The sequence below is a fragment of the Mustela putorius genome, unplaced genomic scaffold (genome assembly GCF_011764305.1).
Source record: "Mustela putorius furo isolate JIRA1106 unplaced genomic scaffold, ASM1176430v1.1 tig00003863_pilon_pilon_pilon, whole genome shotgun sequence".
NCBI lineage: Eukaryota > Metazoa > Chordata > Mammalia > Carnivora > Mustelidae > Mustela > Mustela putorius.
The window spans coordinates 7,943,640-8,077,657 of NW_025422015.1; the positions used below are offsets into that span (position 1 = coordinate 7,943,640).

Sequence of the window (134,018 nt, forward strand, 5' to 3'; positions counted from 1 at the left end):
AAAAAGATGCCAAGCTTTTTTCTTTTTTTCTACATTTACATCTATTTAGCATCAATTCAATTATAACATATTTGTATTATGTTGTAGGAGACCTAAGTCTAATAAGGAAAGAAATCCATCTCCTTAAAATACATTTAATCCTGGGTTAAATGTCTGACTCTTGATTTGGGCTCAGATTGAGATTCTTTTTCTTTCTCTCTCCCTCTCCCTGTCTCTCCCTCCAAAAAAAAATAAAATAAAATAAAGACAAAAAACAAAAACAAAACTTATAATCCAACAGATGAGATAAAACTTCAATGCCTCCAGAAAATGAAAGAATAGAAAGGAGATATACCCATGCAATGGAGTAGTATTCAGCTATACAAAGGAATGAAATACTGATTCAAGCTACAACATGGATAGCCCTTGATAACATTATGCCCAATGAAGGAAACCCATCATAAATACCATATATTGATCTAAAAGACCATATGTATGATTCCCTTTACAGTAAATGTCCAGAATAGGCAAATCTTAAAAAGGGAGACAGTAAATTACTAGTTGCCAAGTGCTAGCAGGGATGGAAGTTGGAGAGAAATGGCGGGGGCGGGGGTGACTGCTAAGGGATACAGGGTTTATTTAAGAGATGATGAAAATGTGTTAAAATAGATTGTGGTGGTGGTTACATAATTCTGAACATACTAAAAATCACTGAACTGTATACTTTGTGATTTGTAAGGTATGGAGTACAACTCAAACTATTTTCTTTTTTTTAAGATTTTATTTATTTATTTGACAGAGAGAACACAAGCAGGTAGAGAGGCAGGCAGAGAGAGAGAGGAGGAAGCAGGCTCCCTGCCGAGCAGAGAGCCCGATGCGGGACTCGATCCCAGGACCCTGATATCATGACCTGAGCTGAAGGCAGAGGATTAACCCACTGAGCCACCTAGGCACCCCTCAAACTGTTTTCTTAAAGAGGAAAATGGATGCAGTTTTTTGCACATAAAAAAAGTGAATTCATGAAAGGAGGAATTAGCAGATCTTGTTGTAATGTTATAAAAACTCATTATCTGAAATTTTTAATTATATTTGAATTGCCAGATCAAGTTCAGTGCTTTGCAAAGAGGCAGTGTGTGTTGGCCCTCAGAGGAAATCATTTCCACACCAATACCAGTACTTTCCTTTACTTGGAAAAAGAGCAGTTGTCAGCCTTTGGGGGTATAGGCTTCTTTCCTAAGGCTATCTCCACAAAATGCCAGATTGCACTGTGCAAGTAGAAGATGTCTCCAGTCATTCCCACTCCATTCAGCAACCAGCAAAGCTAATAATGTCGCTGGATATTTTGCTCCCAGTGACAGAGAATAAGAAACTGCAGGCCTCAGGTCAGGAAACCTTACAGAGTAGTGACAGCAGAAGGTGCCCAGCTGGAATTTCTCATCTTTTCAAAACCAAGTAACATGTAACCCTGCTGAAAGTTTATCTATAATAATTACTACAATTTTAAAGTAAGCAATTGGATAATTTGCCTCAAAAATGCTATATTTGGTACATTTTTGAAGAAACCTCATGAATCCTTAGGTGTTGAATGACATGGTCTCTTATTTTTTTTAAGATTATTTATTTAGAGAGAGAGAAAGAGAGTGAAAGAGCATGAGTGGGGGGAGGGGCAAAGGGAAAGGAAGAGAATCTCAAGCTGACTCCGTGCTGAGCATGAAGCCCATCTTGGAGTCTGTCCACCACCCCAAGATGACCCCGGCTGAAGCCAAGAGTCTGATGCTCACCAACAGAGCCACCCGGGGACCCCAAGATAGTCGCTTTCAAAAGAGCATCCAGAAAACAGGCATGCCGGTCCTTCTGTGACTTCATTCAACTTCCCCTTTCATCCAAGGGTCCTGTGTTTTTATTCTTTTCCTTCCACAGTACCTGTGGCATAGAAAGTACTTACTGGTACTTCCTTCTTAATAGAGAAGGAAGGAGGAGGAATGCGAAGATAGTGGGAGAGAAAGAATGTGAAAAGGAAGGAGAAGAACTTATGAGAACTGTAGGACACTTTAATTAGTATTAAACACACTATTAAAATTTTAAATCATGATGCTCAAATAGGGGAACTAATCTAATACCTGCCATAGCATCAATTTGTAAAGAATATTATTTCCAGGTCTATTCTTTTTAAAAGCACATTAGCCATTTACACACACTTGCGAATTTTATTACTGAGTACTAGGTTGGAAGTGAACAAACAGCCCAAGAAAGAGTGTTGTCACCGGACACTCATCGAGCTTGTGGTCTGAATCCTCCTGACCCTTGGATGCCTCTTGTGTAAGGAGTAGGTGAAAAACCGGGCAGTTTGGTCTTATGAAAACCCAAGGATCATGACTCATTAAAAACTCTTCAGTGGGGCACCTGGGTGGCTCAGTGGGTTAAAGTCTTTGCCTTGGGCTCAGGTCACGATCCCAGGGTCCTGGGATCAAGCCCTGCTTCAGGCTGTCTTCTCAGCAGGGAGCCTGCTTCCCTTCCTCTCTCTCTGCCTGCCTCTCTGCCTACTTGTGATCCCTGTCTGTCAAATAAATAATAAATAATCTTTAAAAAAAAAAAACAAAAAAAAAACAAAAAAACCCTCTTCAGTGGATAGAAGTTTGACTTCAGCTATTTCAGAGCACATGACCGCTGATGGTTAAAATGGAGAAGTGGCCCAGGGAGGAGATTCTTGACGCACCCCCACGAGACGAAACTGTGTAGTTAGAAACAGGGATAACAATCCATACACCAAGTAAAAGTGGATAACTCTGTGACCCAGCACAAGTGACTAGTGTTTTTACCATAATGCATATTATAGCTCGTGCTGGCTCTGACCATCCAAAAATGTGAGATCATATGTTGCCCTGTCCTAGATATCCTTTTACTTCTCTTTCTTACTATCCACTTTAAAACCAACTGGCACCCTCAAGCCTTTTTCATACTTGATGCTAAATTATATCCTCTGTCTTATACATATATGACTGGTTTGAATAACCTAAATGCAAGGCTTTTCATCTATTCCCATTAAATTTCATCCTATTGGACTTCCTTGTCATTCTACCCCTTGGAGACCCAATTAGAGACTGATTTTGCCTTCCATCACATTAATATTTTCCCTAGTTTCATATTCAGGAATATGATCAGCACCACTATCTTTATCTTCACCTAAGAAATTTAGAAAATGAAAAACATGAGAAACAGAAGAGGAAGCTCTGACATTCCACTGAAGAATGCATTCTAGAATGCCATCAATAGAATAAGGAGCCCTCAATAGAATAAGGAGCCCTGTTGAGGACGGCCATTCAATCAATTAATGAACCCAAACAACGATGTTATCAAATGAGTCAGTGGTTTTCCACCTCTTCTCCAAAGAGTTGTGAGTTTTAGGGGCTGCAGTGGTAAAGAACAGAGCAAAGAGAGGGTGTTCTCCCCTTTCCCTAAGCTAACTCTTTTCCTCTTTCTCCTTCTTTCTTGCATAGTGCTTTTCTCATGATCTTCTGTTAAAAAAAAAAAAAATTCTGTGTTCACATGAACCTTTGAAAACTGGTGATTGAGACCAAAATTCTCTATTTCCTACAAATACAACATGAGAGCCTATGACAAACATCTTTTGAAATTCGGTGAGATTGTACTGACCTTCCCTTACCAGCACTCCTGTAATCCTACCAGAAGATCAAAATATCTTAGCAAAACCATGTTGGCTCCTAGTCCTCCCCTGCTTTTTAAATTTTTTTAATTCTCAAAATATGTTTTTCTTAAGAAATTATACTGGGATGGAATGAGTACTAAGTTTATTATTTTTGAAAATTAAGGCCACACTTAACAATTGACAGAATTTTAGAAATTGTCATTCCCCCCCCCCCCACAAATCCTTACAAATGATCAATTTTGGTCCATGAATAGGATTTACATTTGTTCTGTGTATTAGATTGTAATTCATACTAAGGGGTGAGAGTCATTTAAGGAAGCCAAAACCTGTCTAAATTTCTACTTGGGACCTTATTCTCCCTTACCTAAAGCTTATGAGTAGATTCAAAAAACTTCGTCAACATCCAGGAAACAAACAATAAGCAAATCTATCAGCAATATCTACCGTCCTTAATAATAATATTTTCCTTCATAAAGAACTCCATGTTTTCTCAGATTAAAGATATTTTTTCTAGGCTTCTCATTTAGTATTCAGTAACTATTTTGAACAAAATCCTAGGCTTTAGGCTAGGGTGGCCACAATTATTAACCCTTCTGTACTTATCAAAGATACAGAACAATGACTTAGTGCCAGGAGACATCTGTACAGAAAAAAAAAAAATGTAAAATAGATGAATGTGAATAGTGTCTTTAAAACTCTAGTAAAATTTCATTTTTGCCAGTAGCTTGCTTTCATTTGAGCCAAATTTCATTTAGGTACAAGGCTGGCAATACTTTAGGCTATCATCCAAATATAAAGAAATTTTCACTCAGATTTACTAGATAGCACTGCAAATTCTAGACTGGGCATCATAAAGAGCACAGGAAAAGGGAAGGATAATTATGTAAAGCCAACATTTGAATGCATTGTGTGTGGCTGGCAGCCTTCTCCTGACTCACATTAATATTCACATCGGGCACTGTTTAATGATGCCATTCAGAATGGGGATATGGAGCAGGAAGAGGTATAGAGGCAATCAAAAAATAATTTATTGCAATAGAAATATTCCTCCTTTTGAAGCATCATTTAAAAAAGAGGCACTTTTTTTTTCCCATCCCTAATTTTACTAAATAGATTCTCTTCCCTGTCAAAACCCCAAGGATTCTTTATGAGAAATATAAATTGGTATAATAAAAAATTCCTACATAAAATGTATATGGCTCAGGTGCCATAATACACAGATCCTTTCAAATCATCAAACTGTGTTAAACATAAGCAAGAGCCTCTGGTCGGTCAGGAGGTGCATTTCTAAATATCATTACCCAGTTTATCCAGGTAACTTTGGAAAGCTCAAAGAAAATACTTCTGCTATCTTTTATACTCCAAGTCGGTCTAATATTGATATTCAAATTAAAATTACATCCAGGAATGAGAAGTCTTCAGATTATTTCCAACACTGAATTTCAAGTGTTAAAGTCTCTCTTCGTAGGTAAATATTTCCCGATAGTTCCAAAGCCATTGCTTTTGTGCCATTAGTAAAGGGATGGAGACCCATATATAACCTTTACCAGAAACCCAGAAGAAAGAGAAGAGAAAGACAAATAGAATTACAATAAAACAACAGCAACACCGACTCACATTTTTTAGCACAAATTATGTACCAAGCCCTCTGCTAAGTGTTTCAAAGGCATGATTTTTTTTAATTCCCCAAAAGCACCTTATGAGGTACATACTATTATTATTTCCATTCTAAAAATCTGGAAACTATGAAAGGACAATTTTCCAAGGTTATATAGCTTATCTAAAATGCATAAAAGTAACACTAATTACAAAAGCTAAATCTATATTAGAGTAAGTAATAAGGAGGTAGAACAATTATGAATGAAAATATAGATCAGAAGATCTCTAGTAACTCTTGGCTGACTAGAAAATACTTCCTAGAATAAAAAAATGGAAGCAATTGATGTTTTTAGGCTGGATAGCACCTCTATCAATAGGAAGGTATTTGATTGCAAGTAACAAAACAATTGCAGTGGCTACAGTAAACATGGGTTGAATTTTCTTAAATGCAGCAAGGCATCTTGAGATAGTTGCTTGCTGGTATTGGTTCAATGTTTAGGCCAGTGACACTGCAGTACTCTTGGCCATCTCCTTATGGTAACAAGAGAGCTGCTGCAAATCCAGCCATCACATCAGTCAAAGAAGTGAAATAGGTGCTGTCAAATATGTCAAAAAAGCAAAAGATTTCCCCAAACCACTACCTTTTTCCCAATTAGAAGACTTTCAGCTCTTCTAGGTCAGAACTAAGTCACAGGGCTACTTTTAATTGCAAAATAAGCTAGGAAATACAAATAAGATTGTGGTAACTGGTTTGACCATTTGTGACCATCTGGAACTAAGCACTCTGCTGCCTGGAACTGAAATAGGGTTCCATGAGCAAGTTGGGACTGGATTTGGAGTTCATTTGGTTGGCCATGGTTCCTCAGGGATCTGCAAACTTTTTCAGTAAAGAACCAAAGAGTAAACATTTCAGACTTTGAAGGCCACATATAATCTTTGCCACTTATTCATCTTTTGTTTTGTTTTGTTTTGTTTTAATAACCTTTAAAAAAAATTCTTAGCTCCTGATTGATCTAAAAATCAGCTGTGAGCAGAGCTATAGTTTGCCAGAGGTTCAGGATAAGACTTCAGATACCAAGGAATCTAAGTAGCTAAGGCCACTCTGAGCCTTAACATTTCCGTCTAATCTGTAGTTTTATTTTCTCAGAAGAATTAAGAATGGGAGTTCAGAAAACCAGATTCCTAGTCTAATAAATAATAAATAAATGTGTCAATTAATAACCGAGGCAAGTCATTTCAGTAACTCCCCTATTCAATTTAGTTCTTTCAGCCAGACTGAATTCTACAGAGTGAAAGAAAGGTCACTTTGCTGAGCCACAAGCCCCTTCCAGCTCTAATACTGAGTGATTTGAACATCAGGAAAACATAAACCAGGAAAACAACAGCATTTCTCACAATGACGAAAAGCCTAAACAGTGGGCACACTGCATCCCTGTTAACCACAGAATATGAGTGAATGAGCCTACAGTCCCAGGTCTCCTTTGGCCTCCTGAGCCTTTGGCAGGCAAGGGATAGTCACCGACAGTCACATGGACCTCCCCAGCCCCCACCTAAAACCCTTGCCAGCGGAACAACTGGTCTAGAAAGAAGTTACCCACTTCTCTTCGTCTCTGTACACAATCTCCACTCTAACTGTCCTCCAACAACACCCTGCCTCCTCCCCACAATGACTAAATGCACAGCTGGAGGAGAACTGCCCTAAACACTCAGTTTTTAATTTAAAAACAACAAAAACCAAAAAAAAAAGAAAAAAACCTAATTAAAGAAATCAAGCTCTTCTTGAACTCTTTCCATAATCTTCCTCTGTTTGCTTTAACATGAAAATAATGTTTTTAATTACTTCACATTAAGCAAAACTGATGCTCCAGGAGTATGAGCTGTGGTTCCCGTGTCCTGTGTTCCCGGGGAACCCCCACAGGTCCTGGGGGTTGGGGCAGCATGCGTGGTCTGGCCAGGACCCATGGCTAGGCCTGCTGGCCAAGCTTCACTTTTAGGCTCCTTATGAACTTCACTGGAGGGGTTTAGATTTTCTCCCTTTGATTTTAGAATTACAGAAATTTGGAATGTAAAATAAATGTACCCAGGAAATAAATACAATAAAAAACAAATGCATGTGGCCTTGTTTAAATTTCAATCTAATTGAAACATCTTAACTGGCATCCACCATTTGCCAATTCTTCATTTCTCTAATGCATTCAATCTTATTTAAATGTAATGGCCCTTTGAGATCTTAAGTTTTCAGATGCACTAGGCATAGCACAGTTAGAGTAATGATGAGCAAAAGCTTATTTTTTTCACAATATACTCGTTTTGAGGAAGAACTGTTGCAAGCAGCTGCTGAGTTCTATTATTTTCTTCAATGAAAATGTTCTAACAGGAAAATAGATCATGGAAATAGCAAAGATAATCTCAGATTACTCCATTTTCCCTATTCTACCTCTTACAAGGCTAATTTAATATTTACTACAGTTCAATAGCATAGCATAGGTCCTCAGATATAAATGTACAATTTTTGTGTCAAAGTCCTTCTGCATGCAAATGATTTTTGACATTTGTCCTATGTGGCTAACTATTCATTAATCCTATTGTGTGTGAGGACTTACTGAAAATAATAGCTCAATAAGCAATAAGAGTAGTAGGCATGTTCTGAGGAGTCTATGCAGTTCTTCGGGACCCCTCTTGATTTCCCCCTGCCCTTCTCCCCACACCCACACACACACAGCTGCCATGATTGTAAGCCATAATCTCACAATCCTGGGAAGCTCAACAAACCGGGGCAGACCATCCATCCAAAAATGTGAGATTGTGACCAAGTGACTCTCTTCATTTTGGGTTGGTCTCTCAAACAAGAAATGTTGCTGGGTCACCTTCCTGCCATATGGCCTATGAAGTGAGGAAAGCCAGCCTACATCAGGAGGAGAGACAGAAAAACACTCCAGGTGTCTTTAACAATTAACAATTTAACAATTTAGAGTTTAGCAATTCTAGATCTTTCCCTAGGACTCTTTATCTCCAGCGTCTCTCCCCGTTTTTAACCCAAGAAGTAAAGATAAGTACATAAGAACCTCACTCACATTGTATTACTCTGATACATAAACTTTCACCGACTACCCAGATTCCAGAATAAAATTCAAACTCAGTAGCCAGGCATATAAGACCTTGTGTGACAGCTTTCCGATCCATCTTTTCAGCCTTATTGCCAAAGGGCTGGCCCCAATACACACACATCCACAAATACATACAAACACAGAAATATACATGGTTCTTTCTTCCAACCGTGTCTCCCCTTGAATACCCACCCCCAAACACAGACAATCTCAGCGTCCAAATCCAACCCTCTTTTTTTTTTTTTTTTTTTCAAATCAAAACCTCTTTAAGAAAGTGTACTCACCATCTTCACATAAGGACACACATGGGAAACGATGCTATTTGCATGGCCTGCGAGGTGAACAGAGCTGCTGGTGACCTCTGGCTGGCCACATCCTCCAGCTGACTGATTGCTAAGGGATAGTGGCTTCGTTCAGCAGCCTCCTATCCTCAACACACTCGTAAAGGGAGTCCTGCTGCAGGAACACAGTCTCCTTCATGGAGTCTCTCTGGGTCCGACTGGAAGGATCTTATGGCTCTTACAATGCTTAATACTTCTGCCTTGAAGCTAAGTTAATTATGCCTGTGTCTCATTTCCCCCATACTGTGAATTCCTTGCAGGTGAAATTCCTGCCCAAGCTCTGCCCATAATTGCTGCATAGCAAATGCTGTGAACTGTGACCTTCGTTCTGAGAGCAGAGCTAAGTGGAGATGTGGTCAAAGTTGGCCGTGAAGGTGTGCTCCAGGGGTAGGGCCCAGGCTGGAATTTGTGGGCATTACAGGCAAGAGAAGGGCCATTAAAGGCACAGAGAACGAAAGGAACAAGTGAACTATGCAGGATAGTGTTCTGAGTTGCTGAAGTTGAAGAAGGAAGGAATGAAATCCACAGGGCTGCCTGGCAAAGAGGAAGACCAGGGTCCTCGTTCTTTTTTTTTTTTTTTTTTTTTTTTAAGATCCTTGCTCTTTGTGGTAAGGATTATACGTGGTTCTAAGTACGAAACACCAAGATTCCTCTGATTTTGATTACATACCTTATACTTCATATAGACTCCATAACAACTCAAATGGTACCGATGTATCCCTAGACCATTAACCAGCAAAGAACGCAGCTGAAGCTTCCCTCAGCCTACTCAGACTCGATGAGAACTTCTGTAATAGATCCAACCGGGCACACAGTTGCAAGGGTTCGTGACATCCTAAGGACCTGGGTGTCAGTCATTTAGGGGTAATCACCACTAGAAGGCACCTTCCATTGCCAGGCAGCCTAGCTCCGCTGAAGGAGGCAGGCCTCTCTAGACACTGGATCATAATGTCTGTTCCAAACACTTCTGAGACCACCTCTACCTCCTGATGCTGCCGACAGGTTTCTCCCAGCTGTTGGCTGTATTTCTCAAGAACTTCGAAAAGGGCAATTCTTCTCACTCTTAGAAATCACAGTTAAGCATAAATGGTACAAATTCCCCCTCCAATGCATTTCTTTAGAGACAAGTGAAGGATCTCTTCTTGTATTAATTTGTGACTTTAGGAGTAGCAAGGAACATCTTAACTATTTCCTTAGGAGTAACACATCTGTCACGTGTAGAGGTCAGGAAAGTTTCTCTCCAGATCAAAGTGTGGGCTTCTTTCTGTCAGGATATCCGAACTAAATAACCAATGCAATTCCTTCTTTAGCTTGGCCAAATTCAGTATAAACTCAGTGTTCTACTTAAGTACTTCATTTCAAGTACATGGTGTTTTTCTATGTTTTTTTTCACTTTAGAGTTTTTATTTCCTATTTCTTTTGAATAAGGATGGAGACAATATTATTTCTGAATGGTTTAAAAGCCTTTCTCACATTTTATTGTGTTTTTTTGGGGGGGTGGAATTGGGGTTTTTTTGTTTGTTTGTTTGTTTTGCTAGGAGTTTCAACTTCCTAGGTAGAAACACTCTCCCCAAAAGATGAAGTGACTTAAAAACATCAGTGAACCATCCAAATGTACCAAAGGAACACAATCCTACAAAGACATGAATCCCATAGGTAGACATGTATTGTTCAAAGGACCTAGTGAAAAATGCAATGTTCCCAAGAACAAGCTTGGATGTTCTCTTTAAATATCCTTTCTGTACTCAGGAGACGCCCTACACTGGCCGAGTGGGTAATTGGTTCCGAGCTTCTGCAGAACCTAAAGATGACTAGATCATGGGCTTCTATTGAGGAATGAGCGTTAGTGCTTTGTCTCCTCACAGCTGGCTGTTTAGGGTGGACTGTTTCCCCAAGTCTCTGACCTCACCTTGCGCTGTGTGTTCAGTTCCTGATAACTTGCTTTACATTGACTTCTGATATCTTAACCGAAACTCTCGTAGGTCGAGCTTGCTTCCCAGCCGGCTTCCCAGTCTATGCCCCAAGCTCCAGTTAATCCCACCCCCCTCCCATCATCTTGGAATCTGTCCCACCTCCCACCACACTGAAGTGCTACCAAGGGTCCCTCCACAGGGCTGCCCCAGCACCCAGCCATTTGTCCACCTTCAGGCTTAACAGAGGCCAGAGTCTCTGATCTCTGTTCTCATTCCCCCTTCAACTAGACTTTGAAGTCATTGCATTTCTGCTCTATCTTACCGATCTATGTGCTCCTGACGTCCAGCCGTGCCCAGCACATTCAGAGCGCTCAGATGCCTCTGTTATATCCATCTTCTTACCCATAAAACGAGATTTTAGGGCTACTGTAAGGATTAAAGCAGTTAAAACATAAAAAGAGAGTTCTGGCCTATTCTAAGCATTTAATAAAATTTAACCATTATCAGGCCCTCGCTACATGTTTGTTGAGTAAAAGACTAAATAAATATGGATATAATGACAAAATCAATATTCAAAGTTGAATGATTCATGTGCCTAGTAAGTTTTGTCTTTTAAATACTCTCTCACTGAACTCACGTCATCAAACCTGGGTGGTGGGTGAGGGGTCACGGGTACCGTATTGTTATACAATGGGCACATGCCCACCACAGGACTGGAACGCCCCCGGAAGTGTGGACCGGATGGAAGGCAGGGGCCAAATCCCCTTTCTCTCAGCCCTGTGCTCTTTCTTAGAATCCAGGCCCGTGTGACCAGTTTAACATGTGACACAACGGAGAAAGTGACCCCCATAAGCTAATGTAACCCAGCATTTGTTTCCGGCATCTGCCAGAGCAATTTCAATTAGCTTCCAGAATAGACACGGCCATGTAGCTGATGTGGCAATTTCCATTTAAAGCACTACGGAGCAATTTCATTTCATAAAGCTATCCCTGCAGCTTAGATTCAAGAGGATGCCACATTTGCGCAGAGGAAAATGACATAATTGTGTTCTAAGTTGAGTTGATAAGCCACAAACCAATTGCAAAGGCCAATGAATCAGAAAAGTTGCTTTTCCCAGGCATCTCTGCAGTCCCGTGGGGCCTGGTGGCACGGCGACCGGGACAGAGCACTCAACTTTCCCAAGAGATCCTGCTCTTCCTGAACTCCTATTTCCCACGTGCTCCTCAAGACACCCCATTAATTCTTCTTAATACTCCTTCAAGTTTCCACAAGCCTGTGCAAATCTCCCATCCTGAGGATCGCATCTTTTTGCAACAGGTATAAGATTCACCTAGAGAAGGACTATCAGAAAACAGAGAGATCCACACATAGAAAAGAGCCTCAACCAGGCAGGTCCCAATAGTTCAAATCCACAGGCCAGTCACTTTTATCCCCTAATTTCAACCTGCTCTGTCCAACTGGTATGTATTTCCTAAGACCGAGAACAAGGGGGAAAGGATCTGAACTAAAGATCACTCCCTCTCTTCTTCTTGTGAAATTACCACCTAGCAAGTGAACAGAACTATGTAAAGGTGCTACCACCTAACAGAAGGATCGCAGTGACCAGAGAATCCCTAGGAGAGGAGGGAGGAGGAGGAAAGCATTAACTGAGCAACTATTATACGCCAGACCTTGGGCTTTCAGTGTCCGATCATTCACTCTTCTCACGGCTACACATAGAAGCAGATGAGACTAGATAGGCTTCTACAGATGAGGGTACTGAGCCCCAGAAAGGTTCTGCAAAAGCCTGAGTCCATCCAGCCTCCTAGTTTGTAGTGTCTGAACTTAACTCCACCTTGTGACCAACTTCCTGGGCGCCCTGCAGCATTTTCTCTTAACAACATAAAAGCCAAGATGAAAGTCCTGACCTCTGGTCCAGAATAGGAAAGTTACTGTAAAGAAACTGTTGATGTCTTTTGGTATATTTCAAACGGTAGTTAACATAATTTACTTACTCAAACAATACTCATGCATGCATTCTGGCTCACAAAAAAAATATGAATCGTTTCAGCCAATATTTTCATATCACTCAGTTAAGGAAGGTATGTTTATATGAACACTCACTTCAAGCATATTTCAAAGATCTAAACATTTATTTTGCTAGTAGAGTATGCACAGCAAATTCTTCAGCTATTTCTTGAGGGCTTTTAGAAACAAGTTCGTAGTCATGAATAAAATAGTGGGTACTTTTCCCCTCAAATAAATAAAATCTCAGTTTTTCTTAATTTTACTCATTTTTAATATAAATAAAAATCAATGCTTTTTCCCATCATAGAAAACAGATGCCAAAAAGACACAAAACAAGCGGTACCTGTGATCTATTTTTAAGTTAATACATATTTAAAGGTACACATTTATTAAATCTCATCTTAAAATCAAACCTATAATGTATTCACATGGTGTTAATAGAGCCTAATTTTAAATTTCAACAAGCTTTAAAAAAACAGAAATATAAATTGTAAAATCACGGTTAGTGTCTAGGAGGCTTTGTTTGCCTGTGTTGGTATTTTAAATATACTGTTCTGCATGTATACTTTCTTCTGCTTAGCTTTTTACTTTTTAAAATATATATAGCTTTTATTTATCTATTTGAGAGAGAGCAGGAATTGGGGGGAGGAGCAAAGGGAGAGAGAGGGAGAAATTCCCAAGCAGACTCACCACTGAGCACGGAGCCTGATTGGGGGGAGGGGCAGGGCTCAATCCCAGGACACTGAGATCAAGACCCGAGTCCAAATCAAGAGTCAGCCGCTTAGCTGACTGAGACACCCAAGCATCCAAGCTTTTTTTCCCCCCAATTGCAGTATGTTTTTTATAATCAGGAGTGTGCACCTTGATGAATCTTGACTTGGGTACACTTCATTTACTCACTCTCCAAACTGGCACAGAGCAAACACACAATTCTAGAAAATTCTCTTGTGCCCCTTCCCACATAAAACTACCTTCTAATCCTAGGTGATCACTTGCCAGCTTCTAAAACCATACATTCTTATTTACTTCCTCTTTGTCTCCCTAGAAACAGGGTTATAAGCATGTCTCCTGCTCCTCCTGTCTGGCTTCTTGAACTCAGCACGATGTTGCTTTAATTCTTCTGCATTGTTGCCTGAATCAATAGTTTCTTATTTGATCTGCATATCGTTTTACAGGCTGTCTTGTTAGTCTCAGACGCCCCCCATTTGCTTGGCCAACCCTCCCATCCCAGTGGAGCTCGGTCAGCGCCATCTTCTCCAACTCCCGTTTCTTGATCTTCCCAGCAGTCCCTCTCCTGTTCATGGTTTCCTTCAAGCATTTCCCAGTCTGCTTCCTTTGGCATGGTGCCCCCATTCCACAGAGCGATTGCCAGAAGAAGGAAAGGAGACAAGATGGGCCGTCACTCAGTGGATGAGTGTAAATGGGTATAGCCCGGAATGGCCGATTGAGAAAAATGTTTATTTGGCAAAGAGCTGTTCTCAAGATGTTCTTTCCCTTTTTCCTCTTCTGCCACCTCTTTTCCTCTGCTATCTCCATCCTTCTCCCTCCTCCTCTAGCTCTTCTTCTTCCCGCTTCCTTATTCCTTCCAGCTCCCTCACTGTTTCTCTTAATCTCCTTCTCCTTGCTTTCTGGACCTTGTATGTTCAGTTGTTCTATTCTTATGTAAATTAATCGGTGTAAAACACATTTAATGGAGTATCAGGCTACTGAGTTCCCATAAATTTAATTATCCTTCTGCCAAGACAATGGCTAATGGGGTTCTTGAATAGGGAATCAGGAAGAGAAGATCAGTGACTCAAGTGTGTCAGTCCAAGAGGGCTGTTAGGTGTCAGGAATAATTGCTGTTGGGAAACAAGGTAAGTGCCCAAGGGCTTGAACCAGGAGTGATACTGTTCTCCCCACATATGCCTTATAAGAAGGCATATAGGAAAATTGGAGCTCAGTAAGGAACGAAAGCTGTAGATTCACAGAACAGAAACCATTAACTAGACATCCTCTCTGTGCACTTCCTGGCCACTTTAGGGCATGCAGGGAGATGGGGAGAAGATTACAGGGCATAATGAACTTTCAAGAAAAGCTGAGACTTTAAACGCAATGTCTTCGGAAAAGAGGAAAGAGCACTGGGTCCTGTCACTGGCTCGGCCCTATAGCACTTAGCCCATTGTCCAGCCAGCTAAACCAATACTACCCTTGCTTTGTGAGAGTTTGAACTTGGGACAAATGGTGATAGATATGCAATTGGTGGTGGGAGTAAAAACCAAAAGGTAGACATATGAAAATGGGATCAGAGGTACCTGTTGTGCTGAGGCTATGGGAAGACAGAAGTTCCAGCTGTCTCAGGGCCTGATGGTAAGTATCTCTTCCCCAGGTGACGTTTTCAGCTCCATGGGGCTCAACTGTCTGACTCTTCCCAGAGCTCTAGGTGACCCAGGTGAGTTTCCTGCCATAAGTCCTTATAATAAGACTGTACTACTTCAGGTGACTTCTGGGAGTCTAATAAATTAACTGAAGATTTCAACCAGCAGGCAAGCTGAGAACTATCTGGCTCAATTCCAAATCTTCAGAGTTGTCCAAAGCACCCTTCCTATTTTGCATTACAGAAAACCCCACGGGAGGTCACAACAGTTGCCCTGCCCTCACCCTGGTTATTTCTGACCAGCTTCCACTCTAATCCATTCTCTCCCTCTTCTCTCACTTCCCATCCAGGAGAATGTATCCAGCCCCTCCCAGAGCTAGGCTTGCCTTCTTACAAAGAACTCTGGCTTTTATTGACCACCACTTGCTCTTCCTAACTCAGTCCCTCTCCAGTGGGTCACCCATCTCAGACCGTCCTTCTGGCCCCAACCCAAAACCCTGGTCCAACCTGCAACAGTGAGGGAAACGAAGGCCAAACCCTCAGTGGGACCACTGGTTCAAGAACATTGGTCAATCTTTTAAGACGGAGGCTGACCCTGATTCCCTAAGAGAGTATGTACAGGTCTGATCGAAAGGACTAGCAGGTGATTTGAATTTCATAGCTATTCTGATATTCTTTGACATGTCCAGCAAGTGTCTTACTCATAGTAAACTACTGGTAATGATACAAATTTCAATTCCACGCTTGAATACGATTTTGCAGGAAATATATTACACAACAGATGGTGGTGGGGAGAGAGGCGGCTAGGAATCATATCCCTGGAGGTCTGCTTACACACAACATTGCCCGGCCCGCCAACTGCTCCCAGGAGTGTAGTCACTGCACCAAAGCCAGTCATGTCTTGAATAAAGTCTCTGTTTAAAGGGGACATTTTTCTCCTCTTTTTACTCCAATGAGGTAACTCAGAATAATAAAAGTTGAGATGGGGCTAAATGCTTCAGGTAAATTATCCATTTCCTTCCTTTCCCTGTGTGTTTATCAGCCAGCCCAAATATTTTTCACATATAAATGGAAATGGAAATCCGGAACACGTGCTATGTAAAATGTGTAACAAGAGGTATGTGCCCAGCATGGAAAGTATCTCATAAGTGAGAAAATTATGTTCACCGTTTACAGAGCACAGCAGACAACATAACGTGGGATCTTCATGCTTTGTTGATGGCTTGTTTCCCAACTGTTTAATGAAAGTGACAAAAGCCACGAGGTGTGTGGACTTGAACTGGACTGTTAGGAAAATCAAGCCCAGGTGCACAAAAGAAAATAAATGTTTTATATGAGGTAAATATTTCCTCTAATCTTCTAAATATATTCTCCTTTTAGCAAACCTGATAGATATGTAAAGTCTTTTAAAGACTGTATTGATTTTCTAGGGCTGCCATAACAAAGTAACACAAACTGAGTGGCCTGAGATTTATTGTCTCACAGTTAAGGAGGCTAGAAGTCAAGATCGAGGTGTTGACATCATAGGTTCCTTCTGCAAACTGTGAGGGAGGGATCTGTTTCTGGCCTCTCTCCTTGGCTTGTAGATGGCCATCTTCATGTTCATGCAACATTCCCCCGAATGTGTGTCTGTCTCCAAATCTCCCCTTTTTATAAGGATGCCAGTCATATTGGACTGAACCTACCCAAAGGACCCCTCATTCTGTAAACCCCTATTTCCAAATAAGGTCACATTCAGAAGGGGATTGGGACTTCAGCATATGAATTTTAGGGAAACATTGTGAAACTCATAATGAGAGGTTTAAAAATCAATAGCTGTTAAAGATAGCTCTCACCCATTTGATATAGGAAAACAAGCTTTCTTTAAGAAGTAATTGCTATTTTCTTTTTTTAAAGATTTTATTTATTTATTTGACAGCCAGAGATCATAAGTAGGCAGAGAGGCAGGCAGAGAGAGAGAGAGAGAGGAGGAAGCAGCTTCCCTGCTGAGCAGAGAGCCTGATGTAGGGCTCAATCCGAGGACCCTGGGATCATGACCTGAGCCGAAGGCAGAGGCTTTAACCCACCAAGCTACCCAGGTGCCCCTGGTTTCTATTTTCAAAAGAAATTTCAAAATTCCATTAGAGTTAATAATTCTAAAAACTACCACAATGTCAACATATTCCCCTCATGCCACAAATACACAGTTTTGTGATGGAAGACCCACCTTGGACCTCAAGCCTGCCTTCTCTGACCCAAGGCTTTGGTCTTGATTTAATAAATTTAGGGGCACTATTAAATCCTCAACATTTGCCATAACAGAATGAGGATATGGAGTATAGATCAAGAAAAAACAGAAAACAAAAAATATTATTTTACAGCATGTCAGAATCAAAAGGAGCCACTAAAGTCACCTGACTCAACCTTCCATACATTTCTTGAGTCCCCCCAAAGCACCCACACGAAAGACTCATCCAGTTTGTGCCAGGCAGCAGACCCATCCTAGAGGCTGTCCATCCTCATTTAAATAGCTGGGAGGTAGAAAGTTCTTTCTTATATTCAGCAAAGTGGGTCATAATTCCATCTGTGAGACCAAACAGAATCTAATTTCTCTTTCACAGAAAAATACCCCTAGTATTTGAGACCTGTGATTCATTCAGACATTCAACAAGTATGAGCTGTGTATGCACTATGTGGAAGACACAGCCTCAAGCCTTAGACTTGAGGCTTCTCCATGATAAACATTCTTGTGCCTCGAACATTTCATATGGTAAAAAAATGTTCTTCTCTTTACCATTTTGGTTTCTCTGTTCAAAAGAGAATTTTTTTTTCCCTTTTAAATTATGTTTGCCCAGAACCAGATACAATCTTAATGCTTACTTTTTTTTTTACTTTGGGGGTTCAACTCATCGTTCTATCTTAGATTATTGCTTGATAAATTTGCAAAATATTGCAATCTAATTACTATAAATTCTCTTGAATTTAAGAAAACATAAAGGGGCACCTGGTTGATTTTAATGAAATTTTAACAGATTTTTAAAAATGAGTTAATATTTTATAAAAATATCCTTCATGTTCACCCTGCTTTCTATAAGTTGTTTTGTTAAGAAAAAATCTGATGAGTCAACAAAACCAAGACAACTGACAGAATGGGAGAAGATACTTGCAAATGATATATCAGATAAAGGGCTAGTATCCAAAATCTATAGAGACCTTACCAAATTCAACAACCAAAGAACAAATAATCCAATCAAGAAATGGGCAGAGGACATGAACAGATGCAAAGAAGACATCCAAATAGTCAACAGACACATGAAAAAGCTCTCAACATCACTCAGCATCAAGGGAGATACAAGTCAAAACCACAGTGAGATGCCACCTCACACCAGTCAGAAAGGCTAAAATTACCAAGTCAAGAAATGACAGGTGATGGTGAGGATGTGGAGAAAAGGAAACCTTCCTACACTGTTGGTGGGAATGCAAGCTGGTGCAGCCACTCTGGAAAACAGTATGGAGGTTCCTCAAAAAGTTGAAAATAGAGCTACCCTATGACCCAGCAATTATAGTAGTGGATATTTACCCTAAAGATACAAATGTAGTGATCCGAAGAGTTATATGCACCCTAATGTTTAGAGCAGCAATGTCCACAATAGCCAAACTATGGCAAGAGCCTAGATTTCCATCAACAGATGAATGGATAAAGAAGAGGTGGTGTGTGTGTATATATATATATACATATATAAAGGAATATTATGCAGCCATCAAAAAATAAAATCTTTCCATTTGCAACAATGTGGATGGAACTAGAGAGTATTATGCTGAGTGAAATAAGTCAATCAGACAAAGATAATTATAATATGATCTCACTGATATGAGGAATTTGAGAAGCAAGATAGACGATCATTGGGAAAGGGAGGAAAAAAATGAAACAAGATGAAACCAGAGAGGGAGACAAACCATAAGAGACTCTTTTTTTTTTAAATTTTTTTATTTTTTATAAACATATATTTTTATCCCCAGGGGTACAGGTCTGTGAATCCCCAGGTTTACACACTTCACAGCACTCACCAAAGCACATACCCTCCCCAATGTCCATAATCCCACCCCCTTCTCCCCCATAAGAGACTCTTAATCTCAAGAAACAGGAATGGTGTGTCTGGGTGACGGACACTGGGGAGGGTATGTGCTATGGTGAGCGCTGTGAATTGTGTAAGACTGATGAGTCACAGACCCATACACCTGAAAACAAACATTGCATTATATGTTAATTTTAAAAATTTGTTATATGTTATATGTTAATTAAAAAAAATTTTTTAAAGAAAAAATCTGACAATATTTCTAGTTTAAGTACCTTACATGATTCTTTGGTTTCCAGAGTAGGATTAAAAGCAGAAGATTACTTACAGATTCTTCACCATCCATTCTTACCAATACATTTTATAAAATTAAAAATGGTGCTAAAAACAGCAATAAGAGCAGAACATCGACCTAGTACTGAGAGTGATAGCAAGATAGTGTCAGAGAAATCTTAGATGCAGAAACACAAACAGACCATAGTTTGGCAGTCAAGGCTCTGATTTTATCCCACACTAAGATATAAATCATGGACTACATTTTAGAGCTTCAGAAGGTCTTCCAGCAAAACATGTTAAGTTCTCCACTATTTATTTATTTGTTTGTTTGCTTATTTAAATGACTATTCTACTCTCTATGCTCTAGTCTTCCAATAAGGTATAGGCAGATGTGGACAAAAGTTATTCTAGACCTACATGAGAAGCTATCCTTAAGCCAATTACATACTAGGTGAATTCATTTGGTTAATTTGGCAACCTTGGTTCACAAATTCCATGATGCTGAGGCTTAATTAAGTCAGCATGTCAGAGGATCAAAAGAATTCTTCCAAACAAGCTGAGTAAAGGATCCTTGGCACTTCAAGGCAAGATGAGTCAAAACTAGTTTCCTTCTTGAAAACCAGAATTGAAATTGGGTCCCCATCTAATACTGCTGGCACAGACTCCTGTGTTTCCAAACTCGCCAAATCTGCCAACTGTCTCTCCCCTCTTCTTAAAAATAATTTTGTAATTACATAGCACTTAACCTAACAGGGAAACTATCTCCTGGCTCAGATTTACTTGGGGGGGAGGGCATAATTTCCTCACAATCTCATACCAACTGCTGAACTCTTCAGTTGTCTTTTTTTTTTTTTTTCAAGATTTTATTTATTTATTTGACAGACAGAAACCACAAGCAGGCAGAGAGGCAGGCAGAGAGAGAGAGGGGAAAGGAGGCTCCCCACTAAGCAGAGAGCCCGATGCGGGGCTCAATCCCAGGACCCTGGGATCATGACCTGAGCTGAAGGCAGAGGCTTTAATCCACTGAGCCTCCCAGGTGCCCCATCTTTTTAAACTATATTCACCAGAAACTGCTAGGTCTTTATAGTGTGAAGAACTAAAGGCAATATTTAAAATGATCTAAGCACTATCACAAGCCCTAAACTGAGATACAGAGATTGAAACATCATGTAGTTAAAAAAAAAAAAAAAACAGTGAGTCCATATTATTTTTTTTTTAAATTTTTTTAGTTTATTTATTTGTCAGAGAGGGAGAGAGAGCACAGGCAGGCAGAGAAGCAGGCTCCTTGTCGCAGGACTCGATCCCAGGATGGTGGAATCATGACCCAAGTCGAAGGCAGGTGCCCAACCAACTGAGCCACCCAGGTGTTCCAAGTCCATATTATGTAAAAAGCAATTCTGTCAGTCTGGCATAAGTCACTTTGGTGGTTTCATTAAGCACCAAAATTTCTCCAGTTGTCCATCTTCATGTTAGAAACAAAAATTATTCTCTAATATTAAGCGTATACCCTAGATCAAGAACCAAATTTATTAAATTTAAACCTGTGCCTTTTAATCCAGCTACTATGGAAAATTAAGGCCTAATGATATATATATATATATATATATATATATATATATATATATATATCCTCATAAGTTACTACCCAGCTTTCCAGTCCTTCATAAACATGGAAAAATCGAAAACTTCACCTCCCAGCAAGGTGGTTTATCATATCAAATGGGTTTGCTCCATTCATAAATATGCTAAGTGTCAATTTACTGGAAATCTTGGTATAACAGCTTAGTACAAAGATATTGGCCAGGGAATTGGCAAACCTGTATCCCAGACCTGGTTTTCCACATAACTAGTTTTGTGACACAGCAAGTCACATACTCTTGCTAGGTCCCCAAAGCACTAAAGAGGACAGCAATGGAGGCACCATGTGGGTATGAGAGGCATGCGGGTATGAGAGAGTTCATTTCCCTCAGCTCCATCTACATATTATTGTCAGTTTCTAAATAGAGCAAATCTGAAACACTGACTCCTGCAGGATTTTTTTTTAATTGTAGTAAGAACATTGAATCTGAGTCCTATCCTTTTAACAAAGTTTTAAGTTTACAACACACTATTCTTAACTATAGTTATGATGTTGAACAACAGATCTCTAGAACTTCATTTTGCACGACTGAAATTTTATACCTATGGTTTAGCAGCTACCACTTCCCCCTCTGTCCAGCTCCAGCAACCACTGCTCTAATCTCTGCTTCCATGAGTACAAGACTCTCTTAGATACCACACATGAGTGGAATCATGCAGTGTTTGACCTTCTGGGATCAACCCAGTTCACCTAGCATGATGTCCTCCAGCTTCCTCCATTTTGTCACATACTATAGGATTTACCCCCTTTTTAAGGCTGAATAATATTTCATTGGGTGTATCTACCACATTTTACCTCTTCGTCCACTGATGGACAGTGAGATTGTTTCCATATCTTGGCTATTGTGAATAATGTGGCAATGAACAAGGGAGTGCAGATCTTTGGGGTCTTGATTTGGATTCCTGTAGGATTATTAATTTTTTTTTAAAGATTTTATTTGAGAGAGAGAGAGAACAGAAGCCTGGGGAGAGGCAGAGGGAGAGAGCAGACTCCCCACTGAATAGGGAGCCTGATGGGGAACTCAATTCCAGGACCTGGAGATCATGACCTGAGCTGCAGGCAGACACTGAACTGACTGAACCACCCAGGCGCCCCTCAATTGCTGTAGCTTTAAAGTCAGGATTGCCTTCGGGGAATTTGTGACTCTAATTAAAAAAGACAAGCTAAAACCAGAAATCAAATGAACAATATCTCTCTGTTTGTCAATACTAACTTATATTAACATCTATATATAGATCTCCATGCACAAAAGAATGTATACGGTGCTAAAAATATCACACTTGCCTGGGTCATGTGTCAGTGGGCCTAAAATTATGCTGACAAGAGACTCTGTTTTATTAATAACCTGCGATTTTTTCCTCCCTAAAACTCAATTTAATTTCTGTTATGATCACCTAGAAATCACTTCAGTTAACATATCTGATGTAATCCCCAGGAAGAAACATAAGATCAGTTTCTTTTTTAAAGAATCTGAATCTTGAACTTAAGCAGTCTTATCTTTCAATTTCATCTTTACCTTTATGTGACTTTAAAATTACAGCACCGTAACTTTTTTCATACTTAGAAAATGTATTTCCATTACATTCATCCTGGTTGATGCTTATCAGCCTCAGATAATGTAGCCTTTTTTCCAGTAGTTCTGCTCAATCACATGATTTCAGAGCCCCCCCCCCCCACAGCCCCAGCCATGCCACTTTGTTTCTGTATCCATGGCAAAATATTTCTCTTCTCTTTCTCTGTTTTAAATTATCTAATAACTTACCTTATTCTGGAACTACTCTTATTCTATTGGATGACAATTTTTTGTGAGTATGCTTGTTTCCACAAGAATCCCTTCAAACATAGTAAAGACATACCTCCTGAATATGACCAATTGACTATCTCCATAATTTTTTTAAAGATATAGGTTAGTATAATTTATTATTATTTTTTAAAGATCTTATTTATTTATTTGACAGGAATCACAAGTAGACAGAGAGGCAGGCAGAGAGAGAGGGGGAAGCAGAGAGCCCAATGGAGGGCTCAATCCCAGGACCCTGAGACCATGACCCGAGCTGAAGGCAGAGGCTTAACCCACTGAGCCACCCAGGCACCCCTAGGTTGGTATAATTTAAAAAAAACAAAAAACAAAAATCAAAAACAACAACAACAAAAAAACTACAGAATTAATGGTACTGACTCAACAATGTCACCCTTTTCAGTCCAGAAGTTAAGGGACAAAACGAGAGAGAGAGAGCATATAGCCTTTAGCCTGTCCAATCTCAAATGGGTATGAAAGATGTTTCCTAAGTGAGAGATTTTTACCAGTTTTCAGGCTGTTATGTACCACTCAATCTGTGCTAAGACATTTTAAAAATGTAAAATACATGTGTGTCTTTTACAAAGTAAGACAGCGCAAATGAAATGAAACAAGGTGCTGCAAATTGGTGCGAACAAATCCGGGCAGCTGCTGCTGGGCTAACGAGATTGGAGGTTATCTTCCAGCTCTGCTGAGTCTTCAGCCTCTTCCTTTAGGATAATTGAGTGCTAATTCAAGGGAAGGAGGCAATGGACCAAGATAGTTTTCATAAAATATGAACACTCCCCAGCACATGTTCCTTCTGGCAGCTGCTTCTTCATGAAAATTCTGAAATGCATAATCGCATTCATGGTGGCGTTAGCTGTGTCAAATCTACCAGTCGACCAGCAACAGACCATGATTAATCCTTTAGTACCATATGAGCCCGGGGTAACAGTAATGCAAGACAAAAGTAATGCTTTGGCTTAATTATTTAATTTAAAAAAAAACTGTATACCTTCCTAGTGAGTTTTCAGATTCATGACAAGGATTGAGGATTATAATCCAAGGTATGTTTGTGTCCATAAAATGTGGACATGTGTTCAATTGCGAAGGTTTGGAGTATGTCCCTGGATGTACTGAAGATCTAACTCTCTAAAAACAGTATTAAACAGACATGTGTCCAATGGTTTGTTGGGGTTTTTATAATAACAAATTACAAGTTATGGTTAAATACAAATCTTACGTTAAAGTAAGTTCCTACCTGACTTAGAGAAGTTGCTCTGGATATAAAAAGAACCTAATTATCTAAACATCTGAATGAAATAGTTGCACTACAAACCAACAGAAGATTTCTAATTTATGGCATTCAGTGGATGTACGATACTCTAAATCTATAATCTATAAATTCATATGGCAGAAACCTGATGGATTTCCTGATGAGTGTATTTTTGGATATTCATTTCCTAATGAACTGCTGCCAATTCGCTAGCTACACTACGATGATCCAGAATAACAGCTGGATCTCAAACAAGACATCCTATCGGAGGAGCCCATAAATTCAGTCTTGTCTGTCGTGGGGTCAGCTCAAGCATTCCACACAAGACCCATGGAAAGCTAATCGATCTGTTGGTTTTTCATATTACGTTTGTTACACAAATAAAACAATCTTTACAGCAAGAAACACCCATCTCTATTATTGAAAATTCTGATCATGTGAATAGCGTCTTCAAAGTTTTAGCATTTCACTTTTATCACTTGGTGCACTGCTTACATAGTCAACAAGAGAGTTGCTATGGTAGTATTTTATTTCCTTAAGGAATTTTGATTTGGAGGAGCCTCACCTCACCTCTGCCCTCATCCATAAGAATCCATAACTTGTTCTCACACTTTCTGCTTTCTCCAAGTCTCTCTAAGGTGTCCTATTACCATCCCACAGAATGTAGAGACCCTGTGATCAAGTCTTGACAAGCTCCATCTCATTAGTGCCTTTTCTAATCATCAGGGGTGACAACCCATGATAAATCATGTCAAAACATAAGATTCTAAATGAGGAGAGGGGAAGTGGGGGAATGTAATGTACTCTGAGAATAGATATGTTTATTCACCTAATGTTAAAATTAAAGAGAAAGACAAACCTGAGGGCAGGGAGTGCTTTGAGCTAGATGGAAGTGTGGGGGGAGGAAGGGATGGGGTGGTGGAGGAATCCCAAGTGCAACACACCAAAAAGAAGGAAATGGGGAGCTAATCATCTCTCAGTTCTGTTCAGTTACTTCCTTTATCTATTAAGGAATAGAGAATTTGTCTGAATCCAAGAAAAGAAAGAAAGAGAAAAGAAAGAAAGAAAGAAAGAAAGAAAGAAAGAAAGAAAGAAAGAAAGAAAGAAAGAAAGAAAGAAGAAAAGTTTGGCATCGCCAACTCTTAGTTCATTCCCATGCAGGAGGACACTGACTCATACATGAACTCTGCAAAGCAGGGCTGGAGGGAAAGCAGGGAGAGCTAGAAAGGAAGGATCATGGAGAATCACTGCAAAACTCATTACAGTCCCTTGCTAGATGGAACGTCCAAGAGGGGCCATTCCCCTGGGCTCTTCCCACCATAAGGGATGGGCTCAAGGACCCCAGAGGTGACTCTGTAGCACCACTGCTGGCCACACTGTGGAGAGGAAGAGTCCATAAGCCCTTGTCAGTTTACCTACACTCTCTGCTAACAGGAGTGGCTCTCTCTCTGAAGAATAGAAGACTTCAAAAAAACCCAAGCAGGGGGAAGGATTGTTTGGCATCTACTGTTGCCTCACAGGTCAGGCCAGTCCAGTAAAAATACATGGAAATAAGGCCTTTAAACAAATGACTGAAAGAAATAGCCCAGGCCCAGCTTGATGTATGTGGTGGGATTTTTAGTTTTACTAAGCAGTCAGGCAAAGATGTGCTCATTTTTACAAATTTCCTGTGACGAGAGAAACTGACTGAAATGTGATCTGACAGTGGGTCTGGTTCTCATTGCTTCAAAAGCTTGCTCAGGAAGGAAACCACTGAACTGAATGTTGAGGCATCAAAGATGTTCACAAGAAAGTGTCTGGATTTGTTCTTTTTCCCCCAAAGTATTTCACTAGTCAAAATGTCAGGTTTAATCTGGAAAAAGAGAATTAAAAAAAAAATCAAAATGATGCATCTCTCCTCCAATTCTGACAAACACTAGAGCTATATTAGACTAGAATTTATGCCTTACTTTAATAATTAAAATTGAAGTGACAGATTAACTTCCATTTTTATAGTTTTTGAAACCTCATTTCATTGCAAATTTTAAATTGTTTTGGCAAGTAAAACTATCTGGAACATATCACAACATGTTCAGTCTCCTCTATTTTAAAAAATGAACTTGTCCTAACCCTTCTTGCCTCATGTACTGCCTTATTCCCTTCAAACCCATGCTTCTTTCAAGAAATCTATTTTTTCTCCTTCCTCTTCACTCTCCAGCAATGGCAATTTGGCATTGTGTCGTGACTCCAACAAGGTCACCGATGTCTTAGCCTTGCCCAAGCCAAGAGATACTTAGACTCATTTGTCACATTGTCCATGTCCTCCTTGGAACTCCCCCATTGCCTTCTATGACACCATCCACTGTGGCTCTTCTTCCTCTCCTGATTCTCCTCCCACTCCACTGATCACACCTCCTCCATGTTCAGTACAACTGAAGTGTGTCCTTTTGCTCTCCCTTTAATGGTCTCTCTTCCTCAGAGACTCATTCTCAACTCTTGTCTTTTTAATTTGCAGATAATCATGTTGGTGAGTTCAAATGGGTCCACAGCCTCAACTGTTGCTCTGAGCTTTTTCTTCTCACCCATTTTCTTCTCCATCCTATTGTGCCTGGAATGCACCTTGGAGACATAAGTCATCACAATGTTGGGCACATAATGAATGCATATTAAGTACCAACTGAAAAGTGAATGAATGGATGTATACATCTGATGTACAGAAGTGTTCTTAGCTCTGCTAGGAGATCCAGGGGCTGGATTTCTGAAGGAGAAGCCTGGATGACATTCAGTCTTTCAAATGTAGTAGCTCAGAACTACTCTGTGAAGTCAGTATCATCATCATCATCCTCTTGATGAATGATTCAAATTCAGGTCTTTCTGATTATAAAACTGATGCTGTGTTCCGCTATATTATGTTGGCACTTCTTCTCACTTTTCAAAAGAATGCCTTGCAGCTTCATCACCTCAAGGACTCTATTGTATTAGCGGAGTGGAGAGGCTGTGTTGAAGAGCTTGGCATAATCCAGCCAAAGTAATATGGCTCCAGGAAGGAGACAGCTACCAAAGAAGGACAGGCTGAGTAGGGCTGAGGTGCTGGGGGGCCTGTAGGAGAGAGAGAAGGTGGTTCTATGTCGGCAGTATTTAGGTGACCAGATGACAGAATAATTCAGCCATACCCAGAAGAGGAAATCACTTCTTAACCTACTAGACAATGACTTCCTTGGGGTTCCCAAATATCACCACCAAAGGGCTTGTCCAGAGGACCTAGAGTACCACACGAGTCTGAAGCAAGATGCAGGAAGAAAGAGTTTGCCACACAAAGTTCTGCCTTTTGAAAACAGTGGCTCTTGAACAGGTCATGAAATTTATATGACTAGAAATACTGGTATAATTTTCTTGCTTTATTGAAATAAATAAATCATGTTTTAGAATGTGATGACTCTTCTCTTTTGAGCTGAAATGTTTAATTTTGTAAGTACACTTTCCAGAACGGTGAGAGGAAATGCATCTGAGAAGCTATTAAGATTTTATCAAACGTTATCAATTCATGACACAGAAGTGTGTCACATACGTGAGTGAGAAGGATAAACTGAAATAATTACAAATAGATTTTTGCTCACAGCAAACCCACAACAAGCTCTCTTAATAAATAGTCTCCTTTTACTGTAAAGCTGAATAAGTGAAAGGGATTAATTCATGGTCTGAAAACACATCTCAGCAGTGCTCAAGGGACAGTATCTCAACAGACATCTGGAGAAGCCACTGATTAATTAATAGATTAATTAATCAGACGGCTGTACTCCTAGGAGAGAATTTAATTGTTTGGATTAATAACCCTACTAATTAATCCTAAAAATCAACAACCTTACAGTTGAGAGAATGCTGATTTTGTAAAGAACCATCTGTATGACAAATGTCCTTGTCCAATACTTAACCAGCTAACTAGACAGGGGCACCCAGGACGCTAAGTGACATCAGGAATCCAGGTGATTTTTGGTTGGGTCACCCCTGTCACCCCCCTCACCTCCACCCCTCACCACCACCATCAAAAACCAGCCCCGCCAGTCCTTATAGCATGAAGAAGAAAGTCTTCACATGCTATTTACTTGAAACTTGAAGGATATGGAAACAAAAAATAAGTTATTTCCCAGAAATAAGGCTCTTAATAAATTAAAGAAAGATCACCACTAGCTGATATGACTGGTCCACATGACATTTTTCAAAATGAAATAAAGGCATGGTCCTTCTGCCACAGGACCTAACAGATAAAGCAGAAATGTACCAATATTAGTAAATGGCATGTCTGGTAAGTAAGCAAAAAAAATCATACTTGTAAAGAAATGTTATTTTAATGACATATAAGTGACCATAGTAAATCTAAATGATGTTTATAAATCATTTTTGTAAATTTAAGGAGTTTTGAGTAGCAGCTCATTAATAATTGGGGAAAGAGAAACATTGGAGTATTTGATAACTCAATATTCAAATAGAATTTTCAGGTGACATTCTTAGCAGCAAATAATAATTCCACTTTTCTGGAAAATTTGCATTTAGAAAATGGACATTAGTCTCCAATTACCATTTGAATACACACACAAGCCAAAATGTTGCCAGTGTCGCCATTATTGCCACAATTAAATGCCAGTAATTTAAAATAATAGCCAACCAGAAAATATGCCTTTTAATCAATTTTTTCAAAGCATATTAGGTTTAAAAACTTGAAAATATTTTAGAAGAAAGTACATAAGACATTATGTACTTATGACATAAGACATTAATGTACATTATGTACATTAGAACACAGTACTAAACATACTGACACAGTCATGAACCAATAAAATCCGACCACACGATGATATGTTGTTTGACAAAGCAGAGGGGCTGCTTCAAAGAAACCATACCGAGAAAAAAATCAAATACATGATCCTAACAAGAAGGAAAAGGTTAATGAAGATATAAGATATACTAAAGTAATCTGGTTCTTTAGATTAATTTGAGTTATTTTTACATGGCCTCGAGTATCTTATGTAACTGGGATTCTGGCAAACTCAGAAGGAAGGGGTCACAGCAGCACACACAGTGTAATCCAGATATAGCCCAGATATGCTTGCATTCAATATTCCTGGCCAGTAAAAGCCATACAGCCAGAAGTCTATATCACGTTCACCCGCATCATGATAATAAAAAATAATACCGAACTATCTGAAAGGCGGCTGTCACTTTCTGGATAAGAAAACAGGGGCATGAAGAGTATGGATGAATTGCTTACAAAATAAGACTCAGTAGTGAAGCCCCCTGCTACTAAAGATGGGTGGGAAGTGGGGGGGCACCTGGCCCAGGAAGCAGAACAGCAAGGGGATAAAGGCTATACTGGAGACCTGCTTTGGAGTCTGGACCCCACTCTATGACTCTCGGGAAAGTTATTCCAAGCTGCAAACAGTTAAATGGGGGAAATAATAGTACCTACCTCATGTGAACATTAAGTTATTTCTTGCCCATAAAGCTTTTTGTTTGCACTGTGCTAATAATTGTAATACTTATTATTGTCATAGTATGAAAAGTAGGTTTCACAGTGTATGTAAGCATTCCAAACTTATTGGGAATATTTTAAGGGGCTGCTCAAGATGGAGTGAGTCTCAGAGCTAGACTAGACTGACTCTCAAGATGACATTACACGGTGGTCTTCCGAGGTGGAGCAAGTTCTGAGGCAGTTAATGGAAATTATTCTACCATATAAAAAACATTTTTTAAGACTTTTTAAAAATTTATTTGCTAGAGATCACAAGTAGGCAGAGAGGCAGGCAGAGAGAGAGAGAAAGGGAAGCAGGCTCCCTGCCGAGCAGAGAGCCCGATGCGGGGCTCGATCTGACCTGAGCCGAAGGCAGAGGCTTTAACCCACTGAACTACCCAGGCGCCCCTCTACCATATAAAATTAATAGCTGCACTAAGCTTTTCTTCTGGAGATTTTGGCCAGCAGAATAAGTTCTGTTTCCCCACCGGGGGTGGAGGACAGACGGACCAGCTGAGTAGACATTCCAGTAAACGGAATTGTCACATTTGAGGAGCACACATCACCAACTCCAAGGAAAGCATAGCCTGATACTTGACAAAAGGACACTGAAGTTACTTTCATTTTCCTCTGAGGCTTCAGACGGTGTTTGAAGCTCGTGAATTACCTGAACACCATTGGACTGAACCCCTTGCATGGCCAAAGTTGGGAGATGCATCAGGTGGTGACCACCCAGTGTTTACAGTTACGTGTCCGGAGACAAGGCTGTAGTTTGGATGGGCTCAGAATTCCCCCTGCCCCTCCTCCCACCTAGTATCTTTTCTGCTTTCACTATTAAAAACGAACTGGCCATCATCATAGTATTACAAAATGTATTTAATTATATACCTTAAAAGGGAAATGGCTGTTTGTCAATACCTGCTTTTGTAACATATTAGATTAGATGAAAACTTGTCAAATAAACTCAGTCTCATGATCTCTGCTGCTCAGAACGTGGCATAATTAAAGACAGTGGCATTAGCTATAAATGTCATTATAATCTCATTTTATCTTCAATCTTCTCAGCCACCAAATTTTTTATAGGAGCTGTTAATAAAGAGGAAAAGTGACTATTGCATTCCCCTCTTTCTGCTCTTGCCTAACCTCCGATGGAGTCTTAACAAGCAAAGAAATGAGCAAAAATGAGCAAGAAAGGGAAGAATAAAAGATCAAAGTGCTGAGACAACGCACGAACGGATTAATTAAGGATCGGAAATGGAAGCTCTCATGTTTGCACTTTATTCTTTTGCTCCTGTTGCTCTTTACTCTCCTTTCCTGGGAACCAGTGTGCATAAGGACTAAGTAGACTGCCTACAATGGATGCGTTCTCTCGGACTTGAGTCTTGGAGAAGGAAAGTAAACCCGAGAGATGCTTACAGAGAAGAGAGAACAGTGGGATCCAATGTCTATTGTGATTTTGCAATTATTTTGAAATCCCTGTTCAAGTCATGTCAGTGTCTGTGAAAAAGCTTCAGATACAAGTGGCCTGCAAAGCGCTGCATTTAGCCCACTGCGAACACCTGGTACCCAGCACCTCTGTGCAAAGCTGGGAATTAGCTACTAGCTAATGTCAAACATATTAACTATGAAGAATAGAACACAGGAACTGACCAAACATTTTATAGTACCAACATAGGCACCATTAAATAATTATTTTTTGTATACAAGGCTTTTTTTGTTCCCTCAATCAAAAGGAGGTTCAGTCCAGCTAAATTCAGTCTTGGCCACTAATATCTGGCATGACCCAGCAAAGTCGCTCTCCTCGACCCAGCACATGGACATCAACACAAAACACCCCGGACCCTTACTCTCCATATAGAATCCCAAGACTCCACTATGTAATTTTTTTAAAAAATCAACTGTCCAGACCACATGATATTGAAGGTCTCCTCTGACTTCAGGAGGCTTTGGTTCTACCTCTGCCTGAAGGAGGTTCAACATGTCAGCACTGGCTCGGTATCACAGATCCTGAATACAGTGTGCGAAACAACAAACCCTGCCAATGGCTATCACAGCAACCCCTGAGTGCCCACTCAATGGCAGACACCAGGTGGATATGTGCCACACGTTCTCTCTCTCTTGTTCTGCAAGGACCCTTCCAGTATGGACATTATTATCTCTGCTTTCCAGCAGAGCACTCTGATGTGCAGAAAAGTTAAGCATTTTGCTCAGGGCCTTGCAACTAACTCAAGTTCATCATTATCAACGTCACTTTGTGCCCATAGTACTGGGTATTATTAACACATGTATCCAGTCCTCTAGGAGCTTCCAGTCTATCTGAGAAAAGAAAATGGGAGTGATAACCTCATTTGCTCTACACATTATAGATGGGCAATCTTAGACCTGAGCGAAGGCGAGGACTTTATGAGTCAGAGAAGAGGAAGGCAGACTTGGGGACCCCAAGTGTTTGGAGACCAAAGGGAATATTGATAGGCATGGAAGGTTGGATAGGGGCAGAATAAGAAAAAGGTCTAGAAATATGGATGGGGAATGATTGAGTATACCTTAAAGTATCTGGACCCCGTTCTTTAAATCATCAAGAACCAATCTCCTGATTCTGGAGGGGCTGGTAATTTAACCGGCATGCTGCCTCCTCCAGAAGCCTTCCTTGAATGCCTGAGACCATGTCAGGTGCCTCTCTTCCATTTCCCATGCAGCCTGGGCCTACTCCTTCCTATCCCTCCCCTACCCTATGGTCAATGCCTCTGCATTTGTATGGGGGAGCGGCGGGGGAGTATTCTCCCTTTAAACAAGAGTGAAACAAGCAACTGGAGGAGAGGACATATTTGTACCAGCCGAGGTTGGTCTTTGTTTGGGAAATATCTGGACATCTTGGACATCTCCTTGAATAAACAGGCAAGGCTCTCCGGGACCTAAAGAGAAAGGAAACCTCTACTACTTTCCAGTTCTACTTCCGACCCGCTTTTCCCAATGGTCTATGGCTGACCTCCATAGGACAGGAAGAAATCAAAGAGACTTTTTGAAGATCTTATTTATTTATTTATTTGACAGAGAGAGAGAGAGAGAGAGAGAGAGATCACAAGTAGACAGAGAGGCAGGCAGAGAAAGAGGAAGGGAAGCAGGCTCCCCGCTGAGCAGAGACCCTCCCCCAATGCGGGGTTAGATCCCAGGACCCTGAGATCATGACCTGAGCCAAAGGCAGAGGCTTAACTCACTGAGCCACCCAGGCACCCCTCAAAGAGATTTTTTAGACAGAAGACCCCTTCTCTGAGGTCTGGAGCATGTGTTGCCTCAGGAAGAAGAGGGAACCTATAAATGTGGGTGCTCATGCTTGTCACAGCTTGTCATTTTCCAAAAATGTCACAGTAATCTTTATATCTTTATATCTTTATTCTAAGTACAGTATGCCAAATAGTGAGAATCTCCTATTTCTAAGTTAATAAAAATCCCCATTTCAAAGGAAAACTGAGCCGCACACGGCATATGACTGAAGTTAATGTGTGCTAGAATGTTGATCCTTATGTTACAAGCCATAAAATGTAAGCTGGCACAAAGAAAAGTTGAACATGTTGCCTAAAGTGTCAGTGAGGTCGAGAAAACATCATTTTTAAAAAAAATATTTATTTTTTTATTTATATGAGGTGGGGGCAGAGGGGGAGGAAAGAGAGAATCCTCAAGCAGACACCCTACTGAGCACGGAGCCTGACATGGGGCTCCATCCCAGGACTCAGATCACGACCTAAACCAAAACCATGAGTTGGCTGTTCAACTAGCTGAGCCACCCAGGTGCCCCAAGAAAACTTATTATTAATCTTTGTCCCTAATGAACAAGAAGTGGAAAGAAAGAGAGGGAATTGAAATCCACCAGTGACTGACCTCCTCCAGCAGGGTGTGACCCTCCTCAATTCAGCAAACACTCACTAGCACGGACAGATGCAAGGCCCACGCCCAGCATGGGAGGGTCACAGGACAGTCAGGTATGTCATTCCCCAAAAGAGCTTATATTCCACTGGAGTTACACCATTTCAAGGAATGCTAAGGAAATAATATTTCTCCCAGTTCCTACGTGGAAACAGCCATAGGCTGTTTAAGAGATAAATACAATTGCTCTCTCTTGGAAAAACCCAGCAAAATATTTAGGACCATTAAACCATCATGATTCTGGCTCTGACTTCAAATAAACAGGATAAATAAACCCTCCCTTCTCTGCATTTCTAATTTAGCAAAGCCTTTACACACCCCTAAGAGCAAGTGAATTTCATATTTGCATCTTATTCGAAATGTGCTGGCATTTTGCTAGATGTTTTAACTGCAGTTTGGCAGCTCTGAACTATCTATTTGCAGATATAAAGCAATATCTGCTCAGTGTCTAATTCTGGGCCCATATACACATACATATGTATGCACATATTTAAAATATCTAGGATGCATATATTAGTGCTGGCATTAGGCACGGACAGAAACTAGAGATGTGCCAGACCAGTATCAAGTAATATTACGAGATCTCATTTATTGAGCACCGACTGTGTGTTAAGTCAGATGCTTGCACTGATACCATGTTTAATTTCCAGAGTGATCATAAACAGTTACTAACACGTACTGAGCACATTCCATGCACCAAACTTTTATTTGTTTATTTTGTACGGGATTGTTGAGTCACTATGTTGTGTGTCTGAAACTAATACAACATTGCATGTCAACTGCACTTCCATAATAAACGTTATTAGAAAGACATACATTATCATCACCTCCAAAATTCCCTTCCCATTCTCCATGTGCTAGACTTTTATTTGAAGAACTTTTTCATGCATCAGCTTGTTTAAAGCGCCAACGGCCCTAAGTTGTCGCAGAGCTGGGACTCACTCCCAGCGGCTAGGCCTCGAAGTCCAGACTTGCATCTGCTACACTTTACTGCCTTTTTAAGAAGAGTTATTGATAGCCCATGTAGAGATGGGGACACTGAGATAGTCAGCAGAGAGGCTCACAGAGCCAGCAAGGAGCCAAAGTGGGTGTGGACCCAGGACACCTGGTTCCAGCTACCAATCCTTTATGTCTCGTGATATAATGGCCATGCTATATTGGTATCCATGGCATATAGGAGGAAGGAAAGCTTGTTGTTTGAGAAGCTGAGGCGGGGAGAAGTGGGAAGTGTACAAAGTATGAGGGGGGGTGTTCTGAAAGTCCTTCTACATCAACTGACATGTAAGTTACTGCCCAAACTTTTGAAAGTGAAATGGGTGCCATTAATGCCAGGATAGCAGGCACAGCATGGAAGGTACCGTCATGCAATAGGGCTCCGATAAAATCATGCCTACATTTCTGCGCATTGACTTAATAGTTGAAATGAAAAAAAAAAAAAAAGACACATGGGGGAAAAATATACACCATTTTATTTAATTTAAGTGATCATTATTATCTTGAAAAAACTAGGTTTTAGGAATCCTCCAAAATCTACTCAAATTCACATCACAGAGCAAGAATCTTTTTTTTTTTTTTTTCAGGGAACTTAAATGATTGTGTGAAACCAGCCAATATTACTCATATTGTACATTTATCTAAAATGCTTGAAAACAAATTAAGAGACATATCTATGTTTTGGGCTCCTACCAAGATTTGTTAATTAGTATACAGTGATTCCTTTTCAAAAACTAATGATGTACTATATGTTGGCTAACTGAACATAATTAAAAAAAAAAAAGAATAAAAAATGCGGGAAATTTAAAGCAACTCTATCCTACTCTTTGCTTCTCATCATTCTACCTGTAATGCCCCACACTATTGCTTATTTTATCTTAATTTCTTTGCTTCCATTTTGTAAACTCATTTAAAAGTAAGTATCTCTCATTGTAAGAAGTCTATCTAGGAGGTTTAAATTCAAAGAGTAGGAACAGCAGATCCACATTCACTTAGAAAAATGCAAAGCTTCAAACATGGGACGTTTGCAGGTTGTAGAGCATCCTTCAAGGAAATGAATCCTCACAGTCCAGCTCTATTTGTTACTAAAAACTTAGAGATGAAACGGAGGAGTGGGGGATAAGTTCTAGGAGCTTAAAGAGCATAAAAAGTAATCCCTCTAGCAGACTGGCAAGGGCAGACTGTCAGACAGTGGAAGAGAAGTCCTACCAACTCCTGAAATGCTGCAAAAAGAAAAATATAATTTGATGGAAAATTCAGTGGTCTGCAGGTAGATCCCTGTTGGTATGCTAATACATTCATTGGGACGTGAGTAGAGATCTCTTATAGAAATAATTATTTTATGAACCATTAGACATATTATACTGGACGATAATTTTTCTGAACAGCAGGTCTTAAAGAATCACTGAGAAAATACTTTTAGAATATTTTAAGAATTTTACAGTTGTTGGGGTGCCTCAATGGCTCAACTGGCAAGCAGCTGACTCTCGGTTTCGGCGCAAGTCATTGTCTCAGGGCCATGGGACCAAGCCCTGTGTCGGGCTCCACACTCAGCACGGGGTCTGCTTGAGATTCTCTCTTCCTGCGTGCTCTCTCTCAAATAAATAAATCTTAAAAAAAAAAAAAGAATTCTACTGTTGTTGCAAGTGCTGGGAATATAGTGGTGGAAAAGTCATGGGCCTTACCCTTCTGAAGTTCACAATCTAGCAGGGAAGACAAGGATTAAACAAGTAAACACACAAATAAACAAATACTCTAAAACTCTGTAAGCAAATCTAATAGGAAAATCACATTTGTTTTATTGGCATTCACTTTACAATCAACTTTACAGGAAAGCAGCTGTTTTCTTCAAAGCTTAAAATAACATAAAATCATAGATGAGGAGCAATGGAATTAACGTCAGCATAATTTATGTACTAATAATTGTTTACTGGTTCCCATAATTCTAGAATTTTTCCTACAGCATATCAGGGAAAGAGAAAGGCAAGGAGCAAGAAAAACGGAAGAATGTTAATGTTTTTCTTCATTTCAGCTTTTATTTCATTCATTGGCCTTTGTTTTATTTTTGCTGCCATAGGATCTTTTCCGTACTCCTTGTATGGTTATATTTATTTTACATCATTTATACCTTTATATTATCGTAATAGAAATTATCATAGCTAACCATTTAACCCCCCTTATTATCACACAGTAGAGAGGAAACAGTGATTTTTTAAAAAGACACTGAGGTAATGCTTGAAGAAAGACCCTGGTAACGCGGGTGAGTTTCAATGTGGGGTTCAGGCAGAAATATTTTAGTCTCTCTATTCTACAATCCCTCTGTAAACATCCACAGAGCTATTGAACATCAACATTAATGCAGATATTTCTTCTCTAGTTTCTTTGCCTTGTGGAAGGCATAAGCATTTTTACTAAATATCGAAGAGTGAAATTTCATATTTTTGAATGTATGTACACAGGGTTCCCCCCACCCTTTAAAAATAAGTAAAATATTTGTTTCTAAAGCCTTCCAAATACACACATCCTGACAAATTGGTTTGTGATGATATGAGACTAGGCAGTTTGCCCATAATTGAAGACATTTTGCCAACAAGTCAGAGGCTGCCAAGAGAAGCAGTGACAGCACTCTGAATATGAGCGGATGATCCCTATGTAAATATAGAGGCTTTCTGCCCTTTCTGAAGCAATGACTCAAGCCCATATGATTGGCAGATACCTTAATTAATCATGGCACCATGTGATGGCCATCCATAAGGACGACTGCCGTTTCAGCTCCAAGCTACCCCATTCTTTGATGTGACCCATTCCTTTTTGTCATGATCACATCTTTCTGAACTGAGACACCAAGAAAATTTGATTTAAATTACAACCCTTATCTTTTTGCCGTCTTTCCAACAGGATTTATGTCAACACTGAATTTTTACTTTTTTCCCTAGCTGTTTTTAGCCCTCGTGGTGTGAACATATGTATATATTTTCTCTCTCAACCTGAGATGGCACTAGGATTTAAGAAAATCAAAGCTCTTCAGAAAATCGTAAAGCCCCAAAATAAGAATTCTTTAAATGACAAAGAAATGGCATGTTCTTAAGCCTGTATATGGGGCTGGTTCTCCCTGCAAAGACGGGAGTAAATTGCTACTCTTCTGGAACATTTTTTTCAGGCCATTAGAGAGCGATTTTTTACGCTAGAGTAGTAATTTATTAAATGAATTCCTAGTGGCCTGAGAGACTTAATGCTCGCACTAAACAGGAGTACCTCATTGCCCCCTCATTAGCAGGAGTTCTTGCCTGTTACAGAAAGTTTCTAAGAGGCAGTAGTGAGGCCATCACAGCCCTTAAGAGCAAAATCTTATTCTCTTTGGTGAGATTAATTATTGACTTTGGGGGCCTGTTTTCTGACTTAACAATCACTGGGAAAACGTTCATGCTATAACTCTATCAGCCCTATCCCTCCCTCCTCCATTCCCTCTGATAATATTTACAGTGGCCTTTGGAGTTATCTCTATAGCTTTTCATTTGAAACCGTCAATGGTTAAAAAGCCTCTACTGGCCTCCATCCCTCTCCATTAATAGGTCCTCCATCTAGTTGCCATGACATTCTCCAGATTCTTATATCACCATCAATGGTCCTCAACCTTTCGTACACCTCCCATAAATAAGCGTGGCTCTTTCAAGTGGCTGGGGCATCAGAGGCTAGGGAGAAACCATGTAGAGCAAACACAGGTGGGAGCAATTTTGAGAAGCCCCAAATACTTGTAATAGAATCCTACATTTATGGAACTTTGATATATAAAAACCACTGATTGGCTATATTTACTTCTACCAACAGCCACTTTTGTGAAATCAACAACAGTTTTGTCTCAAGCTCCTTGAGAGTCCAAGGAGTCTCAAGCTCCTGCTTTCCGTCACGTTTTATTTCTTTTCGTTTTTTAAAGATTTATTTATTTTAGAGAGCGAGAAAGAGAGAGGGCATGAGGGGGTGGGAACAGCAGAGGGAGAGGAAAAGAGATAGTCTCAGACTTACCGCTGCCGTCAAGCCCATGGTGGCCTGATCCCATGACCTGAGCTGAAACTCACAGTCGGTCACTTAACCGACTGAGCCACCCAGGTGGCCCTGGGTCACATTTTCTAATAAAGGTTTTATAGCTGCTATCAAGTCTGCTATAAGGAAAGGAAAATAAACAAGTTACACTTTGCTAGGCACTCACAGAGCTAAACTAATTACGGCATGAAACACTTTAAAGCAAATTATGTGTCTTCTTTCACTTGTTCCAAGAGGGGATATTTAACACTCACAGAATATGTATATAGCTGTAATGCATATATTAATTCATCAATGATAAGATGCTATGTAGAATCAGGGGGATGAATGGCACCCAAACCATGTTCCTACACTGCCTGGCCTGATTCCTATGTTTCGTTATCCAACAATAAGGAGAAAGGATTTGGCCAGGAACGCCCAGAGCCACCACTCTGAGGAGCAGCCTTGGCTGCTGGAAATGCAGGAGGAGGACAGGGGCTCAGGGCAGTTCAGTCTAAGTGAGCACTGTCCAGGACTAGCACTAAGGTCTTAGGCATCCTAACACAAGGAATATGAGCAGCAGAGAATGAAAGAAACAGAGAATCCAATTAGAGAGATTGAATAATTCCTTTATAAATATAATGTAAAGACAAATTACAGTTCTTTGAGAAACAAAAAGAAATCCTTCTTTACAAATGTCTGAATGATGGTTTTGAACACTCCATAAATGGGCATCAAACACTTAGGGGTTTTTTAGGTGGGTTGTGTTTTAATAATCATGGAAGCAATATGTCTTCAGTGCTGATAGTCATCAACAAAAGAAAAATAATAAAAATGCCCATAACCATACCAATCAGAGATTCGAAATGCTAACATACGGCCATCTGACCTTCCAGGATGTTTCTACATGTACAGACTGCATATATATTTTTACATACTCTCTGAAGTATTTTAGAGTATTTTAAAGACTTTTAGAATATTCCAGAGTCTTATTTTTCATTTGTCAAAAGAATCAATAGGCTTTTTCCCCCCAAAATATATTTTTTTTTCCAGGTAAATGACTGTTTGCATGTGTGCGTGTGTGTGTGTGTGTGTGTGTGTGTGTTTTAATTCCATTTTTTAACACGATTATCAGGGAATTCATTCAAGAGCAGGAGAACCTTCCATAAATCTCTCCTGCTCTTCATTTTACCACTCTATGGTGCAGAATAGCAATAGGTTATGAACTAGCTTTTGAGCACTTTTTCATTTCAGTATAGGGCTGATGGTTCCTGCATAAAATTACCTATAACCTTCTGGATCTATCTTTCAAGTAGTTATGCATATGATTTAATATGCTGGCCCAGGCATATTAGAGTCATCTAAATATATGGTTTGCGTGTGTCAGCTCTTTCTCATAAATAATAATGTTGTACTTTCTTTCTCAAAACAATTGGCTGTCACGATGACAACTGATTGTAGGAAAAACAAAGAGAGTTTCTTGTCCTGGATCCTTAATAGGTTTTAAATAATAAAAATTAGAACGTGGTAAGCTCAAAATCATAGCAATTACATTTCCCTTGTTGAGATTATAATCCAAATTCTCACATTAATTCCGTGCCGTGTGTTTAAATTTTAGTTCACTGAGCCTTGCTGATTAGACTAGAGACATCTTGTAGTATTTCTTTCAATATCTAGCTAACTATGGTATTGGATTTAGCAACTATTCCCTCAGAGCCCTGATGTGGCATCTGGAGAAACGGCTGCTCAGTTTCATATTGGGGGAACAGCCATGAAATGAAATGTTTATGTTTAAAACTAGATATGGATTTTATACATCCTGTTCCTATTTAATGAAAGGCTATGTGACTTTAAGAAATCATTAGGTATTTCATTGTTTAGTCCTGTGTTCCTTTTACATAACAAGATCTTTTCAGAGGCCAATGCCACCCAGATCCCAACAAGCCTCAAAGGCCTGAAAAAAGTGTGTTTTTCAGGACCTGCAAAAACTGGGTTTCATTTGTAAACCAAGGCAGGCAGGCAAGCTCTCTGGACCCTTTCCACCCCAAACAGGTGCTCCTAACACTTCGCCTCTGGACACAATGCTGACCCAGACTGCAGCCTCACTCCCAGGGTAGGGCTTCTGCACCTTAGAAACGCAAAGAGGTGTTTTCGTAGATTTTTAAAAATTAAAACTACACACTTGCAATGCAAAATGCAGAAAGGAAAAGCCAAAACAATGACTGCGCTTGCTTCCTGCATTTAATTTCCCCAAGAGGGACACCTCAAGTTCCTCTCAGTTCAAGGGCTTCAAGGCTGCTTTGCCACTGAAGTCCTGCCAGGAGCCAGGGACGGGGCAACTTTCCCAAAGCGTGGTGTCAATTTCGGAAGCACAGCTGATTTGCACTGTGACTCTATTTAGGAGCATATTTATATCAGCTCTATCCTCACATAAAGGTCGCTAGAGAAAAATATAGAACTTTTGAGATAAAAGTAGGTTTGGCAAAGCTGGCAATGAGGACCTGTCCTAGCCACCATCTGCTGAGTCCATTAACTTCAACTTTGGGCACACTAGTCTATTCCATCTTAAACTGAAAGGCATCCCTCTCTCTGCCCAAGGTCAATGTCTCCCCTCCACCTTTTTGGACGCCCACCACACCGTCTCTGGATGATCTCCTCACTCTGTTTCTTGCAACCGGTCTTCCAGCACACTTAGCTTGATCCAAATCCAACCTAACCTTCAAAACAAAATCCACAAACCTCTACACCCGTCTCTCCCCTTCTCTAGCTGTAGCTACTCCAGCTCCCTCCCCTCCACAGCTACCCTTTTCTAAGAGGCCGACAGTCTCTTTTCCTCACCTTCAGTCTCTTTTCCTCACCCAATAGTCTCTTTTCCTCACCTTCCACCAGGCCATCAAAATCATGTCACCTCTTCTCCCCAGAGTCTGTGCCTTCCATGTCATGGGGCTTAATCTACTGGATAGTCTTCATTTCTTACCTTTTCTTCAACTTTCTGCAGCACAGGACACTATCAAATATTCTTTTTCATAGAATTATCTCTTCTTCTGTTTTTGGTGAATGTCTTCTCTTGGATTTTTCCTTCTACCTTGCTCAAAGCTCTTATTCCTCACCCATCACATAAATGTTGATGCGATGGCTATGTTCTATCACTCATCCTTTCCTCTTTTCTCTCTTTCTGATGAGATAAGAACCATCTTATCCATTCCTGTGACTTTAAGATGCACATGCCAATTACCCCCAAATATTTATCTCTGGAACAGATCGTTCTCCAATGGTGCAGACACATAGCCCACTTCTAACCACACATTCACCATGAAGACCTCACACTCAAAGTGGCCAAAATGGAGTTTATCTCCTCCCTTTCTCAGCAAACAGATCCCTTCTCTTGTGTACCACTCATGAATGAGCGCACCATTCCTGGGGCTGACTGTCAGGTCATACGTTTCAGGGTACACTTCTATCTAAACAGAGCTACCTCTTCTCTCTTGCAGTTCTTATCCTCAGGCAGCCTGTTTGGAGAGAGAGGGAGAAGAAACTGTTCTTTTCCTTGACTAGGCAATGGCAAGAGGTAGATTAAATAAAAAGCTCAGAGGAGCTTTACCGCTGAGATGGCATCTCTTTCCTGCCCACCTGCTGTAACTAGAGAGCCATATGGAGACCAAGCATGATCAGTTTGCCACTTTCTTGCTCCTAGATTTAGGTGAGAATCAAAAAAGAACAAAAACAAAACAAAACAAAAAATAAATAAAAAAAAATAAAAACCATAGATTTGCTGCCAAAAAAAGATACTTCAAAAAGTAGAAAAATTGAATGTAAGAATTTGCCAGGTACATGTTATGAAGAAAAAAGAATACAAAATTGGATATTTTTGTGAACATCTAAATTTGTGCTAATATATTAATACTAGCTAAAAAATCTATTTAAATTGTGGTGCCTGGGTGGCTCAGTTGGTTAAGCATCTCCCTTCAGCTCAGGTCATGATCACAGGGTCCTGGGATTGAGCCCCATCTTGGGCTCCCTGCTCAGTAGTGAGCTAGCTTCTCCATCTCCTCTCCACTCATGTTCTGTCACTATCTCTGTCTCTCTCTCCCTCTCTCTCAAATAAATAAATAAAATCTTTAAAAACAAATATACTTAAATTGAAATTAATTTAATTAAATGCAATTTAAAATTGCATTCTTCAGTCGCACTAGCCACATTCCAAATGCCTAGTAGTCACATACATAGTGATTTTGAGCGTACAGATCATCTGCTGACAAGTGTACCTAAGGAGGCAGTGTGTGTGTGACTGGCAATTTTATGCATTCGGCTCTTCTATCATAACCAGACTATCATGGATTCGCGTCCTGATGGGTCTTCTTGAATGAAAGAGAAAGTAGCAGCCAGAACTAAGCAGCCCACATCTATATTTCATTAGAAATGCCATCCCCACAATGGCAGGATTGAGGTCTAGTTTTTCCCAGCACTTAGAATGGTATCAGGCATAAGTAAGGATTCTATATGCATCTGTCACCTGAAAATACTCTGGGCATGAGAATGCCATTACTCATATACCATGAGAAAAGGAAAAGTTTAATAATGCCCAGCCTATAAAATTAAGTATGTCCTCTTCGTATAATTTAAGAATCAGAGGTCTGTTTCCAGGCTATAAGAGATTTATCTTCCCTCTTACCCACCTACTCATCCTAGATTCCAGAGTCATTGGCCAATGTTCTTCTGCCACAAAATATCACAAAATTCTATCCCTTGAGGCCTTTGTTCATGTGGATCCCTCTCTGGGAATCCCTCCCTCCTTCAGTCCACTCCCAGCACCCCATAATCACAATCCACCCATCTTGGAAGATCGTTCACCAATATTCTATGCGTCTTCTCCATACTTCTGCTGTGAGTACTAGGGATTGGGTTGGCAGTAGTGTCACTGCGTTTTGATAGAGCTTGGGTTCTCTGCACATCCTTCTCCTCCCCCACATGGTAAATCTTTTGTTCTTTTGTTCATTCCTCCTTGGGTGCCCTTGGAGCCCAGTATGGTACCTGCAAGGCACACTGCCCAATAATTTCTTCTCAAACTGGATCATGTAGAATTTCATTGGGCCTTGGCCCATCACACAGTCTTAATAGCATGAAACATGAAAATGAATTGATGACAAATGCCCATTTATTGGGCAGTTACAGTATGCAAAGCACTACACAAATAGTTCATGTAAGCCTCAGATAGGTGAGATAAATTGCCCAAGACCACCTGATTGAGGTGCTAGAAAGCAATTCAAAACCATATCCAACTCCTTCCTTTCCAGTGATGCACTGTGCTATAATCTGTTTAAGTATGGACTGGTTTGTTTTCATTTTGCAAACATTATTCTTGATGCTATATATAAGATATGAATGATTATTACCCACAAATAATTTTTAATCTCTGCTATCTGTTTTCCTATGATTATTAACTCCCCAACTTTTGGTAGCACTTTTACTATAAAATGTAGGCTACAAACCATTAATATTCTATCATATGCCACGTGTACTATAACCAACTTCACCATCAAGGGGAAGATTAGACTAGATATTTTTTAATAGATAATTCCTCAGAATTACTTTTGAATCATGCAAAGAATAAACTCATCCTTTATTATACATTTGTTCTCACATAATTTTTTATAACTGATATGGTTTAAAAGATCCCTCAGCATCTCCAAGGTGAGAAAAGAGGAATATTGCCCAGAGCAAGTTACCCTCCTAATTTAAAAGCATTCTTTGGGAAACTGAGAATGGAAATGTGTACAGTATAGTTATCATTCAGTATTATTTACTATTTATGGAGCTACATGAATTATGTATTAAAAACACCCCAAAAATTATGCTAACAGCACAACTAAGCAGCATAGTATCAAAATAATTAAACTGTGGGGTACCTGGGTGGCTCTGCTGGTTAAGCGTCTGACTGTTGATTTCCACTCAGGTAATGATCTCAAGGTGCTGGGATCAAGACCCGTGTCTGATTCCATATGAGTGTGAAGGCTGCTTGGGATTCTCTGTCTCTCTCTGTCCCTCCCCCACCCCACTCACACTCTCTTTCTCTTAAAAAAATAAAATAAAATAAACCTTAAGCAACTATAGTCAAAAGATCCAAAGGTCTCGGGATCCTGGGATTGAACCCCACATCAAACTCCCTGCTCAGTGGGGGAGTCTCCCCTCCCCCTTCATTATCTCTCTCTCTCTCCCACTCTGCCAAATAAATAAATAAAATCTTGAAGGATCCAAAAAAAAAAGATTTTAAAAACTTGGGGTGCCTGACTGGCTGTCAGTAGAGCATGAAACTCTCAATCTCAGGGTTTGTTAAGTTTGAACCGCACACTGGGTATAAAGACTACTTAAAAATAAAATCTTATAAGCAATGTCTGACATCACACAGCTCTTTCTTGTCTTATTCTCTTGTTTGTACATAAATTTACTCCATAGAGCAGGCTTTGTACCAGTGTTTCCACTTCTCCCAATTGTATGACACAGTTAAAGGCTTTGCCTTATTCCTAACACTGCATTTAACAGAGCTATTATTCTGGTCAATTGGACTTCTGTAATAGTGTACTTAATGCTAGAATATAGCCTCCATGGGTTTATTTTTTTCTAATTATTAGTGGAGGTTACACTATGGTTTATGATATAAAAACACTAACTACTAGATTTTTATATATATATTCATTTATTATATGCTTGTTTTTTAACTCATCCATCAAAATTACATACAACCTGGCTATTTTCTTTACTGAAAATAGCTACTTTAGTTTATATCAATGATGTGTCTGGGGATTTTAAGTGTAAGTATGGATTTTTCATTCAAAAGTCACTTTTGTGCCAACCCTTTACTCACACCTCCCGAATCCAGGAAATTGCCAAGATTTTCAGAAAATATATTTGCTTATTCATGCAATGTACTTGGAAGGAGATTAAAGCAAGGAAAAATAAAAGCAGATGAATAGGACTTGTGGGCTAAAAGAGATAGAGTCAATTCATTCTGTTGTCATTTCCAAGAAAGAAAGAGGGAAAAAAGGAAGGAAGGAAGGAGAGGAGGGAACCAGGAAGGACTCGACGATCTGAGACGGCAGTTCTAATGTGTCTCAAAGCTATACCGTGATCAATTATATCCATCAAATTATTGAATGAACTTCTTTGTCTTAACATGTATATAAGTATTACCCTTTTTTTTATATTTGGTAAAAGCAATGAAATACTCTTCCAAAGGATATATTTCTAATTTGGACACTGGGATTTTATTCATATCAGACTATTAGAAGTTATGGCTTGGTATGCATCCAACTGGATGTTTATGATTCTTAAAAGTACAGAAGATATTAGGTTGTCTCACCCAGATGCCCACTAAAAAAAAATTGGGCCACTAAATTCCTTCAGTTAAGTCATCATGGAGAATATTCCTGCGGTAGGAGATATTAGGCATTGGTATAAAGCTGCCTACTGGTTTTTCTAATTAAAAAAAAAAAAAAACTTTTAAAGATTATCAATTGCTTAAGACAAAATAGAGAGAATCAATTTGTGTAACAGATATTGAGTGGGGGTAGGAGGGCTTCAAAAATTCCAAATTTCTTCTTGGAATTTATAAGGCAATTTCCACTGGCAATTTAATATTCTTTAGAGAATGGAAGGAGAAAGCAATTTAAGATCAGTGATAAAAATTAGTTTCCATTTCCAGCACCTGATCTATCCAATATGCTATATCTAGATCACTGATACCCAGAGCAAGTCTACCTCTTACAATTATAAAGACCCCTAGGATAACAGAGGTGAAGTGAACTTATAAGGTCTTTATACTTTAAGCCTTAGTTCCTTACTTGTAAAATGCAGTAGTAACAATAATTATTTCACCGGGTTGTTATGAAGCCTACAAGAAATATCTATAAAGCTTGCTCTAACTTGTGAATGTAGGGTTGTTAGGTTTTTTTGTTGTTGTTTTTCTTGTTTGTTTGTTTGTTTGTTTGTACCAAGGCCATCTTAGCAGTGAGGAGTTAAGAGTTTTCCTCTTCCTGGTCTGAAGGCCCCACACTTTTTCTGCTATCCCACACATACTCTAAGCATAAGGAATGGGAGCCTCAACTCCTGAAGACATTTAGAAACTTCAGATACCTTAAAAAGGATTCCAATGCTTAGAGGCCAAATAATAAATTTTGAACTGCCACTTGGAATTCTAATTACAGTATAGAGTTTCTATTACCCTAAAGCACTGGTGACAATTACCTCTTGCTTCCAGCTGTGGGTGGGTATACCCGTGCTCTACAATCAGGCATCATTATTAAAAACTAAAATACCTAACACGTACACACCTGTGCAAGCACGTGTGCATACACACATACACACACAGGAATATTACACTAGAATAAAAATGAGATCTTGCCATTCACAGCAATATGGACAGACTTGGAGAGTATTATGCTAAAGGAAACAAGTCATACTGAGAAAGATAAATACCATATGATTTCAGCCATATGTAGAATCTAAACAACAAAACAAATGAAAAAAAAAATAAAAAGCAGAATCAGGCCTATCAATACAGAGAACAAACTGATGACTGTCAGAAGGAAGCGGGTAGGGGAATGAGGAAAACGGTTGGAGGAGAGTGAGAGATATGAGTAAGTCACAGGAATAAAGGCACAGAATAAGGAATATAGTTAATGGTATTATAATACCATTATATGGTGACAGATGGTAGCTACATTTGAGGTGAGCATTGCACACATATAGAGAAAGTGAATCACTATGTTGAATCACCTGAAACTAATATAACACCGTGAGTCAACTATACTCAAATATAAATTTTTTTAACTAAAATACCAAAATAAATTATTATTGTTTTCTGGGGCAAGGTGTTAAATTCTATAAAATAATATTTAAATCATTGTTTAAATCCACAAGCCAGGGACCTCCATGAAATACAGAACACAGTGAGCCAAGTACTACTGATATGTAATATGTGTCTAAAGAATAAATCATGTCAGAGACCCACTGGAGAAAAATGCTAGCACGGACTCACAAAAAGAAACAAAAGAAATTTTTATTCTGAATCCAAGGTTGTTAGAGACAAAATCATTACCACAAAATTATCAACAACGTAGAAGAACAGAAGGTAAGATGAGATGGGGTTCCCAACTCCCTTATAACTGGACAGGCAAGTGTATTTGATTGCACACATTTTTACATTTAAACACACATGAAACCAGGGTGGAGAATTATAGTTGATTTTGACTGACAGCTAGCAATATGGTTGCCACGTGTGCGCAGGTGCCCATGCGGTTGCCATTCCTGGTGGCAGGACGGCCAAGCCCACAGCTTCACAAGGAACAAATCACATCACGACCGTTTGGAAAAAGAATGAGTTCCTGCCTGAAAACCTACAGACGACTTTAGGTAAGACCCAGAAAATGCAAGCATCCAAACCCGTAGAATGGTCCGGATGTGACCGCTGCATTGGCAGGACTCCTGCTGGCCAGAGGGTGACATCTTAGGGACCATGGAAGCAGGGAAGACCTGAGTGGAAAGTGATCCAGAAGACTCTGCCTGAAACAAGGCAGGAGGATTACCTCATGTTTACTTAGTGTTCTTTTACTTTTATGCATGTCTGAGTGATAAATCATAAACACCTGTGTATAAATATGTCGAAGATCATTCTCTTGAGATGTTGAAAACAAGAATCCTAATTGAAAAGCATATTGCATAAGAGCTGAACTGGAAGCATTCTTCTTGTTCACTGGTGGGCTTGCTCCCTAGGGTCTCTTAGACTTGATGGAAGGCAATGTATTTCAGACCTTCTTCACCTGGTCTGCTGACCTCTCAAACACCCTGTTTTAGGACAAATGCTACTCTTGTCAATCTGCCCTCTCCTACTTCTTAATTTGTGGTCCTTATGTTTAGTACCATATTGAATTTGGCCTCACAAAACATAAATACAAGTTAAGAGAACAGGCTTGGGGAACCAGGGTGGCTCAGTAGGTTAAGCATCTGCCTTTAGCCTCAGGTTGTGACCTTATGTTTCTGGGAGGGTACCTGAAATAGGCTCCTGCTCCGTGGACAGTCTGCTCCTCTCACTACCCACCCTCCTACCCACGCCTTTCCTGTTCTTTCTCTCTAAAGTAAATAGAATCTTAAAAAAAAAGAAAGAGGACAGGCTTAAAGTTACACTGCTGAAATTCAAATTCCAACTTAATGGCTGGAATTAACGACTGTGTGGCCTTGGGCCAATCAACAAAACCTATATTCACCTCAGCTTCTTCATCTGTAGAATGGGAAGAAAGATGCCCTCTTCTTTGAAGAGTTATTTTGAAGATTAAATGAGAAAAATACAGGTAAAGTGCCTTGAAATATCCTGGGCACACATTAAATGTCCTTTTAAGTGCTGGCAACTCTACATTTTAATGTTGTTGTTTTGTAATCCATTCAGGAGTGTTGGCTTTTTTCCTAACATATCTTGAAAACAATTCAAGTTCATGAGTCCTAACCTGTACCCTCTGTCCCAGCTCTCCCCTTTTACCCTGCCCACACTGCCTAGCTGATAATGTGGGAAGAACTCCCATTGCTCCAACACAAGACCCTCTGTGGGTTATCTTACTTGTTAGCACGTTCAAGTTCCATAAGACTTCTTCGAGGGGGCATTATCAATATCACTTTTCTGGTGGTGAAACAGACTGGAAAGGATTTCATAAACTGTCTAAGGTCACTCAGCCAGCTGCTGGGCCTTGGGATTTGCATCCTAGATTTTGGGAGTGAGTCCAGACCATTCATGTTCTTCTCTCCCTTCCACATAAGCATGCATATCAGCAGAACCAAAGAAAGACAAGGCATGTAATCATCACATGCTTGCCAGTCTCCTCTTAGGTCAAGCCATCACAACAACACTCAGCAGCCCTGTGGGATTCCAACCCAGGTCTGAATGCCTTGGACAGACACTTCTTCATTTCTCCACTCTCTCTCTTTTTTTTTTTTTTTTCCGGTGATTGCATTGATTAGAAAGTGTAAGTATTTCCAGGGACAAAATCATGGGTTCACATATTTATATTAAAAATATCTAAAAGGGAGCGGGTCTAAAGTGTAATCTAAAAGATAAGTTAATGTTTGCATAGGGAGGGTATCCAAATATGTTTGTATCTTGTCTGGCAGCATTTCCATCCGCTAGCACGTATGCCATAAATACATTAATCATTGTTTGATTAGTTTTAATTGCAGAAATTGATTGCTATTTTATTAGCCTTAATTGCAGGAATAGATGATATCCCTCTCTCACAATTCAGATGAGGAAAATATGGCCAAAAGAAAACTGTAATTCAAATAAGTGTGTGATTTTAGTATTTTCACGTGCCTTCACAAATGACAACATTCAATATATTCCTGGAAAACCTACATGAGTATGTATACTTTTATTTTTTAAAATATTCGCATTTATCGTTTTACACGAAAGACTACAGGGAAGTCATAGGATCTGACTCACAACACAACCATGTCCAAGGTGAACTTCTGATCAAAAGAAACCTGGTTGGCAGGGCTTTGAGGTGAAAGGCATGCTTGCCTCCCCACACAAAGCCCACAGTGTTCCTCGGAGTTCTCTAAAACCAGGAAATGCCCTGCTACGGCCAACTCACACAGCTTCAGGGTTCGGTTTCCTCAGGCTTGCGAGAAAGTTCATTAAGTCCTTCACTCATTCAACTATATTACAGAGCACCTGCAACCACGGAACGCCAGAAAATGTACCAGCGACTAGGGAAGGACAGTCACTGCCCCCTGAGTGGAGGCAGACCACATGGGCTCACAGCCGTGTGCGAAGCACAGTAAAAACCAGACCACAGCACTCTGGAACTTTCTCCCGGAGAAGGTGATATTACTCAGATGCGGTTGCCCAGGCACTTCGCAGGTGTGTCTAGGCAACGCTGCTCATTGGCCACTGTCACAGACAGGACAACAGCGAAGGTGTGGAAGTGCATGACTGGACAGACGCTCACCAAGAAAGCCACGTGTGCCGTGAGGGCTTCTGAGGTGTAGCCAGAATTCGAAAAAATTCAGTGTGTATTCTTCACTCAAAATGGCTATTTTCTGGGACACCAGGGTGGCTCAGTTGGTTAAGCAACTGTCTTCAGTTCAAGTCATAATCCCAGAGTGCTGGTATCGAGTCCCGCATCAGGCTCCCAGCTCCATGGGGGAGTCTGCTTCTCCCTCTGACCTTCCCTCTCATGCTCTCACTCTGTCTCTCTCTTTCAAGTTAATAAATAAAATCTTTTTTAAAATGGCTATTTTTGTCAATGTGGTTATGTGCATTGATTAATTTACAAAATGAAGTTGAAGTTCAATTGATAAGGTTCAACAGACATAAAAGAATATGCCCTGAGTGTATACAGTTCGCAACTGGTGCCCGTTATTCAACTGAGAAACAGATGACATTGCACAGACATCCTGTTAATGGTACATGGATATATTTTAAAGTGGAGGAGCTTGGCCAAAAAAGTGTTCATAATTACACGAATACACTCTGTCCTCGGGGTAACTCGAGGAGGGGAAAAAGGTTAGTTTTTCACTTAAAATTGTTCAATAGTCCTCTTTTAAATTACAGAATCCTCAGTGGAGCAGCATATGGCCTGGAATGAGACTAGAAGGTATTCATTTTCCAGATTCAGATGAAAGACTTTCAAAGCTGCCTTATGTGAAGTGATTTTATTAATGATATAAACCATCCCGTTCCTTATCAAACACTCCTTTCTTGAGATGTCTACTTCATGCATGCAACTACCCATTTAAAAAAAAAAAAAACAAAACATTTTTGGTGCTTCCTGCCAATATCTTTGACTTTTCTAAATATGCCTGACAGATCAAGGAAGACTTGAAGCATCAGATTTCCGAGCTGAAGGATGAGGTTTTCATACTGCGCTGGGGGCTCGCGCAGAGCCCTCTGGGCTGTGCGGAGTTTGAGGGTGTGAATCAGTGTTCTGAGGCTGTGACTCGAAAACCATGGATCTAAGTTGAAATTAAGTCCAGACTAGAAAGACAGGTCTCTTTCGAAGATGCCACAGATCCCGTTAGGTATACTTCCTGTAATCTGAGACAAAAAACCGGGATTTAGAGGGTCGGTCACAATCCAGTGTGTGACTGTGGGCACGGCACGAACTCTTGCCTGCTCCGTGTCTTCACTACACAATCTCTGAATCAGATTATGCTCTCCCTGGGTAACTTTTCACTTCTAAAATCCTCATTTTTACATATTTCTTCCTAATATTTACTCTACATCTCTGTTGCTTTAAATTTACTTTCTGCCCCCCTTGCATTTGGGGGGAATAAAAACAGCCGTTCGTCATCACCACACATGTCATCCGTGATGTCATGTACGCAGAACCCATAATACGACGACAAAACGTTTTGAACTAAGGTTTGGAGGTTGCTTATTCTGGGCTAATGATTGTGCTAAGGTCTCTATTTATTCCATTTGCTCAAGGTCCTGAAGCTGGCAAGCGGTGAGGCTGGGATTCAAGTCGAATAGCCTCCAGATCCAGTGACCCCCTGAGATGTCGCTTATCTGTGGACAAATCACAACCACATTTGGGTGATAGATATTAAAAGCTGCAGGACCCACCGCAAAAACTCCACATGTGACCCCGCCTATCAGCTAATATGTCCCGCCACCCCACCTTCCGCTCTGGTGAGCAGAAATTACTGGCACAAAATTACAGCCTATCACCCTCGGGGGTACTTTTTAGTCAGCAGAGGGGATGGGGGTAGAAAGCCACAGCATAGACACATGTAACAATCACACAAAAGCATCCAAGCACACATCATAATGATTTATTTGCATTTTGCATGGAGTGTGAGGAGCCTTGCTTTCTTTCAAGTTGGAACTCTGATTTCCCATGCTAACCATAATGCTCCTTTACTGCGAACATTTATACATCGTCAATTTCAACAACACACATACTCTATGCCATTCATCGGAATGGAAAACAATCACAAAAGAGGCCAAGGCGGAACCGCTGTGAAAACCATAACATTTATTGAAGGGCGGACATATGTTTGCAAATCACGGCGCTGCATGGGCATACAATCCGTGGTTCAGAATGGTGTTCCAAGTAAGCTTTTAATAAAGCCTTCTCATATAGTCCCTTTTAAAAACAATTAACAAAAGGGGGAGAAAAAAGTGTCAGTTGCAATTTCATTTACAAAAACCAAAGTGCAGCTTTTATTTAGAATGAATCTCTGCTCGGCTACTTGGAGGTACACACGATTATTTGGATATATGCACACATTTCTGTAAGGCAGAAGTTTTCCATGAATAATAGCTCTAGGAACCCAAAGAGTATCTCAGAAAATTGTCAAGCTTAGAGAACAGGCAACAACTACAATAGAATTTATACCATTTGCCCCAATTACTATACCACTTTGCCCTCAAGATACTCAATTCAGCATCTTATTTTTGGAGTAATAAAGGAAAATTCATCTGACAAAGAGCATGACGCAGAATGCATCTATAAAAGACACTTTTCATCTTAATGTTGAAAAGCTGACTTACTTTCTTTTGTTCCAATGGAAGAAATGTTGGCCAAATTGTCAAAAACAAAACAGAACAAAAAACCGCCACCCAGCTCTTAATGTGGAATTTAACCTCTCATTTTCTTCTAAAAGTTATCTTTTAACAGCAGTAATAAAAAAACAAAACTTCATTGCAGGCATTTAAACAATTTAAAGGAAGATATCTATGTTGGTAGGAAAAAGAAAAGTTATTCATTTTTCTGAACGACTGTGGGTTTTTTTGTTTTTTTGTGTGTGTGGGTTTTGTTTTGCCTTTCACGGACATATCTAAAACAGTGATCATGGAGTAGAAATTTTATTTTATATCCTTAGAGATAATAATATGAAGCTAAAGAGTATTTTCAAAAGAATCTGGTAGTATAAAATATCTGATGTAGGAATATCTAACCGACGACCACTGAGATTACTAAGAGTAAAATGAGAAAATTCTAAACCAGTAAACCTTGCTGATTTGCCCTGCTCCACACCACTTACTATGTTTAATACAGCTTTACTCAAAGCACAAGTTGTGAGCTGACTGAATTCTAAGCCCTCCCTGTTCTTGGCCCTTGGTCTGAATAGAGAAGTAACAATTTCAGGTTAGACTCTGGCTCATGTCTTGTATATGTCTCTGGACATATTATTTTACTCTTCATCTTTTATTTATTTTTAAGATTCAGAAATCTCCTATCTGCCTGAACATGATGCTTTGATACCTAATTTAATATTACATGTAAAAAGTTACATAAATCTAATATTTTGTCTAAAAATGTCATTTTCTTTAACTTCTCTTTTTGTTATTCATCAATGCCCTTGCAAGGAACCTGTTTATGGTGCTCAGACTCTTCACAGAGAACAATCCAGATATGCTCATCTCGGTTTTCTGGATGGTGCTTCCTAGACCCTGGTACATCTGGTTTCTCTTCACATAGAAGACTGTGCAGCATCTGCTTGGTATCTTGGCTGGATTTTTCCCAGAAGAACCTACAGGGGAATGCTGACTTGCACTCCGAATTTGTAAATCACAGTCATAAAATCGGATGAAAATACACATATGCTTCTCACTATCAGTACACCAAAGATATAAACCCAAAACTAAAAAAGAAGAAAGTTGAAGAAATACCTTCATATATGTCTATGTGATTATTTCCCCAGCCTTGAAAAGTGCTGGCCTTACACATTTGCTCATTGTTTTTAAAAATCACATTCCTTTCATTCAATCAATAAACATTCAGTGAACTCCTGCTGTGAGTGGCCACTGTAACCTTTCTCTACTTCTAAAAGAAAGCAATGGGACTTTATTTAGTGGGTTGAAGGCAGCAATAAGCACATGTCAATTTATGCTTGAGTGTTGATGTCAGTTTCAAGGTAATCTCTTTCATATAGGAGGAAAGAAGGAAGGTCACGATAAAGAAGGGAACGGCGGAAGGTGCTCAGCACCTACTAAGCACCAGGCCAAGAACTCTGCGGCTGTTTGATGTAGCTTGATGTAGAACTAGAGGAGGTATTTATTTCCCCTGTTTTATGGACAAGGATAACAAGCTTTTGACGAGCTCAACAACTATTCAAGATCACTCCCCATGCTACACTGTAGTTTATCTTCCAAACAGATTCACCACCTGAAGAGGCAATCGGCATGATTCCAAAATCTGAACTAAGATCCGAGAAGCTCCAAAGTCAAAACTCAAGGCTTACTGTTTTTGTTGATTTTACACCAACAAGATGCTATAAGTTTCTCGGGACAAAGAAACCACAGCTATTCTAGTTTGCTTCAATTCCTTTGGTGGGAAGGAGGCTTGCATTTCCTGAACCAAGAGATATCTTATGTAAATAAAATCTTTCTTTCCTCACCCCCAAAATTTTGTTAAAAGATGAACTGAACAAAAATTTTACTATACTCCTCCAAATTCCTCAGTGTTATGAAGTAAAAGTCTCTATTTAATGTCTCTTGATGTTCTAGGAAATACAAATCAAGATGCTCCTCTAGTTCTGATAACATATATGTCCCTCAGAAACTTCATTTACCTTTCCCTATTAAGGATATCATGAATGTTAGATAAAATTTAAAATCCTTTAAAAAAAATTACTCATCCTAACAGTAATTGTCTTCAGATACAATTCGTGGTAAGACTACTACCTTTCTCTAATTTTCTAACTCTTGCCTGACCTTGATTTGATGCTAAAGGAACTGAGTGGTTCCTTTAATACTTCTCTGCTTAAAGCTTTCTCTGTCTGGCTTTAGGTAAGTCTTTCATGTCCATTGGCTGACTCAGCATTCTAGATTGTCACTTTTTAGTTAAAAGGTCATTATTTTCAAATTCCAATAGCAGACACCAAGAGATCCAAAATTCAGCAAGCTAACTGCACTTAGATATTACACAAATAGAAAATAAAACTTGAAATAACCAGAGTCCCTTTTCTTGGTTACAGTAGATTGCATTATAATGCCAATGGTGAAAATAAGAGATTTTTCAGATATTGGGTTCTTTCTAGCAACAGTTCAACAAATGCATGTAAATGCGCATCTGTGAAATAAATCTGCCACAGATGCTGCACCTGGAAATGGGGTCTTGAACAGGAAGCGATTTATTATCGCAATAAATTATATCCATAATCTATCTAGACCCCCCTACTCCTTAAGAAAAGTCCAGCCGAGGGGCTCCTGGGTGGCTCAGTGGGTTAAAGCCTCTGTTTTTGGCTCAGGTCATGATCCCAAGGTCCTGGGATCGAGCCCTGCATCAGGCTCTCTGCTCAGTGGGGAGCCTGCCTCCCCCTCTCTCTCTGCCTGCCTCTCTGCCTGCTTGTGATCTCTGTCAAATAAATAAATAAAATCTAAAAAAAAAAAAAAAAAAAAAAAAAAAAAAGAAGAAGAAAGAGAGAGAGAGAGAAAAATCCAGCCTGGAAATCTGAAAGACTCTGGTTCACTTGAAAAAAATTTAAAAATTAAAAAAAAAAATAAGAAAAGTTGATTGGAGTCTAATCCTTACTTATCTGCAAGCTACATACAGTTTAAAGGACCATTTACACATTCTTGCAAGCTTCATTTCCTTGTATTTGCATTTAAGAATGAGATTTTATGGTATCAAAATTAATCTCTAGAAGTAGATAAACTAGGTAAATCTTACATTTTTAAAGACCTTGGAGACCTAAACTGCTCACCTAGAGACTAGCACGCACCAGGAAGAAAATGCACGTAAGATACTTCTCCTTTGGGAGCTTCCTAGTCTTGAGCTTCGCAATACTGAGGTAAACTTTAGCAGATCGCGTGTACTTCCAAGTAGTGCAGGAAAGATTCTGTAACAGGACCAATGGCTCATGGGCTCTCTGAAGCTGCCTAGCCGTGTTCCCCTGCCCCCATCCCCCAGCCTGTGGAATACCTGGACCTTCTTTGACAATTTCCTTTCAATTACTTTTTTGGTCCCATCAACATGGCTACATTTCCTAAGCAGGAAATAAAACTACCCACAGCCAAAGGCAGGCACAGTAAGAATTAGAAAGACTCCAGATGTGTCTTGATGTCCTTCCCCCACTCTATTCTACTCTCCTTTTGGGCTGTGTTATGCAGGGCTCTTAATGGCTGCCACTGCCAACCTCCCTGCCCCCATGGGCCTGACATCAGAAACCTGATTGGGGTGGGGGGAGGGGGGATGGAGAACAGCAATGGCCATGACAGTCCCCAAGGAGTGAGGAAAACTAGAGATCAAGTTACACAACTGATCTTGCTCAGCTGTCTGTGAGAGCAAGATACCATTCCTGGTCTTAACACTACACTTCAGGCTAAATTAAACGCTAGAAATCAGAACAAACTCTTTCCCCTTGCCAATGTTCCTCAATTCATCAGCTCTATGATCCTACCTATATACGAAATAACTATGTAAAGCACCTTAAAATAAGAGTTCTGTCACCAAACTATTCTATAGAGAATCATATAAAATATCTCAACCCATGAAAACACAGTCATATATGGAGTGGAAAAAAAAAAGATGTATGCTAAAATATAAAGTAAAGGCCCTAATTCTCAAGTTAAAGGCTCATATGGAAATGACATAATGAGCCAATGCCAGAAACCTACTTTTTGTCTTGAATTACACTTAAAATTAGTTATGACCCAAACTCCTTAGCCATCAAGAATTCAGAGAATGGAGGGGAGGATCCCCAAAACAGGCACAAGACCTGATCTCAAAACCAAACCCAATACCTCTTCATGTATGAAATATGCCTTGTTTCTAGCTATTATAAGTTAGTTACCCAGTGTACTAAGTTGGTTATTCCAGAATTTTTCCAAGCAAAAAGTTAAGCTGTTGAGTATTTCCAGGGTCATCATCCATTTCCCTTTTTGAAAGAAGTTTCTAAATATGCCCATTTCCAGTCTTCAGGCACCTCATGAGTCCTCCACGAGTTCTCAAAAATGATATCTAGCGGTTCTGTGATGACTTCGGCCAATTCATTAAGTACTCTAGGATGCCAGCCATTGGGACCTGTGGATTTGAACATATCTGGGTTATTGAGGTTTCTCCTTTACCCATTCTTCCCCTAGTCTATCATGGGCTCCTGCTCCTATTTTTTTTTTTAAATAAACTTGACCCCCCAGGGGCTTGAACTCACGACCCCGAGATCAAGAGTCATATGCTCTACCAACTGCTGCTCCTATTTTTAAGTCACAATTGTCCCTTTCTGGTTACCACATGGACTTCTGGAAAAAACGGCATTTTTAAAGACTCTATTTGTCAGAGAGAGAGAGAGAGAGAGAGAGAGAGACAGAGAGCTCGAGCACAAGTAGGAGGAGTGGCAGGCAGAAGGAGAGGCAAGCTCCAGCTGAGGAAGGAGGCCGATTTAGGACTCGATCCCAGGACCCTGGGGTCATGCTCTTAGCTGAAGGCAGACATTTAACCAACTGAGCCACCCAGGCATCCCTGAAAAAATAGCTTTAAGTCTCTGTTTTTTATCTATCCATTTTCTCCTTGAAGTTACTAAATGAAAAATGTATTTTATTCTTTTCCAACCTGTCTTGCTTAAAAAGGTTCTGTTTTTCCTTTTACAGTTCTTGTAAGAACAAGAAAGTAAAAAAAGAATATTAATGAAAAGTATATCTTGAAACAGTTTTTCTCCCTAAATGACACACCTCCCTATGACATCCGAGCATCCTTGGTTAACAGAGCAAGCATCGACACACTTGGAGACATTTTATCTTGGTGCTCAGAGGCTACAGATCTATCTGTAAGCACTAATTCAAAGAGCACTTTCTGAAATAAAAAAGATTCACCATATCTTTAACTAGAATCATCTGTATGCACAAACAGCAACTTTCTTCACATAGGCATTTAAAAAGCATAGTTGCGCACGAGCTGGAAGAAAGGAAGAATGACTCCCCGCAAAGCAGGACCCTGGTAGAATTCATCTGTTGTGGTGTGGTCATCTGTGCCAATGTTCTGGGCCTGCTATTACACTAATTATCGCCGAGCTCTGATAGGTGTTGACAGTTTTAACCCCTTCGCTGTCACGGTGATGCCTGAAACTGAAAGCCAACCACAGATTACAGTTTCTTGCCCATATGTTGCCGTTTGCCCCCAATCCCCTGACAGATCGAGAATAGACAGAGGGGAGGAAGAAAGCAAGAGAGAGCGATGGTAGCAGGAGGAGCCCTGAGTCGTCTGTGTGATTTCTGATCTGACAGGCGGACTGTGTCATTCGGACTCCACTGTTGACTTGTTTCACTTTGTTTTCCAATTCGAAAAGCTTTTGGTAAAGGTTGAATCAATTTTGTTGTCTTTTGTTTTGGGTTTCTAGTCGCTATCTCTCCAGTCTTACCCCCAGTTTCATCTCTTAAAGCTGTGTTAAGTGAAAAAAAAAACAAAACAAAACAAAACACATTGCAGACACCATTAAAAGACAATCTTCTTAAAAAATAATTCTGCACATTTCTCTAGGGTACAACAATTTGTTTTAGCACATGCCATTTTCACCCCTGTTCAAATAGCCACCTGCTGATGGCAATATGTTAACTAATATGTCATTATTAATTAGTTTGGGTAGTATCATCCAACAATTACATCTAAATGGAGAAAAAGTGTTAATATCTATGCTCAGAAAAAGTGTTACTATCTATTCTCCAGGGAATCAAGATCTTTATGAGTCATTTTTTTCTATATTATTAAGTAATAATATCGTACCACTAATTACTAAATTCAAATAATCACTCAAATAAACTCATATCTAAGGCAGTGCCTCTATTAAAATCACCTTCAGTTACAAACTGTGGAAAAGTAATGCTCAATCTGTTTTGACTAACTTTTCGGCAGGGAACAAGGGGAAGTTTGTACAAGAGGGAAGTCTCCCTAATATAAAGAAGGCAAGACTCTTTTTTTTTTTTAAGATTTATTTATTTATTTGAGAGAAACAGAAAGGGCATACGAGCAAGGAGAGGGGTGGGGGGAAGAGAGAGAGAGAGAGAATCCCAAGCAGACTCTATGCTGAGCGCAGAGCCTGATGCAAGGCTTCATCCCATGACCCTGGGATCATGACCTGAGCCAAAATCAAGAGTCAGACACTTCACCGACTGAGCCACCCAGGCACCTCAAGTCAGTCCAGTTTCTAATGCTGAAACAGGTGAATGAATGAAAAGGCATTCTACCAAAATCTGTATTAGTCAATACAGTGCAAGAGAAGGCAATGAAAAAAAAAAAAAAAGAGAGAGAGAGAGAGAGAGAGACAGAGAGAGAGAGAAAGCAAAAAGCGCCTCAGGTCACAGTATTACAGGTTTCTGAGATGGCAGAGGAGGACCAGAGCCAGGATCAAGGAAGAGTCACAGAGGGAAGGAAGAGGTCACATAGTAAGGACAAACTTATTAAAACGGAAGATTCTCAGATGCCTGCCCATGCTAGACAGAGCTCTGGACGTCAGAAAGATGGTCCCATCTACCTTTAAAAGGTCATTTTTATTCTAGGAATCTCTGAAAGTAAAGAAAATGCCTTTGGACAGGTTATCACGAGCAAGCACAGACACCTCCGTATTAAACCCCTCTAAAGATGTGGATCGCGAATCATTCACAAATCTAGCATCAAGCTGACGGCCTGCGAAACCTCCTGTGCCTCTCGTTCAACAAAAACAAATCACGTTCATTAAACAAGCCCAGCCTTGCATTTGGCTATTTTCCGTTCTTTCGGGGAGAAGGTGGGAGGCAGACAAACAGGCTCTCCACGGTTGGGTCACGGAGAGTTTTCACGATGCGAGAACAGTCTCGGAGAGCAGTAATGAGCCCAGTGCACGAGGCCACATGATTGCAAGGAAACGTCGCCTGATCAATCCCACTCTTCGTGTGGAACAGAAATGAACAGGTTTTTAAAGTTCTGGTTGGCTTTAGGGAGAAACAGCTGTAAGTTTAAGTCTTAGGGGCAGACAGGTACCGCCAGGCTGGCCTCATTCCACAGAGCTGCTCTCCCCTCACTGTGCTTTTTTTCATACTTGCTTTCCTCCTCTAAATTATCTGAGATAAGCCTACCAAGAGAGAAGCTCTCTAATAATCTGCTTATCTATCAAAAGGCTTCTTTGGATACAGTACTGGGTTGACAAAAAAAAATCATGGACGGCATTATCTCAACTCTGGTCCTTTCTCGAAATCATGAAACCCAACCTTGGGTACAATAAATAGCAGGTTATATTTTTGGTTCTATCGGTGCTCCTGGAGTCTTGCTCCTGTGAATAATGAAGGCCAGTAGTTTGTGGGGTTTTTTGTTTGTTTATTTTGTTTTTTGTAATGTTCCAAATTATATCTCCCTATTTCTAGGGAAATACTGTTTTGTTTTGTTTTGTTTTTTTTAAAGTTTCTTAGCTCTGTGGCCTCTTTTTCCCCCTACCTGTCTTTGAACAAGACACTGGGTGCTGTGCATAAACAATGAATTTTGGAAAACTGAAAAGGAGCAAAATAAAATAAAAGCAGTGTCAAGCAGAGTTCTCATATTATTAGGGCTACACAAACCTAATTCTTGAACTGAACTGTGACTTTCTCAGTTATATTCGTTCTATTATGGGAAAGGGGAGGGGAAGTGGGGGAATCCTTTCATTTCACAGATATTTGCCAATTCTAATCTATGTTAGAGTTCCAATCTGAGAAACAGAGAGGGGCAGCAAAATTTATTGAATGAATAAAGAGACATTCCTGTGGTTAAAAATGAAGATTTATGAGATTACATTTTTTTTCCTCAGGTGATTATTCTGAATTTTAACTGATTTCAAGTCTGTTACTCTTTTTAGCTTTGGATTTTTCCCCACTAACTAAAGACAGTCAGAGTTCTATGAAGGCTATCCCGTGTAAAAATTATTTCTCTGTTGTGTTATTATTCTAAAGGATAGAGCTCCATTGTAGGCGTACAATCAAGAGACAGAAAATCTCTGCATTTGTTTGCTGTGATAAACACCCACGACTAGTGAGTGTACATTAATATCCCATATAATTCCTTACAAGGGTGGGGGACAACCATCTCATAAGGAAAACTTAAGATTCATGGTACAAATACTACCTTCTCTCCTTCTGGATGACACAAGGGGGACAAAGTTGAATCTGTGGGTGGTCCGGTGACAAGACAAAAAGGTTTTTTTGTTTTGTTTTGTTTTTAAGATTTTATTTATTTACTAGAGAGACAGAGATCACAAGTAGACAGAGAAGCAGGCAGAGAGAGAGGAGGAAGCAGGCTCCCTGCTGAGCAGAGAGCCTGATGTGGGGCTTGATCCCAGAACCCTGGGATCATGACCTGAGCTGAAGGCAGAGGATTTAACCCACTGAGCCACCCAGGCACCCCAGAAAGATATTTTTTATGTCATGACTTTCTCAAGCTAAGTTTACCAACATGCAGCCACAACACATTGCCTCTCCTTATGGAACCCAGGATGGTTAGAATTGGCTTAGAAGAGGAGGGCTTAAATCCAGCTTCATTTTAACTCTAAACTTCTCCAGGCGCAGAAACACATTGCATACTTCTTTGTATCTCCAGTGGGAATATATATACTACTGCTGATTGATTGAATCATCTACAGCATAATTTTTATGTGTAATTTCTCAGTAAACTAAGTTTCTATAGAAAATACTAGCAAGTCAGCTGGGAGCATATTTTCCTTTGTCTATACAACAGAGAAAAACTTTCCGATATATGTCCACTCTACCAGTAATGGTCACCTTTCAGTTCCTCAAAAGGCTTCTGAGAGTCCCCTAGGGAAGGCCAAAGCCACCTCCCAGACCCCACTAAGCTGGAGGATGCCCTCTTATGTTATAAAATTAGCTGGCTTCCATGTCCTTTTTCTGCTAGAGGAATCGTACAGGGAAGATTTCCCAGGGACTTTTTGTTCAAGACTAAAAAATGTTTGACCTAATCCAGAATGATCTACGTATATTGGGAGTTTTTTTGGTCTGTTTTGGTGTTTTGTTTGTTTTGTTGTTGTTTTTTTGCTTTTTTACTTTTAACACAAACCCCCGATGCTATATAAACTCTTCTGTGCAGTTCTCCTATCTGTCTTCATCTGTGGTGTGTCCTTGCGAAGTACCGATTTACTATCCAGTTCCTGAAAAAAAAAAATTCAGTAGGCTAAAATAAACTGCACAAGCACGCTTCTCACTCCCTCCTCTCGACCCACATGGGTTCTAAACTTCACTCAGGACTTATCTGCAGGTTTTCAGCAAATGGAAAGTATACTGGGGAGGCTGGAAAATTTCCTCCCACTTATTATTCAGCAAACTCTCAGGAACAAATTCAGAGGTTAAAACACAAAAGTGTCTTTGTTTATACTAGCCTCAGGGCATTAACCGATTTTATAATTTTCCCAACAGCACAGCTATGTAAATTCCCGATTTCTAAAAATCACTCCGTGGGACTCATCATTGGATATTCTGCATATGCGAAATTCCCCCACACTGAGAACACCACACAGGGTTGTGGTCTGAGTGGTACCAAGCTCCAGGAAACAAGGCTCAGAGGCCCTAGACCTCCTCACTGCCTAGAGTTAGAGCCACATTTTATCTCTACCAGGAAGAAATTTTCAAGATTTAACTATTGGGGGTTCTGTATTGTTCTTTCAATAATAATTTTATAAGAATTAACAGCTGTCACAACACGCAGCTGAGGCTAGGTCACCGCACTTTGAAGAAGCGGAACAGTACAGTTAAAGAAGGAGAACTGGTAGCTGGCGGGGACAGTGTTTTTAAGAACAAAGAGGGAGCTAAGGTATATTTACAGACTGAGTGCAAGGTTTCCACGGAGAGAGACCAAATGCCGGAAAACAAAAGGGTAATTATGGGATCAAAATAATTACTTGGGATAAGAGTAGCTACCCAGGAGGAGGGATTATTCTTAGAGGGGAGAAGGGTCATTCCTCATCATAAATAGAGGGAAAGATCAGATGGCAAAGATGCCAGGACATTCAGATGGGAAGGCCGGAAAGGGAAGGAGCTCCTGCGCAAGAACTGCTAGTTCTCAGGAAGCATCACTGAGGCTATCTGCACAGCGAGGGGTAAAAGGGGCAGGGTAGGGCTTTCAGGAGAGGGAAGAAGTCTGAGACAGCCACCAGGGGCACTGTGACACGAGGTCACCATGACAGCTGCACTGCATTTGACTCTACATGGAATTAGAGTAAAATGGGCCTTTGGAGTTCTGCTTACGCTTCAAAGTCTCCAAATACCACCCCAAATAGTGATCAGGACACAGGCCTAGAAATAACTGATACAAATCCAGAACAGAAATAAGGATAAATGCTAGAATGTGCTGCGTGTCGATGTTCTGTCCTCTAATGCGGGTCTTCCTAACACATTTGGTGGGTTTTTTCCTTTTGTTTTGCTTTGTTTTATTTTAGATTTATTTATTCATCTGATGGGGGTGGGGGGAGAGCACAAGCAGGGGGAGCTGCAGGCAGCGAGAGAGGGGGGGAAGCAGACTCCTCGCCGAGCAGAGAGCCTGATGTGGGGCTGGAACCCAGGACCCTGCGATCATGACCTGAGCTGAAAGCAGACGCTTAATCAACTAAGCCACCCAGGCGCCCCTTTGGTGCATCTCTTGATGAAAGTCCTATTGGTGACTGTCTCTGTCCACGTGGACCGATAGAACAAAAGAAATGTCTCACATTTCTGGAGGCTGGGAAGTCCAAGGTCAAGGCACCCACAGATTCAGTGTCTAGTGAATGCCCTCTTCTTGGTTCAGAGACACCATCTTCTCGCCATGGCCTCCCATGGCAGAAGGGGTGAGGGAGCTTTCTGGGGGACCTTTTATAAAGGCACCCATCCCATCTTGGAGCTTTACCTTCATCACCCGGCCACCTCCCAAAGCCCCACATCCAAATACCATCATACTGGGTATTAGATTTCAACATAGCAATTTTGGAGAACACATTTGTTCTACAGTAATATCTGTTTCTAACCAAACTCACGGGCTGCTCACTTAACGGTTTTCATCTCTCCATCTCTCTTTCTCTCTACAGTGTCACCATAAAATCATCCATGATTAGGTACTGATGGTCTTTGAAGACACCATTAGCACTAAGCTGCTAATCTTACTATAATTATCACCAATATAGTTGCCCTTAACAGTAAGTTTGTAGTAAATACTATGATTATTATTATTATCTTCCTGGCCTAACAACAGTGAGCAAATACTTCTATTTATTTAGTGACCTTCCTCTGTGCCAGGCACTGTGCTGAGAATACCGTGTATCTATGCATGATCTCCATTACTTCTCACCATAAGCCTGTGTGATGCCTGGCATAGACCCAGCTTTACAGATGAGGGATCTGAGGCTCCACAGTGTAGATAACCTGATTGGGTCAAAGGGCTCATCGGTGGCAGACAGGATCTGTCCAGCAGCAAAGCCTACCCTTACCAAAGCATGTCTGAACTCCCCAGCACTTTTGATTGGGAATGTGTAATAAATGAATAGTGTTCCCCAAAGTTCACATCACTCAGAAAGTGAACTGAGAAATAGAGCTTCTATAGGATGTTCAGGCTCTGAAGATAAAATCATCCTGGATTTAGGGTGGGCCCTACATCCTGTCACTGTGTCCTTATAAGATGAGGACAGTAAGCAGAGAGACATCACAGAGGAGAAGCTCGTGTGTGAGGCGAACGTGATGACCACTACACTACGGAAACCCCTCTGAGAAGCTCGTATGAAGACAGAGGCAGAGAACACAGATACACGCAGCCATAAACCAAGTCACAAAAAGCCTTGAGCCACCCAAAGCTGGAAGGGGCGAGGAAGGATTCTCTCCTCGAGGCTCTGTGGGGAGCATGGCTCCAGCAAGACCTTGATGGCAGACCTCTGGACTGCAGAACAAGGTGAGAATAAACTACTGTTGATTTTAGCCACTCCATCTGTGGCACTTTGTCACAGAGCCCTCAGAAACTAATAGGGAACCCTTTCACAGAAATATATAATTTCTCAAATGCTCTCAGGAATATTTTTAATCACTTCATTGTTTTTGGCATTACATGCAAATGTGACGTTAGGCAAAAAGTATTTTTATTCAGAACATCAAAATCTGTGCAGAATGCTTACTTAGATATTATATTTAATGTCATTCATAATATACAAGGAAAACTTTGCCTCTTCATATTAAATAAATGATGCAAAGTATTTAAATTAATTATGTAAGAAAAACAGGACTTATAAAAAATACATTAAAAACTATACACTATGTTTATACATGGACTCCATGTATATAAAAAATCAGACAGATTTAACCATGACTTGCTACAGCATCAAAAATAGAAAATAATCAGAATCTGAAATGCTTGCTTTTCTTTTGCTTAATGTCCAAGGCTTATTTATTATTTATTTGACTATTTATGATTTGTTTTAAATTACAGGACAAGAGAAGGTTTCAGTGGCTATTTGCAACCATTTCTCTACTAATAACACACTATGTATGTGGATATTTGTATTTCTAATAAGTTCAAATTGAATATAATTGCCCATATTTTTCTGTTTTGATATGTTATTGACGAATGAGAGTTTAATGCGCAAGGTAAGCATATTTGATTGCTACGAGGTTTTCATTTTAAAGAGGAAAATATGTAAATAGTTTTCATCAATACATTTAAAGACATATAATGAAACAATCACTATTCCTAATCTAGAAGACTTTTTTTGACTTGTCTGACAGGATCTCTCTAGCTGGAAAACCCTATAATACTCTATATTAGCAGTTCTCAAAACATTTGGTTCTGGGATCCATTTGCATTTTTAAAAACCACTGAGGATTCCAAAGAGCTTTTGTTTCTGTGGGTTATAACTATTGATGTTTATTGTATTTGAGATAACAACTGAGACATGTTTAAAATATTTAATTCATTTAAAAATAAAAATAGAAAATGCATTACATGTTAACCTAAGTAAGATTTTTACAAAAATACATTCCTCTCCCTCCAAATTAATAAGAAGCATGGCATTATTTTGCATTCTGGCATATTTCTTTAATAGGTGGTGGAACAAACTACTGGATTCTCACTTTTTCCACATTTGATCTGCGGCAATGTTTTTATAGGTGAAGTGTCTGAACAAAGTCTAGCCTCACACAGATGTGTCATCAGAAAAAGGAAGATTATTTTCATAGTTTTAGATAGATAATTGTATTATTTTTGATAACATGCCAAGACTCGACAACAGATAGTTGTCAAGCAACTTCTTAAAAGTCGGTTGCATCGTGAAACCTGAAACCACATCAACGAACTTTTCATACTCTGTCTACTATGTTAACATCCCTAGTCTAGTTATTGTTAATGGACCTCTTCTTAAATACAATTTTCCCACATCATGTACCGGTCATTTGGAAAATGGCAGGTTCCTGGGTTATGCTGATCTTCTAAACCTTAACACATAGCATTATTTGATATCAAAAAAGTAAATTTGTTAATGTGATTGCCCATTTCATCAAAAAAGCTTTCAAGTGGGGGCGCCTGGGTGGCTGAGTAGGTTAAAGCCTCTGCCTTCAGCTCAGGTCATGATCCCAGGGTCCTGGGATTGAGCCCGCATGGGGCTCTCTGCTCGGCAGGGAGCCTGCTTCCCTTCCTCCCTCTCTGCCTGCCTCTCTGCCTACTTGTGATCTCTGTCTGTCAAATAAATAAATAAAATCTTTAAAAAAAAAAAAAAGCTTTCAAGTACTGGAAAACTGTCAACCTTATAGTGACAGAAACAAATTTTCCAAAATGGAACTCTTACTTGAATATTCAAATTTTACCAGTAACAACAAATACTCTTCACTCACTGTGTGAATATATCTGCTATTTACCAAAGTCTAAATAACCATGGTTTGTTTCTTAGTTACTCTTTCAACTGAAATTGATGTCCAATGAATAAAGCAGCAGGTAAGGCTAGCAACTCCAACCACAGTAGACGTGGTTTGCAAAGAGACAAGGTTCACACAGACTTCCATTTGCAGAAGAAGCCTTTACGGGTATGGAGGAGAAAGAAAATAAATTTCCTCCTACCCTCTAGGTTCTTGGCCAAGAAAACCCCTGTAATAAAGGATGAGACTAACAAGAGAAAAACTAATTCAACTTAATTTTGTATGAAGGCCCCAAAGATATGAGACCCAAAGAAGTGACAAAAGCAGGCAGCTTTTATACCTTTTAGACAAAGAAACAATAAATGTGTAAAGAACTGACAAGACAAAGAAGTTCAGGCTTAAGGCAGAAACTTAGGATAGAAGTAACAAGGTTTGTTTATAGACCCTCTTGGCCTTGAACTCCCAATCTCTGGTGATAAGGATGGCTCCTTTCCTCCTGGCACACAGAGGGGACCATTCACATGGAGATTTATTTTCCGCTTTCAGAGAGACAAAGGACACTCAGAGAGCATCCTTCTTGCATCAGCTGTTTCTCATGGAACTTTAATTCAAAGTAATCAATATGCCAACACGCTGCTATTTGGGGGCACCCTGCCATCAAACAATTCTCCTTTTGTAACACAGAATATTTTTTCAAAAAATGTGCTCAGAGATTGTGATTTAATAAACTTGCTAATTTCTATGGCTTCCTCAAAGATATTTTAAGGAAAAGGGCTTTTCTGGGCATGTATAGGCAAGGAACACAATAAACCCTAATAACACGGTTTGGTGTCCCTGCCTTGATTGGCACTAATGAGCCAGCATTTTTATTCACTCTTGCTATTTGTGCTCCTGGTACAAGGTGAAAAAGGACAACGATGGTCACAGTGTTGCTATGAGATAATTATGACCTCTCAGACCCCTAAAAGGATCTTGGAGAACCCCTGGGGCCTGTGGGGCACACTTTGGGAACCAATACTCCATACTACCTGCAGATACAAGAGGCAAGGTAGATGTCACAAAATCAGCACCAGCAAATCTCTGACCAGCTCAGCAGTCCAGAACAGAATTCCACCCTTTGAAATAAAAGCTCCTTCCTAATAATTGAGCTGTATTTACCCTCCTGGCTCTGCATCAGCCTTGGCCTCATGAAACTGGAAAGACTGGAGCCTTCCTGCCATGAAAGCAAGTTGACTTTCCTCTCCTGTCTGGCAAGAGAGATTGCCAAGATAGCTGGTCCGAGGCGGTGCGGGGTGGGGAGGGGGGGTGGGGGGGCATCTCTAAGGGACTGTGCCCGCCAGCTTTCACCACAAGAGCTTTTGAAGTGACTCGGGCAATCGTGAACACAGCCAGCCTGCTGCATCGAAATTACTGTGGTCTCCTGGCACCCCATCCCGGCTTCCCGAACGCTGAAGCGTGCTCCACTCGGCCTTGGCCTTACCTGCCAAATTGGAACAGGCAGGGAAGCAAGACAACAGACATCATCCTCTTTAGCAATTCCTCGCAAAGCATATTTGCATGTTCAGTGGCCTCCAGCATGAAGGGCTGTCCGGGGCATCTGTGCTGTCTGCTACTGTTCCACCTCCTCTCTGGTTTGGGCAAGGGAAAGGAAGGGCACTTTCCAATGTCTCACAAAGGCCACACGTGCTGATGCCATCAGACAGAGTCTCTGTGACCCTCCACTGATCACTTTAAAGGACCAGGACTTAGAACGTCATCGGAATAATCCTCAAGATGCTGGCCTTGTACAGATGAACTCTGAAGACACAAATCCATGGGTTCTCTCACGCAGCAAAACACAGCAAAAGGACTGAGTTCCGTCATACCCTGGAGTTCTTTTACTACAACATACTTGTTCTTTGAAGTGATGGTTCCAGAAGGTTTGGGAACAAAGCCCAGATCAAAGGACCTCACAGTTACAGTACAAGGTAGCCCTAAGATCACTGTGTCCAGAAAGCCCAGAGGGCTGTGTGTGTGTGTGTGTGTGTGCACGTGTGTGATGCTGAGGGTTAGGGATGGGGAATGGACAACACATAGAGTATCCTACCTCAAACCAAACCAGCCTGCCCTTCAGCTATTCCTCAGGAGCCACCTATCCCTTTCTTCCAGAAAAGAAGGGACATCCTCTGCGGTAGTGGGGGGGAGGGGGTGGGAAATAGTGCAGGACCAGAGTCTGAACCTGAAATGAAACCCCAGGTTAACTACTTCCTGTATGGGTGGCCTTGGGTACAGAACCTAACCATTCTGTCCTTCACTTTCCCATCTATAAAATGGGAACAACAGTAGTCCCACCATCTCAGAGTAAGCTTATATGCAAACTAATATTTTAAGACGACTTCAGAACAATATCTGGCATGCTGTAAGCCCATATAAGTGTCTGGGTGTTTTTTGTAACACCCACTCCATAAAAGGCATGGAACTTGATTTCATCTTTCAATCACTGAGTTCTATAAACCCACCCCCAAGGAGGCACAGACACTGAGGCACATCTTCAGGGAAAAAACCAAAATGGATGTGTGGCGGCATTAAGTTAGTCATCCACAAACGTTATTAGAATAAATCATGAATAATGTGTATGCTTTAAGCACTGTCTAGCCATTAACTTTTAAATATTTCATTTAGCTTTGTGAAGCATGTCCTATAGAACATAACTACCAGAGTAGTAGTTCTTGGCTTGTTCAAGCATAAAGACATCTTTAATTATTTTAAAAACATAATCCCCCCCACACATGCAGCATGTGAATAAAAAAGAGCATGTGAATAAAAAATAAATAATCTTACTGTTATACTTTTATTTTCCTACTGCCCTTTGATTGAAAAAAAATATTGCTTTAAAAGTGACCAAGAATTTAACAACACCTTCAAACCCATTTGAACAGAACATACTATTTATATAGAGATCCCCTGGAATGTCTGGTACCCAAAGAGGTCCCAAGACTCTTGTATTAATTCCTCAAGGGTCTGCGTTCTTTGGATCACGCCCCATTTAAAATCATCAAAATTGCATTCTTGAAAACATTCAGATATGTTAGAATGAAAATTGTTTAACCAAAAAAAGTCAAACCCCAGAAAACCAACTTTAGCGTAACACTGGTGGTCGCAACTTTCTTGTCTTGGTTACCATATGCCAGGCAAGACTATAGAGCAGTATTTCAAGAAGGGAAAAGGGCAACATTTTTTATGTCTGAAATCAGAATAGCTAGCTTTACTCTCCATACTAATACAGTTCCATGGAAACATCCCCAAGCAAAAACACAGAGGCTCAATGCATTGGGTATTTCTCAGAAAATGCAAAACTAGGATAACAAGGGATTTTAGTACTTCCCCTCCCCTTCTGCTGATAGGAGTTTCCCCTGCATGACCCACAATGCAAGTCCAAGTGCTGAATTTTGTCCCCTAGATAAAACAGTGTTTAAAATAGACATACAAGTCTGCTGAAATCACCTTCTTTTCTTGTGTACCTCTCATTCTCTTTGAGGCCAAATGGAAAATAACCTTTCACATTGCTGCATTTTACTATCACTTAAAAGGAGGAATTGTTTTTATTTTAGGCCATAATGTGCAAAATCATGCTATTTAACACTACATTATATTCACAGATCATGAAAGTTAAATAAAGACACCTTGCTGATTCCTTAATATAGATTCAGCTAAGATTAGTTATGCATCTGCCATCTTAACATTTGGATCAGAGAGGGGAAAAAAAGCCTTAGTTAAAAATCACACTTGCATTGTAAGTGCTTAGATTTTCATGGTTCATTTAAGAGCAACACAATCAAGAATTTAATTATGTCAAAAAAAGAATAGTATCTTCTTAACAGGCAAGATTATATCCTCCCTCCCCCGCCCCCGCCCCACCAAAATGGATCATTTTCCTTAACCTCTATGGACTTGCTTTCTGACCTATGAAATAGGTGTTTGGTTAGATGATCTTAAGATAGCCTCTGGTTCTATCATGCTGCGATTTTAAGATTTCTAAGGAACAGACTGATGAGGAGGCAAAGGAGGAACAGAGCCGACGTGCTATGGGAAACTGGCTTGTTTGATTCCTAAGCAAGGTGATATTTCCCATGATGCCAGGCAAACGTCCCACAGAGCCCTGCCAGGGGACTGAATCCAGGCTGAATGGCAACAAGGCACCAGAGAACAACAGAGAAACCCAAACCTTAGTTCTGCTTTAACACGTAAACATTCGCTGCCCAACACTCTATTCCACAAAATCAAGGAACCTCAAAAACCATGGACTCTTCCCAGCCAAGACCTGTGTGTTATGGCACTGGGGCAGACCGAGAACTAATAAAAAGAGGTTAATCTTGGAGGGGAAGGTCTTATTTTTGGGTCAGCAAATCTAACAATTACTTCTAGGCTGGGTAACAAAGTGTTTATGCCTTGTAAGTTTCTAGAAATACACTGTATAATCCTTTATACCGCTGAATTACTTAAGTAATTCACCTCAATGGTGGACAGTGTTCTGATTGGTTTGATTAAATGAAGGTTGATGGGTGAGAAGCCCTCCTCCCCCACCAAACAGAGCGTGAGACAAAGGTTTGTGAGCAGGCAGTTTATTTGGGAATGTGATTCCCGAGAGTCGAAGTAAGGGTCAGGGAAAGAGAAATGAAGGAAGGAAAGCCGACAGGAGGATTCACCATGGGGCTGGCCACTTAGGTTCAGTCCTGCAATGGAAAGCCTCCCAGAGCCATGCATATTGAGAAGAAAGAGGGAAACGTTCATCCCTCAGAGTTTATTGGCCATCTGTCAAGGTTTGCCTCGTGGGTGTTCATTTCCCTGCAATTCCTGTTTCCACACATGAGTCCTAAGTTCGCTCCCACAGCAGAGCACGACAAAACCAGAGGAGGCCGTGGACGTAAGGAAAGATACTCAGGCTTCACCTACATGCTGCTAGTGGAAGCCTGGACAGAACTGCTTGCTTAGCAGTGGCTGGACCATGAACTCAGGCGGAGATGGTGAGAACCAGCTGTACACAAGTATCAGGCATGTGTACTAGTCCGGTGGGGCCGTTGTGCCTACCGTAACAAACGATCCCACAATGTCCATGGCTTACAACAACAAACATTTGCTTTTCAGTCATGCCACAAATCCAGTGTGGGGTTGCTGTGGTTCTGTACCATGTTCTTCACGCCAGGACCAGAGCCGACCCAACAGTCTCAGTCAGGAACACGGCCAGTCACGGTGACTTGGGAGGGAAGATTAAATGTGTGAACCATGCACATTTCTGTAAAGTTCTGCCTCGAAGAGACCTTCTACTCACCCGTCATTGACCCAAACGGGCCATGTGCCTGTGCTCATTCAGAGGGCAGAATACGGGATACTCCTGGGCAGCAGCAGGTGGAGGGCAGCAATGCTGAAGGGATGACTTAGCGGAGAGGGATACAATCTCTCATACTCTGCCTTCATTTTCAGGGAGAAAAGCCAGGGGAGGGAGGAGGAAATCACTTCAGGGAGTCCTGTACAAATTCTCTTACAGGTCCATCTTTCCTTTGAGCATATGGCCAGCCAGTATTTAGGAATACTAAGTCCCAATCAAATGAAGCAGATCTTTTACAATGGGGGAGGGGGGGGAAGGATGGGTGATTCCTCACAGGGAAACATTAGAGATCCTCAACTTCTTATGCCATATTTTGTTTTTCATTTTATAGATGCTGAGATGGGTCAGCTCTCAGAAATCACCAATGAAGTGACTTCCGAGCAGATTAATGACAGAGCTGAGACCAGGCTTCAATCCCCCATATTCCCTTTTTAGGGCAAAGTTGGTAGAAAACATTATGATTATAACTTTATATTCAAGTTACCTGAAGAGTATATGTATTTCACAGAATACCTTCCCCTCCCCCCCACAAATTAAACAACCTAGCCTGAATGAGACAATTTTAAATAGCTAGGTTAGCACTACACTGACAAGACAAAGTCCAGCTTACTTTATGGATAAGTATTACTGGCCTACCCATCCTACAGAGTGCTTTTCTACCAGCCTGCTGACCAGATACATCAAGTTCTTGGCAGACACTTAGGAAGCATCAGAACTGTATCCGATGAAATGACCAAGAGGGAGAAGTTTAGACAGGCCTCAGTGAAGTAAGGAGAATGAAAAATTTTCATTTGGGAATGAAAAATGTAACCCTCCATGCCTTCACCTAACTCCATCCACCTCATAGACCAATGAGGAAAGGGTGGCAAACCATTGCATTCCTATATTTATTCAGTCCACGCTCACTGAGTGCCCACGATGGGCATGGTACAGTTCTAGCCACTGGGCTGGGAAATCTGAAGCAGCCAATGTCCCCGCCCCTGCCCCTGCCCCTGCCCCTCGCGAAGTATGCCCTTTAGGGAGGGGGTAGAGAGTGCAGGGGATAGACAATCAGACATGCAAATAACCAAAATAATTACAAATTGCTACATGTGTGTAAACAGAGTAAAGCAGTGACATGGTAGTGAGGGGTGGGGTGCCAAGCTCTTAAATGATGCTCTCTTGGAGCAGGCAATATGTAAGAAAATTATGAAATCATTTATGGCAAATCGCAACATGGTTTTCAGAAGTAGTTAGCAGCATTATCCCATAAGGGCTATTGTTACTCTATTAAGATCCTTGAATGAATTTTACCTTCTGTGCTTTCTCTCCACTTCCCATTCCCCACCAAAGTTCTCACTTAATTGGCCATTACTCCATTTTTTTCTTGTTGTATTTATTAAATGCAATTTTACGATTATAGTTCTTAATTTTAAAAAATCAACCAAGTGCCCTTTTTATATGCTCGTTATCTAAATTAAGTTCCCTTTTAAGTATTTTCTGTATATCATAAAGCCTTTGAAAGAAAATTTACCCACTCTTTTCACAAATCCCAGTCACTCCCTCCCCTACCCACAGCTAGCTTTTGTTGCAGAAAAATTTCTTACCTTTCAAAACAGCAGGTGGGCAAAAATACAGGTTCTGCTAAACGAAAACGTCCTTTCTAACCTCTCCTGGCCTAAACACATAGAGGACACAGAATTCTAAACATGACTTCGATGGCCCTTGCCTTTGTCCAAGGCTTTCCCCTCCAAGTATGGGTGGCCCCTGTGCAAACATGAGAGGTCGCTCCCATGACTAGGTTACATTGCAAGACAAGAGGCAGATGCTTCTGGTTGGCCTAATCTAATCATAGTGTTTTCACCAAAGCATAGTGTTTTTCTGGCTGGAAGACAGGAAGTCAGAGAGATTGAGAGCACAAGAAGGCCCCAAGCCACTACCGCTGGCTTGGAAGATGGAGAGGCGACCTGAGAGTAAATGCACATAGCCTCTTGATGCCAAGTGGTCCACGCTTAACGGACAATAAAACAACTGGGGACCTTGGCTCTACCACTGCAAGGAACTGGATTCTCTCAACAACTTAATTAAACTTAGATTCTTCCCCAAATGTTCCAGAGAAGAACCCAGACTTGCTGCTCCCTTGACCGGACTTACAAGATCCTGAGCAGAGAATCCAGTACAGCTTGCCCAGAAGGCCGCCATACAGAACTCTGGGATAATAAAGGAGTGTTATTTTTAGCCTTTAAGTTTGTGGTAATTTGTCACGTAGCAATAATACAGTAATTTCCAGTAATTATCAGCTGAAGTGTTCTACTGATGAACACCGCATGACCCGTCGTCCAGCCTTCGGGATGGGTACAGTTCATTCTACTGAAAGGAAGGGGATTCTCGGGGAGAAGAGAGAAGGGTGAGTGATGGAAAACCAGAACCCAAAGCAGAGCAGACCAATGGGAAACACTGGATCATTTACCTGCCCAGTTGCCATGTTAGACTAGTGCTGGGCCACCAACTACCCTCAAGGACGGAAAGCGGTAGAGCACCTAGGAGAATCTAGAAAGCACCAAGCCACAGGTGACAGGGATCTGGATACAACCAACTGACCTTCTTTCTAATTCTTAGCACGTCTTTCCTATGACATCCTTGCCATGACTTTATGGCATTCTTCCAATTATAAATTCACACGATCCCATGCAAACAGTTCAAAAGCATTTACACGCTGCAGCCAGGGAAATGCTGAGTGTTCATCTAATACCCTCTTGTTTCCCATGGTGCTCAGCCTCCCCTACAAATAGGAGGGGGGCATTTGATGGCATTGCTGACAGTAGGATGGAAGTAGAGATGACAGAAGTCATCTCCAGGCCGCACTTTAAAAAAAGATATCGTGAGTCAACATCCAGTTCTCTTGTCCCTGAAGAGGCCCTATGTTGAGGTGACAGGTCAGTGGATGGAGGGAGCCTGGGTCTCGGAATCACTGGATGGAGAAAAGCTTCCACCAACATACACTGCACTTTGCAGGAGCCAAGAGTAAGTATTGGTTCTATTCAGGTTTTGAGATTTGGAGGGAAGGGATTTTTCTTATCACGCCATAGCTTCGTAACACCCCAATCCCTCTATCCATTATGTGAATGTGGTCTCCCCCGACCCCTCTTAGTACCTTATTCTGCTGTGCTCACCTTCTTGTGGTGAAGTGAGAGGCTAAAGCATGATGAGGCCAAGTGAGGCGTTAAGTTGCTACTAACCTCATGAAGCTACCACAGAAAGTGGGTCATCTACCCCCAGACCGCGGTTAACCATGGCTAACCGAAGCCGCAGAGACCAAAGCCCCAGATAAAGAGAGGCCTACTGTCTTAACTTAGCCTGAAGAGTACACGTGTATTTTCTCATTTGATTCGATTTAACAGGTCTAGACAGAGTCTCTTTATCTTACAGTTTTTCCTGATTTGGTATAACACTCAAGCATTACACAAGAATGTTAACACAGGAATTTGAATATCATATTTAATCACTGTAACAAGGAATTCTGACACATCTGATATTTACACTGGATGATTTCTGTCTTACAGAAAACTATAATGTGAAGCATATAAATCCTGATCTTTTGTATATATGTATATGTGTGTGTATAGACATGTGTGAATATCCATATGTAAATGTACACATATAGAAGAATTATTAAGGATAGGAATAACGGAGTAGCAATAGAAACAATGAGGAACTCCTTGCAATGCCAAGTGAAACAGCTCCTGCTTAACTCCCTCCTGGTTTCCCATGGCTTCCACCCTCCAAATCAGGAGAGGGGGTCTACCTCTTTGATCTTTTCAGCCTGATTTTTGCAATGTGAACCAGGAACAAGGATGAGTTTAAAATGAACAAAAGCAACACAATGAGAAGTAAAAACTACCTTCCTGAACACTCAGGAAAGTGTTAACTATTTATAAACCAGGAAGCAGAAGTGAATATGCCAGGCTGTCCAACCCAATCACCCATTTCTCCACTTACTTGAAATGAATGTTCCAAAGACCTAGGAAGTGACAAAGGGCTAATACATATTCTTTAATGTACAAGATTATAATTAACCTAACGTCTGTTTCAAATTTACTATTAACTATTAAAGAATAAATAATTTTACAACCCTCTAATATAGTTCTGAAGTTTAAATCACTGACCATAACTAATAAGTGGCTTAATAGCAAGAATATCCTAAACAGAACCACAGACCACAATTTCACTGAGCATAAATCATCATCATTTCTAATGCAAAGGCAACGGCAAATCTCTGTAATTACTGGGTGCATTTTGAATCACTTTTATTATTACTGCACTGGCCCCATTAAAAATCCAAAACACTGAACTGCATGGAATATAAAACTGAAATTATGATACCCTACAAACTCTAATTGAAATCCATAAATTTTCTACTACTATTCAGGATTATTTTGTTGCCAAAGAATTTCAGCTATTCAGAATTAACTTTGAAAGCGTTTGCTTTATCTAGAGCTGTAAGTAAGAACATTTTATCCTGCCAAATCCGGGAAGTTGGTTCTGAAGCAAAACTCTTGTGGATAGTTTCTTATTCATTCAGGATTTTACATTTCTCAAGTAAACCGTAATACGCAAAACAAAAAAAAAAAAGGAAAATAAAATAAACCATGCACAAAAAATATTAACTCGTGCCACACCCACCTCCAGCCAATGAAAGTCTCCCCCGATGGGACAACAGGGACTATAACATACCCTAGCATTAATCTCCTTACTAAAAATGACAAAGGTATGTCACTAAATTCATGAAAGAGTAATAATGGCAACATTATCTGTGTGCCTATGATAAATGAACACAGGATGTACCAGAAACCATCGTGAGGGGTGAAAATATTATGCACATAACTTACCTTGTAAGGTTAATGGCTAACGATGTAATAACTGCTTCTTCTATATTCCCTATGTACTTGTATTCACGTGAATGTAGGTATGTAGGTATTTACTGTCTATCTCACCTGGCTAAGCACGCAATGTAATCATCCTATTAAAAGCAAATTTTCTATATTTTGCCTCTTACTAATTTGCCTGATGTCCACCATAGATCTTACAGCCCCACAAAACCAACAATTTTCTTTCAATAAGGTTGTGCCACCATAGGGAGTCTTTTTGTAAATGATATGTCTTATAATTTTCTATTCACAGTATGCTGGCACCTTAAGGGCCTTAATCTCCTTTAAGCATCTGAATTTTAAATACTATTTCTATTCCTTTTAAAAAGAGAGGATTTTGTTCCTTTGAACAGTCCTATCCCACTCTGCATGTGTGCTTATATTCTATATTCTGCAGGCTGTCTCTGCTGCTCCTCCCCACTCATATCTACACCTGACTCCATCCTTTCTGTTAGAAGTACCTAAATCACCCCCTCCTAATGAATTCATTCTCCTTATTCTACAGATTTTTTAAAAAAAAATTTTTTTAAGTTATCTCCACACCCAACACAGGGCTTGAACTCATGACCCGAGATCAAGAGTCACATGCTCTATCAATTAACAGTCAGACGCTCCCCATTCTCCTTATTCTAAGCTTAGTTCATTTAATAACCATCCAATCCCTCATCTTTGCTGCCTTAAGCTCTCTTTTAATTTATGCATTTAATATTTCACAAATTTCTGTCTTTCCTTGTCAATTATAAGTTTATCAACAGAGACCATACCTCTGTGTCAAAGTATTAAAAAAAAAAAAACCTGTCCATAATTCTAACTACTTAAAACTTGCATAATTTCAGAACTAAGTGTGCTTTCTCAAGTTATGTAGACCTAACTATTGTGTATTCTGGCAGTTAGATCCAATTTGGCTCAAAAGAAATCAAACATACAAACACTAATACAAAGATTCAAAGAGCAACTTTTAAAAATTAAAATTTTCTCACTTTCATATCAGTTCAATTAATGTCTTTAATTCAAATTTTACTGCATGAGTACTTTCTCCGGAGCAGGCTTGTCTGCCATGAGCTCTCATTTGAAACTAGATGTTAAAATGTTTCTAGATGTTAAAATGCATGTGTTGAAGCAAAGCAATGTAAACAAGAGCAAACTATACCTTTCAATAAATAAAAAGAATTTTCAGCCAGAAGGAATGTGACTTCAAATCTTGCTTTTGTCATTCTATGATCTTGGGACACTGGTTCATAGGCTTAAAGAAATCCCAGATGGGAGAACAGGGTTAGAATCAAAATCAGACATTCTTACACCTGCTGGAGGTAGCGTAGGTAGGGGGAGAGGGTCGTTCCTGTCGCTTATCCTCACCAGTCACTCAGACAAGTTCTTTCTAACTCTGTTTTCAAGTTTGGGATTCTTTGTGAGATTCTGCCTCAAAAAACATATCTACAGAAAACAACAACTGAAGACTCCAGTCTTTTCACCTCTGACATGCATGTCTCTGCAAAGCCTCTCATTTTGCACAAGAGAAAACACAGGCTGGAAAACTAAAGGGGCTCATCTCCCTCAGGACCCAAAATTAAAGTACCAATAGCAGAGCAGGGACCTGACTGCAGTCCTTTTCCTCCATTCTCGGAGCACTCTTTTTCCTAGGCTAGGCCAAGAACTTGTCCTTGGGCTTCTGATGGTTCATTCTATATATTAACTTGGCTTGACTATAGTGCCCAGGTTATTGGTCAAAAACAGTGGAGATATTGCTGTGGAAGGTACTTCTTTACATGTGATTAAAATTTAAATCAGATTTTCAATAAAGCAGATTATCCTGCATCCTGTGGGTGGGCCTTATCCCATCAGTTGAAGGCCCGAAGAGCACAAATTGAAGAGGGCTCTACCTCTGGAGAGCCTTCAGAGTCAAAACTTCAATATCCCCTCTTCCCTGGGCCTCCAGCCTACTGGCCTGCCCTGCTGATTTCAGACTTGCCAGTTGTGTAAACCTATTTCTGAAAATCAACCAATCTCTCTCCTTCTTCCTTTTTCTTTCCAGGCACACCCCACCCACTGCCACCCCCACCCTACTGGTTCTGTTTCTGTAATACAGGGCCATTCTTCCTGCTGGGTTCACTGTGACTCCCTCAAGCTCCATCCTTCTTGAGAATCCTGCTGGTCTGTCTTCCCATCTCAGTCTGCAAGCTTGTTTGATCTCTTAAATGCTCTGTTTCCTTGATCAAAGGCAGGTCTGCCATGAACTTGAAGCCTCAGGGTTTTTCCCAGGCCCTTCACCTCACTGCATACTCTATTCCTCAAACAGGACTCCCTCAATTTTATAACCCTCATCTCCGGAAGACCTGGCTCCACTGCTGGACTCCGTGGCTTGATGTGGGCTCCCACACTGGCATCTGAGCCAAGAATGTGACCAACTTACCTCTGGCAGGGCTGCTAGCCTCCTTCCCTGTCCGAGGCCTGACCAGTCCTGGGGGCCAGGCTCTACTGCAGATGCATACAGCAAGGAGAGTAAAATAAGAATTGCAGCTCAGAAGAATGAAAGTTAACCTTTACAACCCAAATCCTAAAAGTGGGGCAGTGCTAAATATTTGAAAGCTGACTCACTGCGGGGACGGGGGTGGTGGTATATGCACATATACATATTCATACATTTATAAATTTTACTGATATAAAGGGTGTGTAACACACAATTGACAAAAAATATATAATAAAATATAGAATACCCCTTATTGTGAATTCTGTATCTCCACCTGATTCCCACAGAGTGCTTTTATTGATTTGGGTTGAACTCTTGTATTAGAATCCAACCTCTATGACAATGAGAACAGTTGTGACATGAATGTTGGTTAATACATTCGTTCACACTAATAAGCAAGAAGAAAATGGACATGAGTGTCCTCTTTGTATACATTCTACTTAGTGCAATGCTCACAGGGTGTCTGTTAAGTATCAGGCATGGTGTCTGGCCTTGGGACTGAAGAGATGAAGAAGACATGGACCTGCCCTCACGTCTTAAGGAACAAAGACTTAAAACAGCAATTATCCTGCTAATAGTTCAAGATTATAATTACCTGCAATTACAGGCAGAATATTATAAATCCTCGGCCAAATTCACTTCTATAATTATTTGATCCTTATATATTTTATAATTTATATGATCTATATAAATTATATTATACTATCATGACTTTAGTGTGGATCTCACATGTGGACTGAACTTTATTCATATAAACAAGTATGAAAGTGTTTTTCTAAGACATTAGAACAAAATGAATTGAGCATTTTAGAGCCTCAAGATCCTCTTTGAGCTCTACAATTGAAGGAAGGAAGGAAGGGAAGGAAGGAAAGAAAAAAGAGAGAGAGAGGAAGAAAGAAAGAAAGAAAGAAGAAAGAAAGGGAGGGAGTGGGGAGGAAGGAAGAGAAGAAAAGGAAAACCAAAGGAAAGAAGGAAAGAAAGAAGGAAAATTCTTTTTAAATCCTCCAAAGTTTAAATGTCTGGGATAATTGAAATATATATTCCGGTTGTCTTGTATAGATTTCTCAAGCCAGAAATGATCTACAGCAGGAAAAGAAAAAAGGCCTATGTTTTATAAACAGAGCACTATTTAATGTGCTGTAGTCAAGACAGTTTACAATTTTAAGTAAGACTAATTCTGGATGAAAGTAGGCCAAGTTCAGAGGTTAACTTGGATTAACTTGGATCTGTGCACCATGACTTTGTAGTTCTCAGAATAACAGATTAAGACATCACATAGCAGAAACTGCGAAGAAGGCTGATTATGCAAAACTCCCAGGCTCCAAACCCAGAAGCTGCCGCTTCTTTCAGTTTTGGGGAGCCACAGGGCTGGCCTGTACCTCACTAAAACCTCACCTCCACCCAAGCACTTGGTTCGCCTACTGTCTGCATCTCCTTGGTCACTCTCAGCATTCACAGCAAGGCCCTTGTCTGCAAGGTCTGCATCTCACTGGTTGTTCTGCTAATTATTAAATTAAATTGGTATTCACCAAATTGTTGGATTAAGGCTGAGGAAAGTATTCTTGAATATTACTGGGGTATAAGCAAGAATAAAAAGTACACTTGAATTGACAAGGCTATAGAAGAGCTTATCAAATAAACTATAAGAATCGTTATGACATTTTTAAAACACCTGGAATACAGGATTGACAACCTGACGAAAAATATTTCTTCAATTTGCATCAGCATAACTATCAAAGACTAATACTTTGCTACAGTTCTATAGCTAACATGACTGTGAGCCGATCTACCATTTTGTCTTTAATAGACAACACTGAATACATATTAGATTCATTAACTTACTGTTTACTATATATTGTGTACTGTGGATTTTCTTCCTTAATCCTCAGAACAACCCATGAGGTAGAACACATTATTATCTTTGATTTATGGGTAAGCAGAGAGTGGCAGAGAAGGTTAAGACCTGCCTGAGGTCATACACACCGAAAGTGACAGAGCTGGGGGCATCTGACTGGAGAGCAGGAGATCCCATCAACCATACTTGTTTAGTTAGTTATTCTCTAGCAGATGTCATGCAATTATGCTATGGCTTTGTGTTCATCATTTCCAAACTTACCTCATACTAGTATAACATAGACTGCTTCTGGATTTGGTAGGGCCTGGGGTCTTCAGAAGGGACCACCTTCACTAGGCAACAATCTAGTTTCATCAACTTCGGAGCAATTAGCCTCCTTATGTCTTAGATTCAAGCTCAGATTCCAACCATATGTAACTCCCATTGGCTTAAAACCCAACATCTTGATTTCCTGCCAAGTGATATATCATGAAATTAACTCCTTAGGTCACTGTAATGGGCTGAATTGTGTCCCCGCCAAAGTTAATAGGTTGAGATCCTAAGACCCAGTGTCCTCAGAACATGACTATATTGGAGATAAGGCCTTTAAATAGTACTTACTGTAAAATAAAGCCAAATGGGTAGGTCCAAAAACAATAGGTCTAGCATCCTTATAAGAAGAAATTAGATTAGGACACAGACTGAACAGACTGAGGGGCAACCATGTGAGCACACAGCAAGAAAATGGTCATCCATAACTGAGAAGAGGGACCTCAAGAAACCAAATCTGCTGATAGTTTGATCTCAGACTTCCAGCCTCCAGAACTATGAGAAAATAAATTTCTGTTGCTTGCTCCACCTAGACTATGGAATTTTGTTACAGCCACCATAGCAAACTAGTATGGTCAGCAAGCAAATCCACATCCACCCTTTTGCAGGATACCCTGTTCCTGAGTACATGCTCTTGATCTGGAAAACTGATTACCACTGGAGCCACACACCAAAGTTTTATAAACCAAAGCCAGAAGATGGTGAGTTGGGTAGGACACAATCAGTGGGGTTATCTATGGAAAAAGAGATTACAAACTCATGAGGAGAGAATCAGAAAGAATTCAAAGAAGAGTAAAAGTATGAAGGAGCTTGGTACAATGAGTAGGTTTATGTAACTCTCCAGGTCAAGCATGTCTAACAGGTCCCACGGAGGGGAATAAAATTCTAAACCTCTAGCACTACAGGGATTTTTCCTCAACAGTTCAGACCCACACAATGCTTCACCCTATACCATATAACCACTGGCCCCCAACCTATCACCACCCACGATGGGCCACTCACCAAGCTATAGCATGTACTCTCTTGACTCTGAGACTTGCTTATGCTGCGTCCTGCATTCATTCAATCAACAAATTCTTGAAGCAAGGTACCAAATATATGAAAGTTTATAAAAGTAGACAAGATTTAAAAAAAAAAATAGACAAGATCCTTATAGAACTCAAGTTCCTCAGTTTCCAGTTCCTAGTCTGCACTGTACCTCTGCCTAGTGAAACCCTACTGATCCCTTTAATTCCAGCTGTTCTCCAAATTTCCTCGAAAGCCCCAATCAAAACGAGCAGCTTTCTCATTGGTGTTCCCATAAAATTCTGTCTATATCTCACTCTGACATTCACATCATATTAAAATGTTCTGTATATTTAATTACATATTTATTATGTATGGATCTCTGAACGTATGTGTATGCGCACCCATGTGGCTAGATACAGATACTGAAACTGATAAAGATCTCCCTCCAGATTATAAATTCCATCAGGACACAATTAAACTTCAGTTATCTTTGAACTCCCTATGTAATACCTAACATTTGTGGTTAATAAGTATTTGCTTAATGTGATTAGTAATATGCTAAGATGTAGAACTAAACAAAAATATGAAATTCTCCAAATCAAAGCCTAAATATATATATATTTAAGACTTTATTTATGTATTTGACAGACAGAGATCACAAGTAGGCACAGAGGCAGGCAGAGAGAGAGGAGGAAGCAGGCTCTGCTGAGCAGAGAGCCCAATGTGGAGCTCGATCCCAGGACCCTGAGACCATGACCTGAGCCAAAGACAGAGGCTCAACCCACTGAGCCACCCAGGTGCCCCAGCCTAAATATATTTTTTAAAGATTTTTATTTATTTGAGAGAAAGAGAAAGAGAACACGAGTGGAAGGTAGGGGCAGAGGGACAGGGAGAAGCAGGCTCCCCACTGAGCAGGGAGTCAGACTCAGGGCTCGATCCCTGGACCCCAGGATCATGACCGGAGCTGAAGGTAGATGCTTAACCAACTGAGAACCCAGGTGCCCCTGAGCCTAAGCATTTCTAAGTTTACAATGTTTTCTCTGCAAAACACTGTCCCCCATTCCCTCTGCAATTGTTCATGCTTTTCAGCTGAATTCCAACAAGCCTATATCATCATGCTTGAGCTCTACCCCAGGAATTCATTTCTAACAGGCCATCTGAAGAGCGTGGTGTGTAGGTGACACAAACGAAATGTCAAAAAGCAGCCAGGTGCAGTCTCTGTGGCATATCCAAGGATAACAGCCAGAAGGCTGGACCTGTATATGCTTGTTAGAAACTTAGAAGATTGGTTTAGAGACTGATGCCTTATCGCCATCATAAAACCACCCAGCTCTCCTGAAGGCATGCTGGCTTTCTCCAACCTGTCTTCTTCCACCTGTAGATAATCATATCAACAGACAGATCCTGCCAAGAAGCACAATTTGTGCAGCACACATTCTAAGAATCACCAGTCCTCTCTCACACAGGTTGGCGGATGTTTTCTGTCTTCATCAGACTGACACAGACATTGGCTGATTTTGCCTCCATAGGAACCAACCACCAGGACTCATACCTCAATTAAAATCTTAACAGCTCTCTGTAGGAGGTTGATGGCCATGGTTTAAGTTTGACCTTTCCACTGTGACTAACAACAACGCCAAGTCACAAATGAGAAAAAGTTAGAGCCATATCCCTTGGAACCTCTAGCTACCTGTACTTTGTGTATCAATTGTTAAGAGATCAAACACTATTTACATAGCTTCAGTGGGCTTCCTGAGGGTTGTTTTTTTTTTTTTTTTATTTCCTTCTGTTTTAGTGTTGGACTTTAAAAAATGTATTCCCACTCCCACACAGGCCAAAGTGATAGCCAACTTGCCTCCAACACACACTCCCTAGGGTTCAACCACATCATCACCTCCCCCATAAAATCTTTCCCCTCTCCAGACCCAGAACAGGCTCCCACACCTCCTCATGGAGATTATCACAGTCAACACATTATAATCCCCTACTGATCGCTCTGTTTTCACAAAAAGTTCCTGAGGGCCCAGACTGAGTCTTATTTAAGCTAATTTCACCACCTAACACACTATCTGACATACAGAGAGTGTTCAATAAAAAATTAAAAACAAAACACTTGTTTTAATTTGAACTTTGAATGGATTGTGAAAGTGATTCTATGCAATGGTACAAGCAAACATCAATTTTAAACTAAAATACTAACAATCATCGAAGTTTTTAGTTCAGTTCTTCTGCACCTCACGGAACTCAAGCATCTCAGCCTGCTCATACACACAGAAGATAAAGCAACATCAACATCATCACGGAGAGCATCATTTGAGTACTTTGCAAATTCTGGAAATTTTTCAAAGCCCTTTATGTGTTGTGTTTAATTCATCTTCTCAAAAAAATTAAACCAAGATGTGGGACTGGTATCTCATATTATAGATAAGGAAAATAAAGCACTAATACGTGAAGTAACTCATTCGAGATCACTCAAAGATGACAGCATTATCCAAGATGGTCAAAGTTTTTAAAATTCCGATTCAATCATTTTCTGAATCATTTTCTTCTAGAGTTTCATACCATATTTTGAATGGGTTTGTTGATATAATTTGTACATGATAATTTGTTGGTTTTATCTATACAGCTCAATGAGTTTTGACAAATGTATAGATTCATGTAACCATAACCACAATTAGGATATATTAATATTTTCATCTCAAAAATTTTCTACCTGCCCCTATGCAGTCCCATTCTTCAGTCGAGAATATCATACAACTGGACTCATACCCCATGTACTCTTTTGTGTTTGGCTTCATTCATTTTGCAAAATGCTTTTGAGGTTTATCCACATTAGGTAAGTAGCAGTGATTTGTTCCTCTTTTCTTTGCTCAATAGCGTTTCATAGGAGGGATATATGACAATGATTTCCATTCACAAGTAGATGGAGGTTTGAGTTGTTTCTGGTTTGGGGCTGTTTTAAGCAAAACTGCTATGGATATACACATCAAGACTTTGTAGCGACATCTGTTTTAGTATCTCTTGGGTAGACGGCTATGAGCGATTGCCTGGTAAATTTATGTTCACCTTTATGAGAAGGTCCCAAACTGTTTCCCAAAGTTGTTGGATCATCTGCAACCATACCAGAAATGTGTGAGAGTTCCACTTGCTTTATATACTTAACAGTACTTGGTTTTAACAGGCTTTTTAAATCTAGTGATTCTAATGATATCTCATTATGGTTTTAATTTACTTTTTCTAATGACTAATGATAGTGGGTGTCATGTGCACAACTGAAATCCATGACTCTTCTTTGAAGGTCCAAATGTTTGTCCATTTTCCTGTGGACCTGTTTTTTTTTTTTTCTTACTATTAAATTGTAAAAGCTCTTTATGTATTTTAATTATCAGTCTCATATCAGATATGTGCTTTAGCAAAGTTTTTCTCCCTGTCTCTGGCTTGACCTTTTATTTCCTTAACAATATATTTTCAATGTATCCTTTAACAATATAATTTTTAAATTGACTTTATTTTTCAAAAGTTTTAGATTTAATTGAAAAAAACAGTACAGAAGATTCCCTTATAATCCCTCACCCAGTTCCCCTATTATTAACATCTCACATAAGCCGATATACTTTATAATTCATAGCCATTGTTTAAGTTTCTATCTGGTAGTTTCTAAATCCTAGCCATTTCTGGGTCTTGTTCTATGGGCTACTTTTTCTCTTGGTAGGTCATTTTTTTTTTCCTTTTTCTTTTGCATGTCTTGTAATTTTTTAATTAAATGCAAAAGATCATAATGGTCAATGAACAGCCAAGACTGAGGTAAACTGAATTTACTTCTGGAATGAACATATCTCTTGCACTGTCAGGCTGTCTTTGTGAGTGGTTGTGTCAAAATTAAAGTAGTTGAGGAGCTTTGGATTTTGCAGTTGCTATAGTAACCTTCAGTTCAGCAAAGGCCATGAATTCCTCAAGCAGGGGTTACCAGCCACCTCGTGTTTTGTGTGAAGCCTGGAGTGACAGACGGTTTTTCTTTAGTGTTCCCCCTCCATGCTTCTAGCACAGAGGGGGGTCTCTCCCAGGGGTCTTGTCCTTCCCCCAGCTTTGGATTGTTACTCCATGGAAGTCTCATAGTCCTGTCAGAGAGGTTTTCTTTATTCTGCTGCAGCCTCTGTCTTTGATAGACCCCATGGACCTGAGCTTCAGCAGTAAGATTACCTCAGCATTCTTACCTCATCAAGCATGAATGACAGCCAGTCTCTACCCAGCATTGTTGGTGGGTGTTGGGTTCAAACACGCCCCCCAACCCGCCCAGTTATGGCAGATCACTGTGTATATCAGTTCGGATCTCAGGCACGAGTGATTTCCTACCCCTCCCCTGGTACAGATGGGATCTATCTAGTGTCAATGCAGGGAGCAAGAGCATGTTTTTCTATAGCTATCCTAATAACTGTTGATCTTTGCCTCAGTCTAGGTGTTTGGGCAGATTTCTTGCCTGCCCCTGTGTGTGACCACCTCTATGTCCTATGATAACTGTTCCAGGACACTAGCAGACTCTACCCACCTCTCAAAGTAGTTGTCATCACGAGTCAGTCTGTGACACTGAGGGGCGCTCTCTGGTTTCCTACTGCACTTCTAATCTCTCTCATAAGCATCTAATGGAGGCCTGTGGTCAAGAGCCAACAAGTGGATACAGACCTTCTACGTCTGGGGTTCCTGAAAATTTGAAATGATCATGCCAACCCATACTTGGCCTTTAAAAATTCACAAAAATTTTAGTTGTTTTCCTTATTTTTGTTAACTAACCCTCCCTCTCCTGGGCTCTGCCAAAGACAAAACAATGATGTGTTCCTCCTCTCCTTGGAATTTAGGTCACCTGCATCCTTTTAGACCTCAGGTCTTTGATGGGATGAAAAAACGCAAGATATTATAGGTCATCCATCCTTTTCTCAAGATTAAAGTGGGAAAAATGTCTTCTTAAGGCTTTCTACACCCTGTGTTAAAGGAGAATTATAGAGTTCAAGATCATTTAAAACAATGATCCTGTAGTAATTACTGATTCTATAGAACATAACAGGATAACCAAGTACTTTCTCATTATTTTGAAACTCCCCTTTCCTTTCTTCCCAACATAATAAAGCCACTATTCAGCATGTGAATTTTCTCAGATGATCTGAAGATATTGTAGACACAGTTCCACTAAAACCCACAGTATGCTCATAGATGTAACATGGGCCTCCACCTTACTGAAACTGTACAACATGGCAATTAATTCTTCAGAACAGGCTTACTCCCCCTCTCACAATTAAGGCCTAGAAGGGAATGTGTTTCCTGGGTTTGTAACTGCTAGCCACTGAATTTCAAATATTTATTCTTAATTTTAATAGCAAAATAAGACCATTATTCAAAGGGGATATTTATTACAGAGGGTTAAGTAGTTGTTTTTTTTTTTTAAGCAAACAAATCGAGACTTATTTGCCCAAAAAAGTATCTCTGAAAGTACTTTTTTTGGGAGACTATGCTTATTACAACAGTGAAACCACCTACATGATCAAAATATTAATGAACCATTTCCCCCTGGGAATGCCCATTTCTAAGAAAAGCAGCCTTATCACTTTGTAACCACATTTTTGTTTTATTTTTATTTGATTGTTTGCAATGTAGTACTAAAAACAGGACTACACACGAGCTATCTCATCTACCAAAATGACTTTCAACTGTTTCTAAATCTTACCTCAAACTCCAAATATGCCATTATGAGTACTGAAAAACTGCTGGAGGCTAAGGAAGCAACTCCAATTAGCTTCTAGAAGCATTCTGTGTAAGAAAAGAACAGCTCAGTTAAATGCCTGATTCCTATATTATTCTCCCCTCTATCTAAAAGAAAGCAAGCCTTAGATATTAAGAAGTTATTTAAACTAAAATTCCAAGGTACAGATTTAGCAGAGACATTAAAATGGCAAAAACTCCTGAAGAGCTGAACCAAAGAGAACCAATATTTGTTCATACACAGCAGCAATCACACACAGCTGATGGTTGCCGATCACTCGGTCATCGTGTAACAGAAGACAGGACAAGACACTCAATGCTCAAGCTTAACAGGAACTTTCTTCCCCCAAATTGGTGTGATTTAATCTACATACGACCTTTCCAGTTTCCTTCTGTTGATTATTTGTAATACATGTTGAAAGAATGAAGGAATTCTCTTTAAGTGGTATATAAAACATGGATTCATTCTAGCATAATGTCTTTGAGATCTACACTAAATACAGTGTTATTAAGTTTTAAAAAAATAAAAAATCTTGGACACCTGGGTGGCTCAGTTGGTTAAGCTACTGCCTTCGCCTTGGGTCATGATGATGGAGTCCCGGGATCGAGTCCCACATTGGATTCCCTGCTCAGTGGGGAGTCTGTTTCTCTCTCTGACCTTCTCCCCTCTCATGCTCTCCTTCTCACTCTCTCTCAAGTACATAAATAAAATTTTTACAAAAAATAAAAAGTAATTGAAAAATCTCAAGATATACCCACTCCTTACCCCACAGCTGTTTTTTAGCAACTGAAAAACAGCTGCCAAATCCCCAAAGCAAGGTTGGAGTCAGAATGGCCCAGTGATAATGAGCATGGGCTCTAGGTCAGTACACCTGGTTCCCAGATAAGATGCGCTAACCGTGTGAGTTTGGACAAGTTACATAAGCTCTTTAGGCCTCATTTTCCCACCTAGAAATCAGGGATGACGAAAACATGACTATAGGGGGCTGTAATGAGGACTGAATGAAATGCTATGGTAAAGCACTCAACAAATCATAAATACTGACCATGATCAGTTATTATTATTATCTGGGTATTTCAAAGCTGTTTCCTTATGTTCTATCTGAAAAAGTTACCAACAGCAAGAAGCTTATCCTAACTTGGGGAAGTCTGACCGAACAAGTAAGTTAGCATGGAAGACTATATTTTAGCTTTCTAAACTCCATGGGGAGAATGAGGGAGGAGGGTCAAGTAAGAAGAGAGGTCCCCTCCAGATGTGAAGAGTAGAATCAAAATATCCATAACTAATGACTATATGGCTGGATTAAGAATAAATCTAATTTTTGTAATTAATGAACTCAAAGCACAATGACAAGGTTTTTGGAGTATGATTGAGTTCACTGCCCCAGGAGCTCTTGCATTTTCAGTCTGCCTGCTTCCAAAAGAACATTGCTCTCCCTCTTTCCTCACAAAACATTTTTAATATAATTTAGCATGTTCATCCCAAAAGAGCAATATGGGGGGTGGAAAAGAATGTTGTACTTCCTGTCAGAGAGAGGGACTAATATGGCTCAAGAGTCCAAGCATTTACTATCCCAATGTTTTAATAAATGATCAGAAAAACATCAGAAGATTTGGTTCGCCACCATTTTCAAGATAAGTATATCAATACAAGGGGTCATATTATACACTGGTCCAAACTGCTGTGCCAAGAAGTGGCAGTAAAACTCTGATTTAAAATGACACCGCAATAAAACTCCAAGTTAATGCCCCCGACCCACCTCCAGCTCTCCAAACCTCTCTGTAATGAAGTAGATCTCAAAAGAGTAAAATTGCTTTGCAGACCCTCTGGCACAACTTTAATCTCTAATGGAAGCATCATGCATATCTTGAATTTTCTCCCACTATATAAGCCTAATCAAGCCAGAGAGACAGTGGATTTGTGCGATCCCAGATAGCACCCAATATCATCTTTTCTTGAGCTGCCTTATATATGACACTGACTAGAACACCAACCTTGCATGCAATTAACAACTTCTCAAATTATCAGTTTTTTTTCTTTCACATTTAGCTAGAGCTACTTTTCACCTGAGCAGGGTACCGTAGGAGGCAAGTCTTGAGATTGTGTGGCAGTTCTTTATGGAAAATATTTTTTCTTCATAAAGATTATCTATAGCTTTATTACTTTCTGGCCATGAAAATATTGCTACTACTTAATGCAGCACTACTTTTGTCAATCAAGAATTTCCCAGAGGAGCGGTTCATAACGTAGCAGTGTTCCATTCTGTGTTGATACATGGTTACTTTAAAGTGGCTCTATCTTTATTTCGAGATTGATGGCTAGCTTGGGAAGCGCTGGGTGCAGCCACTTCTGCAAACCCAGCTGAATTCAGCACCTGATAGAGGTCCTGTCTGTACCCCACTGTTAATTCTTGCTTCAATGACCTTTTAAAAAAACCTTTCTATTTGACCTGTCAAGGAATGTTTAAATGAAATCAAGGACAGTATTTCCTATTGCATCTTTCCATTGTATTTTTTTTCCACACGGAGCTGTTGTTCCTACGTAAAGTCAAAGACTCAAATTAAAACGAATGCCGCATCAATTTCTTTTATAAGGTTTTCAATTTCACATGGCATCTGGCAAGCAGCCTTCGTTTGTATTTTCCGCTAAAAGGCCTGGTGCGGTGGGGGTGGGGAGGTGGGGGGGAAGGGAGCAGGTGCCTTGGGGCAGGGTGGGGGCGCCAGTGAGTAGACAAGAGGGAAAACTCTTCAGAAACAGTAAAATCAATAGGGATTTGAGTTAAACCCCACCCCCCACCCTCCTCAAAGTCTCTACCCTGTGGTTCATATACAAAATGCCTGCCCAAACCAGAAGACAAAGTAGCTACCCACAACTACAGGGCTGTGACCTTCTGAACCACAAGGCTGCAGTGCTCATCCCACCATGTCTCCCCACTGCGGCCGCCTCCTGTGCTTATGTAGCGGGGGACCACAGCTCCCACAAAGCTCCGGGCACAGAGTCAACTGTAATAATGTCATGACAATTACTGTCAGAGGGGTTACCAAACTGAAGGTAAATGTCAACCACTGTGCGTGAGAAAAAAGATATAAAATGTAAAACAATGTCAGAATAAACTGGGATAAGAGGATATGTCCCTCCTCTCAAACTCTGGATGCTACAGGAGACATCGCTTCCTGATTTGCTTCATCTTCCTAGCAATGGAAGGATGGTATACTCATAGGGAATCACTCTCTCTCTCTTATTTTTTGGTGTTTTTTTTTTAAGATTGATTGATTGATTGATTGATTTGACAAAGAGATCACAAGCAGGCAGAAAGGCAGGCAGAGAGAGGGGGAAGCAGGCTCCCTGCTGAGCAGAGAGCCCCATGCGACGCAGGGCTCAATCCCAGGACCCTGAGATCATGACCTGACCCTAAAGCAGAGGCTCAACCCACTGAGCCACCCAGGCACCCCAAAAGGAAATCTCTTAAGGCAATACTGCATGGCGACATTAAGCCCAGTAAGAAAAACGGTCTCCATTACTTTAAGTTGTTGAAAAGATATTTACTAGAATCAGATATCCATTCCCAGTAAAAATTTCCACCCAATTAGAAAAAATGAAGATGAATTTTTAACACCATAAGGAGTATCTTAGACTGATAACCTGGGGCAGAATAATAGCAAAATACTTGCAGCATCTCCGTTAAATTTTGGAGTATGGCAAGAACGCAGAAAGCTGGAATTCCTGAAAAGCACAAGATATAACAGTCATCTAAGAATGATTATGTAGAACATTAGAGCTCTCTGCCCTATGTCATGGGCCAAAATAAATTTCAGGTGGGTGAGAGAGCTCAGTGCAGAAATGAAATAAACAACAAAAGAATAATAGGAGAAAAAGGCAATTATGAACTGATTTTGTACTCAAGAAAGGGATTTATAAGGATAAAAATGATCATAAAAATAGAATTAACTATATTTCTCTATTTTAAAAAAAGGAAAACCTAAAAAGCTAATGATAAATTGACCAAATATTCTTGATGGTGATAGCAGGCAAACAAATTATATCTGTTATGAGGATTTAAAGAGCTTTTTGAAATTAAAAAAGAATATTTAGCCTCGACAGATTGGTAAGGATGTGAACTAACAATTTAAGATAAGGTCTTCATCCTGAGAAGAACATAATAATCATAAGATTAAGAAGTAGGTAATATTATACTCATTTTATAGATGAGACAACTCAGGTTTAGAAAGATTAAATAAGTTGTCCAAGTAAATGGTAAAAAATAATTCAAACTCAATTCTGAGTTCACACTTTTTTATTCCTCCAGTCTGAAAGAAATTGCTAAAATTATTGATAAGGTAGACTATATATGAGTTTTTAAATTTGGTGCATACAAAAAAAAACCCATAAAATTATAAGGTAATTATAATTTGGGAAAAGTCTCTGCAACCTCTATGTAATCATGATTATTTTCTTTAATATATAAAGAGCTCTTGCAAAGCAACTGGGAGTAGTCTGAGACAACAGAAGAAAACAGGTAAGCACCATGAACAGACAACACATAATTATAAATATTAAAAGCCACAAATATGAAATTTTGTAACCTGGTAATCTAAGAAATCTAATTCAAAGAATGATGAAATATTATTTCTCAAATATGACATTTTTAAATGATAAAAAATTATAATAATCAATAATAATATGGGTAAGGTTTCAACCCAATAAGAAATGATTAAATTATGGTGCTAAACTAAGACAGACTATGTCTTGTACTAAAACCATTTTTCAAATGATACCTGAAACATAGGAACAGCCTTCCCCTCATTCACTAACAGGGTACTATGAGATTTGTGCCCATGTACAAAACAAATATTCTTATATCTAAATTATTTTTTAAAAAATACATTGTAGCATTAGACATTGTAATGTAGACCATTTTTAGTTTCTTCTAGATCTGCTTCAGTGTTCTCCAAGTAGTCTCAATTCAGTATGATTGATTTTCAGTCAGAAATGTTTTCAAGGGGCACCTGGGTGACTCAGTGGGTTAAAGCTTCTGCCTTCAGTCCAGGTCATGATCTCAGGGTCCTGGGATTGAGTCCTGCATCGGACTCTCTGCTCAGCAGGGAGCCTCCTTCCTCTTCTCTCTCTGCCTGCCTCTCTGCCTACTTGTGATCTCTGTCTGTCAAATAAATAAATAAAATCTTCAAAGAAAAAAAAAGAAATATTTTCAAAGTTTTGATAACATAAAGACATATCCCCTATCAATAAGAACACCCTAAATCTATAGAAGTTGTTTTAAAACTTACAAAATAACTTGATAGAAATGATCCCATTTCATTCATTCTACAACCCTGTGAGAGAGACACCAGCACCACTTTACAGAAGAAATAGCTTCTCTTAAAATAAAATGATCATATTTCCTTACGTCTTCCAGGGCAGGGCATAGGAAAGAGCTCACCCCAGTTGCAGACAGTAAGGAGGTCCCCCAAAACAAAATAAATCTTTTAATTATAAACATGCCCTCCAGACAATTCTAAACAATATGAGTGGTAAACACTGCTCCCTAAAAAATCTTTGGTCAAAACTGTAAATGCTGCAGTTCCTTACTGCTGAGTTTTAATGGTATGTACATTCACTTCTAATTAGCATCTTGTTATTACCTGTCCTTTTATTTTTATTTTTACTTTTTTTTTTAAGATTTTATTTATTTATTTGACAGAGATCACTAGTAGGCAGAGAGACAGGCTCAGGCAGGGTGGTGGTGGGGGAGCAGGCTCCCTGCTGAGCAGAGAGCTCGATGCAGGGCTCGATCCCAGGACCCTGGGATCATGACCTGAGCCAAAGGCAGACAATTAACCAACTGAGCCACCCAGGCACCCCTTACCTGTCCTTTTAATAAGCGCTATGTTCTGCATGAGAGTTAGTTCAGAGAACTCTTGGTTACACAGTTGGCACCAACCCACAGACTTGGTTTACAAGAGTCCTTTCCTAGAATATGTTTGTGAAAATTGTCAAATCTTTCTTATAGTACAATTATATATCCCCAAAGTAAATGGTAAGTTTGAAATCAACAATGAAAAGAACCATGCTTTGCAAAAAAACAAAGAAACAAAATTTGAAGGACTTCAATTTTATTATTCTTTTGCGGCCATTCGAGTTTTTAATATGTGTTGAAAATTCAAAAACAGTGAGACAGCACGAACTATCAAGTATAATACTTTAGTTTGGTTAAGTGCAAATGTTATGTCATAGATAATACGTTTACTGTAAGGTTCGAATACTTTAAAATCAAAATGTACTCCTTATTTTAATTGTCAATTGCTTTAAAACTAAAGAAGAAATAAAGTATTTGTTTTATTTTATCTCATGGCCACTACTTAAAATAATTTTGTCTCTAGGGGTGGGTATTAAAATTATACACTCTGTGTCAAATACAGTAGGTATCCTTCTAGTCTTATTATAGAGTTCTGGGAGTTCTAGGGAAAACATCTTAAAACTTGGAATTACTGTTTGTTATGATTTGGGTAAACAAAAAATGCATATCAGTTGTTTTCCTTGTCTTTCAGACATGTTTCAAATGAAGTAGGTCTTATTCTGTTTGCATTTATAACTTTATGGAAACCTAACAGTAAGGTTTTTGGAACTCATCAGACCATTTATTTCAATTAGCAGCAGTAATGAAATCTCTTTAAACTATTAGATGTCACTTAGTCTCTATGTAAGACAGATTGTATCCTTAATGCCTTTTGGCATGATCCACAATTATTTACCCTTAATAGTTTTTGCATTGACTGAAAAGGAGAATTTCCTCCTTACTCTTCTCAGGCCTCCCAAGTCTGAATCGGCAGTTGATCTGAAATACCAATTTTTTCATAAAACTTAGAAAATAACTGTTAAAAAACCATCAACTCAAATTCAGAGAGTAGCAATAATAAGCCAAGGGCTCAATGCTGCCTCTAACTCTAACAGGCCATAACCTCAAGGGACTATTCCTATCACGGTTCTTGGGGAATTTTCCCTTACTATAGGCAATGTTCTTCCAAATACCTTAGGATACCCTTCTCTATTTCGACGACCAGCCCGGGTCAAGTCTACATCATTTGACTTACCTTACTTTCAAGAAAATTCATTTCAGAACAAACTTCCAGTGAACTGAAATCTGAGCATTCTAAAAAATCTAAAAAGAATGACATTTTTAAAACTTAACTCTTCTTTCTTTGTCATAGTATACCTTAGGCGACAGCCTAAGATCACATATAAGGTTCATGAGGGCTTTCTTTCTTTTTTTTTTTTTAATGATTTTATTTATTTATTTTTCAGAGAGAGAGAGCATAAGCAGGGGGTACGGAAGGCAGAGGGAGAAGCAAACTCCTCCTGAGCTTGGAACCCGATGTGCGACTCCATTCCAGGACCCCGGGATCATGACCTGAGCCGAAGGCAGATGCTTAACCGACAGAGACACCCAGGCGTGCCCAGGAGGACATTCTTAACCCTGGTATCCCTGCCTTAAGCATCTTTTTTTGCACGCAAGAGTGAGAGGGGAAATGAGAACTCTGACTTCTGTTAAGACTTGAGATGACAGGGTACAGAAAAGCTTTCTAAAAACAGCAGGACTGGGGCACCTGGGTGGCTCAGTGGGCTAAAGCCTCTGCCTTCGGCTCAGGTCATGATCCCAGCGTCCCGGGATCCAGCCCCGCATCGGGCTCTCTGCTCAGCAGGGAGCCTGCTTCCCCCTCTCTCTCTGCCTGCCTCTCTGCCTACTGTGATCTCTGTCAAATAAATAAATAAAATCTTTAAAAAACAAAAAAACTTAAATAAATAAATAAATAAATAGAAAGCAGCAGGACAAGCAAAGGAAAAGCTGTAAGAACACCAAGAGACTACCCAAATGGAGATTAACTGAGAGAGTGCTGCAGTTTACTCATGTCTATGCACAGTTTACTTAACTTCTCCCCTATAGGACCATAAGCATCTTTACACTAATTATCTGTTGGGAGAGTCCATAACTAATGTCTTGCTCTTCGCAGATATGTAGGGAATTGACTTGTGTTTTGTTGAGGTATTCCATACTTATGACATGGATACACAGTAAGAGCATATTTTTAAGAATTCAAAAGTAGGAAAAGAATTATAAATATCAGAAAATTTAAAACCACTTTAGAAGTCATACCAAAAAAAAAATTCATTTTTTTCAGATTCTGTCTTCCATTCCATATTTTATTGACACAACTCTCAGATTTGATTCCAAAGCACTTTAGGTGTGTACCCCAAACCAGATCCTCCTCAGAAGAATGAAGGCTTGCACCCACCGACCATGTTCTAAAAAGTGCTCTACAGGCACTAGACCTTCAGAAAGGTTTTGAGTAACGGAAATCTTGTGTTCTACCAGGTGACTGATTTGGAGATTATAATCTAATTTTGAATGTCTAAATTCTGAAATGTGTATATTTTTATTTATTTTTTATTTTAAAAAAAATTATTTTTATTATTGTATCCTCAGGCAATAAATGACTAGGCATCATTTGTAATAAAAATCTGCCACTGATTAGGGTACCTGGGTTTAGACTCAGTCGGTTAAGCATCTGCTTTCGGCTCAGTCATGATCCCAGGACCCTGGGATTGAGCTCTGCATCGGGCTCCCTGCTCAGCAAGGGGCCTGCTTCTCCCTCTCCCTCTGCCGCTCCCCCTGCTTGTGTGCTCTCTCTCTCTCTGTCAAATAAATAAGTAAAATCTTAAAAAAAAATCTGTCCCGATTAATTATCAAACACACCTATCATCAGGAATGAAACCTGAGCCAATGGATTTTCTATACACAGCTGATGTAAGACCACTAGGATGGAAGCTAAACCACCTGAGCAAGGTTACATCTGGCGTACAGAAGCTAACTCAGGTGAGCACTTACCATGAGCCAGGTTACGCATCCGGCCAGTAACCTGCTACTTTCTCAGTATCTCAGTACGTACCAAGCAAGGCCAGCAGTCTACCTTCTCTGTCCTACCTCCAGCGGGTGTATAAAGTCTCCAGCCTATGCCACAATTTAGTTCGCAGGGTTCTTGGTCACCTTTCCCTTCCACTGGTCCATTACATTGACGACAGTATGCTGCTTTGACCTGGCAACAAGAAGTCGCCACTACTCTAGAATTAATTGTAAGATTTGCATGTCAGAAGTTGAGACGTCTGACACAAACTGAGGGGCCTCCTACCTGGATGAAACTTTCAGAGGCCCTTGGCGGGGGGCATACTGAGATATCCTTTCTTAAGTGAGGATAAGTTGTTGCATCTGCCCAACCCCCAAAACCAAATATGAGGCACAAGGCCTAAACGCGCCTCTTTGGACTTTGGAGGCACCCTATCCCTCATTGGGATGCACTACTGCAGCCCACTGACTGAGACACTAGGAAAGCTGCTGGCTTTGAGTGCGGCTGGAACCAGAGAAGGCTCTAGTAACAGCCGTGCTGCCACATCCTGGACCATCTGCCCCAGCAGACCCCGGGGTGCTTGAAGTGGCAATTGCAGATACAGAGATGGCCTTTGCAGGTTTTGGTGGCCCCTATAAGTAAATCGCAGCACAGACCCTTGGGATTTTGGAGCAAGATTCTACCAAACCTTGGCTTTGAATTTGTAGCCTCCAGAACTCTGAGAGAATACGTTTCTGTTGTTCTATAGACCTACTTTGTGGTACTTGATGACAGCAACCCCCGGGATCTGATACAAATTATAGCCTGGCAAGTCCTCAGTTCATCTCACTCCCATAAGGCCCTCCTAAAGCAGTCCCTAGCATTGTCCACTTTCTGCAGAGGGGCTCAAGTGCCCGAGCACGAAGCAGAGCTGGGACCGGACCCCATAGTCTGTTCCGGAGCCTGGGCTCTTCACCACTGCAGCACAGTGTCGGCAAAGAGGACCTGTCCGATGTACAGAGCTCTCCCACCTGGAGGAGCTCCCCGAGCAGCCATAATGCACCGAAAGCATGCGGGCCCGTGGGGCAGCTTGGCACGTTTGGGCCCACAGCCCACTGCTGCTGCAGAGGGGTCTGAAGCATGGGAGGTGACTGCCCGCATGTGATTGGAGGGCTGCCGGCAACGCCCGCAAATACCTGGTATTTCACAATGACAGATTTATTTCCTTAAGGGCAGCAGGCCCACAAGCAGGGTCCAGACTTGCACGCCCTGATGATGAGCACCTTCTTAAATTCTGCAGTCATGGCCCTGCTTCAGAAGTCTGCTTCCCCCCGCCCCCTTTAAGATTTTACTTAGTTATTTATTTGACAGAGAGAAAGGGGGAGGGAGAGAGAGCAAACTTGAGCAGGAGGGAGGAACAGATTCCCTGCTGAGCAGAGAACCCTACTCCCCTACTCGGGCCTCCATCCCAGGACTGTGGGACCATGACCTGGACTGAAAGCAGCCGCTTAACTGATTGAGCCATCCATGTGCCCTCAGAGGTTTGCTTTTTAAATAACCTGCCCAACTAGCATTTTCATTCCCAGTTCTTCGAAAATACTTAATGAATAAACATACTTTGATTTTAAATTTCATCACTGATAATCTTCAAGTTTTGATGGAAGTTGGTCTTTTTTTTAAATACTTACAACAAACACAAATGCAAAATTCACCACCCTCGGCATTTATAGAAACAATATTCAACCATTTTGTTTGTTTCCAAGGGCAGTCTGCCTTGCACAGGGCCTCATCTGGATGCGTTTGGCATCTTAGGAGCTTGAACTACCCTATGTTCACCTACAAATGGACCTTGAGAGCTTGTTTGGAGGTTGTATCAGGGGAACGCAACATTTTGTATACCCTTGATCAAAGAACGGTCCCCCTATATCAAGGAAGATAGTTCTCTTGGCCAAGTGCTGGCGGCTTTAGGAGGGAGGCCTGCAGAGCAGTGAGGGGGAAGAGGACACCCACCCAGCCATCCAGAGCAGTCAAACCAACCCTGGAGATCAATGGAGTGACATGTTGCAGCCAGATCGCCTTCATGTCCCACATTCAACTTTTATATGGCACTCTTCCCACACATCAGATACTGGGTTAGGCCCCCCACAAGTACATCCATAGCTATAAGAAAGAACCATGTCTGTCCAGTTCATCTGTCTCATTTGTTGGCCCAGTTCACTGTGATAACCCAGGGCCTACCTGTTGAGGAAGGTCAGTGAGGGAACATGACCACAAGTGGACCCAAGAGCTGGACCCCAGCCATCGGAGTCTCCTCACCTCCTCCCCATCTTTAGAATGAGTATTACTCCCACTGTTCCCATGCTGAGAGGCACTTCAAGAACACAGCTTTGAGAGCATAATGCGGTATTGAGATCATCTGAATGACATACGGGACTATACCCGGTTAAACCCTCTCTAGAGACCTTTAAGATTCTGGAGGCCACAGCAACTACTTTCAAGATACGGCTCAAGAGCAGGGGAAGCATAAGTGAAAATGAACTTTTGGGACTTCATTAAGATCAAAAGCTTCTGCACAGCAAAGGAAATAGTCAACCAAACAAAGAGGCAACCCACAGAAGGAGAAGATATTCAAAAATGACACCACAGACAAAGGGCTGATATCCAAGGTCTATAAAAAAAACTCCTCAAACCCAACACACACAAAACAGAAAATCACATCAAAAAATGGGCCAAAGACATGAACAGACACTTCTCCAAAGGAGACATACAAATGGCTAACAGACATACAAAAAAATGTTCAACATCACTAGTCATCAGGGAAATACAAACCAAAACCACACTGAGATACCACTTTCACCAGTTAGAATGGCAAAAAATTGACAAGGCAAGAAACAACAAATGTTAGGAGAAGTTGTGGAGAAAGGGGAACCCTCTTACACTGTTGGTGGGAATGCAAGTTGGTGCAGTCACTTTGGAAAACAATGTGGAGGTTCCTCAAATAGTTAAAAATAGAGCTGCCCTATGAGCTGGTAATTGCACTACTGGGTATTTACCCCAAAGAAAAGAAGGGCCATATGTACCCCAATGTTCATAGAGGCAATATCCACAATGGCCAAACTGTGGAAAAAGCTGAGATGCCTTTCAACAGATGAATGGATAAAGAAGATGTGGTCCCTATATGTAATGGAATATTACTCAGCCCTCAAAAAGGATGAATACCCAACTTTTGCATCAACATGGATGGGACTGGAGGAGATTATGCTGAGTGAAATAAGTCAAGCAGAGAAAGTCAGTTACCACATGGTTTCATTTATTTGTGGAACATAAGGAATAGCATGGAGGACATTAGTAGAAGGAAGGGAAAAATGAAGGGGGTGGACATCAGAGTGGGAGATGAACCATGAGACTGTGGACTCCAGGAAACAAACTGAGGGTTTTAGAGGGGAGGAGTGTGGGGGTACAGGTGAGCCCTGTGATGGGTATTAAGGAGGGCATGGATTGCACGGAGCACTGGGTGTTACAGGCAAACACTGAATTGTGAAACACTACATCAAAAATTAATGATGTACTGTACAATGACTAACATAACACAATTTAAAAAAAAAAGATCAGCAAGATCAAAAATAAATACATAAATAAATAAATAAATAAATAAGATTCTGGCTGGCAGGTCCAGGACCTCCAGAGAGCTCCTCACGGTGCATCTGCCCCAGACAAGCCTCTCACGTCAGTTCCTTGTTTATCAAACCTGCCAGCTGCCGACCCGGCCTGGTCTGCCTTTCTCTCTGGTCTCTCTGTGGACAGGGGCTGGTTTCCAATTTCACCTGGGGACTCTGGGGACCTTGAACCAACATGGGAACAGGGTGCTCGGCATTCCTGAGGGTTGCAGACAGGCAGACGGATGGCTTAGAGTCCGAATGTTAGAAACTCTTTAAAAAGTCAACTACAAACAGCGTGAGGAAAGCCGCCTCCTTCCGGGCCCTTCCTTTTCACCATGTTCCAATGAGGGACTAAGAACCACAAAAGCCTAGAAGGATCTTCATTTGCCCAGGCTGAGGATACTTGAGGATATTGATTTGAGTTGGGAGAACTGAACTTTTCCAGCTTCCCTTCTGTCCCCGACAACATCATGAAGGCAGAGGAATTCTGGGGGAGGAATATATTTTGTCATTTCAGCTCTGCCAGGACCCAAGGCAAAACTCCAAAGTTTTCTTCCCCAGCTTCTGTCTTTCTACACATTTCTATATCCTCACCTTGGCACAGACACAGAAGCCCTCGTGCCACCTCTGTCTCCATATTCCTTCATCCTGGGTCCTGTTCCCCAAACACCCATTAACAGACCTATTACCACGGGAGTCCTGTTATGTAATTAGATTCATGCGGAGGTGGGAATGAAGCCTAACGCTCTTACGGCATTATTAAATAAGGTTATACTAACTCAAACAGTGTTAACGGGTAATGCATGCCAAAGAGATACGTTTCATGTGAAGAAGTGGAGAAGCCTGCCCCATCCGCTATCTGCCTGAAGACCTGCTTTCTGCTTTTCCAAGTCTGCTAGTAAACAGAACGCCTTTAGAGCCCCGCAGTATTCCCACCTACCTCACCACGTTGCCCGGCACTGCCACACGGCCCAGGGCTTGATACAGCCTCACACGTAGCCTGCCGCCTGCACCCTGTACACCAGAACGACAAGGACACCGTCTATATACATGGGCTTACGTATATCCTAGAAGCACTACTGCTCCATGTTTATGCTTAAGCATAGCCACACGCACCAGATCATAGCAGCCAATATTTGTATATGAACACAACCTTCTCCATATACCTCTAATCCCTCCACCTCCCCCCTCACTGGTATCAGATAGTCAGAGAGACACACCAGTGCTCCTCAATGTCACCCCACCTCAGCCATCCTTCCTCTGCTCCTTCCTAATATAAGCAAATCCGCCTTGCCTAGAAGCAAATCCACCTCCTTCTAGTGCTTTGGGCGCGACTCCCTCCCACCTCCTCCAAGACCTTGGCCTGTGGGACATCTCCCTGTCTCTGGCTCTCTGTCACCAACACTCAAAGAGGAGTGTTGAGCTCCTCTCATCCTTCAAAAAAGTAACTCCGCAAAACCCTTCTCTTGACTTAGTCTTAGTCTTAGGTCCGTATTCTCAGCCAGACTTCATTAGAAGGTTGTCATGGTACATCCAGAGAATGGGATGCTATTCAGACTCAGAGAAATGAGCCGCTGAGCCAGAAGGAGACACACAGGACCAGTAAGTGCATATTACCAAGGGAAAGAACTACATACTGTATGCTTCCAACCGTGGATGTTCCAGGAAAGACAAAACTGTCAGAACAGGAGAAAGATCAGTGGTTGCTAGGCGTTCCGGGGAGGACAAACAGGTGGAACATAAGTGGATTTCTAAGAGAGTGAACATAGTCCAGAGGCAACATCTTTCTCCCCAAATGTGATCTTCTTTCGGGTCCTCTACCTCGTCAGGGAATAGCATTGCAATCCTAAGGCAGAAATCTGCATGTCACCCCGAGCTTTCCCCTCACAGCCCTGGCATCCAAACCGTCATCAAGTTCTGTCCATTCCACCTCTCAATTACCTCCACTGCTCCTCCCCAACTCACTCCCCCAGTCCAGGCCACCTGTAAATCTCCCTGGACTCTCCAAAACCTAACTATTCACCCTGCCTCTGCTCAGGATCCACCAACAGCTCCCTCTCAAGATACACTCCAAATTCCTAAACAGGAGGTCAAGGCCATCCAGGACCAGCCACTGAGTGTCTTTCCAACTCTTGCCTTTCCCTCCAAGCATTCTTGGTCCAGGCAGACTGAGTTCCCTTCAATTCCTGTTGCCCACTCAACTTCCTGCCTTCCTGGCCTTTGCACATACTGTTCTGTCTTAGAACCCTGCTCTTTCTAGGGCCACACTTTCCTAACCTTCGGTTCTCTGACTAAATGCCAGTTCTGGAAAGCCTGCTCCGACCCACCTCACTGTAAATGAAGTTAGATGCACCTGCCCACAGCATCATGCACTCCCCACAGAAGTAATCATCACACTTTAGCATGACTGCTCATTCCACTGTAGGTCTTCCCTGCTACACCCCAAGTTCTGTGAGGGCGGGGCTTCTGCATCCTGCCAAGCACAGCAACCTAGAGCCTTGAGGGAAGCCTGGTGAAGAACTGAGATCATATGCACAGAGCTCTATCTAATTCCTACCCTATGAAAACATATCCCCATCCTACTAAGGCAGCAATCACAGCAGTCACAGAAGCTATACACAGGATAGAAAAGGGACTTGTCTACTGCTTTTTGATTTCAAGCAGAGTTCTTTCAAGGCTCCTGCTTTTCCAAAGCTGCAGACTTGCTTTGGAAAACAAAGGGGAACTTACTTTGAACTTACATTTTAATTACTTTCTTTGGAAAAACAAAGGAGTACTTACTTTGAACTTAGATTTTAATTACTGTCTTTGGAAAACAAAGAGAAACTTACCTTTTACTTACACTGCAACTCACCTAAGAGGGGACAGTGGCGGCACCTGGTAACATGAGGCCAGGCCAGCAGCACAACAGCCCAAACCTTAACTCTTCCTGAAGCAAATTCTATAGTCCTAAAGCCCTTTCTGGTCATTCTTAGGAAAACTCCTCAATTTACTCTCCTCTATAAAGATTTGCTATTCCTGCCTTGACCATCCAGGGTATAAACCCACTTTCAAGCCATCCAATAGTCTCACACACACACACACACACACACACACACCCCACAGGGACTGATGATTCAAATGACTATAAAGGCGAAGTGAGGCTCGCTCAAGTAAGCAGAATCCTAAATGCACATAATGAACAGCTACACATTCCGATCATGACAGAGCCAAGCAACCCAGAGATATATAATGTGGATCACATTTTAAAGAAAAGTCCTGGCACTATCTACACAGAAACAAGCTGCATCAGAAGACAATTCTCAAATAATTTAAAACCTGAAACTTTAGAGGCAATGCACATATAAGCAACAAATTCAGAATGACCAACGTGGTCTGGCGCTGTACAACCGAACCCTCAGTTTGAGATACAGTACTTGTATTTCAGTTCCTATTCTCTGTTTTTCTTGAAACAAATTGGGTTTTTCTTATAGCAGATATAGAAAACTACAGGAATAGAACTTTGTTTTTCTTTTTTTTACAATTTAATTTGCCATCTTTTTTTTTTTTTTTTTTTTATTCACGGGCAGAATACCAATGGAGGTACGAAACTACTTCTGCCCTCACTCTATTCTTTCATCTGTTCAAGACCCAGAATTAAGTGTGTACAGGAAGTGAATTAGGTGTATCTTTATTATCGAACATTGTTCTAGGATTCATATAGAAATTGACTGAAGTAATCATTTACACAGAAAGAAAACAGTATTATGACACAAGGTGAAATCTTCTTGTGTAAATCACACTTGCTCAAACGCACTACCATATCACACACTGATCTAGGCAGTCGGGTACAGTCCGAAGCCTACACCCACACATTTCATGTCCGTACAAGAATCTTTCTCAGCTTCTGAAGTTTGCTATCGATGCCTGTGTTTTTAAGTATCAGAACCAAAACGTGATACTTCCTGAACACCACTCTCCGCTCCCAGCCTACCCTCTGCTCTGCCCCCTTGCCCGATCACAGCTCTGGTCCCGAAAAATAAGCAAGCCCTAGGGACACACCTTACTCTCTATAGCCCCTTCTGTCCAGACGTCGACCTGCGCCCTTGCTGTGTGCCCACGTGCTCACATTTTCTCAGCTCACACCCAATTCACTTCCTGGGAAGCAAATCACAAGAGTGTGACTGGGCTGAACTCCTCTGACCTGCTATCTCCAGGAATGAGCCTTATACGAATGACCCAGCCCGCCTATCCACACCAGACATAACTAACGCTGCCTGCTTGGGAAAAGTGTGCTTTCCTCTGTCTTCCCGTTTGGGCCCCACATCAGTAACACAGAGTGGGTAACTGAAATATGTGTTTAACTTGAGGCAAACTGTCCTTCAGACCTGCCCTATTTATTTTTATAAAAACAAATTTATACTCCCGAGCATGGTGTCTGAAGTGCTTACCTTTCTTGCAAGATAACGTATGGACAATATTAAACCCTTCATTCATATCTACCTTAACCACTTTTTAGAAAGTTTCCACTTGCCCTTCCTTAAATCCAGACGTTCTGACCATGAATTAAGAATATAAAGCAACTCAGAGGACTAAGATGAGCACAAAACATTTCGATAATCCGAATTTTCCTGTTCAGGTGCTGTGTTCACAGCTGTTCCCCCCCCCCCCCGCCCCCAGCTGTAGCTTCTTCCCCACCTTTTCCCTCTGGGCTTCTCTATATGATTTCCAGCTGAGGGGCAGCTTTGCCTGGGAAACCCCAAGCAGGCTTGGGGATTACCTGTGCTACCTAGTTCTCCCTTTCAAGGTAGGACCCTCTACTTGGATGACTCCAGAAGCCTACACACTTATCTGGAGGGACAGCTCTTGTATGAAAATAAGACTTTCTGTTACTTAATTATTCTACGCCTAAGTCCATATTTCAGTAGCTTCCATAAACTCCCAGTTCTTTCCCTGTGATTCCTCCCCAGGAATTCCTCACTGGCCACAGAAAATCTCACTTCCTTGGGCTGTGCTCTCTCCTCCCAAAGGGAAGTCCACTCAGACTTTCTAGAACTAAGAGTTGTGCCTTCTTCAGCTCATCTAGATTAATAGTAAATTAAACTGGTGACCCAGCAAAGAGCTCAGCAGTACCTCCTCACTGGCCCCATTATGTCCAATGTCTTTAGCACGGATTCCCTCCCTGTACTTAAGTTGAAGAAACTACCCCAAGTGGACTGACACTTAACTCTTCCCCCAGAATGTCCATGTCAGTGGTTCACTTTTCAAATTTGCAGCAGTGAAGGCATTCGACTGTATGGAACCGATAACGACAGGGTCTGATTTCCCACTCTTAAGACTTGGCCAATTTCCCTTTGGAAGTTTCTCAAAAAGGGAAGCCTGTAGTGCTAACCGTTTCAGTACCCTTCAGACCTAAGCACTACTACGGGGGAGGCGGGGGGGGGGGCGGGATCCGGAGTTGCCCTTTGCTCCTGGAGTAGGGCCGCTCGTCCAGTTCTCCACAGTAGAGCACCAGACATTAACCCGAGTCTTGGTCCTAGTTTAGAACTGACTCCTGGGATCTTGCCTTACCAGCCGCTGGTGACACCAGGAAAGAAAGCATAAAGAGCGAACACAGAAAGAGACAAGATCCCAAGTACCCCAAGCATCCTTGCCTCCCCGTCGTCACCTGGAATGGGCTGCAGCGGCTGGGCCGTGTCCCCTCCCGCCGCGCGCCCCGCGTGGTCCGGGCGGCGCCTCCTTACCTTGCGGGAGTACGGAGGCTTGCTCAGGTGGATGCCGTCGCGGACGAGCTTATCCCTGATCATGATCTTCAGCTTCAGTTTGGGGTAGCTCACCAGCTCCCTGCTGCGGGGGGCGGCCGTCTGGCCGCGGGAGTCCCCGCGGGGGCCCGGGGTCGGGCCGCCGCACGGCTCCCCCCGGCGGCCGGTGGGGACGGCGACAGCGGGCGGCGCGGGCGGCGGCTGCGGCTCCAGCGTGAAGTAGAGGCCGGCGGCGGCGGCGTCCTGCTCCCGCAGCCGGCGCACGGCCTCCAGGATGCGGCGGCGGTGCGCGGGCGCCAGCACCCCGATGGCGTCCAGGTCCGGGTCCCCGATCTGCTTGCACACCTCCAGATCATCGTAGCCGTTATCCACGAAGGACTCGGCGTACTGCGGGAGCTGCAGTGCTTTCAGCCACTCGTAAACTATGTTGGTGCACATGGTGGCACTGGAACCCCACGGACAAGAGCTGTTCCAGCGCCCGAGCGGCACGGGCGGCACCAGTTCTGGGAACTTTTAATCCTGTCCTCCAAGGGGAAAAAGAAACAGCAGCGAAGTTTTCCGTCCAAAGGAAAAGGGGAGCGTCGAAACCGGAGAGCCACCAGGAGAAGCCCTAGAATGGAGAAGCGTCCAAGCGGCAAAGTGAATTCCCCAAGCAGCCTGGAGCTCGCAGGCTCTGGCGGCTGGGCGAGCCGCTCCGCGCCGCCCCTGGATGCGCCGCCGCCGCCGCTGCCGCCGCGGGGAGGGGCGCGCGGCGGGCGCGGGAGGGGGCGGAGGCGGGCGGGGCCGGCACAGCCCTCGGACTCGCGCGGGGTCAGCGGCGCGCGGGGCCGCCCCCGACTTTGCTGGCCCGGGACCGGCCGGGAGCCCCGCGCCGCATCTCGGCTTCTGGCCGCCGCCGGCGTCTGAATGCGCGCCCCACGCTGGGGAGGCGGCTCCTCCGCGCAGACCCGCGGCCGCCCAGGAGCGCCTCGTCTTCGGGAGGGCGAGTCGCTGCCGTCCTCCTGGTGCGCGGGGGGTGGCTTCTAAGCTGCCGGACTCCCGCAGCGGCCTTGGATCGCTTTGTACATTTCTTTTTAAGCCGATTTCTCTAGCTCGTGGACGGCTCTGCGCTCACTTCTTCTCGAGCCTCCCCGACTTCAGCCGGCGGGCTAGCCCGCCGCCCAAGGGCAGGTCCCCGCCGCCCGACCTCGTCGGGCGAGGCTGCGAGGCCAAGTTTCCCTCCTCCTCGCCCAAGCCGAGCTACACGCCCCTTCCTCGGAGCCGGCGCGCAGGCGGGAGCGGTCTGGTTTCTTCCGTGGACGCCAGCCCAGAGCCCCGCGCGGTGGCACGTTAGCCCGGCGGGTGGGCGCGACCAGGGGGCCGCCCGCGTCCAGCCCGCGCTGCGTGCCGCCCCTTCTCACTGCAGCTGGGAGCGCGGGGCGGCGGAAGAAGCTGGTGCTTCTACCTGGCTCGCCCTTCCTCGGCCCCCCGAGTCTGCGAAAGTTTGGGATGGGTCGTACTTTCCCCTAGGCAGGCGCATTCCGCTCCCCCACCCCCGTACTATCTGCCAGGTTCTTTGACCCTAGTTTCCACTGTGCTTCCAGTCCGGTCCGCCCACAGTGAATTCTGCCCGAGCTCCCCGGGCAGCTGTCCCCAGGGTCGCTTCCAGGCGCTCGGTCCTGGAGCTTGGGGGGAAGAGCTCATTCCTCCCGCCCGGGATCGCGGGGACATTGACACGCTACCATCCCCTCGCTTTAGAGACGCTCGGACATCTCCGCCCGCGGCACTTTCTCTCTAGGGAACAGAATCAACCCAATTCGCCTGTCTTGCTGCTGCCTGGGCAAACGCCTGGGCGTGGGGACCCGAGCGGCAGGTGGAACAGATAGAGTGCATCGCCTTAATTTCCTTAATCATCTGACCTCTGGGGCTAAGATCATTTTGGTGCAGGTACTCGGTGGGGCAAGTTCACTGTCTTCTTTTCGCAGAAGGGCCATTCGACTTCGCACCTGAGGTGTTTCAGGACCTAAACTGGGCGCTGTCCCTGAAGGAATCCCGGTGGGGAGTGCCATTCGGGGGCCCGGACCTTGGAGACGGACAACTGGTGATTTCAGAGTCCTTTCCAAAACCGCGCTTTGGCTTTTTGTTTGTTTGTTTGATTTGTTTTGTTTTAGGGAGAGGAGGTCCTCTTTTCCTGAATCAGAAGAGCTTAACCCCTTTACGGACACAGATCTCTTAAAAAACCAAAAGACAGCTTTGACTCTTTTGCCTACACCCGACGCAGAGGCACACCCCAGATGTTCCCCACAGTTTGGGGGTGGTAGAGGAAGGGTGTCTGGGTTCCCAAGCTCAGGCACTAGCGGATCCCACATTAGGAACGCTAACCGCCACGAAGAACCTGCCAGGAAGAAACCTGTTGCGGAGTCAGAGGGGGACCCGAGCGTAGAACTGTCAGCCCCCACCCCGCGCTGGGTCATCAAGGCCACGCCTTCCGGAGCCCGAACTAGGGGGTGTGTTTCTCCAGGGTGCTGGGATGCTAGAAGCGTCCAGCCCTTTCGGCCCCGCGCTGCTGTGGCCTCTCCAACGCCAAAGCAGACTCACAGTGCCCCCTTGCGGTCGCACACGCGAATTTTAAGGCGTTGTCCAAACACGTTTTATTCAGCATAAATGAGCTGAATCAAAGCTTTATATTAGTTCCCTGAGCCTCTTTCAAATCACAAATGTTACATCACGTCTACCTTTATTCCCCAACTCTCTTTCATCAGAGACTTTGATTTTTAGGAGGAAAATATTTTAGCAGTTTGAATTTATGCTGCTGAAGACCTAGGAGATAATTATTTAGAACTCACTGTATGTCAGGCATCCATGCTTGCGTCTCCTTGTCTGTGACTAAGTATTATAACGGGTATTTTACAGAAGAAGAAATTGAGAAAGAATAACACTAATTTGCCTCCCAGGAGGTCACTGTTCACGAAGGAGAAAGGGTTAGAACTCTGGAGGAATAAACTCAGCCCCTGTCTCCTGGCAACTGACCTTCCCAGGCTCCAGGGTATGCTGGAGGAAAAATTGGACCATTTCTAAGAGGAGAGCCCCCTTTCTTGTAGACTAGGAAACTTAAAGCTCCGGGGTTTTATCATTGTGGACTTTTTCCTTTCCCAAGTTTTGTGGAAAGCCCTGCACTTCTGCTTAGCCGTTATCTGCTTACTTATATACAGCCTTTCCCCCAGGGAGCTTAGACATTCACCTTGTCTCATTAATCCTCTGTGAAGGCAGCAAGTATTTTTATTTCCATTTTATAATTAGTGAAACTGGTTTGGAGGAAGATAAATGACTGGCCCAAGGTCATACAGTAAATCAGGACGGAGACAAGAACAAACTTGCCATGTCAAACTGTCTCCCCAATAAGCAGCAGTGATTCTCTTTTATTTATAGGTAAAGTCACCATCCAATTAGGAAATAAAGCATTCTAGTGCTCTCTTCGGAAGGGAAACCTTTTATAAATTAATCAGTTGCTAATCAGACATAAATAAAACTTACTGTTACCTCTAGAGAAAACCTGCTATCTGGAGATTTGTGAACTATGATGCTTTCTGTAGATATCCTTCTACTTCTATTGTCTCCTACACTTGCTCACATCTTTTATGTGTGAACCCTCAGGCTTCTGTCTTTTTTCTTTCCCCAAGACTTTATTTGTTTATTGAGAAAGAGAGGGAGCTCACAGAAAAAAAAAAGAAGCAGACTCCCTGCTGAGTAGAAAGCCCAGTGTGGGACTGGATCCCAAGACCCCGAGATCATGACCTGAGCTGAAGGCAAACCCTTAACCTACAGAGCCACCCAGGCTCCTGTCTTTCTACTGCTTGCCGTAGCCCAGTGAACCTAAACAGAGTTAGTTCTAGAGGCTACTAATGTGATTTCAAATGCTGAGGTTTTATAGCCTAAATGTGTCTCTACCTATGGCTAAAGTCAAAGGTCAAACTGGCAAGAATGATTGGCTAATTTTAAGATTTCGAACTAGGGTTTGAAAAGTAGGAGGCCCTTCAAGATTATCTCAGACATCCACATTTACACGGAAGAGATCAGAGCTCAAGAGGGTCAAGTTGTTTACCTAAGATCACACAGCTAGCCCATGACAGAACCAGGACAAGAGCAGGATCTGTTTCCTCATATGTTCCCCGCAAGGTTGCCCTATTACCTCATTTTTTTCTGTAAGTGCCTGGCTTCTGTCAAAACCATCCATTTACTCATCAAATGTTTATTAGGTTGGCATTCCAGTGCCAGTCACTGAAGGAAAAAGAGAAGGGGTTTCTTCATTAATTGGAACTGGAGAGGTTTCAGCATTTTAAATATGTAAAGGATAAATAGATAGTTTTTTATATATTCATTCATGAATTAGAAAGATTACAAAGGTGATATTTTCTAATATCTTTAATTATCTAAATTCTATGAATCATAACATTAACCAAAATCTAAAATTGAACTATATTTCATATCCAGACAAAAATGTACTTATAAAAACAAGTGGCTATTATGCTCCTAGGCATAGCCTTAGAACAAATTAATTTACTCAACACGCACTGTCAAGTACCTATAATTTTACAAGTACTTCTGAGTGGTATTGCTTTATTAGAGGTTTTTTTTTCTTACATAAAAATTTATGCAACATTTATCATGCTGTTTATTATTTAATATGTTTGGAGCCAGATTTATTTATTTATTCATTTATTTACTGCAGAAAGAACTTCTTGCCTAATGAAAATCAAAGGAAAAGTAGGTTGTGGAAAAAGTTTCTTTTTAGGCACCACTTTAGAATTGTTTTGTGCTGGTAATAACACTGGCAAAATGCCCATTGATACTCTCAGTGTAATAAATTAATGATAATTATATTCATGTTTTAAATTCCAAATATCAAGAAACAGCTTTTCCACTTTGCTCAAACTCTGTAGCTTGATTTAAGGATATAGAGTGAAAAATAATGTGTTTTGAAATTTTCTTAGTACCACGGAATGTTTCATAGCATTTTATTTCAAAAGATAAATGTTCTTACGTGGGGTGTGTAAAAAATAAATTCCATTAACATCTATTAAACGTCAGTTCCTAGGGTGTCTATCCTTGTAAAAGTCAAGGATATATAATACTAATCTTAAAATGCAGAATATGTTTTGCCTCTCCCCAACTATGAGCTAAAAAGCATCTAGAAGGAACATATGCTATAGGGAGAAATGAGAACAATACGCTCGAGTGATGTAACAGGCAATCTGTTCTCCAGGGGCTGGAAGTGAGGCGTTGGGTTGGCAACTACATTAGGGGCAGGCTGGGTGGAGGCGTCTGTTAAAATGTCTGAGCTGTATACATTATACTTGTGTGTGACAACACGTATATGCAAGAAGGAGAGACAAGGAGCAGTAGGGAGTAGCGGCGGGATACCACTGGATGACTCATTTCTATTATAACTGGCCTTTCTTTCTCTAAGGAAGGAACAAAGGATAAAAAAAGAAAAAAGTGTTCAAGAAGTCAGAGACCAGGAGGTCACTCACTGAAAGAGAGCCAAGCAAGAAGCTAATAGCGATAGACAATAAAACAAGATTGATTTTTAAAAATTCTTATCCTCTAATCTCTGGTAATCCCCAAATGGTCTATTTTTTTTCTTTTTTATACCCACAAAGAGGGGGAAAGCATTAGTCCAGTGTCTCCTAAGGTAAAAATGATAGGTGGAGTATTTTGTTAAGTAGCAGTATACAGCTCTTAGGACTTTCTTTCTTCTTCTTCTTTTTTTTAAATCCAACTTAGCAAAATTACCTTAAAGTTAGGTTGGAGAATCTCATACAAGTGAAATGATATTAATAAAAGCTATTTCAGACAAATGCAACTTCTTTATGTAATCACAACAATGAATGTATGATCCAGTGTACAAACTGAATAACTATTAGCTGTTCCCATCTAGCAGTTGTCTTCCATTCAGGAGCTGGGGCAAACGATTTGATGGAGACTACTTCCGGAGATCTACTTGGCTCCCGATGACTGAGAGGTTGTATTTTATCTCTTCTGAGGCAAAAGAATTCCGTGTGGTTTTTAAAAAATCGTTATTCCTTCTTATTTTGTTTAAATTTGCCATGGGAGGGGACACCTAGCTGGCTCTGTTGGTAGAGCATGTAACTCTTGATCTGGGGGTTGTGAGTTTGAGTGTAGAGATCACTGAAAAATAAAATATTTTTTAAAATTTTTGCTTTTGGAATATATACTCTAAAACTCTCAATCCTTTACTTAGAAGACATTGGCATACAGTTAGAACTTCTTGTCACTTCCAGATTTGGAGGTAGGTAGTGTGCATTGCAGTTTTGAAATTCTGACTTTTGAGATCATTTGTGATATATGTAGGAATCTTAGACTTTTATTTATGAATGCTGAGTGGCAGATCAGATCCTTGGAATAACAAAGCCCCATTCCTAAAAGGATGGTTGACAAATCTGGTAATAGTACATGTTCTGACTCCAAGTTTAAAACTTTAAATTGTATCAGTTTCACCAAAGTCAAATTTCAGACTCTCCCTTGGGGTTGTTCAGCTATCTTGTCTGAGTGAGCCCAGACCCCTTGGAGGGTCATGGTCTTGGCAGCATGCTTTTAGGATCTTCTGACCTCGAAGAACTTGCTAGAATCATGGGCAAAGAAAAGGGGTCTTCAGGGATCTGACCAGAAAAAAATATAAATGAAACATTCTTTATATTGTACACCAGGATAAATACCAAATGGATCAGAAACTTAAAAATGAAACAATATACTTATTAAAAGAAAACATAAGTATATTCCTCTATAACCCAGGCATAGGAAAGACTCTTAATTTTGCTTCAATTTTCAGAAGTGACAGGGAAAAAATTGATAGCTTTGATTATATAATTATAAAAAATGCATGGCAAACAAATAAAATAAAAATGTAAAAATCAAATTAACAAAGTAAAAAAAATGACACCCTGTAGGAAAATATTTATAACATGTATGACAATCAAGAACTGATAGAGTTAATATCAAAAAAAACTCTAAAGATAGAAAAGGGAAAGTCAGAAGACCTATGAGAAAGTGGGACAGACAGTTCTGAGTAATAATGCGGATGGAAATCCATTTGACCTATTCTCCACCTTCCCCAAATAAAAGAAAAGCACATTCAAACTATACTGAGAAACCATGGCTTACCTAGCAGATGAGCAAAAATCTGAACGTTTAGCAGCACACTCTGTTGCCAAGCTGTAGAGAAAGAAACATTCTCACAGATTGAGAGTAAAAAGGCAAGATGATAAGGCTTCTATGCTAGTCAGATTCAGAAAAATAAAGTTCACATTATCTAATTAAAAGAGAACGGTTAACCAAGTATTGAATCTAAAAGACAAAAAGTATATCCTGAAATATCATAATGTAGTAATTCCGGGAAGTAGCTATTATCCCTAAAAGTTGAGGAACCGAGGAAACAGGTTGGGATTGATGGAATGCAGAAACTTGGAAGGGGAGCCTTGCTGAGCCGGGATCCAGAATCCTGAAAAAGTTATGCTGCCTGATTGCTTAGGAAAAAGGTGTGAAAGTGTGTTACCTGATTTGTTAGGAGAAAGGACCCCGTGAGCTAGGATCAGACATTTGAGGAAAGAGCACTTTTTGGTTGGTGTAGGGACCGCAGCAGTTCAAAGGATGCCTCACAGAGCCGAGGATTGGTTGGAGACTGGTTGGAGTGGAAAACTCAGAGAGGTTTCTAGGCATATAGAAAGTTAGAAGGTGTATCCTACCCTTACTGGATGAAAAACTGTTTGGGGGTGACCTGACAGGAAGAGGATCTCCTTTTTCCTGCCATGTAGTTTGTTTCTACCACACTGTTACCAAAACTGAACAGGGTGCTTCCTGGGACAGCAGAAATGTGGCAAGCTGAGTCCCAGTGTCAGCATCTCAAAGTGGAGGATATAATGCTGGGCGGAGAGATGAGAAAACAAAACAGAACAAAACAAAAAACGATAGAGGGGGATTTGGCAATATCCAGCAAATCTCATGTTCTTTTTACCCTTCAATTTAGCAATCCTACATTTATGCATCTGTCCCAAAAATAATATTAGTGACAATTCATTCCTGCACTCCTTTTATTAGCTAAATGTTAGAACCAGCCCAAATGTCCATCAATAAGGGACTGACAGAATAAGCTATGGAATAAGCTAACACAATGAAATAGTTGGCAACTGTGGAAAGGAATGAAGTTTATCTCCATGCATTAGCATGGAGTGATCTCCAGGATATATCACTATTTGGGGAAGAAAGAAAAAAAAAAAAAAAAGCAAGCTGGAGGAAAGTACGTATAGCATGCTACTCTTTATTTAAGGAAGAGGTGGTATGAATATATGCCCTATAATTTCAGAAACGGTTACCCAGTTAGAGATAGATGGATGGAAAATGTGGAAGGGATGGGGACAGGACTTAGACTGTAAATAATTTTGTTTCATAGATTTGACTGTGAAACCATGAAACATAATCATAAAATTAAATTTTGAAAGGTAACTTCCCCAAATTAGAAATAAACAAAATAAATGAAATTGTTTGTTTTATATATAAATTGGCATAACTACATAGACAGGAGCTATCTGGGAGTCTTTTAAAAGTAGTAATTTGACCATACACATCTGATGGGATTACCTTGGAAAAAAGAACAGAGACAGATAAAAATTGTTTTCCGTTAGGAGACTGTTGTTGGTAGTATATGAATTATTATGCAGAGATTATTATGTATATAATGTGGCATAAATCAAATGAGTAATTTCTGGTGTTGAGATCCAATATTTTTGGCACAACTGAAAGAAGAACAAGTTATAAGATCAATAAATTAAAAAGAAATCAAAGAACTCTGTGGTCCTAAATTTTAATCTACAATGTCAATATGAACTCATGGTGTATTTTATCTTAAAAAAAAATTTTCTTAGCTCTGTATACAAAACGGTTTAGAAAAAACCTGACCCTATAGTAATGAGACCTCTAGAACCTAAGCTGTATTTTCTAATACTGTTTCTCACTAAAAAGAACAATGGTTCTTTAAAGAAATGCCTGAAAATCAAAATAAGACAAAGCAACAACAAAAACCTGACTCCAGATTTGGAAGGAAATGATCAAAATTATTTTGGAGAGTTTTGTCATATCAGAAGGCAAAGTATTTATCAAAGAATGCTAGACATGCCAAAAGGACTCAGCAACTAACTCAATAAGCTCGTACCAGATACTTTCAGCATTATCAATCATGATCATAAATGTAATGAATTGAAACTGATCAAATATGTTTAAATCCACAAGTTCCAATGATATTTTAATAAAACCCCAATTGGTATCTTTTAGAGGATATTAGAAAAGCATGTCATTACTTTAAAAACTGGTACAAAAAGGGAATGAATCTAGTGTCCTGCTTGAAAATTTAGAATATCACTAATGTAACTATAAATACAGTAATATATTTACCAGTAAATCTCAAAGATTCCCTGAGACTCTTTTAGGGGCACCAAAAATTCACAATTATTTTCATGGTAATGTAAAAACATTATTGGCCTTTTTCACTAACTTCATATTTACACAGCTGGTACCAAATGTAGCAGTGGACAAAACTATTGGTGTCTCAGCACCCACCTATCAAGGAAGTGGCACCAACTCTACTACTAATAGTCATTGCATTCTCTATGACCACATACTACAAGAAGAAAATCAGCCAGTTTCATTTCAGAATGTCCTAATGAAGCACAAAAATTAATTGTGTTAAATCTTGACTTTGAGTATTTAAAAGAAGTATTCCATGTAATAAATGGGAAATATACTTAAAGCACTTGGGCTCAATACTATCTCTGACAGTCATTGCCTTAAAAACCACTTGTGTGATAGTTTGAGTTGCCAGCTGAACTAGCCACTTGCTTCATGGAACACAATTTTCACTTTAAGGAAAGATAGGTGGTTGTCAAGACAATGACTCTGTTGCCAGTGGTAAGATTCAAGCTTTTCAATAAAAATTTAAATTTGAGAAACTTTAGTTGGCCACCATAAGCTTGACAGCTTCCCAACACTTTTAAAAGGCTTTTAAAAACCAACATCAATGATTATTAATAAATTTTTATATTGAATAATGAAATATGTCCACATTTAGAAGATCTACACATATCAGTGACTCAATATTTTCCAAATATTATCACAAAATCATGTATGATAAGAGATCTATGACAAGAACAAGATAAACCAATGGATTTTAATATAACAATATGAAAATCTCATTGACATGGTTTTGGATTTCACACTGTAACTAACACTTTGAAATTGGCCATTTGTCAAGTTTTGGTATAGTATCTAAGAAGAATATCTGCAATTATCTAAAAAGGGTATTGAAATAATCCTTTGACTTGCAACAACACATCTTTGTGATGTTAAAGGGTATTGAAATAATCCGTTGACTTGCAACAACACATCTTTGTGATGTTAGTTTTTTATGTGCTTCAACTAAAGGAACATATTGTAACAGATTGAATACAGAAGCAGATAGAATATTGTCTTCTATTTTATTAAACTAGACATTAAAGAGATCTGCAAAAATGTAAAACAACACTCATTCTTATGAAATTTTTATTTTGGAAAATATAGTTATTTCCTTTGAAATTATGTTATTTATGCTAGCATGTAAAGGTTAATTATTGTTACTTTAAACAAATAACTGTTTCAAAGTTTTCTTAGTTTTAATTTCTAATGTGAAGTATCAGTAGATAAAATCCACATAAACAGAAGATCTGTAATCCCAAGGCTGACAGCATCACTGAAAGAGTGACATTCAGACATTATTTTATCACTTCTTATTGGAAATAGGCACTATCTATAAAGTAGTCTTACCAAAAGTGATATGGAGCCTGATTCTGATCAGAGCCTCTACATCTACCAATTTATCAGAAATGTACCAGACGAAAATGTGGGAGATGCAATCAGCAAAATTCAGGCTGAGGGAGACTCTACAGGAAAAAAAATGACAAGTTTCCTTGAACAAAAATGGTGGGGTAGAGTTGAGGCAGGGAGAAGAATTGAGAGAGAGAGAAAGACATAACGAGAAAGAGAGGATTTGCCATAAGAAATAAGAAACAGACCAACCAATTTTAAAACACGGATTTTCTTTTTTCTGGAACCTGATTCAAATAAACACAGTTAAGAATTGTTACATGAAAATGAGAAAAATATGAACACGGACTAAGAATGTGTTGATATTAAGAAAATTATTGATAATTTTAAGTATGAAAACAGTATTGTACTTACGTGTGTTTCCCTTTTGTTTTTAAATGTAGACATCCTATAGAGATGAAAATTTTAGAGATGAAATGATATTAAGCCTGGAACTGGCTTCGGAATAATCTGGAGAGGTAAGAGGTGATAATACATGAAACAAGACTAGCCGTGAGTTCATTGTTGATGCTGGGTTGATAGTAAATTTTGCTCATTATATTATTCTATTTTCTATTTTACATTTTTTCAAATGTCCATAATAACAAATTAAACAAAAAACAAAAACAAAATCATATAGGTGATGCAATCCATACTGTCCTATGGGAAGAACTGCAACCCTGAAAACAGACAAAAAATGGCTATTGTAGTTAAAACACACTTACCCTCTCAGAGGGTAAGGTTGTCAATGACAGAGATCAGAGATACTATGTAGATGTTAGAAGTGTCGAGGCCCACAACCAGAACTGTTGAAAGGAGTTTTATATACAGTCCATGTTGGGTGTATCAGCAGGGAAGAACTAGAGTTTAAAAATTAGAAAAATACCTTATGACACTGCTTTGTCATTTAATATTTATTAATCAAGCACTGTTCTAAGCTTGGAGATACAGCAGTACCCAAGAGAAACAGAGTGTCTGTCCTTGCGAAGCTTAAATCGGTAGCTCTATATTTCAGATGAAGATAAATAATAAGAAGAAAAATATGGAAAGGAAGAAAAAAATACCTTGAAATACCTGGAAGCATGAGTGTTCAGGGTTGAGGGCACCACAAATGCAAAGGTACTGAGGCAGTCAAGCATACTGCGTTTAGGGAGAATTAAGTAGGTCTGCATACTAGAGCAAAGTGAAAGTAGGAGAGAGTGGTGGCCATTGGAATAGAAAGGGGGATAAGACCAAATCACAACAAGGATATCGGAGCTTGTTCCAAATGTGATGGAGAGCCACTGGAGGGTTCTGACAAGGGGACTTTGAGTTGATTAGTGGTTTCATAAGACTACTCCGGCTGCTCCGTGGAGTAGAGACCACAGGGACCAAGAGCAGAGGAGGTGAGGCCATGCAGAAAGCTACTTCAAGGGGTCCAGGAAGATCTTGGGTTTGGCCACCACCAGGGCAAACATGGTCAGAAGTGTTTAGACTCTGTGATAAACTAGTAGCACCTGGTGGATGTGGACACAAAAGAGAGGAACCAAGATTGACTCCTAAATTTTTGACATGAGCAACTAAGAGAATGAGTTGCCACATTCTGAAATGGAGAAGACAGAAAGAGCCGTGAGTCTGGGCATGGTGGTGGAGAGGAAGCAAGACTCTTCATCTGGACACATGGAGTTTCAGAGGCCTAACACATCTGAGTGGAGTTGTCAAGGGGGGTCTGTAGTTAGGGGAGAACAGCAGGGAAGCAAAGCAAACAGGATATTTCAGCATGTAGTAGTTATTTAAAGTCATAAGAAGAAATGAGACTGGATTAAGGGAAGCCAAGGATGAACATTGAGGGCACCCCAACCTGGAGAATCTGGAAGGGACTCTGAGGGGCCACAGGAGAGAAGCATTAGGTGGGGCTCTGGGAGCTGTGACTAAAGCCACTGAAAGAAGAGTCTGAGTGACAGTGTCCTCTGCTGCTAAGGGATCCAGAGAGGTGGGCACCAAAACCAACTGCAGGCTGGGAGGCTGGTTTCTGGCTTGTTGGGAACAGTGTCAGCCAGAGTGGGCTCTGGAGAGACTGAGGGAAGAAAGTGGAGGTGGCAAGGTGAACAGTGGCTTCAGGAGTATAACTGTAAGGAAGCTGACAAATGGGGCTAGGGCTAGAGCGGGATACCTGGTAAAGGTCGGTCTTGCTCCGTGACGGAAGACATTGCTACATGCGGGGCTATGGAGAAAATGGTCTAGCAAGAGGGGAAGCAGGTGATGCTAGAACAGAGCCCTGGGTGGCTGAGGGGGAGGGGAAGGGATCCATGAGCGAAGAGTCTGACCTCAGGCAGGAGCCCAGCTGGTTCACTTTATTTGTTACAGGTGTGAAAGCAGCATCTGTAGGAACAGAGGCAGGGAGGGGAGTAGAATTGGTGATGAGGGGAGGTGAAAGTTCTACTCTGATGACAGAAAGCAAGGTCATCTGATGAAAAAGAGGAGGAAGGTATGGGAGCTAAGAAATGCTATAGACTCAGGCTAGAGCTCAGGAGCATGAAATGACTAGAGAAATATCACAGGGAGGCCAGCCATCCTGGGGTCCTATTGGAGCCTGATAGTCATAAATGTAACGAGACCAGTCAGCAGGAGTGTGTCTTCTCCTTCAGCTGGATAGAGATGCTCAGGTGCAGGTGTGGAGCTGCTGGGGGTTTGCTTTGCCCAAACCCAGACTTAGAGAAAAACACAGAGTAAAATGCAAGATGGGCTTTACATATAAGAAAGAGAAACTGGGGCAGTCAAATTTAGAAGTTTGACCGTCTTTCTGTTATCTGGTATAAAGATAACAGATTAATCAAATGATCTAATAAAAAACTTTGTGGTGTAGGATTATAAATTTTTAGTGGATTATTATAAATAAAATACCTACTACAACCATCCCGGCAATCTTCCAGATTCAGAAGCCAATGTAGTACCTTGGGGTTATAACTATGAGCATCAGTTACTGTATCAGTTAAAGAAGTACTAGCCTTGATGTTAGAGAGACGAGGAAAAGATGATATACTTGATAGAATTCCAGATAACCCAACTCACATTCTCACTGAATTCCTTAATATAACCTCCCATCCTGAAAGTACTGCAGGAAAAGAAATCACGGGACTCAAAATCCTTTTTCCAAGGCCTGAGATTAGTGGGGGTAGATGAGTAAAGACAATTTATAAGTCACTGTGAGTACAAGGGACATAAATTTCAGACACAAAGGAAATAAAAGAAGTGAGCACCAAACCGCATGAAAAGAAGAGTTTCTTCTTTGAATTTTACTGCATTAATTTAATTCTATACCTAGAAATAGTGAAAATGACTTAAGGCAATTTTTTTCTTTCCAGAAAAGTCTGAAAGATTATGCTTTTGAAAGGTAGAAGGGGAATAACTTACAAAAAATACCATGAAAGATTTATAAAATATAAAGCTATAAAGTAGGCTTTTTCCAAAGACACTGAAATTTAGGATCTTTGAAAAAACTATGTTCTCCAATAAGTTCTATGAGATTAACGGAGAAAGTGTTTAAATTTTTTTGACAAAAATCTCAGCGTGTCCCTTAAAACCTGGAAAGTCTATGAGGAGAATACTAGATGATAAGTATACAACAATAAATTATCTTCTACTTCCTAGAATTTCAGGTAAGGGCAGATTTCTGTGAGGCCAGTGGTGTCAATAGTAGCCTGTGCTAGAAAGATGGCACAGTGTCTTTCTTTAAAACCCTGGGTGTGGTGCATAAACAATGAATTCTAGAACATTGAAAAAAATAAAAGTAAATTAAATAAAAAAACACAGAGCTCCTATATTTTCAAAGAAACTCTTATGTGCTATTATGAAACAGGGAACTAGTTAATGGTTTTTTTTTTTAAGGGCCTCACAAAATACAGAGTATTCCATAAGCCAATTATTTTAACATGACTGCTTTTAGTAAAATTCCATTTTCCCTGTAATAATATTGCATTCCAAATTTCCCCTTTATATAGCTATCTCAAGTGTCATACAATAGTTAAGACAAAAGGAAGTTCAGAATATTCTCTGTAGATAAGTAGGGGAACAAGTCATATGTTTCTTAATATTAGTACAAATTAATGAGCTTTATCAAAGATATTGGTGAAATATGAATTTTTAGACCCAGCAGCCCCTGCTTAATCTCATTTTGAGCCCATTGCTTGCCCTATAGGACACCACTCCCTCCACTCGTCCATCCCTCCTCTGGTTTTGATAACACTGTACTGATTCCCTTCCACTGTCTCACTGAGCCTCCCCTCTGGCCCCCATTTGGCAACCACCATCCTTCCCTGATTCCCAAATAAACCTGTGGTCCATCGCCCACTCAATATATTTCTATCCCATGCAATTCACTGATCCTTACCTCCATCCCCAAACTATCTTTTTTGTTTTATTTTTTTTTTCTTAAGATCTTATTTTCTTATTTGAGAGCGAGAGAGCACAAGTGAGAGGGAGGACCATGCGGGGCTCAATCCCAGGACCCTGAGATCATGACCTGAGCCAAAGGTAGACACTTAACCAACTGAGCCACCCAGGTGTCCCTATCTCTTTTGCTTCAAATCCAAAGTTCTAGATTCCCCTGAAGAACAAGAGTACCTACCTCTCAGTACCAGCTAAATTGATCTTTAATTCCATCTGCTATAAATAGAATCATCTTTGCAAGTTAGTTTTTTTTTTTTTTAAGGTTTTATTTATTTATTTGACACAGAGAGAGATCACAAGTAGGCAGACAGGCAGGCAAAGGCGGGCGGGGGCTTGATCCCAGGACCCTGAGATCATGACTGAAGAGGAAGGCAGAGGCTTAACCCACTGAACCACCCAGGTGCTCCTGCAAGTTAGTTCTTCGTCCTCTCTTCTGTTATTTGAGTCAACAACCTTGTACTAATTATACCTATGCCAGGGGTGATGAAAAGCCCTAGGGGCATAAAAGACACTCACTCACTACCGTGGAGGCCTTGTTGCACTATGGTGAGCACAGAGGCTTAAATTCTGACATTAATATAATAAATAAGTGCTCATCTGATTATAAGAATGAAGAGCTACAGGGGCGTAGCCAGCTCTAAGCTGAGCAGCTGGGCCTGCAGCCACAGGTGAGGATGAGCTCTCTGATTCGTGGTTTGAGGCTTGGATACATTGAAGACAAAGCGAGGAATCAGCTAAAAATGCCAAGTATTCCCTTGCCTAGTAAATAAAACGCCAAGTATGAAACCTATGCTATATATTGCTATTAATTGGTATATAGAAGCCTTCATGCCTTGCTGGGAGGCAGGGCACAGACTGGTTTAAACATTCGGCATTTCTACACCATTGTGTGTATCCCCAAAAAACTCTCACAGAGGTCTGAAAGGATGTCCCTTGTCATGTTATTTATGATGATAGGGCCTTGGGAGCAACCTGTTATTCATATTGGGAGGGGAGGAAGCTAAGAAGCTGCGGGGTCCAACAGCATATAATGGAGACACAAAGCAAGGAAGTAGGGATGCAGTGCTCTCCAGAATGGAAGGTGTACCAGAGAAGTGGGAGGAGGAAGAGGCATCTTTAACACAGGCTCAGCACAGAGAGAGTAGAGAGAGGAGCCTACTATAGCCCAAGGTACCTTCCAATTTGAACAGGATTTGCTCAGAGGCTTGGTAGAGATAAGTCTGTGGCCCCCAAATCTTCAGGGCTGAAGCTGGGGGTTACTTGAGAAGGTTGAAATGCGTCTTTCTGTTACCATCAAATCTTGTCTTTCCAGACTCAGCTCTCTAGCAAACCCTTGCCCATACCACAGTGGTTTTTTGTTTGTTTGTTTTGGTTTGGTTTGTTTTTTTTTTAATTAAATTTATTTCTTTTCAGCATAACAGTATTCATTATTTTTTCACCATACCCAGTGCTCCATGTAATCCGTGCCCTCTATATACCCACCACCTGGTTCCCCCAACCTCCCACCCCCCTGCCACTTCAAACCCCTCAGATTGTTTTTCAGAGTCCATTGTCTCTCATGATTCACCTCCCCTTCCAATTTCTCCCAACTCCCTTCTCCTCTCTAACTCCCCATGTCCTCCATTGTTATGCTCCGCAAATAAGTGAAACCATATGATAATTGACTCTCTCTGCTTGACTTATTTCACTCAGCATAATATCTTCCAGTCCTGTCCATGTTGCTACAAAACTTAGGTATTCATCCTTTCTGATGGAGGCATAATACTCCATAGTGTATATGGACCACATCTTCCTTATCCATTCGTCCATTGAAGGGCATCTTGGTTCTTTCCATAGTTTGGCGACCGTGGCCATTGCTGCTATAAACATTGGGGTACAGATGGCCCTTCTTTCCACTACATCTGTATCTTTGGGGTAAATACCCAGGAGTGCAATTGCAGGGTCATAGGGAAGCTCTATTTTTAATTTCTTGAGGAATCTCCACACTGTTCTCCAAAGAGGCTGCACCAACTTGCATTCCCACCAACAGTGGAAGAGGGTTCCCCTTTCTCCACATCCCCTCCAACACATGTTGTTTCCTGTCTTGTTAATTTTGGCCATTCTAACTGGTGTAAGGTGATATCTCAATGTGGTTTTAATTTGGCAGAAGATATGAACAGAGACTTCTCCAATGAAGACATACAAATGGCTATCAGACACATGAAAAAATGTTCATCATCACTAACCCTCAGGGAGATTCAAATTAAAACCACATTGAGATATCACCATACCACGGTGTTTTGCTATGGGGCCCAGATCAGAGCCCTTATCCCACAGGACTAGAATCTCCCAGGAAGTGGTACACAGAATGGTTAAGGCTCTGAGCTTTTAGTTACACTGCCTGGTTTCCATGTATCTCTACGGTTGCATGGCCTTAGGCAAGTTATTGAACCTCTTTATTCATTCATTCTTGATTTCATTTTTAAAATGAGATAATGTGGGGTGCCTGGGTAGCTCAGTGGGTTAAGCCTCTGCCTTCGGCTCAGTTCATGATCTCAGGGTCCTGGGATTGAGTCCCTCATGAGGCTCTCTGCTCAGCAGGAAGCCTGCTTTCCCACCCCCACAACTGCCTCTCTGCCTACTTGTGATCTCTCTCTGTGTGTCAAATAAATAAATAAAATCTTTTAAAAAATAAAATAAGATAATGCTTATAGTACCTATTTCATAGGGTTGCTCTGGAATTAAATTAGATAAATCAGACAAAGTGCTTAGAATAGCATTTGGCACATAGTAAGAGTTCCATAAATGCAGGTGAATATTATTTTATGTATATATTTGTATACAGAGCACAAAGTCAAGCATCAACATCTAGTGATGACTTTAAACTTGTTTGTATATTACCCCAATGGTATATAGAATTTATGCTTATTTTTCTCACAATACAGTCTAGGTACAGGAGGCCTTAAGAATAAGTTAAACATCAAGCCTATGTGCCTTCTTCCAAAGTCACCTGCTTCATTTTTTGTATCATGTAATTTCAATGTCCTGCCCTGGAATGATATTCCCTGTTCCTAGACATTTTTGCAGTGGGTATGATCTTACTATTTTATGAGTCCATAACAATCAAAAATTTACTTGTAATGTCATATTAACCATTAATTTTTAACAAATATTGACATCAACATGGGGCACCCGGGTGGCTCAGTAGGTTAAATCCTCTGCTTTCGGCTCAGGTCATGATCCCAGGGTCCTGGGATCGAGCCCCACATCGGGCTCTCTGCTCAGCAGGGATCCTGATTTCCCCTCTCTCTCTCTGCCTGCCTCTCTGCCTACTTGTGATCTCTGTCCAATGAATAAATAAAATATTTAGAAAAAAATATTGACATCAGCAGTTCTCTCTATGTGAACATGGATGACTAGGGCAGGAATTAACAAATTTTTCTGTATAGGGCCAATAATAAAAGTTTTAGGCTTTGTGTGCTACATAAATATCCAAAAATTCTCACCTTGATGATTCCACAGAGTCCATAATTTCCCCCTTTAAAAAAACCCATCAGTCTGCATACATTTATACTGTGTACTTGGGACAGATGTGTCTGATGTGTATGAAGGGGCAACATGTCACAGAGTTTCCATGACCACCATCAGTCTGCATCTGAAAAGCCACATGAGGATTTAAGGGAACCACCCTGAGAACCAGAGTCCTTGCATATTTGACATTTCTCTTTGCTATACCCAAGACCATGCCAGCTTTTGTCTTATGATAGAATTAACTTCATTCATTTTATAGTTGAACTGTGTGGCTTGATATTCACTAAGTAGAATACAGCAAAATAGTATGAAGGAAGGATAGGTGACAGACAAGATGTGATAGAATTCTTTTTTCCTATTTGCCCCTGAGTGATGGCAATGAAAATACTTTGAGGGATACCAGGAAGGAATTTGAAAAGGGTAGAATTAACAGGGATAAATAGAGGCTACTCTGTCAGCCACTGGAAGCATCATCACTAAGCCTGTTTGAAATCTTTGAAACGTGAAAATTTGTGGTTTCCCTTCAAATCTGACAAGTTCTTGATGCACCTGAAAGATGAAAGTGGTGAGAGACTGTGGATATCCAAATGCACAGTGTATTCCTTGGGGCACTGTGTAGAACTTTTTGGTCCTTTGCTGATTCTGAGCACCAAATGGGAAAGGTCAAATTGGAATCCCAGCAGTTTCTTGACAGCAAAATGAAGAGATGTGGTAAAATGAACACTTTTCTAACAAAGAAACAGACTTCTGAATTTGTAAACTTATAAAACATATAGTAGGTTCAGATTTGCCATGTTTATAAAAACAAGAAAATAGGATAAAAGCCTCACCAGAGACAATAAGCAAAATTGAATAGAAATGCTAACTTTTTGAGGCACCTGAGTGGCTCAGGTCATTCAACAACCAACTCTTGACTTCAGCTCAGATCATGATCTCAGGGTCATGAGATGGAGTCCTGTGCCAGGCTCTGTGCTCAGTGGGGAGTCTGCTTCTCTCCCTCTCTCTCTTCCTCTCCTTCTGCCCCTCCCCCTGCTCACATGCAGATGCACACTCTCTCCCTCTAAAATAAATAAATATATCTTTAAAAAAATCAATGTTAACTTTTGCCGGGGGGAGGGGGTTTGGGAGAAGGGGGTGGGATTATGGACATTGGGGAGGGTATGTGATTTGGTGTGTGCTGTGAAGTGTGTAAACCTGGTGATTCACAGACCTGTACCCCTGGGGATAAAAATATATGTTTATAAAAAATTAAAAAAAAAAAAAAAAGTATGAAAATAATGACTATACCAAGACTTTGATGAGAGAAGGGTAAGTGTACTGAAAGGTACACAAGAAAAAAATTTGTGTTTTCATTTGTTTGATAATTTATTTTTCTAGTTATCAAAGTAATCCATAGAAGAAGGGACAGCAAAGGCATTAACCTATTAACTGAGACTATTTTAGGATGATGAGGTTGTAAGTGAACTTACTGTTTTATATAAAACAGTTTATATATAAAACTTTCTGTTTTATACTTTCCTATATTTTTTCCATTTTTTATAATTACAGTGTATTTATGAGCAGACACAAACAATAAATACTAAATGAAAAAGAAATTCTCCTTTCTTAATAATCATATTATCTTTGATATTACCTTCAATAGGAAAGCTTCCAAACCTCTAGAAGGCCCTACTCCTCTAAAACTGAATTTGTAACTCTAAAAATAGTCAGGCTCCAGTTTTGATGTTTGCCCACAGCTTTTAGGCCTCACCTTTCTTTCCTTGGTGAGCCACATCCTGGCAAGCTGGTCAGTAACAGCAGATGCTCCCTCCTTTGGATCCAGTATGAGATTTAAACCACACAAACAGCAATAATTCTCACAACAGCCCCCCACCCAACACCACAATAAAAGCCCAGATCCAGCCTCTTTCCCTTGCTCTTTTGAGCCATTTATATGAAATTGTACAAAAGGCAAAAATCATGATGCAGGGCGTATCAGTGGTGGGCTTGGCCTGAGACAGGAGCAAAGCTTGACTGCAAAGGAAGAAGGAGGCACTTTTGTGGTGAGAGAAATGTTCTATATCTCAATCATGGTGCAGGTTTAAGGATGGTGCATGTATAATGAAATCTGTAGAACTAGACAATTCTGGTGAGTGAATGTCATTCGTTATAAATTACACCTGAATAAAGCTAAGTTTAAAAATTTGAACAGAAAGAAAATTCTTCCAATATATAAAGCAAAATAACAAACATTGGCCTAAATGATACTACTTATCGCAATAAATTGATCCTAACTTTTCTCTCTATTATGGCAGTACTAACAGCAGAAACTTAGATTGGGTAAGAAATTTAAGTCATTAACCAAATACGAAATTAGTTAATAAAAAACATAAAGGAGCTAACCAATAATAATACAATAATAGTAGGGGACTATAACATCCAACTTATATCAATGGACAGATCATCTAAACAGAAAATCAACAAGGAAACAATGGCTTTGAATGCCACACTGAACCCGATGGACTTGACAGATATAGTCAGAACATTCCATCCTAAAATGACATTCTTCTCAAGTGCACGTGCAATATTCTCGAGAATAGATCACATGTTAGGCCACAAAGCAAGGTTCAACAAATTAAAAAAAAAAAAATGAAGTCACACTATACATCTTTGCAGACCATGAAGCTATGAAACTAGAAAGCAACCACAAGAAAATGTTGGAGGCCACGGCATGGTTGGAGTCGTGGATCAAACCATGCCCTGCCTTGTGTCTCCTTTAAAGTCCAGACGCCTTGATAAGGAGTTAAGGACAGGAAAGTTGAGTAACACTGAGGAAGGGTCTGTGCCACGTGTCGTGCGCTCGCCTACGTGACTTCCCACATGCTCCCCCTACAGAAGGGAACAATGTTGTCAGGGTCATGAATTCTTAGTTGGTCCTTGTTGTTCCTGTATTGCCCATAACCCACTCCCTGGTTGATTGTCTTGCATCAATAGTAGCTAATGGCATTAGCCATGACTACCTGGCATCACGAGATTTATTTGTAGTTAATGTAAACTTGTTATAGGAACTTGCAGTCATATGACTAGATACTGATGTATTACTCCTTCTATTGTGGTCTGCCTTATAAATGCTTGTAAGATGTGGAATAAAATCGGCACTGTTGGACATCCTCCTCAGTGCTCCTCCTGCCCCCATCTCTTTGTCTCTTAATTTCTTTTCACCATCCTCTTACCCTCATGTTCCTGGTTGATTTGTCATGCCGGCCACGACAAAAAAAGTCTAGAAAAATCATAGATGCCTAGAGGTTAAATAACACACTGCTGAACAATGAATGAGTCAACCAGGAAATCAAAGAAGAAATTAAAAAGTACATGGAAACAAATGACAAGGAACACAAAACAGTCCAAAACCTTTGGAATACTGTAAAAGTGGTTCTAAAGGCAAAGTTTATAGCAACACAGGCCTATACAAGAAGTAAGAAATATCTCAAAAACAACCTAATCTTACACCTAAAGGATGTAGAAAACAAACAAACAAACAAACAAAACCTAAAACCAGCAAGAGAAAGGAAAGAATAAAGATTAGAGAGAAAAAAAAAAGATATAGAAACCAAAAAAAAAATGGGTCAATGAAACCAGGGGCTGCTTCTTTGAAAAAAATCAATAAAATTGATAAACTTCTAGCCAGAATTATCAAGAAGAAAAGATAAAAGATTCAAATAAATAAAATCACAAGTGAGAGAAGGGAAACAACAACCAATACCACAGAAATACAAACAATTATATGAGAAGATTATGAAAACTATATGCAAACAAGGTGGACAACCTAGAAGAAATGGATAAATTCCAAGAAACATACAAACCACCAAAACAGAAGCAGAAATAAATAGAAAATTTGAGCAGACCAATATCCAAAAAAGAAACTGAATCAATAATCAAAAAACTTCCAACAAACAAAATCCAGGACCAGATGGCTTCATAGGTGAATTCTACTAAACATTTAAAGAAGAATTAATACTCATTTTTCTCAAACTATTCCAGAAATAGAAAAGGAAGGAAAACTGCAAATTCATTCTATCAGGCCAGTAGTACCCTGATACCAAAATCAGTATAGATCACACACACACACACGCGCACACACACACACACACACACACACACACACACACGAGAGAGAGAGAGAGAGAGAACTACAGGTCAATATCCCTGATGAACACAGATTCTAAAATCCTCAGCAAAATACTAGCAAACCAATATTCGCCATGATCAAGTGGGATTTATTCCTGGGTTGCAAGGGTAGCTTAATAGGGCAAATCAATCAACATGATACATCACATCAATAAGGGAAAGGATAAGAACTCTATGGTCATTTCAATAACCTCAGGAAAAACATTTGACAAAGTACAAAATCCATTCATGACAAAAACCCTCAAGGGGTGCATGGGTGGCTCAGTTGGTTAAGCATCTGCCTTTAGCTCAGTTCATGATACCAGGATCCTGGGATCGAGTCCTGCATCAGCATCAGTGTCAGCAGCAGGGATCCTGCTTCTCCCTCTCCCTCTGCTACTCCCCTTGCTTTTGCATGCACAAGCTTTCTCTCAAATAAATAAATAAATAAATAATATTAAAAAAATAAACACTTGACAAAGTAGATTTAGAGATAACGTAATAAAGGCCACATATAAGAAACCCACAGCGAACATCATATTCAATGGCAACAAACTGAGAGCTTTTCCCCTAAGGTCAGAAACAAGACAAGGATGTTTACTCTCTTGTACTGGAAGTCCTAGCCACAGCAATCAGACAGTAATAACAGTAAAGAAAAAAAAAGCCATATGAATTGGTAAGGAAAAAGCAAAACATTCACTACTCGTAGATGACATGATGCTACATATAGAATGCCACCAAAAAAACAGTGAAACTGATAAAAAACAGATAAAAGAATTCAGTCAAGTCACAGGATACAAAATAAATATACAGAAATCTATTGCATTTCTATGCACTAATAAGGAAAAGCAGCAGAAAGAGCAATTAAGAAAACCATCCCATTTACAAGTGCACCAAAATTAATAAGATACCAAGAAATAAACCCAACCAAAGAGGTGAAAGACCTGTACTCTGAAAACTGTAAAACACTGATTAAAGAAATTGAGGAAGATACAAAGAAATGGAAAGACATTCCATGCTCATGGATTAGAACAACAAATATTGTTAAAATGTCAATACTCCCGGGGCGCCTGGGTGGCTCAGTGGGTTAAAGCCTCTGCCTTCGGCTCAGGTCATGATCCCAGGGTCCTGGGATTGAGCCCCACATCAGGCTCTCTGCTCAGCGGGGAGCCTGCTTCCTCCTCTCTCTGTGCCTGCCTCTCTGCTTACTTGTGATCTGTCTGTCAAATAAATAAAAATAAAATCTTTAAAACAAACAAAACAAAACAAAACAAAAAGTCAATACTCCCTAAAGCTATCTACACATTTAACATGATCCCTACCAAAATATCAATGGCATCTTTCACAGAACTACAACAAACAATCCTGAAATTTGTATGGAACCACAAAAAGACCCCAAATAGCCAAAACAATCTTGAAAAATAAAAGCAAGTTTTATAATTTCTGGACTTTAAGTTATAACACATGCTGTAGCAATCAAAACAGTATGATACTGGCAAAAAAAAAAAAAAAAAAAAGACACATAGATCAATGGAACAGAATAAAAAACCCAGAAATAAACCCACAATTATATGATCAGCTAGTCTTCAACAAAGTAGGAAGGAATATCCAGTGGGGAAAAGACAGTCTCTTTAACAAATGGTATTGGGAAAACCAGACAGCCACATGCAAAAGAATGAAACTGGACCACTTTCTTATACTCTACACATTAATAAATGCAAAATGGATTAAAAAACCTAAATGTGGGGTGTCTGGGTGGCTCAGTGGGTTAAAGCCTCTGCCTTCTGCTCGGGTCATGATCCCAGGGTCCTGGGATCGAGCCCCACATCGGGCTCTCTGCTTGGCAGGGAACCTGCTTCCCTTCCTCTCTCTCTGCCTGACTTTCTGCCTACTTGTGATCTCGATCTGTCAAATAAGTAAATAAAATCTTAAAAACAAACAAACAAAAAACAAAAAAAACCCTAAATGTGATACCTGAAACCATAAAAATCCTAGAAGAGAGCATAGGCAGTAGCTTTTCTGACATTGGTTGTAGCAAGTTTTTTTCTAGATAGGTCCCCTGAGGCAAGGGAAACCAAAGCAAAAGTAAACTACTGGGATTAGGTCAAAACAAAAATCTTTTGCAGTGAAGGGAAAATTCAACAGTGAAGGAAGAAGTCAACAAAACTGAAGGGTAACCTACAGAACAGAAGATATTTGCAAATCACATACCTGACAAAGGGTCAATATCCGAAGTATGTAAAGAACTGAAACAACTCAATACCCAAAAACAAATAATCCAATTAAAAAATGGACAGAAGACAAGAAGAGATATTTCTCCAGAGAAGACATCCAGATGGCCAGCAGACACATGAAAAGATGCTCAACATCACTCATCATCAGGGAAATGCAAATCAAAAACTACAATGAGATACCACCTCACACCTGTCAGAACGGCTAAAATAAAAAACGTAAGAAACAACAAGTGCTGATGAAGATGCAGAGAAAAAGGAACCCTTGTGCACTGTTGGTGAACCACAGTGGAAAACCAGTATGGAGTCTCCTCAAAAAGTTAAAAACAGAACTATCTTATGATCCAGCAATCACACTACTAGGTATTTACCCAAAGAAAACAAAAACACTAATCCAAAGGGGTACATGTACCCTTGTGTTAGAGCAGCATTATCTACACTAGCCAAGATATGGAAGCAGCCCACATGTCTCGTTGATGGAGAAAGAAGTGGTGCATACATACACATAATTCAGCCATAAAGAAGAATGAACTCTTGCCATTTACAATGGCAGGGATGGAGGTGGAAAGTATAATGCTAAGTGAAATCAGTCAGTCAGGGGTGCCTGGGTGGCTCAGTGGGTTAAGCCTCTGCCTTCAGTTCAGGTCATGATCCCAGGGTCCTGGGATCAAGCCCCACATTGGGCTCTCTGCTCAGCAGGGAGCCTGCTTCCTCCTCTCTCTCTGCCTACCTCTCTGCCTACTTGTGATCTCTGTCAAATACATAAATAAAAGCTTAAAAAAAAAAAGAAATCAGTCAGTGAGAGAAAGACAAATACTGTATAGTGGCACTCATATGTGAAATTTAAGAAACAAACAAACAAACAAAAAAATGAGCAAGGGGAAAGAAAAAGAGAGAGAGTCAAACCGAAAAACAGATTTTTAATTATAGAAAACAAACCGCTGGTGACCACAAGGGAGAAGGGTGGGGGATGGGAGAAATAGGTGATGGGTTGCAAGGATGCCACTTGCTGTGATGAGCCCGGGGTGATGTATGGAAGTTTTGAATCACTATGTAAAGATAAGCACAGTCTTGCCAGAAGTGGGGAAAAAAAGGAAATTGAAGTCATCTATTTTTCCTTATTCATTTTTTAAAATGTTATTTATTTATCTGACAGAGAGAGACAGCAAGAGAGGGAACACAAGCAGGGCGAGTGGAAGAGGGTGAAGCAGGCTTCCCACCAAGCAGGGAGCCCCTAGCAGGGTTTGAACCCAGGGTCCTGGGATCCTGACCTGAGCCAAAGGCAGAAGCTTAATGACCGAGCCACCCAGGTGCCCCTATTTTTCTTCATTCATTAAACAACTGTTTGTAACAAGGTTTATTGAAAATTAAAAAATTAATTGCTGATCAAGAAAATAAACCTTCTCCCGGTATTTGCTCCTTCCCCGGTTTCTATTTTTCTCCCAAGAACTTACTATCATCACACATAAGACTCAATGTTGATCCAACGAGAGCGTTGATGGCATGGGGTGTTTTACGCACTGCTCATTGCCTAGACTGCTTGGCACAGGGCGGGTGTTTAATGAGTATTTTTGGAATGAATGAACAAATGACACACAGTGGGAGATGTTCTTAAAAAGATCAGTAAAGACAGTAAAGGTGGAAAAATCCACAAGGCACTTCTA

At 40.7% G+C, this 134,018-nt stretch overlaps 1 protein-coding gene across 1 annotated transcript; it reads right to left on the reverse strand.

Annotated features, from left to right (window-relative positions):
• Window positions 1–55,833: 55,833 nt before the first annotated feature.
• SAMD5 (sterile alpha motif domain containing 5) lies at window positions 55,834–107,852 on the reverse strand. Its single transcript, XM_045066258.1, has 2 exons — window positions 107,135–107,852; window positions 55,834–57,431 (listed from the first exon to the last, which is right to left on the reverse strand). Exons 1-2 carry the CDS (start codon window positions 107,588–107,590, stop codon window positions 57,369–57,371), a joined length of 519 nt encoding a protein of 172 aa, XP_044922193.1. The 5' UTR covers window positions 107,591–107,852; the 3' UTR covers window positions 55,834–57,368.
• Window positions 107,853–134,018: the final 26,166 nt, after the last annotated feature.

Coding starts and splice junctions, on each gene's coding strand:
- SAMD5 (XM_045066258.1), bottom strand. CDS start 107,590: ATGTGCACCAACATAGTTTACGAGTGGCTGAAAGCACTGCAGCTCCCG. Junction 57,432..107,134: donor AGCCTCCGTACTCCCGCAAG/GTAAGGAGGCGC, acceptor TCAAATCCACAG/GTCCCAATGGCTGGCATCCT.